Source organism: Nyctibius grandis, chromosome 1 (genome assembly GCF_013368605.1).
Source record: "Nyctibius grandis isolate bNycGra1 chromosome 1, bNycGra1.pri, whole genome shotgun sequence".
In the NCBI taxonomy this organism is placed as follows: domain Eukaryota; kingdom Metazoa; phylum Chordata; class Aves; order Nyctibiiformes; family Nyctibiidae; genus Nyctibius; species Nyctibius grandis.
In genome coordinates, this window is record NC_090658.1 from 130,408,295 (window position 1) to 130,526,973 (window position 118,679).

The following is a 118,679-nucleotide window of genomic DNA, read 5'->3' on the forward strand; positions in this document are numbered from 1 at the left end:
AAACGGAGATGGACCATTCCTTTCTTACTCCAGGACTACAGGGATGATGGCCTGTGTGCTGCAGGATTGAGCTGTGGTGAGGGTTGAGAGCTACCAAACCACTCTCTTGGGCTTGGGTAATCAGCCCTGAGATGCAAAGAGGATCTCTTCTTACCCCTCCATGCTGTCAGCTCCCCAGATGTCTCAAAAGTGATGAGATCCCTGCACTTCTCCGCATACAAAGAAAAGTCTGGCTCATAAGTATTTGGCAAATGCTTTAGCAATGTGGTCTTTGAGGCTGGGGTGTGGAGGAGAAGGGAGAGAAGAGGAGTAGGACATAGGGAGGAGGCTGCAGAGATGCCAGGACAGTGGGAGAAGATGTGAAGGGACCTAGGGAAGCAAAAAACAGCCAGGACACCTTTGAGGGTGGGAAAGGAGGCAGAAATAAATGCCAAGGTAAAAATGCCAAGGAGGTTTAACCCACACCAGGGCCAGAGCAGAGCAGCAATCCTGGAAAGACCATCTTTCACCTAGCAGGGTGGGGAAAAAACAGGTGAAGAAATTGCTTTACACAGCCATCTTTCCTCCTAACACCCACCCCAGGACATCCTTCTGATAAAACAGGCTCCATGTTCCCTCTCATCAATCTGCCAAGTTCTCGTTTAACACTTAACTTAATACTTTTCCCTGGCTTGCTACTAACAAATGACTTCTAGAGAGGACAACTTCAGCTCAGTCTACAACCTGACTGCTTTTTGTGCTGTTCCTCATCTGCCTGCACAGTGGACTCCTGCCACGCTATAGCACAAGGTAGGTAGCAGTTTCCTCCACCTAGATCTAGTTTTCAATGTGAATTTTCTGGAGACTTTCTCAGTCTTTGGTTTGATTGACAGGAAGGTTTGGAAGTAGCTTCCTTCATAGGAGCTGAGGCACATATGCCCAGGGACCCATGGAGAGGGTCAGCATGGCCATACCCAAACTGCATGTGGGACTGACCCATGACCTGTGCTAACTGCTTTGTAGCACCTGGGCATGGTTTGACTCAGTGCTAGTTGGTCTGGGTTGAAACCATGTTTAGAAACCAAGGCTAGTTGGTCTGGATTGAAACCACGGAAATAGGAGTAGAGTTACAGGGACCAAACTCCAGCATCTTCATCTTCACAGAGAAGAGTGCCAGGCCATGAAATCATTGTTTAATTGAAGACCAGTGTGCTTATACAATGCCTGGCACACGAGTGGCTTAGAGATCTTACCATGATAAGATAAATAGTCTAGAAAACAAACCAGTAAGGAAAAAGTGAACAAATGGACTTCAGGCTGAGAAGGAGCATGAGGTGAGATACCAGGAAAAATTTTCTCCTGGTGGGATAAGTCAACATTGGGTAGGTTATCTGCATGGGAGCTGAGTATCCACAATTGGAGATGAAGACGGAGTTAGACACACTTCAGTAGGACTAGGTTAGGTAGCACTGATCCTGTCCTGACCTCTGGCAGTGCCCACTTTCGAAGTACCATGGGGAAGGTAGATACTATTCCAGCGTTTATTAGAGGTACACCTCAGTAGATTAAGCTCTGATTTTTCCAGCTTCTTGCCTAAAACTTAACAAAATACCTGATTGTGTGTGCATGTGAATTTTACCTGTTTGTAAATATCTCTCTCTCCATAGAACAAGCTGGGATAAAGCGGAGATTTTCTTTTCAAGCAGAGCACTTCCCAAGTGCTTCAGAGAACGATAAGTAAACAATGGTATTTACAAGCACTATTAGTGCTGCCGTTTGCACTAGATGTGGATTTGAATGCATCAGTGGGATAAGTGTGCTATGATACATTCTCTGGCTCATTGACTCTATGATGAGTGAACAAATAAAAGCTCCAGCACAGCTCCTGTTTTAGAAGGAACATGTGGAAATTAAAAAGTTCCCAGTGTTAGAAACGGAAATGTCCTGAACAATGTGGTGTATTGAGTGTTTCCTGGCCGCTTGGGAAGCCACGAGAACATGAGATCACTCAGTCATTTGTTTTGTTGTTGCTGTTGTAGATCAGAGATGCTGTTGTAGCCCACCTTGCCACCCCATCGAGGTACATAGCAGGGGCAGAGCATCTGCAGGTGGAGTGAGCAGAGTCACGGACCCGAGCAGCCAAATATGCTGTGAAAACCAACTGGTTTGTTGTCTTCGGGCTCCACAAAAAGCACCATTAACCTGCATTCAGTAACATTTGAAAAGAAGAGTGGTCATGTTAAACCACATTGAAGGTCTACATAGCCCAGCACATGGCCTGAGACAGTGGCCAAAAGCTGATGTGCGTGAAAAAGTTTAAGACACATGGCAAGTCTGGAGTGATCTTTCTGTTTTGCACATCTCTACCTGCTATAATAACGCCTTTAAGGACTTCCTGAACTGGAAGTAGCAGCTGGACCATTATGTTTAATGGCACCTGGTGGACCTGCCCTTCAGCAATTCGTTGGGCCCCTTTTCAGCCCCTGTATCCTTCCACAGCATCCCGTGGCAATGAGTACCACAATGGAGCATAGAAGCATTTCATAGAACCATAGAATCATTTAGGTTGGAAAAGACCTTTAAGATCATCGAGTCAAACCACCAAAGCAGTTGTGATATGGGAGGGAAAAGCTGGTAGGCTGAGAGAGATCTTGATTCAGGCAGCTCCAGTGACACCCCAACATAGGAACGTGAGGCTGGGTCTAACCTCCCCATGCAGGGAAGCACTTGGACTATTCAGACACACTTTGCCAAGTGTCCCTGGGTAGCTGAGCCTGGAATTTCATTCCTACATTTTTAGGACAAGGACTCCCTCTCCAGAAAAGGCACTGCCACTTCTTTTCTTTGGCTGCTGGGCATAACTCACATGTCTCCTCTTCCCTCTGATCTGCCCAACCAGGCTGCAAACCTTGGGGACGATCCTTGTGACATTGACAAATGGTGGTATGGAGTTGCCTGTCCCTCTTGCTGCTCCAGAGGCAGCTCATGAGCCCTGTGGCTGCAATGGTGCTTGCTCATGATATAGCCCACTAGTAGCAGATGCAAGGCCTGCAGCAAGATCAGCAGATCTCAGTACCTCACCACCCCTATCATACGCTGGTCCAAAACAAGATGGCTGCTTCCACATTGCTCTTGGGAATAAATCCTGGCCTTTGCTGACTCCTGAACTGTGTTTGGGAAGATTAATGCTGGCTGTTCTGGGCCAAAACCAGGCCAAGGACCATGCTGACAATTAACCAGTGGGGACAACAGCTTCCCAGAACCCGAGCCCAGGTTAGTGTAGTACGGTTGGTGCAGTTAGTAAGTTTAAGTGATGTAGCAAGAAATATCCTACACCCATCCTCTGCCTTGCCCAGTCTAGAGGGTCACCTTTGTGTAGACAGTCCTGTGGTCCTGTGGATAATGGAATATGTTATGGATATGTTATTCAGCCATACCTGTTGAATTGGGTTTAAAACTAGAGTTGACCCTGGTAACGTGGGCACTGCTGTAACCTAAGCTTTGTGGATGTCTGTTTAGCTGGACTCATGGTTGCTTCTTTAACACATGCCTCCTATTGAAGACGTACCTGGATTTCATGTACCGGCACAGGCTCTGAGCACTTCAGAGGCTGTTACTGTCACTTCCCACCCTATTTTCTCTGCATTTTCCTTTCCTCAATGCTTGTATTACCATGGGCTTCATGGGGGGACTCCATTCTTCCAATCTGTGGAAAAGGAAAGTTAAGAAGATGTACTGGCAGTGAATCATACTGGTGTCCACCAGCCCAAGGCAGCTCCTGGCATTCCCCAATCAACATCAGTGGTGAGATCACAGGTCAAAAGTTGCAAGTGTAGATAAGAGAAAGGAAAACCAGTGGGTAATTAAAGAGCTAATGAGCCCATGTTGGCTATTTTTAGTGCTCTTTTCTTTTCCAGTAGTTGCTCAAACAGCCCCGAAATGACAGTACTGGGTCAGCCTTGAAAGTGCAGCTATGCTTTGAAAAGTGAGCAGTGTCCTTGTGGGTTTCCCTCTTTATTTCTGTTCAAAAGCCCTAAATCTAATTTGCTGTGTTTACAAAGCTCAACCCTGCTGATACTATGAGCAATGTTGGTTCTGAAATCTTCAGAAGTAACCTCGATCCCACCATGAGAACTTCCCAGACAACCAGGGCTAATGAATAAAACGGGCTATAAAATGGACACATTAAAAACGTTTAAAAACTCTTGCAGATCTATTTGCTTTTTTTCACTGCTGACCTCTGTTTGCTGCTGCTGGATTTTGACTAGTCCTCAGCATGTCATTTCTCATGAACAATGTATCAAACATGCTCTACTGGGCCTGGCATTTTCTCCTCCTCATGGAAAGCAATGAACTTTTCCTTGCAACCATTCGTGAATCCAGAAGTATTTGATACCTGGGGAAGGAATGCTTTATTTCAGCAGTTTCATCACGACTATTTTTTTGTGGGTGCTGTTGAACTGAGCCATTGGTGTTGCTTATGTGCTGCTCACCTACTCCTTTTCTTGCTTCCTGACCAGAGGAGCGATTCTCGTATCTACAAAAGTATCATTTGCTTCTTATCTCATGTGTGTGGTAAATAACACTGCAACCTGGCTGGCAACAAATGTCTTGTGCAAATGAAATTCGCTGCCTAGCTGCTTCTCAGAAAATGAACACAACGATGGTGGAAGGGAATTAATTTTGAAATCCAAATGAGCATCTGCAGGAAATCCTTTTTTTTTCCCTTTCCCATCTCATTTTGAACAAAGCAGGTGAATGTTTCATAGGATTAAATGGGACACTTTAATTTGGAGAAGAGTAAACTGCACTTTACAGAAGAGTAAATAGCACAGGATTGGTTTTGTGGTTAAGTCATTCCATCGGACCTGAGGAAAGATGCATTCTGAGAGAGCTACCTAAATTAATTCATAAAGCGATAGCTATGGCGAACTGGATGAACTGGAGGAGCCTTTGGGAAGCCATCTAGCTCCTCTCCCCATTCTGTGGTCAGGTCAAACGGTCTACCTGTGACAAGTCTGACCATCAAAAGAGACAATCTCACCTCCCCTTAGCCAGTCACAGGTGTTCTGGTACCCTGCCTATTATCCAACATGCTAAATTATGTTGATTTCTGCTTGTCCAGGTGGCAGTGGACAAGGAAACCAATTGCTCACCCTCATCCCTAGCAGCCTGCACTGCAGTTCCTGTATGCTTTTCATTTCTGGACCGAACGAGTCCAGTTCCCCCAAGCTCTTCCTCAGGCTGTCTTTTCTAATCATCTGGTGGTGTCCCTTCCTCTCCTCAGTGCTCTATATCTGGTTCACCCCCAATTTCCTTAAGCACAGTGGCAGATATGGGCATGGTATTACAGCTATGGCTTTTCCATCTCTGAGACAAGGAGCAATTACCCCCTTTCATCACAGATACTGTGGTCCAGAAAGAAACTAGTCCTTTTGAACCAGCATTTTACTATAGGTTCTCATTTAATTAGTTATGTTTTAACTCTACTCCTTCCTATTTTATTTCCCATCAGTGTTGGTGCCTTCTGGTCGTTCCCAGTTTCCCCACATGTGGTATTTCCCAGGTTCAAGTCTCATCCTACTGCTTGCTATCTCATTTTTTTCAGGCTATTCCTCCACTTCAAGTGAGTTTTGATCCTGCCTTCCACACTGCTTGTAGCCCTCCTGTGCATGGTACATCAACAGATGGTCTGTCCCACACCAGGTTGTTCACAGAGTAGCAACTAGACACGTTGTGCACCCATGCTACGGGGAAGCTGTCTGGAATGTAAGTCTGGATGTGGGATGGTGCTGGAAGTCATTTTAAAGACTATATTTTTCCCTAGGAATGCTCAACCTGGGGCTCTTTGAGTTGCAGATAGTCTGTGGAAAGGCCAAGAGCAAACCCCGTATGGGAGCTTTGTTGCATGATCGGCGGCAAGTTGGGGCTACTGTGGAGGCTACTGGGTTGTCTAAGTCCTTGGGTGTGGGAGGATGTCATCTACCAGGATCTGACACCTCCATGTCACTCTGGGACCTCATCGCATGTCTGGGGCTTCAGACCAGACTCATCCCACCATGGGGCCAGGGAACCCTGAGGAGCTCCAGTCCCCTCCCATCTGTGAATGACTCCCAAAGTTCCCCATACCCTCAGTGTCAAGGTGTGCACCGTGCATCTGTGGCTCTCAGCTACATTAAAAATCTTGCTATCTTAGTCATCAAAGCCAGCTTTCTGGTCAGAGACAAAAATTTGGTTGGTTTGTTGAGAACTGTTCCCAGCAAGTCATGTAGGTGATTTTTCATCACTCCATTGTCCTCCAGTAGCCAAATATTGAACCAATTATGTAAGAACCTTTGCAGTATTTTCCCAGGGACTGGAGTCAAAGTAACTCATCCATAATTCCCTGACTCCACCACTGTCCTCTTTCTCCCACAATGATGATTAGAGATTCAAAGACTGTTTCATGACATTTCTTAACATTTCCAGGCTGAGCTTTACCCAAGTTACAAACCTCCAAGTAGACATAGCTGCCCTTTCTTCATGCCCTTGAACCTGCACTGTTAAACTGCACTGAATATTCGCTCAGGATTTGGGGGACAACTAAAACAAGGCAAATAGAAATCTTTCAGTCTCCTGACGCTATTTCTTATGGGCTTGTTACCATCTCATCTACATTACGAGCTGGCCCAGACTGGCCTCTTCTCCTCTTACCTCTCCTGCACTGTATCTATAAAGCCTCTGTTTGCTGACAGTTGCACCCTTTCCTGCTGATTTTATCTGTAGCTGATGGTTTCCAAGGGTGCATCTGCACAAACACTCTTGACCAGTTTGTAGCTCTTGCTCTATGTCTTGGTTTCTACCCCCTCCCTGATCTCATCTCCTCTTGGATCAGCCTGATCCTTAATAATTTCTGACCTTGCCTCTCTTTATCTCTTTTAAATCAACCTGCCAAGCCCTGAGCTGCTGTCCATGTCCTTGGGATCCTCATCTTCACCCCACTGGTGGATTACACCCTGGCTTACCCTGGGGACCTGCTGGCTCTGACTTTTTGGCTTCCTGACCTTCTTTGGACTGGGCCATTTGGGACCCTCTGGTGCCTGGCCTCACCTTGCCATGACTGCAGCTCAGAGCAATGCTTCCAACCCACGTTCAGCACAGCCCAGCCAGGAAATCTGATCACGAAAATATCAGTTATAACAAAAAAAAAAACCCACCAAAAACTCCACCCTGTGCCCATCAGTGTCAGTCTAATTCCTCAGTAGCATCCAGCTCTTTAGTACTCCTTTATATTTTAAAGTATCTCCACAAGAAATGCAAGCTGTTAGCGCCTTGACTTTCACATCATGCCTGTGCCTCAGTTTCCCCCTCTACAAACCACTGCTGCTCTTACATCTGCTCCCTCCCTCCTTTCTCTGTTTGGATAACAAACTGCTTACAACAGGACTTCAGTCTCACATCCCATAAAGCCCAGGCTCATGAAATAACAACAGCAATAGCAAAAATAATAAAACCACACCGTGCTTATGGAATAGAAGGGAAATTATCTGGATTTTTGTCTGCTGCCTCCTTTGCCCACGCTCTCTCCAGCGTTCCCTGCCAGGCACTGCACACTGATGCTGAGCTCTTCGCTGGCAGCATTTCCAGGAGTGTCACCCCCTTGCCTTGAGCCTGTTTCTGCTCCTCGCCTGCCCCAGTAGCTGTTCTTTGAACCCCTCATCTCCTGGCTGCGGGCACTCGTTCTGACATCTTTTGCTCCATGGGTCAGACGTTGTTAATCTCTTGTTCCCTGCCTGGCACTTCATGGGCGGCTTCTCTGCTCTGCTAATACAGCTTTATACCAGAGCTCACCTCTAATCCGCGTGTTCTCTCGAATCATTGTCCTAAATCAAACCTGTCTTTTCATTTTAAGGTCTCCAGGCAGTCCTTGTCCCTAGTGCTTCCATCACACCTCTCCCAGGACTCACTCAATAAGCATTTCCAGTCTGACCTCAGGCCATTATCACACAACAGAGGCTGATTTGCTTCACAAATGGCCTGTTGCACAGCCAGGACTCGCATCCTATTTCTTTACTTGTTTTTCTCCTCCTTTTTTCCTCACTTCTCTTTTCTTTTCCTCACCATCTCTCCTCTTCCTCCTCACATCTCCCTTGTTAATAGGGCATTTGAATTAGGCATAGAGGAAAACGGGTGTTTTGGCTCATGCTGTTTCTTTTCCATTTGAACTCGCAGCGATACATTCAGATCCACTCATCTCTCACAGGCATCTCGTGTTAGGTGACCTGAACCCCACCGGCGAGTGCTTGTGTCTCCATTAACTCCAATGGGACTATAACATCTTCATGGATCCCACCCCAGTGTCCTCAGGTAGCAAGAGACTGGTGTAGAGCTCTCTGTGGCATTAAGCCCATCGCTGGCACGCGTGGCTGCCCTTCTGCGGGGCAGAGGAGCTGAGCCTTAGCTGGGAAATGTAACCGTCTCCTTCCTCCTTTCCACGGGCCTCCCCTGGGTGGGATGGTACCAGCAAGATGGGTATCAGGCTCAGATGCGCTTGCAACCCTCATCTGCCACTTCAGTTCCTCTGTTTTTGGCTCTGTTTGTCCAAGCTGGATCTCTCCCTAAGACCCAGACACTCCAACCTGCGAGCAGCATCAAAGGAATTCCCCAAAGCCTGTGGGGAGGCTGGAGCTGACGCTGACAGCACAGCGCAGGCTGCAGCCACCGTGTGATCGATAACGATGTGCCAGGAGGAAAATACCCTGCTCAGATCTCTGAGCCCTACATGATCTTTGCTGTGCTGGCTGTCGGGAAACACCTCTTTTCAAGTAAGACCCTTGGGAGGAATCACTGGAGAGCTCAGGACGTCATGCCCATCAGGCATCTTTATCACTTTATTTTTCAGAGAAGAGCTACATTTGAAGCACTCCAAGCACACTGGAAATAGGATTTCAGGATATTTTCTTAGAGGGCTATAAGCACCCATATCAGCTGTTCTTTCTCTTGGAAGAAAATATATATACAAACATACATATACATGCATACATATATTTTTCTTTCCTGTGACACCAGTTTTTACTCAGGTATATAATTGTGAAATACAGTAATTGCCCCTGGATGGAACCTTCCCCTTTCGTGCATATTGCCTAATTTAACTGCCCCTGTGCACATTTGTGTACTTAAATGTTATTAGGATCAGCACCTTAAACTACTAATTTGCAAGAACTGCGCCTACATCTGTGTAGAACAATTTGGACTTTGACCTCAAGCCTACTGTTAAGCAAATACAGTCAGCAATAATTAAAGCAGGTATGTTCTCATTCGTGTTTTGAGCTGTGATGCTTTGCAAGCAGGGGAGTGAGACAGCTTTGGAAGTAGAAGTGCTCTGGTGCAGTCGAATATTAAGTTTCAAAAACAAACAAGACACAAATCTCAACCTCAAGGCATCCTTTAACAGAAATTACTTCCAATCTTCCACCTTCAGTGATGTCTTTATAGCACAGCGAAGCTGACTCAAACGTGTGTAATGCTGCTACCTGTTGGAGTGATCAAATATTACACTCAGTTCTCAGCGGGAAGACTCAGGCCTCTCCAGAATCAAAAATGGAAGCAGAATTTGGCTGGTGTGAAATAGCTCATACAAATAAGTGACCATTTGAACACTTAATGCATGGATGACACTATAATTTAATTGATGTAATAGAGACCTCAGAGGGATAATTCACAGGAATGGCTATTACTGCCAGAAGGAGTACTTTGTCCAGGAAACACAGGTAGGAGGATGGCAGAGGGGAGGATACATCACCTTGTATTTCAGATCCAGACGACAGACAAAGAGCGGCCACTGCTGAGAATCCCTGTGTGGTTATGAAAAGGGAGGAGGATCTTGTGGGCGCCCTGCGAGCACTAGAAAGCAGGCGGGGTGTCAGATTGAGAACTGCCAGAATCACAGAGCTGGTGGTGACATGAAACTTCATCTGGCCTGTACTCCCTTAGCAAGAGAGCAGGGCTGATGGGATTCAACTAGAGCTATCCAGAGAATCAGCTGGGTATTTAAACTCCCTCTGGGTTAGAAGAAAGATGGGCACCAGGAATTCAGGTTACAGGCCTGCTTTGTACGCAGTTAAGGGAGGTGAGGTGGACCCTGTCCTAGACTGTCCAAGCAGGTCTCTGCTGTGTGTGAATTTTGTTAGGACAGGAAAAAAGAAAACAGAAAGAAGGCTCTTCTAGGACTGATTCTGATCTCACAGAGAATCACAGAATCAACCAGGTTGGAAGAGACCTCTGGGATCATCGAGTCCAACCGTTGCGCTGGCACCACCCTGTCAACTAGATCATGGCACTAAGTGCCATGTCCAGGCTTTTCTTAAACACATCCAGAGATGGTGACTCCACCACCTCCCTGGGCAGCCCCTTCCAATGGCTAATGACCCTTGCTGAGAAGAAATGCTTCCTCATGTCCAACCTGACCCTCCCCGGCGAAGCTTGAGGCTGTGTCCTGTTGTCCTATCGCTAGTTGCCTGGGAGAAGAGGCCGACTCCCACTGCGCTACAACCTCCCTTCAGGTAGTTGTAGACTGCACTAAGGTCACCTCTGAGCCTCCTCTTCTCCAGGCTAAACAACCCCAGCTCCCTCAGGGATTTCCTCCTGGAGGAACATGTTAAGTGAAAGCTTGAAAGCTACTATTACACCTGGTTACTTCCAGATGCAAATGATGGTTCCTCTTCCTAAGGCAGGAAAATAGAGGAGTGAAAAAAAATCGACAGATTTCAAGTAGACCTCAGTAAACTGAGAGATTTACCAGGCAGCCTCTTAGGACCCTGGTTTATAAATTAAAGACTAAATTCCTTAATCTAACACTACTAAGCACATCAGTGCATAACACCCAGCTGCAAGCCAGAAGGACACAAGAAGCTGATGTAAGGTCACCTTACTCAGAGCACATACAGACATCTACTATGAGCATGAGAGACAAAATGAAGAAATTCAAGGCACTGAGTGAGATACAACCTGCAGTTGCAAAGCTTTGTACAGCGCAGCAGGCATGAGAGAGAGACCAAAGGCAAGGCTGACCCACTACACAGCAGAGGGAGCCGGGGGGTGATTCATCCATTCAGCCTTCACTAAAAGGATTAGATGCAATCAAGTGGCTAACACAATTAACGAGAGAGGCAAAGGGGAAAGATCTCTCTCCAGGTAGTGAAGGATTGGAAAGTATTTATTTGTTTTCACATCAGTCAGACCTGATGAATGTGACCTGAAAGTACACAGAGAACTGGCAAAAAAAAGTCTGGTGAGAGCACGCACGGTGAGAATTTCTGATGGCTGGATGTGGGCTTAGAAGACTATGAAAAGACCAGCTTGATACCCTTCTTTAAAGGAGGAAGTGGGGCAGTCAGAGCAGCCAGTTTAATAGGCACTGAATATAAACTATTAAAAAAAAATCAACAAGCTATTTGTAAGTTTATAGATTTGCCAAGAAAAGCTTCATCGTATCAGTCTAACTTTGATGATTGACAGAATCGGTCTTACAGAGGAAAAGACATGGTTATCATTTCTGTTGTCTTTGTCTATAAAATCTTTAGAAACTGTCTTGCACAGTGCTCTCATAAGGCAACAGGGAAATGTAATCTAAATCAAACAGCACAGAAGCAAAGCAGTCTGAAAAGCTGAACTGGGAAAGCTGTAACCCAGCTGTCACCCAAATGGAAGGATGGATGAGAAAAAGTTGTGGACAATCTGTTGTGATCCTGGTAGGACCCAATACTCCCATTAATGACCTGATTTCAGGTATAGAGTACACCTATAACACTTGCAAGTGACTCCAAGCTGGGAAAGAGACAGCAGAGACCCCGAAGAATAGGTCTGCAATTCAGAACAATACAACAACATGGAAAGACAGAAGTATTGATTCAGTAAGGGCAAAAGACAGGATTAACACACTCCACAAACACAGAATACAAAACCCTCTGAAAGGGATATGGAGGTTAGAGAACAAAATATTACGCTCAGATGCAAAATGTAGCCAGAGAGGAGACAGAGGAAGCAGCCTTCAATTCCAGTTAAATGCTTTAAAGCTCAGCAGCATCATGTGTGTCATTTTAGGTGCTGTAAATAAAAAAAGAAACAACTGAAGAGTGGCTAAAAAACCAGAAAACATGAATGACCAAGGGCTCAAAAACATGATCTATGAGAAAATACTACTAAATAGCAGTGGTTTGATTCAGCAAGTAAACATGAGTGAGGGGTTGTGTTCAGTCTTCAAATACATAAAATTTGTTGCAGAAAGGAGAAAATATTCCTTTTTTTCCACATCTAAGGTGGGTAAGACAAGAAGCACCAAGCTGGCATTATAGGAAGGAAGATCTGGGTTCATCACAGAATCTTTAAAAACCTTGAAAAGAATAAAAGATGTAATTTGCCTGAGGAGGCTTCAAGTTGCTGCTGTTAGACATCTTTGACCAGTTATAGACCAAGAGCTATCTGGATCACAACAAGCTCAGCTACGAGGAGCGGCTGAGGGAACTGGGGTTGTTTAGCCTGGAGAAAAGGAGGCTGAGGGGAGACCTTACTGCTGTATACAAGTACCTGAAAGGAGGGTGTAGCAAGGAGGGTGTTAGTCTCTTCTCCCATGTAACAAGCGATAGAACGAGAGGAAATGGCCTCAAGTTGCGCCAGGGGAGGTTTAGATGGGATATCGGGAATAATTTCTTCCCCAAAGGATTGTCAAGCGCTGGAACAGGCTGCCCAGGGCAGTGGTGGAGTCACCATCCCTGGAGGGATTTAAAAGCCGTGTAAATGTGGTGCTGAGGGATATTGTTTAGGGGTTGACTAGGTAGTGTTAGGTTAACGGTGGGACTCGATGATCTTAAAGGTCCTTTCCAACCAAGACGATTCTGTGATTCTGTATTACAAGAGACCAGGCAGAGGATGGCGCACAAGGCACGTGAGGTCCCCCCACTGCCCACCACTCTTTCCTCCCGTGACGGACACAGATTTGGGTTAAGTTCAGGGACATTCATCCCCCTGAGGGTTCAGACTGCCCCCACAGGAGCCCCCTCACAACAGGCTCTGCCTGTTGAGACCCTGAAACACCGCGAGCGGCCCCGAGCTCCGGCTGCGGGGACAGCTAAACACCCTAAGGGGCCCCACCACCCACTCGCAGCGGCTTTAGTGGCTTTAGCAGCTCCGGGGCAGCTCCGAGCCGCCGGGGAGCGCCGCCGCTCAGCGCCCGGAGCAGGCCGCCCTCTCTGTGGAGACAGAGGCCGCTGTAGCCCCCTCGGCGCCCGAGCTTTTCGGCTGCCCGCAAAACAGCCTGTCCAAAATCCGCCGGGAAACGCGCGAGAATACCCGATATACAGCCCAACAAGTCTTTTGATATCTTTAATAGAATTTTAGCAGGTTTAAACCTTCTGTTTCCACTAGGGTGGCCGCTGCGCTCGCTTGTTTCAAGATTTTTTTAATCAGGCATTCTTTCGCCGCCTTTTTCTGCGCCCGAGCTCACAAAAGTCCCCCCCGGGGATGGGGGTGATGGCGGCGTTCCCTCGTCGCGCGCCGCGGAGGGAGGAAGGCCCCCAAGATGGCGATGCTGGCGGAGCGTGAGTGCTGTTCTCCGCGGGCAGGAGCCGGGGCGGGGGCCGATCCCCTGAGAGCGGTGTGGGGGGCTCGGGGGAAGAGCCCTTATCCTGGGGGGGAGGCTGGGCCCTCCCCACCGCCCTCGCTAATGGGGCGGGGGCCGCCCTGTCCCTCCCGAGGGCGGCGGGCTGGACGCTGGCGGGTCCCCGCAGGCCCCGCGGTGGCTGGGTACAGGGCTCTGTCGCTTCCCGGCCTGGGAGGGGACGCGTACAAGATTGGCGGAGATGTCTCGCAGACGCTTTTGGGGCCGGTATTTCCTTTCAGCGCCTCGGTGCCATCCCTGCGGCGGTGTGTTAGAGAGCAGATGCCCTGGAGCCTTGGGGCTGGGGCTGTGCTGGGGTGCCGGCTGCTGTCTGGCAGCCAGGCAGGACTCAGGGGAGCCGTGTGTGGGGGGGCATCCGTCTTTGGACCGCACCCAGGGTTAGCAGTTGAGCTTAGCTCGCACTCTTGTCTGTACAGGGAGCTTCGGAGATCAGCTAAAGTCTGGGCTGGGAAAAGTCAGAGTGGGATGTAAGGGATTTTAGGCAGGTGATTCAGAAAAGGCAAATAAATCCACTGAACTCACGGGGAGAACTCAGGGTAAGGCCCTGTGATTGTCTTATGCCTTTTGTGTAAGGGTGTTTCTGAGTGAATCGTTTTTGAAGGTTGTATTATACGTAGCCTGATAATTTTGTTTAACCTTTTCCTGATACTAGAATCAAACAGAGCTTTACTCTTACCTCTGAGGTGATTAAGGACTTGCGCTCCCCATATCTAAAAGAATTGATTAAAACATTGGATGAATCATTGACTCATAGAATCGTTTTGGTTGGAAAGGAACTATAAGATCATCAGGTCCAACCATTAACCTAACACTACCAAGTCCACCACTAAACCCCATATCCTAACTGGTAGCTCTTTCTCAGGTAAAGCTCTTCAGTTCAGGAAACAGAACTCTCTTGGGACTGGCCAAAGTGGCAAATAAAAACTTTTGCTGCCTTCTCTCCCAAGTTAAAGATGCATTCCTGTAAAGTAGCCTTTTCTAGTAAATGTAAAACTGTATATGATTAGAAAGACTAAACTTCTCAACTGTGGATTGTTATGTAACAGGACTAATATACTTGTGTATGATTATAATGTCCTCAGGTGGTTTCGATAAGCCTGCTGGTGTCAGGACACCCTTAACATGAGAGCACAAGGTCTAATGAATTTGTTTGCTTGACTGCAGGCAACATGGACTTAAGTATAATGACTGATTAGAACATATGTTTTCCAGTGGAAAATACAGGTGTGAACTGAGGAAAAGAATTGTACTTACATGTGTAATTTTTTAATTCTTTCAGATGTAAACTTTGTTGGTACCATTTTTTGCAGAATTTGTTAATTATTTCAGTTGGACACTGCACATTTCAATAATCATAGAATAACAGAATGGTTTGGGTCAGAAGGGACCTTTAAAGGTCATCTAGTCCAACCTCCCTGCCATGAGCAGGGACATCTTCAACTCCATCAGGTTGCTCAGAGCCCTGTCCAACCTGTCCTTGAATGTTTCCAGGGATGGGGCATCTACCACCACTCTGGGCAACCTGGGCCAGTGTGTTAATATAGCTTCTGTATGTAGTGAATTCTAAAATCATGCCTTAAAAAATGAATCTAGTTGCTGAGAGCCACCTTTGTGGAGTTGTGTGCCTTTGTTCATCTCCTTCAGCTGCAGTTATAATTGTGAAGCCATGTTACACACATGCATTTTTGTTTGCAGTTCCGCATCAAGTTCTGATGCTCTTATTAATATTAATCCTAAAAAAAAGAGTTGGGGAGGGCAGTTAATTGATTTTACTACAGATGTGAAAGCACATGCATTTCAGAGACTTCAAATGACTTCTCAGTGGTGCCTGTTGACAGGACAAGAAGCAGCGAGTGCAAATTGAAGCACAAGAAATTCAATGTTTCCATTCTTTCGAGAAATTTAACCTGTTTAATATTTTCCATATTATCACCACATATGGGCACACAGTAGGGGTTTGGATGGGAACTGATAAGGAACTTTCAGAAATGATGGTTAAACACATGCTCCAGGTACAGAATTAGTCTTGGTAAAAGGGTTTAGTAATTGATCTTTTTCAAATCACAGAGTATCTGGGTGAAAACATGTCTAAAGAAATGATACTTTTCTCCACTGGATGGTGCTGCTCGCCCAAAATTGCATTACTATCTCTAGCATCATTTTACTGTCTCTAGCCCAAAAGATCGGTGTTAACTCCTGAGGTGAATTTTTTAGCGGGAAGATAGTATGTTGTTGCCTTCCTCGCTCTTAAAAGACATTGGTCAACAAACATTTCTGATCAATTGTTGACTAAACAGTCTTTTCTGTTGTTTGTTTGGAGAGGGGAGATGATTTTATGGTTGCTGTATGTGGCATGAAGTTCTTCCTGGCTTTCTTAAATACTTCTCTAAAGATGTAAGCAAGTTTCTTTACTTTCCTGCATCTAGCTTGCCATATTTGAAAATAAGAGTGTGTTAACCTGACAGAAATGTAAGGATTAATCCTATAGTAGTAGTTCAGAGGTTGGAAATACTTGGATTGAAAGTGCTGGGAAAGAAAAGGTCTCTTAAAATTTTAAGCTTGAGAAATCTCTGTATGAGGTGCCCTTGTGTTTTGTTACCAGGGTCCTCCTGGAAGTAAAACATCTTATGGCTTCTCTACGGAGAGATATTCAGGAAAATTTATAGAAATTAACTTTTAAAGTGGATTAGTTGAACTACATCAAACAACTCAATTTGGAAGTTAATTTCAATTCACACATTCAGTTGACATGGATTACCTCGACTGCGTAGACAAATCCTTAGATACACACGGTGGCTTTACAACTGTAAGAATTGCATGGAATGTAATTCCTTGGGATTTGCAAAGTCACCACCTGGGGAACTAGTTACAGAGAGCATAGCAGAATATGGTCATACATAAAATGTTGTTATAGTTAGATTTAAAAAAAGGCATTAAACAGTTTCTGGTGACTGAGTGAGGGAAAGTTGATGTTAATCGAGAGATTTTAAATAAAGGGACAAATTAAGAAACATGATTGAAGAGGAGGGCTGCTGGGCAGCATAACCTCTATTAAATTGCTTCTTTTTATTATGTTTCTTTTTATGTTGTTTCACTGTCAGCTACAGACAAAAGCAACGGCCAAGGTGTTCCCTGTTTTTATAGGATTTAGCTTTTGCTGCCAGCTTGATAGCTTTTTAATTCATTCCTCCCACAAACCATTGGAAACTTGGGTCCTTAGAGATCATTTGCATTTTGGGTGAGGGAAGATGACAAAGCACATTAATTGTCCCAAATTCCTAGGTCAGTGCTTCAAAGACCATAATAAATGAGTGAAGTGAGCCAATAAATGAGTGAAGGGAGCCAGAATTTTTTGTTCTCAGTGGGGCAGCAGGGAACTAATTTGCTTGGGCATGTTTAAAATCACAGTCCACGGTGGTACTTCACCACCTTTTGTTCGCAGCACAGGCAGGGCTTGGAGTAGATGTGTCTCTGAAGGCTGCCTGTTGGAAATAATTTGTTGTTTTCCTGTGGAGAAGTAAACCAAGCGAGTGCTGTGTGGATTCCTCTCGCAGTACTCAGTCATTTAACCTACTGTAAAACCTTTTTTTATGGACTGTCTGGGGTTTTATGAAGTACTTTATTAGACTTTTTATGGGGCTGCCACGCAGCACCTGTTTTGAGCTTCAAAGCTTCGGATGTGTGTTAAAAAAAGCCACCATCATGCATTCTGACAGCATTAGTTCTTGAAGAACGAAACAAAATTGGGCAAAAAAATGAATCAAACATCCCTGTAATATTCTGTCCCTCTGGCCCAAATCCTCAGTGTTGTGTTTTAGGGAAAGATGACTTCCTGATTGTGTTGAAAGCGCCTCGGTGGACTTGGCTTCTCCCTGGCTTTGTATGGCCTTGGGTTAATCGGTCAGTTTTGATCCACCGTTTCCCATGGTGTTTAATGAAGTTTGTAATCTTCCTGTCTCCCATTCTTTGTTTGTCTTGTTTATTTAGGTTGTCTTCCTGCATGTGTGTTTAGGTGCACGCTTGAAGTGGTTCACTGCGCTAGCTTTTCTTCTTTGATTTCAATGAAGCTATTCCTGATGGTAGAGGCAAGCTCACGCATGTGGGCCTGGGGGACTCTAGTTTCTTTAGTAGTCTGCATAGGACAAAGCAGCCTTGAATCTCGTTTGGATCTCTTAACACCTGCAATAATTTCCGGTGACTTTTCAGTTTCTAAATAAACCGTTTTGTGGCAAATCCAAAAGCTGAAATCCCACTGGGTCGTGTTCTGTAATCCAGTTTCTCTGGTCGCTTATGGTTGATTTTTGACTTGGCTTTTGTTATGAAGGCAAATATTAAAACTTCTAGTTAAAAGGAAGACTGGCCAGTGGATATTGTCCAGAGCTGGGAAAGCCAGCACTGAAGTCTCATCCCCTATAGATTTCCTCTTGAAGCCAGATGTAAAACAAAGTTGGAATAAATATGGAATTTAGACCTGTACACCTAAGTGGTGATCCTTAAAGCCTTCCCTGAATTGCAGCCCCTCCTTAGGGATGACAACTTCCATAGCAATTTTACTTTGACATTCTTCACATTAGTAATTAAAATTTTCACTGGACTTTTTCTGCAATATAAGGTTTAGTAAAATGAAACCCCCAGAACATGTTTGATCTGGCACAGTTTCTGGTTTTTTTTTTGCAATGAAGAGCTTTTCTGAATTGATAAAATACTAAGAACACTGTGGAAATGTAAATAGAGCCTGTTTGATTTTTTTCCTTCCTGCTCTAGCCCGGAGAAAGCAGAAGTGGTCTGTGGATCCCCGAAATAGCGCTTGGAGTAAAGATGAATCTAAATTTGGCCAAAAGATGCTGGAAAAGATGGGCTGGTCCAAAGGAAAGGTATGATTTAAAGGAGAGTTGTCCAGCTGAAAGGTGGAAGACTGCCGGGGGACTCTTGTTTAAAACAGCCATGCTCTTTCTATTTGATTTAGTCTCTTAAGTGTGCAGAGAATCTGAGCAATGTTAGATTTCTACAGTTTGTTACAAAGGTACTTGCATGCTTCTGCCTGTCCTGCTTTTCAGTTTTTCTCCCCTCTCTTTGACAAGGTAAATGTCCCCACATAAGAGCAGGGGTTGGCACCTTAAATCGCATGATGGTTAAAGGCTTTCAGTTGCCTTTGTTTTAAAGGTTACTTCTGATCTGTTCCTTGAATGGCCAAAATGCAGCATTACATGAGCTGTATTCCTTCCCAGCTCCAACCTGTACCTCTGGGGTGAGGTGACTGGTTTCTAGCGCTAAGAATAATCTCTAGGTCAGTGCAGAGAGCTGCAGACTTCTCAGCTGCCCCTTAAAAGCAGTTTAACTTCCACAAAGGTGCCTCAGCAAAGCTGAGATTGGGCCTGCACGTCAGCGTGTTTAATGAAACAAACGCACGCAAAACTCCACAAGATTTATTTAATTCTCCTCCTAGATTTCCTCTCCCAGCCTTTTTTTAAAAGGAATAAAATTAGGATCATTCTCAATTCTGTGAATGCATTAAAACTTAGAAAAATAAGCCTGCTCTTGGATTTCCCAGTGTGGCCTACTGTTGCCTTACAGTTAGCACATATAAATCTGATTTCTAACTGCCTCTCATTTCACAAACAAGCAGCGGTACCTGGATAAAAGGCTGCTGAAGTCAAGGAGCTGGCATTGGTTTCACTAGGCTTTAGACCAGACTGTTAAAGAGTATGGAACTTGAGTACTGCCTTTTTATGTAAATTGTATGCAAATGTGTTTGTGTGTACGATTAAAATAGATATGTAAACCAGAGTAGAAAAAAAATGCTGTTAAATGTTCTGATTGTATTTTAGGCAGGCAGCTTCTCTGACCATAACACCTTTGCTGTTATGAACACTGTTTGTGTCAGGGTGTGAAAGGAAGGCCTCGTGTTGTTTTCTGTCTGTCATCCCCTCCCCGTCTTCTTCACAAGAATGTTTCCTACTTGAGCTACTGGATCTTCCTTTACAACAGTTATAGCTGTACGAGAAGGGTTTATCACAGAATCACAGAATGTTAGGGATTGGAAGGGAACTTGAAAGATCATCTAGTCCAATCCCCCTGCCGGGGCAGGATTACCTAGATCATGTCACACAGGAATGCGTCCAGGCGGGTTTTGAATGTCTCCAGAGAAGGAGACTCCACAACCTCTCTGGGCAGCCTGTTCCAGTGTTCAGTCACCCTCACCGTAAAGAAGTTTTTCCTCATATTTATGTGGAACCTCCTGTGTTCCAGCTTGCACCCGTTGCCCCTTGTCCTGTCAGTGGATGTCACTGAGAAGAGCCTGGCTCCATCCTCATGACACTTGCCCTTTACATATTTATAAACATTAATGAGGTCACCCCTCAGTCTCCTCTTCTCCAAGCTAAAGAGACCCAGCTCCCTCAGCCTCTCCTCATAAGGGAGATGTTCCACCCCCTTAATCATCTTCGTGGCTCTGCTCTGGACTCTCTCTAGCAGTTCCCTGTCCTTCTTGAACTGAGGGGCCCAGAACTGGACACAATATTCCAGATGCGGCCTCACCAGGGCAGAGTAGAGGGGGAGGAGAACCTCTCTCGACCTGCTAACCACACCCCTTCTAATCCACCCCAGGATGCCATTGGCCTTCTTGGCCACAAGGGCACACTGCTGGCTCATGGTCATCCTGCTGTCCACTAGGACCCCCAGGTCCCTTTCCCCTACACTGCTCTCCAGCAGGTCTGTTCCCAACTTGTACTCATACATCTCTCCATTCCACTACAAACTCAGACAAATGGAACCTTTGCTTGATCAAATTAATGGGCAAAAGCCCATCTGTGCAGTGAAATTAAGCTGCTTACACTAGTCCTGTTATTGTTGTCTTGGAATTGGGTCGTGGCGGGATGTGTAGCCAAGTGTCCTGCTCGCTTCCATATTTTTTGGCTAGCAGAAGTTTCAAAGTAAATTTTCCACTCCACTGACCAAATAAACTCTGCTGGATTCATAATAGCAACAGCCTTTTTCAAATATGCCTCATTACTTCTAATATTAGATATGGCCAGGAGCTATCCACAGGGCTTCTCTCCACTACTCCACCACATACGTGTTTATTATAGCTGTACACTTAGCTGATGATTTGCTGCTGGTGACAGATTAGGGAAAGAGCAGGTAGATACCAGGAATAAAGTTCTAAACCAAATGCTTTGTCTTTTTTTTTTTCCCTCGGATCACACAATTAAGAAAGCTAATACTGGGCCTAAAGATTGCTTCCCAGATTTGAATGATTATAGTTTTTAGGATAGACAAACCCAATGTTTGTTTGCTCCAATATCTTCATCAAATTATGAGTGTGAATGAGAGAGAAGTTCTTAATGTCCTGCTAGCTCCAGTCTGACCCTTCTGCTCCCACTTCCCTCCCATCTAACTTCATTCTATGTTGTACATTCTATGTGGCATCTGTCTTACAGCCATCACGCAAGTGCCTTCCCAGTGATGGAGGTATTTTTGGTGAGAGGCATGTTCCTTTTATGTAGTGTCTTGTTTTGAAATTGTAAACACTTTGGACCTGTCTGGAAATGTCAGGTGGCTTCCTGATTAATCACCCAACTACTTAATGTTGTTGCTATTTTAGTGTTTATAATACTTTGCTGGAGGCTTAAGTAGTAAATTAAAAAAAATATCTCATGTGTGCTAATGCCCGTGAGTGAATTCAGTTACAGGCAAGGAAATAAATAATAGGTTGTGATTTCTTGCTGTATTTCATTGCAAACTATCTTACAGTACAAAAGCTCTAATTGCTTAGTCACTGCTGTAAAATCCTTACATGTTTACCCTTAAATCCTCCTTAGGGTCTTGGAGCTCAGGAACAAGGAAATCCAGAACATATCAAGGTTCAGGTGAAAAACAACGTGCTGGGGTTAGGAGCAACCATCAATTACGAGGTGAGCGCTAGACACGGGTAAGGAAATGACTCCCATTTCAGCTAAAGCACAACCTTTGTAATGGGAAATTAGTGAAATCTGTTGTCACATCTGGTGGCAGCATGTACCTGTGCAAACATCTGTGCAGAAACTCTTGACCTGGAGTTTAGTTCTGCTTTGTTGGGTGTTTTAGGAGTAAGCACCTGCTTGGAAAGGTTACAGTGGGTTCTGGGAGCAGGCTGTTCAGAGATTTTAGTACTTCCAAGCAAATCACTGAAATACTTGCTTTCTCCCCGTGTCTTCTGCCCAGCTTAGCTTTATGCCTTCTGCCCCTCTTCCTGATACAGTCACCTTACTGACTGGAGTTCAGGTACACAGGCAGAGCAAAATGTGATCCTAAAGGTGCTTGTCTCATAATCAGCATCTTAAGTAACTTTGTTGCTGGAAAAAATCACACTAGTATTTCTTGCCTACTTCTGAAAACATCTTGTGCAGATGGGGGACACGCAGAGCCAACAGCAGCTCAATATTGTTTAAAGACTTACAAACACAACCCTTATAATTTCTGCACTTCGGAGTGACTGTAGCAAGCTGTTGTTAGCTTTGCCACCTGTGGAGCTTCTGATGGTCCCTCCCACCAACAAGGATTGAGTATATACAATTAAGTTACTTCTTAGAGTGCAGAGACTTAATATCTGTTTTAGCAAAACTTCTGTTAGTTCTGAATACTTCTGTCTTGTATTTATGTGGGTAATATTTACAGGACAACTGGATTGCTCATCAGGATGACTTCAACCAGCTTCTGGCTGAACTGAATGATTGCCATGGACAGGGTGAAACAGGTAGGTTCATGCTTTGCTCAATCAGATGCTGGAAGCTTAGCAGAGTTTCCATTCTTTGTCTTAAAAGGCTAGCTGAGGCCCAATCCTTTGGGCTGCTAGTAGTCACCTTGCTGAGTTTGACAACTCCCCCTTCTTCCCCTTCTCCCCCAAAATCAGTGGGAGCCAAAGGACATGTTGCCATCCATGACTATGCTCAAGTTTGTCTGCCTGGATGTGTAGATCTCAGTGGATTGCTTTTGTTCTCAGTCAGGCCTCCATTAGAGACTTCTTGCTGGGGAAAGCAAACATAAAATTTTGAACTTGTTTATTTTATCCAGGACCACGACATGGGGGGACCTTTTGCTGGGACGTACTACAGCAGCACTTGTTTCTGTATAAAGCAACTAGAGCTAGTATGAAGGTTCACAACACAGTCATTCACCATTGCAATGCCTTCCTTTACTAATGAGCTGTCACACCTGGCTTCCATGCTCTGGTGGTTTCTTAAATACCTACTTTTCCTGTCCTCAGAGAGCTGCTTCTTAGCTTTTGACTCAGAGTTATGCATCTCTGTTTTGAGTGTGGTATAACGTGATTTGTGTAACCCTGATGTAGAGCACACAAGTGAGGAAACTACACAACTTTCCCAAAAGGGCTGTTTATAAAGTCTTTTGATTTTGAAAAGCTTCATACAGTTTGATCTTGCTTTGTAAAAATGAAGTTATGCTAAACTGGTGGGTGTGAGCTTACAGAAAGAATTGTGCACATCAAATGGTTTATCATCTCTCCTTGAGCTAGACAGATATGTCTCTCAAGTTTAAACTCTGATCATATATCTACACAACTCTCTGTGGAGTGTTGTTAAACCAAGGGCCTCTGTTTGGACACAGCAGCCTGTCCACATGCTGCTAGTGGCAGAATTGCCAGCTTAGTGAATTTAGCAACTGTTTGTTCATTCATTCTTAACATCTGAGCACAAAAGGTTTTCTAGGAGATGAAAGGTAGAAAGAGGAGGAAAATCAGTTTGCAAGAAGGATCAAATTTGATTTCTAATTTTAGAAAACTAGGATTAAAATTCTGAGCCTAATGCATTTTTTTTTTAATTCCTGTGTAAGTTATCCTTGTGCATTGGAGCCCTAATCATGGTCTGAGGCCACACAGTGCCAGGTGCTGTAGTTGAAGTCCTCAAGAGCTAGAAGAGCATATCGTAGGGAAATTCCAGAAGTTCCTTTCTACCTGTATAACTAAATCCTACCCAAGTTTCAACTTGAGCCATGGGAAGATCACTTAGGTGTAACTGGTGGGAAACCTGCGAGCTGATGAGCAGAGAGTTGAAATGACTTGCCCAAGGACACAGTGAGTCAGCACAGAGGCAGGTTCATTGAGCAAGGCTGGCTTGTTCCTAAATCTGTGCAGTGTTGCCTGGGTCATCTGTACTGATGCAAAGTGGCTCCTGAAAACCATATTTCTCCCTGTTTTACTCAGTTATTTTTCCTTGATCTTTTTAGGAGCTGGGACAAGAGTTTTCAATCACTGAGGACAAATTTGGGTGAATGTTGAATATTCTCAGTCAGAATCACGTTTGGTGATTTGCGGACTGCAAGCAGTGCTCTGAAACTTGTTTTTTTGGCAATTGTTTAAGCTGGCAAAACTCATCCAGATAACTCTGCCTGCAGCTGTGCTGCAGGATCAAATGTTACATTATTGGCCATCATCCAGTTTCAAATTGCATTAAAAGTCAGCTGAAAAACTTCATTGTTCTTAAATAACTGGTGTAGTTGCCAGAGTTGGATTGCAATTAGAGATCGGGAAGGAAGGGCCCCGTGGTGGTTAGTATGCCAACATTCAAATATCCTTGATCTACATAGTTTTAGCTTTCTTCTCCTTTTTTCTAGCTGAACACCTAGTGAAGAGTTTTGATTCCTGGCTCTTTTGCTGGGATACTAAGTGATGATGACTGTATCCCTTTCCTGTTCGTAAAATAGGGCAACAACGTGCTGGCCGTGACTGTAACGTGCTTTGGAGTATTAATCTGGATCAGATTTGCTATAGAAATGACACGTGGCTTTATTGCTATGACTAAATTGCTTTAAAAAACACATTAATGTGCTGCAGTGCTTGCTCAGTTTGTCAGAAGACACAGGGATGTACCTACCTGTCCGTTGCAAGTGCCGGCACGTTTCAGTAGTGAAATTCCTCCTTGAAGGCACAAGGCGGTGCTGCTGCCCCTTTCGCCATAAGAGTGAAGTGGAGGAGGAAACCCTGTGGAAATCCTTTGGTGTGTAATATTCCCTTTGGTACAAGCGGATTGGAGAGCAGACTCAAAGTGCCTCACATTTAATGGCTGAGGGAGCTGGGGGTGTTTAGCCTGGAGAAGAGGAGGCTCAGAGGTGACCTTATTGCAGTCTACAACTACCTGAAGGGAGGTTGTAGTGAAGTGGGAGTCGGCCTCTTCTCCCAGGCAACTAGTGATAGGACAAGAGGACACAGCCTCAAGCTTGGCCAGGAGAGGTTCAGGTTGGACATTAGGAAGCATTTCTTCTCAGCAAGGGTCATTAGGCATTGGAAGGGGCTGCCCAGGGAGGTGGTGGAGTCCCCATCTCTGGAGGGGTTTAAGAAAAGACTGGATGTGGCACTTAGTGCCATGATCTAGTTGACATGGTGGTGTCAGGGCCATGGTTGGACTCGATGATCCCAGAGGTCTCTTCCAACCTGACTGATTCTGTGATATCTGGTCAGGGTATTTTAGTTGCGATGCTTAGTTTCCTCATAGGCCCTTTTGAGGATTTTCAAGTTGACTGCAAATTCTGTCTAAAACTGGGTTTGTTAGTCCTTCATCGTCTCGTCAGGGCTTAGTGTGTAAATGGAAGAGGAGATCTCAGACTGCTTTCTGGTAGTCAGCTCTCCCACTGCAGGCTGTGGATTTCATTTTTAGGTCAATGACTCTATCATCAGTGAAGTGGTGTAATTCCAGTGTCAGAAAAGCTTGGTCTGCAGAGCTTTCAGGGGTGGGATCATATGAAAAAGGTGACTCAGTTGGACCCTCAGGGTGTGAGTTGGTTTCCCTACCCATCCCACTTGCCACTGGGAGGAAAAAAACCATCTCACCAGAGTACCCTTTGTTAGAGTTACAGAGCAGGGAATCCTGTGGTGCCTGTCTCTTTTCAGGACAGGACTAATAAAGTAGTTATTAACTGGACAGCAGGTTACCTCGTTCTGAGAATTTCTTGTAAATTAACAGGCTCTGTGGATGCAAAGAGTACAGTCTGTACCAGTAAAATAACCTGCCACACAGCACAGGAACTTGATAGCTCTACTGTTCAACAGACTAATCCTTCACATGGTTTTGACCTGCACAAGCTAACATCCTCCCAAACAACTCCTGAGTGAATTTGGGACTTAGCCAACCCAGAGACTATTCCCAGTGGACAGTTTAGATGCAGCCCCTCTTCTGGAAGCTAGGAGAATTAAATAATATGGATGTGGCAATTGGTTCTAGCTGGCCCCAGGGACAGAAGAACTCTGCCACCGTTTTAATTTCCTTACGCAGATGTTTCAGACTGTGTCCAGGTAGAGGCACTTCGTGTAGTAGTAGAAGTGGAAATCCTGTCTGTGTGATTTTTTTTTTTTTTCCCTTTTTCTTCCTACCCAGTCAGGTTCAGTATTTTACTTTATACTATTTCTTACATCTTTCTCAGGCTCTGGCACTGGAGATATTTTTTAACAGACAGCATGATAAACCCTGACCTATTATTCTTTTCTTACCTCAGAAATGGCATTAAATTAGACTTTGCCTTTGACCTGGAGTACCTGTATCTGCCTTTTCAACTTACATTAGATTGGAAGTGGGAAGGGAAGGGGATGTGGCAAAAACAATCAAGCAGTAACATGTCTCGGGCAAAATTTACCATGCTTCCTCCAGTAATATATTGTGATATGTTGTTGAAACTTGGTTTAGAGAGAGAAAGTTAAATACACTGATATTTTAATTTGGTGATCAGAGTGCCTCTAATAGGGCTGGAACCTGTTTGGTTTTTTTTTTTTAGAGTCCTCAGTGAATAATCAGAAGAAGACATTCAGTCTTGAAGAAAAATCCAAATCTTCAAAGAAACGTGTCCATTATATGAAGTTTGCGAAAGGTAAGAGGAGTTTTGTTGTTTCATAAGCTCTGGCCAAGATTAGAAAAAAAAACATGTCAAGGTGATTATTGCCTTCTGGGGTCTAAATTTGGCAAATAAAATCTTGGTTTAGAAATACCCCTTGCAGCAACTTACTTAAAGCTGTAATACACTGTTCCTCTTTGCTTTAGACAATTTTGGATGGCCTCAGGCTGATATTGTTGAATAAAACAGTCTCTGTCTGAAGGAACCATCAGCTGAATAAAGCAACAGTGAATATTCTGAGTGATCTGTGCGTGGGCAGCAGATGGGAGGGGGAGACAAAGGTGGTAACAGAGTTACTTGGGCATCTGCACCACAGTATCCTCTGCAGTCTGCAATAACCCCTGCTGAGAGATCCTGTGGATAAGATCAGTGATCAGATTAAACCTGAATGCAGGAAGAGGAAAGCCCTCTTACATCTATCACGTTTTATTGGATAAATTAGGACAGCGGTTGGTGACCACAAAAACTATATCAAGAACTGTATCTAAAGAACCTGAAGGTGCACAAGTCCATGTGACCTGATGAGGTGCATCCACAGGTCCTGAGGGAACTGGCGGATGAAGTTGCTAAGCCACTATCTGTCATTTCTGACAAGTCATGGCAGTCTGGTGAAGTTCCCACTGACTGGAAAAGGGGAAACAACCCCCATTTTTAAAAAAGGGAAAAAAGGAAGATCCAGGGAACTACAGGCCAGTCAGTCTCAACTCTGTGCATGGCAAGATCATGGAGCAGATCCGCCTGGAAACTGCGCTAAGGCATATGGAAATCAAGGAGGTGATTGATGATAGCCAACGTGGCTTCACTAAGGGCAAATCGTGCCTGACAAATTTGGTGGCCTTCTACGACAGGGTTACGGCATTGGTGGATAGGGGAAGAGCAACTGATGTCACCTACCTGGACTCGTGCAAAGCATTTGACACTGTCCTGCATGACATCCTTGTCTCTAAATTGGAGAGACATGGACTTGACGGATGGACCACTCGGTGGATAAGGAATTGGCTGGATAGTCACACTAAGAGAGTTACAGTCAATGGCTCAATGTCCAAGTGGACGCCAGTGACGAGTGGCGTTCCTCAGGGGTCAGTATTGGGACTGGTCCTGTTTAACATCTCTGTCAGCGACATGGACAGTGGGATTGAGTGCGCCCTCAGCAAGTTTGCCGATGACACCAAGCTGTGCGGTGTGGTGACACGCTGGAGGGAAGGGATGCCATCCAGAGGGACCTGGACAGGCTGGAGAGCTGGGTCTGTGCGAACAGCATGAAGTTCAACAAGGCCAAGTGCAAGGTCCTGCAGGTGGGTCGGGGCAATCCCAAGCACAAATACAGGCTGGGCGGAGAATGGATTGAGAGCAGCCCTGAGGAGAAGGACTTGGGGGTGATGGTTGATGAGAAGCTCAACATGAGCCGGCAATGTGCGCTTGCAGCCCAGAAGGCCAACCGTGTCCTGGGCTGCATCCCCAGCAGCGTGGCCAGCAGGGCGAAGGAGGTGATTCTCCTCCTCTGCTCAGCTCTCATGAGATGCAGTCATCCAGCTCTGGGACCCCCAACATAAGAAGGACATGGAGCTCTTGGAGCAAGTACAGAGGAGGGCCATGAAGATGATCAGAGAGCTGGAGCACCTCTGCTATGGAGACAGGCTGAGAGAGTTGGGGCTCTTCAGCCTGGAGAAGAGAAGGCTCCAGGGAGACCTTCTAGCAGCCTTCCAGTACCTGAAGGGGCTACAGGAAAGGTGGAGAGGGACTTTTTACAAGGGCATGGAGTGACAGGACGAGGGGGAACGGTTTTAAACTGAAAGAGGGGAGATTGAGATGAGATATTAGGAAGAAATTCTTTGCTGTGAGGGTGGTGAGACCCTGGCCCAGGTTGCCCAGAGAAGCTGTGGCTGCCCCCTCCCTGGCAGTGTTCAAGGCCAGGTTGGATGGGGCTTGGAGCAACCTGGTCTAGTGGAAGGTGTCCCTGCCCGTGGCAGGGGGGTTGGAACTAGATGATCTTTAAGGTCCCTTCCAACCCAAACCAGTCTGTGATTCTGTGATTCTAATTTCTTTCTTTCTTAAGAGTGATAACATTATTTCAGCCATCCTTGGTTTTGGCTCTTGACCATTATTCAATCCCTTGCTCTGTTTCTCTGTTGGTTGCATTCCCCTTTCACATGCCCACGTACACACTGTGTATATATATATGTGTTTCAGTGTATGGATAGGATCAGTTTCTGAGAATGGCTAATTTTTTGCTTAAAGTTCTGTGTAATGTTTTCTGATAACAAATGCCTCTGCTAAAACAGAAGTAATTGATGCCTGAATGAGGCCAAATTCTGATATTTGGGTTCGGGGTTTTTTTGGTTAAATAATTCAGCCTAGAAGTCAAACGTGTTAACATGACCCTGCCACTTTACGACATTAAACAATGAAGTTGGTTCAGAGCTTGCAAGTACAGAGGCCGTGGCCTGTTTGAGGTAGTAGCAAAGAGGATTTATTTTGATTGGATTTGACCTTTTACTAAATATAGAGAAAAAAAAGAAGTGTCTTTTGTGCATGTAAAATATGGAGCAAGGCTTTCGTATTAACAGTATCCCATATTTGTTTGGCTGCAGTGTTTCTGTAAGGTGGAGCCCTGTTTCATTGTACCTTCTGTGGTCTAAAACAGGGAAATTGTCCTTTTTCAGGGGAAGAGGAAAAGTCATTTGAGAAAGGCTGATGTGGTTGTGGCCGTTGTTGTTCAAGTCCGATCCTGCTTCCTTTTAGACTAAACAAGATGAGCTCACACAGAAGTGGGAGAAGGGAGCAGCAACGATAGAAAAAGCAGCTTCCGTTTCTGGTGCTGTTTTGTAGCCTCGCTGCTGGAGGAACATAGGCACCACGCATCGCCTTAGCAGCCACAGTTGGAGCTGGGAAATACACACCAATATGAGATTAAGACAGTGATTTCAATTGCTTTTCTAGTAGCTCTTCCACTGTGATGCTGCAAAAGATTTGGCCTGTCACCTAAGTTGGTTTTCTATTAGGGAATCTAAAAAGAGAGGGGGATACATCGCCGGAGGGAGGAGGCATGGAAAGAAAGTGTAGGGTGAGAGGAGGAACAGCAAGAATGGAAGTCTCATGTTCCAAGCCTCGGCCAAGATAAAGCTGGAAACAACCACCAGTCTCATCCAGCTTGCTTGGCAAAGGACATCTAGAGACTGTGCAGTGAGGCACCAGAAAGCTGGGTAACCCTTTCTGCTCTAGTGATGTGTCTGCTTACCCTCCTTGGGCAGTTAAGGATCCTGAGAAGAAGCAGCAGGTGGAATAGTCAGATTTGGGATTTTTTTTGTCCCATACAAGTGCTTAGTTTCATTTTGAGGTCAGTGATTTTGGAGTCAGACAGTCACTAGCGATAGGACAAGAGGACATAGCCTCAAGCTTCGCCAGGGGAGGTTCAGGTTGGACATTAGGAAGAATTTCTTTTCAGAAAGGGTTATTAGACATTGGAAGGGGCTGCCCAGGGAGGTGGTAGAGTCCCCATCTCTGGAGGGGTTTAAGAAAAGACTGGACATGGCACTTAGTGCCATGGTCTAGTTGACATGGTGGTGTCAGGGCAATGGTTGGACTCAGTGATCCCAGAGGTCTCTTCCAACCTGGTTGATTCTGTGATTCTGTGAAGTGGAGTAAGGCCCCAGCAGACTCCTAATAAATTGGCCTGTCTGGACTAATTTTGTTTCTTTAACTTTTGCTGACTTTTTTTTTAAAGAATTTTCTGAGATAAGCTGTGGACAACTCATAAAGCCGATTCTGGGATCGGCTAAACTTTTGCTGGTATCTCAGAATATCACATCACACACTTTTTCTTCCCTGTCCCTGCTCTGTGTCTGATACTCAGCAGTCAGATGGGATTAATGGTCCTACTGGAACTCAGAGAAGTCTTTGCTTCACACTTGAAATTGTTTTAAGTGGGAATAATCCAGTGTGTTGCAGAGATGGAGGTTTTGCTTTTCAGAAGCAATTTTGTGAATCAAAGAAAAGCCCCCACTGAGCAGAGATGGATTTTTTTTTTTCCCCACTTTACAGAGAAGCTGTAACTCCCTAACTGTCAGAGATGGGGGATTCTCATGAGAATCCCAAGATGTGCAGTTTCTCCTTGAACTTGTGTGTGTAGGAGGTTACAACTCTTCTTTCCCTTTAGCATAGTGCAGGCAGCTTCCCTCATCTTGCTGTGACAATTGCAGCATCGGGTGGGAGGAAACAAGCTGTTGTTCTGTGTGTCCCTGTGGGCATGCACAGAATCACAGAATCGCAGAATCAGCCAGGTTGGAAGAGACCTCAGGGATCATCGAGTCCAACCGTTGCCCTGACACCACCCTGTCAACTAGACCAGGGCACTAAGTGCCATGTCCAGTCTTTTCTTAAACCCCTCCAGAGATGGTGACTCCACCACCTCCCTGGGCAGCCCCTTCCAATGGCTAATGACCCTTGCTGAGAAGAAATGCTTCCTAATTTCCAGCCTGAACCTCCCACAGCTTGAGGCTGTGTCCTCTTGTCCTGTCGGTAGTTGCCCGGGAGAAGAGGCCAACTCCAACTTCACTACAACCTCCCTTCAGGTAGTTGTAGACTGCAATAAGGTCACCTCTGAGCCTCCTCTTCTCTAGGCTAAACAACCCCAGCTCCCTCAGCCGTTCCTCGTAGGTCAGCCTGCACCAGCAGGCTGTGGTTGTCTCCTCACCAGTGGGAGACATGGTCAGCCTTCATTTAGTGTCTTTAATGTTCTCCTCCTGATTTTTTTTCACCTCCAAAAGCAATTTACCTCCCTGGGTCACAGTTTGTGTTATCAAAATGTACCTGTCATGACCAGATGTGAAGCCACGGTGTTTTTTTGGTCCCCTCACCCCTTTTAGGTAAGGATCTCTCTTCGCGCAGTGAAGATGATCTGTCCTGCATATTTGGGAAGCGACAGAAAAGTACGAAGACGCAGGTAAACAAGAAGCTTCACCTTTCTCTTGTTTCCTTGTGTATTTTTGCTTGTAACAGAACCATATTTAAATGTTTTTCTGCTAATGAGATTACCACGTGCCCATCAAAAGCAAGGGGTCTTCTGCCTGTGAAATTAGTGTTGTTTCTATGTGAAGGTGGATGGGTGTGCTCTGAACTGTAAGAGTGAATTTAATACATATTTTTGTGAATTATTGTGGTGTAACTTTGGAATTAGGAAACGTCAGTATTTTAATTTTACACTTGTTAGGCAACATACATTGCAAAGTAGATTAATTTTGCTTGATCTGAAAAGGCCATAAATATTCAAAATAAAATTTGACATTCAGTAGCAACGGGCTAATCTCAACAAACTGCCCCTGTGTTCACAAGAACTGGGAAAGGCTGAGCAGCTGTAAAGTCTTGCTTATCTTTGAACAAAGGATTCAAAGATGGGGTGAAGCTCCTTTGTGAAGAACATGTAGCAATCCACTGGGGATTCTTCACTGGAAAAAACTCTTACTATAAAATAAAGAATACTTCAGTGGGGTGTCTTGAATTGAACAGTTTGAAGGATTTCGTCTTGCTGTTATGTCATATAGTGTTACAACCTCAGTGAATCTGCTGTAGGTTTTAAAGTTGCTGGTAGGACAGAGAAAAATGTCAAGTCTGTTTTCTGAGTACTGTTCTCTAAACTACAAAAATACAGTTAATTAAACTGGGAGGTTAGAAGAAATTTAAAGAAATTAAGAACTGTCCTGTCTTGTCTGCCACTGTGAAAAACAGTATGAACCTTTGTTACAAGTCACATGATTTGGCTTGGAAGGTAAGAGCTTGGGAGGAGGCCATCAGCCACAACAGAACACATCTTAGCTTATTACTGTCTTGAAATAAGAGGTTCTCCTCCCCCTCTACTCTGCCCTGGTGAGGCCACATCTGGAGTATTGTGTCCAGTTCTGGGCCCCTCAGTTCAAGAAGGACAGGGAACTGCTAGAGAGAGTCCAGCGCAGAGCCACGAAGATGATTAAGGGAGTGGAACATCTCCCTTATGAGGAGAGGCTGAGGGAGCTGGGTCTCTTTAGCTTAGAGAAGAGGAGACTGAGGGGTGACCTCATTAATGTTTATAAATATGTAAAGGGCAAGTGTCATGAGGATGGAGCCAGGCTCTTCTCAGTGACATCCCTTGACAGGACAAGGGGCAATGGGTGCAAGCTGGAACACAGGAGGTTCCACATAAATATGAGGAAAAACTTCTTTACAGTGAGGGTGACTGAACACTGGCACAGGCTGCCCAGAGAGGTTGTGGAGTCTCCTTCTCTGGAGACATTCAAAACCCACCTGGACGCGTTCCTGTGTGATATGGTCTAGGTAATCCTGCCCCGGCAGGGGCATTGGACTAGATGATCTTTCGAGGTCCCTTCCAATCCCGAACATTCTGTGATTCTGTGATTCTGTGATCTGGGGACTTCAAGCCCGTGAGAGCTTTGAGAGGTCTCCAGTGCTGTAGGTAAGCTTGCACCATCAGAGCCCCCTTGATTAACACCTCTGATCACCTAAATGTGCCGTGGATCTACTTCTTAGCTCCCTTGCTGTCAGGTCAATACAAAGCAAGACAAACTGGGATTTAATGCAAATCAACAGTGCTACAGTTAAGGGAGTAGATTTTGCCCACCTGTGAGTTGTCCCAAGTGGTTGGTCTTGTTTTCTCTGCGTGTCCTGCATCTTTTGAAATTAAAAATAAGTATGGAAAGTGCTGTTGCTGCTTCCAGGTCTTAACCCTGCAGAGCATTTGTTTTTTTGTGGATAGACACTGCAGATCATGTGCATTGCTGGCTGTTTGTGAAGGGTATGTAAGTTTGTGCATGCTTTTGCTAATTCCTTGGACAATGCAGTGGTTGGCTGATGGCTACTGTGCAGATTTCCTTTTTCCCCTCACTGAACACTGAGGTACCAGGTCAGGGTTCTGGCAAAAAGTCACCGACTGTTCCCTGTTAAGCATCCAAATTTCCACATGCAAATACAGGCAGGAGGTAATGTAATTTGGAGCTGCATTGTTGTCTTCTGGCTACCATCGACTGCTAAGCAGCCACAGAGAGAGAAAGCCAGAGGCGGCACAGTTGCGCCTTTTTTTCCCCCCCCCCTCTCCTTTTCTTCATGGATCAGAGATCTGTGGAGTTTGCACAGAACAAAAATGCACTGCTCAGGCACTCCAGCTCTGAGGAATTTCATTTCATTGCACCCATGAACTCTCATGATCCCTTTCCATCACGTTCCAGAGCCTGGTCCTTAAGTTGGTATAAACTGAACTGCCCAGGAGGATTTGCAGTGCTGTTCTCTGTGTGTGTTTGCATTCTATTTTGAAATCCCTGGGCTCTGGGCATGTCCATGATGTGGCAGAGAGCGCACTACAGGAGCCGGAAAGTGCTGTCATTCTTCTGGAAGTGAGTTGTTCGTATCTGTTCCTGTGTAGAGATAATGTAGGAAGAGTCCTGGTGTCCATCAGAGCCCTGGGGTATGCCTTCAGGCTGTGATAGGCTGTGGCCTTTTTTAATTGCAGCTCCTGCAACCGTTAGTAACAGTTGTATGCTCTTGTCCCTGTTCAAAGTAGATGAGGACAGCTTCCAAACTTACATAGGTAGCAGCACCGCTACTATCAACTCATCTAATTGCAGGTTCCCAGCTGTAGTTGCAACTGAGATGATACAAAGATGTACCTGTAATGTATTGATTCTGTAGCTTGAAGTCCTATCTTTAAGGCTTTTTCCAAGGTATTATATTCCTGCTCTTTTTTTCAGAGGTGCAGTTTGAGAAGCATTCAGTACAGACTGAATGACCTGTCAGCTCGCAGTAGAGTTGTCATCTTTTGACAAGGATATTCAGCGTAATTCTGTTTTCCATATTTCTAGTTGTTTCAGTCTAAGACCAGAACCATCTTGGGTGTAACTTCATGGAAAGATGCAGGAACTGCTTTTCATAGAATCACAGAATTACTGAGATGGGAGGAGACCTCTGGAAGTCTCCAGATCGGCTGCCCTGCTCAAAGCAGGGTTAGCTAAGGCAAGTTGCTCAGGACCTTGTCCAACTGAGTTTTGACTATCTCCCTCCCTTAAAGCCTCCAGTTTAAGCCGTGACAAAATTCAGTGGATGAATGAAAGAGATCACTTAAGGAGCAAAAGATGGGAACATTTTGGAACAACAAAACTCTTGCGCTGTAAGCAGACTAAGTTGGGTGATCATTTGCAATTCTGTAGGCATCAGAGACACGGTGGAAGTTATGGAAACATTTAAGCATGTATGCCATTGATGGCATTACAGCCAGGTTTTTCATGAGTGAGTTGTGGAGCTGTTGTACCCACGGCCTTTGAGAATTTCTGTTTCTACAAATGGTCTAATTACAGAATCACAGAATCAAACAGGTTGGAAGAGACCTCTGGGATCATCGAGTCCAACCATTGCCCTGACACCACCATGTCAACTAGACCATGGCACTAAGTGCCATGTCCAGTCTTTTCTTAAACACCTCCAGAGATGGGGACTCTACCACCTCCCTGGGCAGCCCCTTCCAATGGCTAATGACCCTTTCTGAGAAGAAATTCTTCCTAATGTCCAACCTGAACCTCCCACAGCTTGAGGCTGTGTCCTCTTGTCCTGTCGGTAGTTGCCTGGGAGAAGAGGCCGACTCCACCTCCACTACAACCTCCCTTCAGGTAGTTGTAGACTGCAATAAGGTCACCTCTGAGCCTCCTCTTCTCCAGGCTAAACAACCCCAGCTCCCTCAGCCGTTCCTCGTAGGTCAGACCCTCCAGACCCTTCACCAGCTTGGTCACCCTCCTCTGGACTCGCTCCAACACCTCAACATCTTTCTTGAAGTGTGGGAATTCTACTAATGGTTCAGTAGATGCTGGCAGTGTTATCACATTGATGCTCATCGACACTGTCATACTAGATCTGGCTGGTCGATTGGTGTTATTCCAAACTGTTCTTAAAGATTAAGAAAAGGTGGGGGGGAAAGCAAAACCCAGGAAACTCCATCTGTGCTTATGGTCGAATGGAAACTAGTGGAAGGGCTCAAGGCTAACTGACATAGTCTCTGGACCAGCAAGATAATCCTGGCTCTTCTGAAGTGCTTGTCAGAAATATGTCACCTCTGAACTGCTGCTGTGATAAATGGTGTCACACCAAATCAGATATGTCACAGAGACACTGTTCCAGTTAGTCGTGTTCAGTCTTTTCTAGTGTAGTCACTAGCAATCATTTTATGATCTTGACCTGTGGAGTAGTCTTTGGCAGAAGATATTTTGAGCTTGCTTAGTCTGAGCTGTCTTAACTATAGCGCTGATCTCAGATTCACCTTTTAACTGTCTTGGTAACCTAGGACTGATCTGGCTAATGGATCTTTTCTCTTGTTTCACACTGATGCTACTGCAGTAAGTGGGCATGTCGATAAGGTAGATAATCCAAATTTCAAAGGAAGAGGAAGCTGGCTAGAGGATTGTAAAGATTGTGAAAGAGTGGAATTGCAAAGGATATGGGAGGAAATGCTGTTTGCCACTAAGGGTCGAAAGGAGTTTCTTTGGAAGTAATAAGACCGAGATACTGAAAAAGCTATTTTTTTTTATGGTTCTGGGATATGTGTTACTAATCATAGGCACTTGCAACCTTTAATTCTTCTGAATGTTAAACATAACAGTATTTTTTTAAAAAAAATATTTTTGATAAATCATGTGTCCAACTAAAACCTTCTTAATAAACTACACAGAGACCTTTGTTTTGAGAAAAAAAAAAATATAAGTCAAAAAAACAGAGGGAAGAAAACAATGGCTGGGCTTCAGGGTGGACCTAAATTGAAAACGTCTGCAGTTTTTCCCAGGGAGAGTAAGTGATCGAAAATATTGAATTGTAATTATGATGCTCTCCAGAGACCTGCAGTGAGGACCTGTTTTGCAGGGTAAGATCTGCCAGACTTTTTTTGCCCCCCTCTGATTTTCTCACTTGCTTAGGAACACTGGGAGCTGGGGAGACAGAAAAACAAATTCCATTAGTTCCTATCTGGTTGAACTTCCTGGAACCCCCACTATTTTTTTTGCTTCTCAGAATTTCCTTCCTCCATCCAGCTGTGTTTCCTGATGAAGCCTTATCACTGGAGAAAATGCTCCTGAGTGAGACTGAGGATTTGGGAATGAGTTACAGACAGTCCCAACTTGGTTGCTGAACAACATGATTCTGGCACTGATTTCACTTTGGGGGCTGGGGGAGTGGTTCTGATTTGCTGGCACATTTGTAATAACTCTGAGATGCACAGAAAACTAAATGTTTTGCATCCATCTCGCTTCCAGGTCTCAGGCTATTTGATGAGTAATCTGCTTCCTCCAAATTTTTGTAACTTGGATGTAAACCTGCGTAAGTTCCCTTAAACCACCTAATCCAAGTAGCCTGAAAGTTCGTGGTGATTTCTTCCGTGTTAGTCATTAGAAATGTAACTATCCACCCTGTTGCTTTTTCACTTTTTTTTTTTTTTTTAATCAGGAAATTGTCTTCTGACACATTTTGCAGAACTTCCTCAACTGACTTAGATTTCCCAGCACTTATCAGAAAAGCATATTGGCTAATCTTAAGGGACATAACTGAAAATCCATTAAAGTCTGGCTCTGCCGTGGGCTCGCTGAAGCTATGGGTAAATTGATATAATTCCCTGCACCTCAACTTTCTGCAAAACACTGATCATGATATTGATGTTTGTGGAGTTTCACGATTGTGACTTTTAGGCAAGTTGCAAGTTTAGTCTGTTGGGTTCTTTTACCTGTGGCAAAAGTCTTTGTTGCAGAGGTGGCATATAAATTAATTTGCTGTTCCTTTTTTCAGCAGTGTTGGGGAACAAAAAAGTGCAGATGAGAAAAATTAGTTAAAAATTAACTTAGGTTTTTCACCGTTCTGCTTTGGAGACTGCAGCGAGAATGAGGTATTTGAGACTGAGAAGCAGAACAGAAAAAGGACATCAAAAACCTGGAGAGAGTCCAAAAGGATTTAGTAAAATGGGCGACAGGGTTAGAGGTCATGTCCTAGAAGGAGAGAGTGGAGGAACTGGATACGTTCATCTCAGAGAAGAGGCAGAAAAAGATGACCTCTCTGCCTATAAATATCTGGGGGTCGAGGGGAGGGAGGAACAGAGGAAGGGAAGGGATAGTAATCAGGGTAGGCAAAAGCCAGGAATGGTCCTGGGGATGAGGACTTCAATTAGAAAAAGGAAGACACAAGCTTACTCTTCGGCAAGCTTCCTCGCGGTGATGTCAGCGGGGCAGTGGAAGGGTCTCCTAAGGGAAATCCCAGCTCCTTAGTAGATGACGCCAAGAAAAAAAAATGAATTTAACACTTTTAGGCCCGTTGGAATGGGCAAAGATGAATTGGTTTAAGTAAAACATCTCCTAAGAAGTCATTCTGTGGGTGGCTCCAGTGCTGAAGCTTGGTTTCCTGTGGTTGTGTTGTGCTTGGTTTCTGTGTGGCTAAAGGAGATGAGCTGTTGCCAAAATCCGTGTCCATGTGCACACTGATCTGTTGGCCTTCTCTGTCCAGCTGCCTTTTTTCATGAAGTATTGTAGAGTCTTAATATCTTTGAAATCCCTAAGCTTCTGTTAGGTTGGATTTAAAAGTTGCTGGAGAGAAAGGAGTACATGATGTACGCAAATACCTGAGCAGAATGATTGTGGAAACTTTACTTCCTTAAGAAATCAGAGTAAAAATGTAATTGCTGTCAGCGTGTTCCGGAGGAAGACAGTAGGAAAACACTGAGATATAGTGTCTTTAACATATTTCCTTCTTTTTTTATTATACATTTATTGTCCCAGAGAGTAATTGCATTTTTAGAGGCACTGAGTATCTTGTGCCTAGGTATTGTAATTATTCCCAGGCTACAGTTTGTCAGATTTGGAGTTAACATTTAGAACTGCACAGTGCTTATTCCTGTATATGATTTGATGACCATTCCTGTATATGAAATGGTGACCATTTCAGCACAGAAGTATGTACTCATTGGGTACTCATGAGACACACTTACTCAATGAGGAGTGTGTCTCATTGGGAAGAGTGAGTAGAACATTTTACCAGGAATCAAGGCAAATGAAAACATAGGTAACAGGAGGTGGGATTTAATCCCACACAACTTTATTGTTAGAAGACCTAGGCATCTGCTCCAGACTCGCTTCATAGTGACAAGGCACAGGTGCCCAAACAGAAGTGTTCACTGTCTCCAAAGATGGTAAAGGTGTATGAAGCCAAACTCTTCCTAGAGGTATGTGCCTGCCTCTTCACTGATCGTAGGGGACATCAAACATTGAGCTACATTCCAACCAAAAAGTCAAATTCTCAGTCTATTCTGATGCAGTGCAAAAGCTGACCATGTTCTTGTAAGCATGTGATTACTGCTCAACCCTCCTGACATATTCAGTTCTGGTGAAAGCTGCATTTTTTATTTTTTTTTTTAAATGTTGGTTAGTGGGAAGAGGCTGGTGACCTAGTGGCGGAGTCTGCAAGACAATATAATGGTGCTTTTATGTATTTGGTATACCCAGGAGCCTGCTTCTGATTAGAAAGGTTTCTGTCAGCCTCTACTTCAGTGGTACTTTGACCAGCATGGCTTACTTGCTATAGATTTTTAGATGAGTGGTCTAGGAAATGGTAACACTCAGCTTACAGTGGCTTAGTTCTCCTTTCCTTTAATGGGAGCTCGCTGTGTTCTGCATCATCAGTGTTAGAAGATACCATTAGTTTTGTGTGATCAGCTGTTTTGTTTTTTCTTTCTGAGCCTTTGAATTAAATATATTAAAATTACCATTAGCAAAGGCTTTTTACTACTTCTGTAACACTGCAGTTACTTCTTTGGCCTCTCCGGTTTTGCTCTGCAGCGTACCATGGACTCTTAACAGCCAGAGGGATTATTTCCTAAAAAAAAAAAGAAGAAAAAAACCTTCTCAAAAACAGATTCTGGCAGCAGTTAGCCGTACAAGGCCTTCGCCCATGCTCGAGGGGCAGCCAGTGCAGGTTGGTAACACAAACTCACAAGGAGGACAGCGTGACAATACAGCTGAAGGGCTAAATGCATCTTCAGTGTACACGAGTGGTACAGGTAGAGCAAGGAAGATGATTAAGGGGGTGGAACATGTCCCTTATGAGGAGAGGCTGAGGGAGCTGGGTCTCTCTAGCTTGGAGAAGAGGAGACTGAGGGGTGACCTCATTAATGTTTATAAATATGTAAAGGGCAAGTGTCAGGAGGATGGAGCCAGGCTCTTCTTAGTGACATCCCTTGACAGGACAAGGGGCAATGGGTGCAAGCTGGAACACAGGAGGTTCCGCATAAATATGAGGAAAAACTTCTTTACAGTAAGGGTAACTGAACACTGGCACAGGCTGCCCAGAGAGGCTGTGGAGTCTCCTTCTCTGGAGACATTCAAAACCCGCCTGGATGCGTTCCTGTGTGACATGATCTAGGTAATCCTGCTCCGGCAGGGGGATTGGACTAGATGATCTTTCGAGGTCCCTTCCAATCCCTAACATTCTGTGGTTCTGTGAAATCTTCTGGCAGCAGAGACTAGCGTAAAGTAGATCTAAAATCCTGTTGCTCTGAGCTGGTAACTTGTAACACCGTATATAGCAAGTCAGAAAAACAATGGATTAGGCTCAAGGTGTTAATTTGGGCTATATTTTTAATACTTCTTCATGCAGATAAGATAGTTCCAGGAGCACTGGTAAAAATTACTTTACCCAGCATGGTGTCCTAGTAGTGCTTTTGATAAAAGGAGGAAGAGCAAAGTATTGATGTTTTGTTGCCTATTCTATAAGCACCTTGTTAATCAACTGAAGATAAGTTATTGCTGTTCAGATACCAACAGAGAGGGAGAGGAGGAGACATCTCCCAATCTGGAAGAAATGGTGCTTTTTCGTCTCTCTTCATTGGAGAAGAGTCTTGCCTCTAGTGTTAGTTCCTTGGGGGGGTTGTTAGGAACAGAAGCAAAACTGGGGGGAGCTCTTTTGATTTATCTTCTCTCCTTCCCTTTTGGTCACTTTGATAGGCTTAAAGAGCCGAGTTGGCTTTAATGTGTTACCATTAGAGACCATGCATTAGCTGGAATAAACCATCATGCCTCACGGTGAAAAATATCCCTTGATTGGCTAATTAATCAGTCAAAGGGGAATGACATGGCCCTCGGCTTGAGGGACTCTGCTGCACAGGTAAACGGGTCATTGATAAATGGTTTACCCACAAATTCATATATCAAGAAAACTTAGTCATTTTTTAACTACACTTTGTGTGAAAGCTGCACTGCATTTTGGAGGTGTATTTTTGCTGCCCTTGCTGTTTGCATTGTGGGAGTTTTTAGGCCGTGAATGTTTTCAAGAGGAAAAGCCCAAACAGAACTTTGTTACAATTGTACTTCTGTTTTCTGAATTGCAAAAAAAAACCCCTCAGGTTTAAATAAAGAAAAAAAAAAATCATTGTCATGGCTTTGTGTTGAGATTGAGTGGGTCTCTAATCAGAATGGCTGATAGCTTTTTGTCATTTAAATATACTGAGACTGTTCAGTGGGTCGTATCCTGTCCTCAGGCACTGCATGAACAAAGCTGACACCCATAAATGGGTCTAATGAAATAATTGGGGAAAATATATGAAGTAAGATGCAGGTCTGTGTTGGTAAAAGGCTTCGTCTTATCCGATTCAATTAGTACTGGGTTTTGGCATCTATAACGTGAATTTTGTCATCTGTGTACTGTATAACACCTTATCCTGAAAAGATGGTTCCTCAATGGGATTTTTGACTGAAAGTTAAAGGACAACAACAAAAAGAAACACCACCAAGAAAAAAAGGAGGGAGGAAATCCAGCAGTCTACAACTACCTGAAGGGAGGTTGTAGTGGAGTGGGAGTTGGCCTCTTCTCCCAGGCAACTAGCGCTAGGACAAGAGGACACAGCCTCAAGCTTTGCCAGGGGAGGTTCAGGTTGGACGTTAGGAAGAATTTCTTCTCAGCAAGGGTCATTAGCCATTGGAAGGGGCTGCCCAGGGAGGTGGTGGAGTCCCCATCTCTGGCTGTGTTTAAGAAGAGACTGGCCATGGCACTTAGTGCCATGGTCTAGTTGACAGGGTGGTGTCAGGGCAATGGTTGGACCCGATGATCCCAGAGGTCTCTTCCAACCTGCTAGATTCTGTGATTCTGTGAAATGAAATTGCATCAAAATGTGATCCAGAACCACTCATATATGTGGGGTGTGTAAGTAGGGTTAAAGCAGTGTAACCATGTAAGGAAACATAAACCAATAATGTATGGCATAGCTACTTAACTGGATTCGCTGGGAGCACAAAACAAATCCTAATTGTGCTTTTTTTCTTTTTTTCTTCTTTAACTCTTTGTATACTGTGAGAAAGTATCACGCCAGTACCTAAGAATATGGGCTCGGATACCAGAGAATAAAGTTAACCTTATTTTTGTCATGTGTAACCCCTTCCTCCCAAACAGCTGTTGTCATGGGGCTGTGCTTTTATAGGACAGCTTTGTTTTGTTTTTCCTTTTAAAAATATTTATGTGATCAAAGAGCTTTCTTAAAAAAAAAAATAAATAAAATTCCAGTGCAGTAGTTCAAAACAAGGAAAAGTACATTTTTTGATCCTATCATAACAGGATTTGTATATGGAAGTGTGAACTAAGCAGGTGGCTTCCTGTTGATTTTAAATCCAGGTGGGCAAGTTCTTGACAACGAGTTGATCTCACAGGCTGCTACCTGCCCCGCTTTCCCTGGTGTCCTGGTGCAAGAATACGCTGCACGCTTTACCCTTCTGTGAGCATAGCACAGAGCCGAGATGATGGTCCTTTGCACAAAGGAGCTTATTCCTCCGTGTGCGAGGAGTAGGGGTAGGGTGAGAAGGCATTTGGGATTGGTACTTTGTGGGAATAATATTGCTGTGGGAATGAGAAGGAAATAGCAGCATGTGTTCTCTCTCAGAAATCAGGGAATACAATACATTTTATTACCCTCTAAGATGGCTGCTGGATCCACTCAGCCTGCAGAAGGATTGGATGTTCATAGCACAGTCTTAATTTTGCTGACTTTTAGTTATTAAAGGGGGTCTAACCTTTCTCCAAGGGTGTCTTCTGATTTTGGCTCATCAAACTGATTATGAAACTGCTTGTTGGTTCAGATGGGTTAAGCAAACCAGAAGTTGGAGCAAAATAAATGATTCAACCTGAGAATATGCTTAAAATCAAAGAAACAAGCTTTTCCACTTCCAGTCCAGTATTTTGACTTCTTTACAGAATTATTCTTTCTTCAACTGTGATAATTTGCTTTTTCCCCTCTCCAGTCAGTGCTGGAGTATGACTTAATGGTAGACTTCCCGCATCAGGGTAACCTTGAGAGTGTATGAGGTACACCTTCCTCTCTCTGACATCACTTCAGCTGCCTGACATGTTTCAAAAGTTTGGCAATTTGTGATTAATTTGGGCTCATTTCGTTTTTCTCAGTAAGCCAAGGTCAAGAAATCCATTGTCTATGTTTTTCCCTACATCTACAGCCTCACTCTGCAAACTGTCATCAATCCCAGTGTGTTTCCTTTGAACAAATGTGTTGTTGCCATATATATATAGGCAAATGTGACCTGCTGATTAATGTCACTAATCTGACCACCTGCTAATAAGTGCTTGTATCCACAGAATCACAGAATCAACCAGGTTGGAAGAGCCCTCTGGGATCATCGAGTCCAACCGTTGCCCTGACACCACCATGGCAACTAGACCATGGCACTAAGTGCCATGTCCAGTCTTTTTTTAAACACCTCCAGAGATGGTGACTCCACCACCTCCCTGGGCAGCCCCTTCCAATGGCTAATGACCCTTTCTGAGAAGAAATGCTTCCTAATGTCCAACCTGAACCTCCCCTGGCGTAGCTTGAGGCTGTGTCCTCTTGTCCTATCGCTAGTTGCCTGGGAGAAGAGGCCGACTCCCTCTCCACTACCGCCTCCCTTCAGGTAGTTGTAGACTGCAATAAGGTCACCTCTGAGCCTCCTCTTCTCCAGGCTAAACAACCCCAGTTCCCTCAGCCGCTCCTCGTAGGTCAGACTCTCCAGACCCTTCACCAGCTATCCCTCAGTTAAGAAAAGAGGAAGACTGCGATGGAGAAAATGCTCATGCAGTGGGATAGTAGGTACCTTCCATGCTCTGTTTGCTTTAGCATCATCTTTAAAATGGTTTGTCATTTGCCAGTATCTTGATGATGGCTTATGGTCCTCTATCACAGAATACTTTGGGGGAAGGACCTCAGATTTGGTGTTAAGGATGAATATTATCCAATTTTGATTGCTAAGCCAGATTGTGTGTTGTTGAGAGGAGGGAGCAAGGAAGCAAGGGTCTAACAGCTGAAGCAAGCGACAGAAAAGGGAACAAAGGGAAGCTCAAGCAAATCTGAGTTTTGCTGAGTTGGAAAGCGTTTGGGTACTGTACTGTACAGATTCTGAGATTTCCATGCACGTAACAGTGTCTGAACTCTTCCCTGCACTGGATTAAGGGATGTGACGTCTGTCTGTTGTGCGTAGTTTGTTCTTTCTCTCCTTGGGGGAAATTGGTTGTTCATTCAAGTGTTCTGATTTGGCAGACTCTCAGTAATACGAACCCAGTGGGTATTAGTGAAGACAAGTTGAAGTGTGCTCTGGCTTTGGAGCAGAAGATGATGCTGTTTATGATAATTAGTTTCTGTGGAAGTTTGTTGCACAGTCTGCGATGGACCTCCAGAAGGTTCTGCATAAATGAGTCTTAACCTGCTGGTAGAAAATGCTCGTGCCCCTCAGGATCCAGCATCACCAAGGCTATTTTGGTGACCAGCTCACACTTCCCTCAGCTGAAGTCAAGCACTAAAACTTTGTTCCTGGCCTTTACACCGAACTTCAAGCTCCTGACAGGAGCTTTGAACAGGACAACAACAGGGTTAATTTGACCAGGGATGGTAGAGGGGACGGAGAAGTGTGGCTATCCCCAGGGTTGAAGAGTTCGGATAATTTAGTTCTTTCTTATTATTTCTGTTTTGCTGGGGTTTATTTTAAATCTGCTCTGTTCTCACCATGAGCTGGTTTCTTCCCAGTGCTGGGACATGTTGTTGACAGCAGAAGAATCAAACCCAGCTCAGGCTAGCTAGATCCTATGTCACCTGTGTGTTACAGGTTGTTTTTTAACAAATGAAGAGAAGATCAAAAATATTGTCTGCCCTAAAATCCTGTTTTCCAGAATATTGAAGAATTTACATGTCACTCAGTACTTCAATACTTGAAAGAAAATTATTTATTCTCAATACTTTTATAGAAAGAAATTTCTATAAGCTTGGAAGTAGAAGTTACTGTAGTACAGTGAGTTAGTCAAAGGCTAATGCTAATTAGGAATGCTTTCTAGCTCACAGAAAATATCATTTTCTTTGGGAAATTTCTAAAAAAATTATTTTCATTTAAAAACTTCTATGTTTTGCAATGAATATTTGCAGTTAGAGAAATAGGAATTCCTACAAATGTCTTGTTGTGGTCAAGTGCAAGCTTGCAGGTGCTTTTCATTATTATTCATTAGACCACTGTATCTCATAATGGAGTAAAAGTCTTAGATGAGGAGAAAAATCATCCAATTTTAGTTATTTATTAGTTCAGATAACCCTTTGTGTATATATGTTGTTTGTAGGAAGGCCCTACAGAGAGATCTGGACAGGTTGTATAGATGGGCCGAGACCAACGGAATGAGGTTCAACAAGAACAAGTGCCGGGTCTTACACTTGGGCCACACCAACCCCCTGCAGCGCTACAGGCTGGGGGAGAGTGGTTAGAGAGCGGCCTGGTGGAAAGAGACCTGGGGGTGCTGATCGACAGCCGGCTAAACATGAGCCAGCAGTGTGCCCAGGTGGCCAAGAAGGCCAATGGCATCCTGGCCTCTATTAGGAATAGTGTAGCCAGCCGGTCTGGGGAAGTGATGGTCCCTCTGTACTCGGCACTGGTGAGGCCGCACCTTGAATCCTGTGTCCAGTTCTGGGTCCCGCACTTCCAGAAAGATGTTGAGGTGTTGGAGCGAGTCGAGAGGAGGGCGACCAAGCTGGTGAAGGGTCTGGAGGGTCTGACCTATGAGGAATGGCTGAGGGAGCTGGGGGTGTTTAGCCTGGAGAAGGGGAGGCTCAGAGGTGACCTTATTGCAGTCTACAACTACCTGAAGGGAGGTTGTAGTGAAGTGGGAGTTGGCCTCTTCTCCCAGGCAACTAGTGATAGGACAAGAGGACACAGCCTCAAGCTTTGCCAGGGGAGGTTCAGGTTGGACATTAGGAAGCATTTCTTCTCAGCAAGGGTCATTAGCCATTGGAGGGGGCTGCCCAGGGAGGTGGTGGAGTCCCCATCTCTGGATGTGTTTAAAAAAAGACTGGTCATGGCACTTAGTGCCATGGTCTAGTTGCCATGGTGGTGTCAGGGCAATGGTTGGACTCGATGATCCCAGAGGTCTCTTCCAACCCGGTTGTTTGATTCTGTGTTGTCTTATTAATACAAATATGGTTCATGTATTTCTAGGAGAAAAAGCGGAACAGTTTAAGTAATCAAGCAGGAGTTTTTTGTTGATCTTCCCACCTCTCATCTACCTTTAACTCTTAACTGCATTCAATTAGCACCTTAGTCGGTACCAAACACTCCAAGGTACCTGGAACACTTCCTGGGTTTAGAGTTATTCAGTAAAATAACTGTGAAGTCCTCTGGATAGCAGTGGATGTGGAATTTCTCTGCAACTACTAATGTGTTAAGACACTAAGAAATTTGATATGAAAACTGTCGCAGAAAGCAGCAAAGACAGCTTCTTGAATTCTGTTTTGAAGCACAGCGTATCGGGGGCTACTAACTTTATATGCCGCTGCTGTCACATTCAGGCAAAAGCTATTTCCTCCAACAATTCTCAAATTATCTGAGAGCTTCAAATCTTTATTTACTTGCCTGGCTCAGCTCGTCCCAGTATCAGGTCCTTAATCAGTAAACAACACATTTAGCCCAGTGGGTTATTCAGTTTTCTAAATATCCTCCTTTTCTATGTTCTCAGTCTGTCCAGTAATGGCATCAGTTCAAAACTCAAATTGTTTCACGAAGACCACCATAATGGTCTGCTTATATAAACCTTTTGGTGCTGCTCAGCTTGAATCTGGGGCAGTGATATAATAAAACACATGACTGTCGGGGTTATCCAGTTCTCAAGTTTGCTTCTACCTAAAAACATTTCTCCTCCTGAATTGAAGAATGAATGTTCTGTGGGGAGCGATTCAGTGTTGGCCAAAGTGACCTAATTTCAGCCTCTTAATATCTGTGACACTGCTAATGCTGAAAGCTTGGGCATTCATTTACATTTCAGCTTAAAAGCAGTGAGAATGCTGGGCCAAACTTTTGAGGTGATGAGAGAAAATTGTGTAGTCTTACACGTCAGCAAGCGACTGGAAGAGGAAGTTTTTTTGTTGTAAGTTGCACACTAAGAAGTTAGAAGGCAAAATGTCCCTATTTTAACTTATACCTTGTTAAGCCTTCTATTAATCGCTGATTTTAAACTCCTCTCTCCCAGCCGCTTTGGATTTGAGCTGATGATTTGTCTACAGAGGACATCACTCCACAGTGGATCCCAGGAATGTGGCTCAGGTGGGGCACAGCCAGCCTGTAGTCAGGGCTTTTTGGTTCCCTTTCACCACTGTCCTACTCAAGTTATGCAGCCTTGGGTCAAGTTACTTCTCTACATCCCAGTTTCGCAATCACTAAATCTGGGGATGATTCACATACCCCATGTAGGTGGTGTTAGGCTAATTTGTGTTAAGTGTGTAGTTCTTTATGAAGTGCATTGAAATATTTAGATGATCACGGAATCACAGAACGTTAGGGATTGGAAGGGACCTCGAAAGATCATCTAGTCCAATCCCCCTGCTGGAGCAGGATTACCTAGATCATGTCACACAGGAACGCGTCCAGGCGGGTTTTGAATGTCTCCAGAGAAGGAGACTCCACAACCTCTCTGGGCAGCCTGTGCCAGTGTTTGGTTACCCTCACTGTAAAGAAGTTTTTCCTCATAGAATCATAGAATGGTTTGGGTTGGAAGGGACCTTAAAGATCATCTAGTTCCAACCCCCCTGCCACCGGCAGGGACACCTTCCACCACACCAGGTTGCTCCCAGCCCCATCCAACCTGGCCTTGAACACTGCCAGGGAGGGGGCAGCCACAGCTTCTCTGGGCAACCTGGGCCAGTGTCTCACCACCCTCACAGCAAAGAATTTCTTCCTAATATCTAATCTAAATCTCCCCTGTTTCAGTTTAAAACCATTCTCCCTCATCCTGTCACTCCATGCCCTTGTAAAAAGTCCCTCTCCCGCTTGCCTGTAGCCCCTTCAGGTACTGGAAGGTGCTAGAAGGTCTCCCCGGAGCCTTCTCTTCTCCAGGCTGAACAGCCCCAACTCTCTCAGCCTGTCTCCATAGCAGAGGTGCTACAGCCCTCCCATCATCTTCGTGGCCTCCTCTGGACTCGTTTAGGGAACATTTAGATGCAAAGCATATCATACGTGTTCAGTTTCTCTGATTACTTCTGGAGAACTAGAAGAGCTGTTTGAAGTGTACTGTATGTGCTTACCTGTTTACCTTTTGAACTTTACAGCCCTAGCGCCTATAAAAGCTATGTTGTGGTTTTAGGACATTGTAACTTAATTAAACTTTCAGAGCTTTCTGAAGCGTGACTGTCTCCAGCTTTTCTGCAATCCCTGCAAAAGCAAAGCAGTTTACATAAAATCTGAATGGGAGGGGGGAGTGTGCTTCAGAGCCCCACGTTACTTGCACGACTGAGGGGAGGGGTATGCAACCCTGCAGATTAGTGAATCTTGGGAAACTGAGGTCAAGCAAGAAGTGAAGAAGTATCTACCTGCAGGAGTGTTTGTATAAACGGTCGCTTCTGGTCAAGTGAAGTAGCAGCCCTTGTTTTGACAGCTAGTACTTAATGTATCATTTGGGCTGCTGATTCTCTGACATCCATTCATTACAGCAGACCTCCTCTGACCAGTGCTTGCCAACCAGAGCACTGCAGGGTTGTTTCTTTTTTTCTTTTTAATAAGCCGAGTGTTTCTCAGTTACCAAATGGCAAAGGAATGCTGTGTGTAGCAACTGCAATGGATCGCATCCAAAGGCACAAAATATGGCCTGTTCCTTTTTCCTCCGTTGTCGTAGGGAAATGGGTGTCTCCAAGAGACGCCCATCGGTATAGCCCTTGCTCTTCAACAGCAAAAGTCTGGATGATCTGATTTTAACACTTGCTACTAGAAAACAGAGGTTTGTCACTCCTGGCAACTGACACTACAAAAAACACTGATAACAATAAAGGGCTTCATGCCCACTCCTGGCTTGTGCTTGCTTTCTGGGAATCTTCCAGTGTCGTGGTGATGCTGCCCCTCTGCTTTAACCCACAGAGCTGTCCCTGGATGGCAGAACTGGTGAAGGGTCTGGAGGGTCTGACCTACGAGGAACGGCTGAGGGAGCTGGGGGTGTTTAGCCTGGAGAAGAGGAGGCTCAGAGGTGACCTTAGTGCAGTCTACAACTACCTGAAGGGAGGTTGTAGCGCAGTGGGAGTCAGCCTCTTCTCCTGGGCAACTAGTGATAGGACAAGAGGACACAGCCTCAAGCTTCGGCAGGGGAGGTTCAGGTTGGACATTAGGAAGCATTTCTTCTCAGAAAGGGTCATTAGCCATTGGAAGGGGCTGCCCAGGGAGGTGGTGGAGTCCCCATCTCTGGCTGTGTTTAAGACAAGACTGGATATGGCACTTAGTGCCATGGTCTAGTTGACAGGGTGGTGTCAGGGCAATGGTTGGACTCGATGATCCCAGAGGGCTCTTCCAACCTGATTGATTCTGTGATTCTGTGAACTCAGAACATGGTTTGTAGAGCCTGTCTGGTCCCAGGTGCCTTCTGTACCTCAAAGTCTGGCACCTCCACAGGCTTAATAATATCTAAAGCCTTGCAGGGCTCTTGCAGATATTGTTCAAATCACAAAATTACAGTTCATGTAGTTTGGAAGCTTATTTCTTTCCTTTAAGTATTAGTTGAACAAAATGCTCTTCACCTGCACACAGAAGAGCTTGGGTAAATTTAGGTGGATGTGAGATGTTGCTGTTCCCAGGGACCTGCCGTGCTGCAGTCAGCTGAAGAAAAATAGCATCCGTATGCCTCAGCCACTCTAGTATCCAGTGTGCCTTCTTGGCTTAACGTATATGCAAGGTGGCTTTGCACTAGATTAACTGATTTGCAGGCAGGTGTTCTTCAGTGCTGATTTTGCTATGTAAGGATGACAGTAACCTTCAGCAAAGAGATGAGCAGAGCTGGGTTTGCTGACATCTTCAGCTGCCACAGCAACATTTGCCAGTGTTCACCTGTCAAAGCCCTTGGACTAGCACTGAGCCCAGACCGTTGGGGGGCAAAGTCGAAAAATACAGATGATATTCTTGAAAGAAAGAGATGGGAACGTGGCAAGGATGGCTGAAGGGATGGGAACTGGTAGCACTCTCAGAGGAAGCTTGCAAGGTTGGTAACTAGGAAAAATTATCTTGAGCTGATGACAGGCAACAAAGTATTAGAATTTTGCTGTGACATCTGTAAAGTACTTTTTGTACTTATTTTTCCAAGACGCTTTTCTTTTATGGTTAAAAGTTTTGAACTGAAAGCTGCAAAACTCTTTTGTCCTGATTAATAAGCAGTTTTTCTGGAACCTATATTGTCAGGCTGGTAGGAGAATTCTCTCCCTTCCTGGGTCTGAAGTCCTTGAAACAAAACATGAGATTGCTCTCAAGGGAGAGTCATGGAGTTTAATACCACTTAAGGGCCCTGACACACAATCATCTTCAGGGTGTCGTGCAAGAGGTACCCACTTAGCTTGCTTGTTTTGTCCTTCAGGATATCTCGTTGCTGTGGAGATTTGCTGATAATGATGGAGTGAAGAAAATATTCTCCAGTTGTTTCAGACTTAAGCTAGATGCCTGAAGTGGAGGGAGATTAATCCTAGCTGAGAGGTTAAATACAGTGATGTAACATCTAAGAAGCAGGGGAAGAGAAAAAGCACCAGCAAAGGGCCATTTAACCCACTTCAGGTATGACCTGTGCATTGAGGGTCACCTCTCTCCATTGAATATGATGATTTTGGCCTCCAGATTTAAAGCTTCCACTAAATATAAATATTTGGAATGGTTTGAGCTTTGAGTACAAATCTCTTGATTTATGTACATATATTGCAAATGTATAAAAGCTTTATATTATTTTCCTTTCCATATGGATGCTTAGGGAAGGCATTATGTTTGTGACAGTTTCTATCTTACAGATTTGGTACTCCTAAAATGATTCAGTACACGGAATGTGCACAGGACCTCGACGAACCTTGGAAGGGGCCACATGTATACAAATTATTCTGTAAATTAGTGCCATTTCCTAACTTTAACATAGACAAATGATCCTTTTCTCCCACTTTCTGAATCACTTTCCTTAACTTTTGCAAATAAAAATGTACGAGATCCAAGCAGAAAGCCTTCTTAAGGCAGTAGCTTTATCCATCCAGTAATTTATAGGCGCCTTTTCCCCAGTGTGCATCTCTGAATCAGTACCCGGTTCTTATTTAGGAGGGCATATTATTCACTTTCCCCTAACATTTGGGAAAGCGGGACATGCTGCTCATTTGAAAATCATACCAGCTCCTTTATCACTGCCAGTCACATTCAGCAACGCTACATTCCCTGCTTGACACGAAGGAGGAGGTTTGCCCTGAATAAATATAGTAGATAAATGGTCTTTCTGTTCCTCAGAAGAATTTGGGCCACTTCTCAAAGCTGGTGCTCGAAGTACAGTAGCAGAGTGGCATGGTTAAAGTTAATTGCACTCAGATTTTAGTTAAAAGTCTAACTAGCTTGTCAGCTTTGAATTTATATTTTCACAGTTCACTAGGGAGTGATAATAGGGAGGCTTTGATGTAGCGTGCTGGTTTTTGCTTTGTACGAAATGCTCCAAGTTTAGTAAATAAACTGTTATTATGGGGGGGGAGGCATGAATGACAGCCTAAAGCCAGCCAGAAGAATCAGGATATACCCTCACCGAGGGGCAGCAGGGGCATCAGAGCTGCATGCCTGGCGTGTTAAAGAAGATTTGCGTGGAGCAGGACCAGTGCTGAGCTCTCTAAGAAACAGCTCATCAGAGATTTGTTAATTAGGTGTTACTGGAGACTTGCTGAAACAGTGAAGCTGTGATACATGAAGCACTACCTAATTAACTCTTTAATATCCCTGTAATACATTTGCTAGTTTTCTCCACTCAGGGAAACTGAGGCATGCTGTTTTAGTTGTCTAGGCTGTATACTGTACCCTCAGCCTCTAACCAGCTGGGAAGGACCCAAGCTGTTCAATTGCCTTTCAAATACATAAGCAAAAAGGCACATTTAAAAACATCAATAGGATTTGTTAGATGTTATTCTAATATTATTGGCTAACTTTCTATTCAAGAGATTACTAGGGTTGATACCTCCGAGTTCTCTGGTTGGAGGCCAGAATCAACTTCCAAAAGTTGGAAGGCTCCCCCTAATTCTTGTCAAAGCCACTCTTGAACACTTTTAAAACATTTTAATATAGTTTTAATTCTTCTTCTCATAGTGGAAATCATCTCAAATGTTTGTGTGATACTAAGGAAAGCTATTGAGTCTCAAGCCAGTGACCTTCAACTCTCTCTTCAGTGGGCTGCCAGTCTTTGGAGATCCGTTCATTGAGCTGCTCTTTTCACTGCAGGTGGTTTTGCAAAGCGAGCTGGCTGCATTCAGACGTGGAGATAAACTTCTGCTTTTGTACCTGCAGTTACACAAGCGTAGATTACCATGGCCAGAACTAACAGGAATGTGGTCTGATCTTGTTTTGGCTAACCCCAGTGAAAATGGGAATGTGTATTGCCAAAACTATTGGAGCATCTAGTTGCTCCAAGAAGTCTAACAGGCTACAGACAGGTTTTAACCATCTGAGTGGGAAGTGACTTTCTGTTTTGCAAGCACTGCAACACTGATTTCAGCACCTGTCTGGATGGTTCAGAGGTAATGTCATCGCCTGGAGCAATAGCTGGCTTTATTTGGAAGGAAAGTTGGGTTTTGTCCATTCTGAAGTGGAAACCAGAAGACTAAAAATTTAATTGTCTTCAGAAGATTCTTGAAGGGGCATTCAACAAAAACAATGCATTCATAAGGCACACTGAAATATTTACTTGTAAAAACCATTACTGCTCTAACATAACATGTAGGGTGGCTTCTTAAATTTCGGTGCAGGCTGAAATATTGTGTTGATATTTAACAGAGCATACTCAGCTTCTGTGTGTTTGAAATAAGCGAGCTTCACAGTGGAGAGAGTCAAACAGTCCAATGTAAGGTTTTTTTCCGATTATTTTTTAGTGAAGTGTATATTTGAGTTGTGGTTGTACTCAAAATTCTAAAATGTTTCACAATTACTGCCTGGTGTCGTAAGCACTGCATTTGAAAATTATTTGTTTGGGGGAGAGGATGTTGCTCTTGTTTTTTTATGGCAAGGTTTTGAAAGAAGTTTCTCTGATGTCTTTAAGTTTGCATGTACTTCATTAGGCTGTCTTGACAGTACTTGAATTAAAAAAAAAAAATCCATCAAAATTTTTTGGTTTTTCCCTACATAGGACACGTGTGGATGTCACACAAGGAATATTTAAGCAGTCAACTGAATTTCATGCTTGTACTTACGTAAGGTTGGGATGGCATGTTCTCACAGACAGAGTTCGAGCTGGCTGCTGAGTATAGGTGCGAGCTGGCTGTGCCTGTAGCCTCTGTGGGTTGAAGTGTATCAGACTTCTTTTACAGTTAGGAGATTAATGTTTATTTCATCCTTTTTCTGCACTATATAATATCATTTCTCAATACAGGATACGTTGTACTGAACCTAGTTCAAATACTAATTTGTGTAAGTACTGAAAAACTAGAAATGTTGAATCTGAGATTGATCGTGTAACAACTCCCTCCAATTCTACAATAAGATTACTTAGACAATCATAATTGTTGATTGCATAATTATGTACTATTCATTTCTCTGGAAATAGCACTCATAATGAAGAACTGTTCAGTATTTAGTTTTCATTTAGGGTGTGGCCTTGGTCTTTATTTACTACATACAATTCAAATGCTGCTCAGAAGACAGAACTATGAATACTCTTGCTGGCTTTTTACAGAATCACAGAATCAATCAGGTTGGAAGAGACCTCAGGGATCATCGAGTCCAACCATTGCCCTGACACCACCATGTCAACTAGACCGTGGCACTAAGTGCCATGTCCAGGCTTTTCTTAAACCCCTCCAGAGATGGTGACTCCACCACCACCCTGGGCAGCCCCTTCCAATGTCTAATAACCCTTGCTGAGAAGAAATTCTCCCTAATGTCCAACCTGAACCTCCCGTGGTGAAGCTTGAGGCTGTGTCCTCTTGTCCACTCGCTAGTTGCATGGGAGAAGAGGCCGACTCCCACTTCACTACAACCTCCCTTCAGGTAGTTGTAGACTGCACTAAGGTCACCTCTGAGCCTCCTCTTCTCCAGGCTAAACACCCCCAGCTCCCTCAGCCGTTCCTCGTAGGTCAGACGTTGTTTGCTACAGTAGTACCTACATCCTTTCTTTTCAACATTTCCTCTACGGTGTGGGGAAGAGATCAGGTACTTGCAGAGGATAGTTTATTATATCCTGAAGTAGGATAAGTCAAAATCTGGAGGAGTCTGAGCAAGGAGAATTCCCCTTCACCTGCCCTAGTCCTCACAATGTTGCTATGAGGTGGAGAGGGTAGAATCCCAACCTTTTGATGGGCAAGGAATTTTTTAATAGTATTTTTAAATAGTAAACTTAAAAGGCTGGTGTACCAGCCTGTTCATTGGCCTCCAATTGTCCATGCTGTTAAACTGGAAGCACAGTCTCTGGCCAAGTGACGGTTGCATACAATGCCCTGGCCTGTTCTAGGAAATTGTCGCATACCAGGATCTCTTCTTCAGAAGTAATGTGGGTGCAGCTGCCCCATTCTGGATGACGCCATATAGATGTCTACTGATTTTAGGTTTGCAGCTTGAGATGCCTGAGACCTCAGCTTTTTTTTGTTTTCATATTGCTTCAAATTGTAGAGTTGCATGTATTGACAGTACTTCTACTCTTGACTTAAGAAGAGCTCTGAATGGTCTTCAATTGAGGTTTTTGACAGGCACTTCAAAGAGAAACAGAAACTAAGGGTGTGACTTCATATCAGTGTGCTCTGTGGCCAGGGCCAAAGTAGAATTGAATTTCTCAGGTCAGCGTTCAGCTAATTTAACCACAAGACTCTTGTTTGGCTCTATGCATTTTGCACCAGATGAGATGTGGTCCTGTAGAGCACTGCTTCCTTCACTGCAAACCTCTGATTCACCTCTGAAGAAGTCTGTCCTGCTCGCTGTGTGAGGGGAGGTCCTGTGCAAAGCATAACATGTAGCTACATTATAATTTATATAAATTAAAATTATATCAGTATGCAGAAGCACAGAGGTGCTGAAAGAGTCGGACACCTAAATATTCTTGTGGATCTGAGTTACAGTAATCCCTCCAGCACCCATAGACTTCTGTGACTGTTTAGTGTTTAGCTCTGAAAACTGTCTCTCTGTAGTACAGGTTTCAAAACTCACCTGGAACTGAAAGATTTTAGTTTTTCACTATGAGTCTCTGACAAGAATAACTCTGAAGTACTAAAGAAGAGCTTTTGATGTCAGCCCTGCTGCTTTGTTCTTCATTTGTTATACATAGCAATGTTTTTTTCATCCTTCCATATATTCCTGGATTAAAGAAATAGGCATTATTTCAGGTGATGTTATTCATGACTGCATGGTGAGAAGTTAGTTTTATTAGAGAGGCAAATTATGCCACAGGGAAATAAGATGGTCAAATCACCTTTCATTTAGAAGGCTATTCCGTATCCAACATGTCTACATACAAAATAGACAAATTTGGAATTTTTTTTCCTATTTGATTTCATTTTTTGATGCATTGACACTTCTGCCTTTTTTGGGTTACGGTTTCTTATATAAGTACAGTCAGCTCACAGTGGGAGGTGGTATAAATACCTGGCTAGAAACTCATCCTCTGAAGTTGCTCTATTAATCCATGCCATCAGGGATGCTTCGTGTATATGTCACCTTGTGAACAGTGCAGGTGAGAAAATGGAGCATGAGAGCTTTCTATTCAAATAGTGTTTTCTGTAAATACCCTGGGTGATATTTTTAGATGCCTTTGGCTATTTGACTCTTTATATGTGATGTCCTGGTGTATAATGCACACATGCCTGGTGCTTGCCTGCCACCACATCTGTGCCTGTATGTGCCTAGAAGTGATCGTGAGCGCAAATATACAGACAGAGCATGTCTTGCTAGCACGGGTTATTAATTAGATCTAATTCATTGCACTCATTGGGAATTCCCTGTGAACACTTCAAAGCACTTGATGCAGATATTTGCTTGCTAGCATGTGATTCCTGGCGCGTTAGTAACTGTCATGTGGCCAGAAGACTTCTTGAATCTGCAAAGTACCTCATTTATGATGAATAAAGCTACACAGATACTAGAGTCTTTAGACAGTGATAACTGATTGAGAACTGTGTTAATTGCTGTGTTACGCTGGGGAAGGCAGTGCTGCTTAAGCTCTTAATCAAAGGACCGTAGGCCCTTGGAGAGAAACATCCTGCAGACTGTCTTACCTCCAAGTGTTTGGCAGCTGGGGGCCAGAGAGGTACCAAAGCAGTTTATATTGAAGTAAGCAAAACTATATTATCTTACAAACCCCTCATTTTACTGTTTCAGTTAGCTTTTTAATTAGGTACTGACTGCTGTGGGGAATTGGTTCTTGCCTGTGTCTGCCTGCATGCAGTGACTCGTCCCTGTCAGCTGAGTGCACACGGATTGCACGTGGGGGTTTTGCAATCATCCCATGGCCCACCTTCTAGTGTCTCACAAACATGCATGTTAACATCTTGGTTACAGAGCAAGGAAGAAGTCAAGCTCGTCTTTTCATTCTGTTTTCCTGAAAAGAGCTTTTAGAAGATTAAAAAGGAGTATCATATAAAAGGCAAGACTGGTTGGGAAGGCAACAGCTCGCTTGGTGCTCTTGGGTTACAGAGAGAAAAAGTGTGTGCGTGCGTGTGTGTGCAGAGAGACAGTAGTCTCTTTATACTCCAATTTACATGGTTACAACCAAAACCTTTTTCCAGTTTCTTACCTTTCCCACAAGTCAAATATTCCAATAGTTTCTGCCTTTGCATCTAATGGGAAACATGTCACGTTTGTAATATAGCAATAAAATATAGTTTAGACCTCTGAAATACCTCAAAATGTCCATGCTTGTGTATACAGAAACCATCTATGTATTATTACTATGGAGTATTTTAAGAGTAACAGTAGGAGGAGTGCTTACAGGTCAAGTAAAAACCTCTTGTGCCAGGGTATAAAAGCATCAATAGTATGTCAGTGCCTCTGTATCATGAGATGCTTCTCCATCATGTCGCATTCTTGTGACATACTTTATACTTCCATCCTCAACATTTCCATCCTCATTCCACAGTATGAACTCAGCTTTGGGGGTGGATCAGGGCAGAAAAGGAAAGCTTTGTGTTTCTTGGAGAGCTGCTACAGTTAATCCTGGAGAGCCAGAAGCTGCTCAGGTTTTCTTCGCTTCAGATACACGTTATCACACATTAACTTATCTTGATTAATTCTGCAAAAGATATGAAAGCAGTTCCCTCGAGTTCTTGTGAAAATGAGAGGGACGTACTATCTCGCCATCATCCTCTCTTGGCGTCAGAGTGTCTGTCTACTGGCATTACTTTAAGCCAAGGGAAATTGCTTGACATCACTTAAATTTCTGAATATCTAGACAGCGGGAGTTTGGCACTCTGATGGTGAATTCTGAAGCCAGTTTTATCCATTGGATGGTATATATCACATTAACACCCATGCTTTATTGCTTTTACTAAATCCTCAAGGTAGACTTCCCCAGGTGAAGTAGCAGCGATTTCAGGGCGTGCTGCTAACCAAGTTCAGGATTTTCTTCTCTTTTTTTGGCAGAGATGGGCAGATGCCACACTCCTGTCTAAATGTACGCTATTTCTGAGCAGACATTTGTGATTATGACTACTGTAAAAGAAGAGATCCGGATGTTTTTCAGAGTGTGAGGTAAATCCTCTTCTGCGTAATGTGAGCAAATTAATCTACTGTGTAGAAAGTCATAGTTTCAAACCATGATTTCAGTACAATGGTACCATATCCAGGTAATGGGTATAGATCTATGTAAACTCCATGTCTTGAAGACAGATGTTATTAAAATGTGTCACTTTTGGCTCATTTTATTTGATGGAAACCTTTTTTTTTAAAAAAAAAATTCAAATAGCCTAGTTTCTGCTAGGGAAACTTTCTTCTGAATTGAGCATGAAATGTTTTAGGTTTTTTTTTTTTCCTTTTTCAGGAAATCTTTTTCAGATGTGTTTCAGACTTCTGCTTTGATCAAGAAACAAGTTGCCAATCAGACTACTGAAATTCGTTAAGGGCCCTATACTGCTTTTCCAAAGGAGACAAAAAAAAATATTTTAGGAAGTTCATTCTGAGTTTTGTTTCTTCAGACATCAGCTCAAAGCCAGGCTTTGCCAAACAGATTCCCCCTGAAATGGCTGTTGTCTGTCTTTTTTTTTTTTTTTGCTTTTCATTTTTGTTGTTCTTTGACAAGACTATCTTAGCAGTGTCAAAAAGGACCTCACTTAACCAAAACAGCAGCAGTTAACAATATCCAGCCTCTGATCAGTGTTTTCCTCCTGAGACTTGTGTAAGTTTATTTTGCCATTCTTGAGAGGTGGTTGCTTTTACAGTCAACTCTGCCTTTGATATTACAGCTAAGTAAAGCTTCTAAATTTGTCCTGGCTGTGTTTTCTTTTTGAGGATTTTCTGGACAAGTGTTTCAGCTCTTCCTTTCCTGTTCTGTCTGATATCTAGGGATAAACACACCCGGACACATGCACATACACACACATGCTGTTTTCAGAATGCTGAGCCTAACGCTGCTGTTGGTTTCATGTGATTAGGATCTTGAAATACTTGTTTTATTCCAGTTTGGTTTTGAAGGAATATTTGACATTTTTGATGCCATCACCATAGTTCTTGTCTTGCCCGACGATCATTTCATCATCAGTCTTTTCCATATTTTCATATTATTGCAGGGGATTCGAGTGAGTAAATTTTTCTTTATTGTAGTAGAACTTAAAGAGAAATGGCAGAGTGACTTAGAGAAATGCTGAAATATCAACATCTTCCTTTTGAAAACTTTACTCAATAGCAGTAAGAGTAACGAACTAAGTTTTGGTATTCTGTGGATGTAGGGAAGTATTTTTTTCGCTTTAATGAGGATATGAGTCAGATTTAAGGGTAAAATGTATCAGGAGCACATTAATTTTAAAAGCAAAATTTTAGAAGCTTCTCTGTTTACCTAACAGGAAAGTTCTGCTTGCACTAAAGAACCAATACGTGGATTATAGCTTCAGTGCTTTGTGTTAGTTTTGGATCTCCAAAAGTTCTTCTCTGTAGATGTGTAGTAAGTAGGTCTTTAAGTCGCCTGGAAAGTTAATATGTTTGAGGATCTGTGTGCTTTTAAAAATGAAACTGGACTTTTCTTTTAAACTTTACCCAAAATACCTTGTCCTACAAGAAGTTAGTAGCAGAACTGAGTCTATTAAGTCAGGAGTCTTGAACTACCCAATGGCTTTCTTGTGGCTTGCCTTTCAGTGATACCTTGCACATCAATAAAGTTCTCCCCCCATTTTTATGGCACCCCATGATTTCTATGATATGTATTTAATAGTTGCTGCAATTAAATGTGGTGTATTTTCTAAAATTGTTTAAATGTGTAAAATGACTATGCTGGTTTATTTCCTTTCTGTGGGCAAGAAGGGATTGGGTTTTGGTACTTCAGAAAGGCAATAATAGATGGTCAGCAGTCATAATTTTAATAATGATGTATATTGAGGGCTGAGGAGGAACATAAGAGCAATTGTTGATATTTCTGAAATACACCATGTGGCCATGATACCTGGGTTTATGCTAGATGTTATTTGTTTTTATATAGGTTGGTAGGTGAAAATGGGGCTTTGTAGAGAGTCTGGGAACTTTATTTCTATCTGGAAGGTATTTATCACCTACATGTTCAAGTCTTAGTTGAGGATGCCTCCTAAAGTGGTGGTGATGTGTTAAAGGGGCACTTGGGATGTATATCTGTCTAGTTGGGGTGATGAATGTCAATGCCACTTGCTATCACTTGGGCCGTTGGTGTAAAGACAGGGGTGGTGGGGTCTGATTCCTGGGCCTGCACTGCACAGGCACTTTGCACCATCCCTTGAAGGTGAAACTGCTTGTGTCAGTAGACATCAAAAACATAACATACATATATAGGCATGGATCTGTGATCCTGACAGTGCTGCTCACCCACTAGAGTAGTATTTGAGAATTTAGGAAGCACAGCCATGTCTTCCACAAGGTTAGAAAGAAACCTTTAACTTTGTAAAACCCCTTTACTGAACCAACATGCTGCTGTGATGTTGAGTCCATCTCACGTGTGGATGACAATGTATTAACAAGAAGTAACACCAGTTTTATACAGGGTGGAGACTGAAGCACCCATAAATTAAATCATATGTGGGCAGGTGATGGAAAGATAGGAGGTAAACCAAGGTCCTTGGAGGCTCTGTCTCGCCTTTCCTCTGCACACTAAGAAACTGAGCTGGAGGGACAGAAGTAACATAAAGAGAAGGAGGGAGCAGCAGAGAGAGAATGAAAAGCAAAGGAAACCATGGAAGAAAGGTTTTAATATATCAACATAATTTCCATAGGCAAGAAACGTCCTTTCGCCAGCTACTGGGTTTTATTTGCAAGGGGAATATTTCTCTTTCGTAAAGTCTGCTGTTTAACTAGGGAGATATGTTTTAAAATGTAAGTCATCCTGGGTGTGTTGGAGGAGGAGATCGGTTTATACTGAGGATACAGAAGATTTGAGGTAGTTTTCCCAAAAATCCTAACTTAAAATTTTTCCCAAAACTTCAACCTTTTGGATTACAGTTGTAAGAAATACTTGAGGGTTTTTTTTTTCTTTTACTTTTTTTTTTTATTTTTTCCCTTTTGCTTAAGCAAGTTTAATTTTTATTGCCAGTCTTGGTGGTGTCTGTTCTGGAGAGTAGCAGGAAAAGCTGATAAGGGCATAGGACAGAAATCTTTGTGCTTATCTCACTGCAACACATGGAGCTGAGAGTGCATCCTTTTCCTGTCCTAGGACAGGAGACGTAAACTGACCATCTCCTGACAGCAGTGACTTCAAACAGAGCCTCTAACGTCTAGAGGGTATGAATCTTCTCTCAACTTCAGAGGCCAGCTAGGTGAAAGTGGGTCACTGGCTGTTTAGAAAGCTGGTTTTGTGCCAGAAAAAAAGAAAAAAAAAAACAACACCACATTTCTGATAACTGCTGGGTCAATAGACATCTCTGTAGGCATTTTAGTGTTTTGTGGGTTTGGTTTTTTTTTTCCAAAGGGCGTAAATTCAGCCTGACTCCTAATTGTTTGTTTAGACTTCTACCGGAAAGTGAATTAAGTTTTTAAAAAAATAAAAATAAAAAAGATGTAACTGATTTCTCTAGGAGAGTTTTACAAAAGTCAGGGTTGTGTTATCAGATTTGGAACAAAGGTCAGACAAAAATTGTCCTCAAAGAAGGGGTTATTTGGACAGTGAGTGTCTTTATAGACAAGCATCAGAGGTTTTCTTCTATGTATTGTCTTTATGTGACCTAGAAATGAAGGGTCTAAGTCAAAGGGAATGTGAATTGGAGCAAAGAGAAGCTTCCACCAGGACTGCCCAAGCCTCAGTGTGACTGGACCTCAGGATCTTAGCCAGGGCCTGTGCTGTGACTCTAGGTTAGTAACCAATTCTTGGAAAAATGTAAACACAGTTATGAGTTGGTTAGACTGGCTCATTTCTGTTTCACTTAATAGTTGGATTTCATTGCTAATTTTCACCATTAAGATAGGCACAAGAAGCCCCAGCTTGCAGCTCTTCTTCTGGCCACGTGTGGAAATACATCTCAGTGGCCAAATCCCAGGAGTAGAAATCCAGGAGCAAAATCAGGAGTCCCATGTCAAATATTGATGCTATACAGTTTGGGGCAAAGTGCTTCACTGCTTTCTGGGCCTTGGTGTCCCTATTGCTAGAACAGCCCAAGAACTCCATGGTAATGCCAAGTTCAACACAGAAGATCGCAGTGGGAAAGAGACTTTGGAAGTGCACAGTATTTCTCTTGTAATTAACTGCCTGCCTGGCAGCCCAGCACTTTATATAGTGGCTGTGCTCTGAAGTCTACCTTTAGGTTAAGTGTGGCGCCAGATCTTCAATTATCCAAAGATCCTGGGACTAGCAGCTTGCCCAGGTTTGACAGCAGTGTAGTGTGCTGCCACAGCAGCCGAAGGTGCAGCCTTATTATTTGAATGTTTATTTATTGCTATGACATTGGCATGCCTTACTAATGCGAGTCTCCTCATCTGTTTCATATGTTAACTTTGAGACCTCACCAAGGCTGAAGAAATAGGTATGATCTCATCCTTTCCCTTTGTTTCAGGATGCAGAACGGTTCCTCCAGATTGATTGATTTTTTTTTTTTAAATTTTATTTTTTTTTTAGCAATCACTCCTGGTAAATGCAAGAGCCATATGAATTATTAGCATTAAATCTCAAAGTCAGCTCTAGTCTGGAATTTGAGGTGTACTACAGTCCTTAATCTCAGCTCGTGGTCACATAACTTTGATACGGGCTGGCTTTGACTGGAAAACCAGCAAACTTTTATCTCTTCCCTCCTTCCAATCAGAGAACCCCAAATAACTTCCTAAATGCAGCTCAGATAGTACAAAGCGGCTCTTAGGACCCTTCGGCAGCAGGATGGATGGGATCCCTAGAGTCGTATGATTAATCTCATTATAATCTCAGTTTTCTGGTTCTCTTCCAGTCCCCATGAATCAGATGCAAATTGTACCCTGTAGAGTTGGCTAATCTGTCATCTATAGCAGACTGTCAGCTACCTATCCAGACCTTCTCCTCTGGTATTTAAAAAATCATCTTGGAACCTTTCACGTTGTCTTTCTCACATGGCTATCAGCTCTTCAGGACTCCTATTATTTTCAGCTCTGCTTTGAAGACAAAAGCACAACTGCTGGTGAAAGTTGCAAAATCTTTTCCTAAAGTGCTGCGAATCTCAGACCAGATTAAACTTGTTGAGACTGAGGTTTTCCTTCTGCCTTCAAACTAGTGATGGACTAAAGACACAAATTTTGGCAGTTTTGGATTCAAAATCCAAATACAGGGATGCTGGTGCTGGTCTTCTGAGAAGCGGAGCAGCTCGAGCTGGGAATTCAGCTCCAAGCTTCTACCCACATCCACTTTCCTTCAAGACAGGAAAACTGGAAACTGGTGTGAGCACTGGGTGTGGAGATCCCAGTCTGCAAGGGAACATACCGCACCTTGTGCACAGCTCACCCTTCCCCTAAACTTTGCAAAATTAGATCAGCTTCCTCTCTCCGAATCAGTTGTGCCTTCTGCACCAGCACAGAGTTACACCGTGTCTGGTTAGATGGTGTGCTATGAACTGGGGCATAAAATGCAGAGCCAGAAATTTGGATGGTAATTCTACCCACCCTTCGTTACCCATACCTTTGTTACTTGTATTTCTTCACAAGTTTCCCTTATTCACAGTAGTTTGATCCTGTTTAGGTCTAACACTGATAAAGCACCTTGATGCTTTCCCATAGGAATCACAGAATCAATCAGGCTGGAAGAGACCTCTGGGATCATCGAGTCCAACCATTGCCCTGACACCACCATGTCAACCAGACCATGGCACTAAGTGCCATGTCCAGTCTTTTCTTAAACACCTCCAGAGATGGTGACTCCATCACCTCCCTGGGCAGCCCGTTCCAACATCTAATGACCCTTTCTGAGAAGAAAGACCAGACCCTCTGCTCCTTCTTCAGCATTTCCCATGAAGATCTTTTCGAGGAATATTGCTTTGAGTTTTACTAACTGGTCGGTAACTCTTGTGTAAGGAAACTTGCCGTTTGCTTTCCAGTCTAAAGAAGAATTCAACTAGCTGTTGGTTCAGCAAAAATATCTGTCCTTTCACAAGAAGCCTGACCTGCAACTGTAATTTATCACCCATCCTCCACATCACTTGGCCACCGTCCGAAAGGACACGTTACCAAGTTTAAATAATTCCTGTTGCATATTGCACAGCTCGGGGAGGCTGTCACTCATCTCTTAAACTACCCAGGGTTCAGCAGCGTGGTAGGAACCGTTGTTACGTGAGTCGCATCAGCTTTTCCGTGCCCCAGGACATTTGGGAAGCTAACCCCACCGCCTTCCACCCTCCTGCCAGAGATTTCATGACTGTCGGTAAATTCCTTAGTTACTTGAGAAGCCGTTGCTATAGAAAATGTCCTTTTGTGCGTGTTTGTACTGGCTGGTCTAAATGAGTGTCAATACCAGCATCTGACTGGGCAAAAAAAACCTGTCAGTATCTGCCTTCTGATGTTAGCATTGGCAGCAGCTCCTTGTAACTGTTGCAGGGAAGTAGCTCTGGTGGCCAAATTCTTTCAAAACTCAGATATTACCTGTTTGAATATTTAACTCTTTCATGAGATCTCGAAATCTCGCCCTTTTCTATTACCAACCTGCTGTCCACCAGAGCTTCTCAGGACAAGATGCAAGGTGATCTGGAACCATTTTTCACTCACAGGATGCAGTTATTAATTCCTCTCTTCTGTGTTTCTATGCATTATGTTTCTCTTCGTACGAGGTAAGTTAGGAAAGGACCTTAAGGGCTCATCAAATCCATCACGTTTTCTCTAAGAGGGATCAGTTCTTCTTGCATGAGTCTTGACAGATGTGTTTAAAAAAAAAACCCACTAAATGGGTGTCTCTCTTACATGACCTCCACAGACTCTGCACGGTCTGTTGTGTGCTTGACTAAATGTAGGAAGGCTTTTCCAGCTCTTAAAAAATGCATCTCTGTTGCTACTATTTAAGATCGCTATTTCTTTACCATAGGGAGCAGAATATGGAGATAAGACCTTTATTCTCTTCCAGACTTTGACGCTAACGTTGCTCTAGGAACTGTAAACCCCAAATCATGCATTCCTACTTGTAGCCTGGGTTAGAGCTTTAATAGCTCCTGGCAGGCCAGACAAAGATGTGGCTGGCATATTTTCAGGTTTTTTTTTTCAATCATGACTCTAAATTACCAGCTTTCTCCTTACAGCAAGCACAACCTGGTGAGCCCTTAGTGTGAATCAGGGGAAGGCTCAGACTCTGAATCTGTAGTATGGCACCTTAACCATTACCATGACCCTAAACCAACAGATTTTTTCTGTGTCTGGCCTTTCCTCTGAGCATATTTTAGGGATTTAAACAATATTAAATGGCTTTTCCAGTTTAGCAACTGTGTGTGGGAAGTTGGGGGAAGATGCTGTGTTGGGTAGGGCAGGTTGAAAGGGAAGCTTGACGTGGCTTTGGATTAAGTTCTCTTGAGTTACTCTGTATGCCTTTGCTCATATAGTGTGGTACTCCTTTTCCCTCCTGGCTGCTGGTGACTAGTCATCGACATAAATAAGTTCCCTCTCAAGCTCTGCTTCAAGTCTCACCAAGACAAACCTCCTTTGCACTTCTGGAGATAGTTTGTGCCAGGGGCTCTTCCCAGTTTCACCATATGGACAAGACTGAGCCAGATCTGTCTCCTTCCACACTATGTAGTCCTCCAGTATCATTCCAGCAGTCTTTAAGCTCCCAAATGTGCCCGTGATGTGTAATAGGTACCCTCAGTTTCATGTTGGGAAAGCAGTGATCACAGAATCACAGAATCAATCAGGTTGGAAGAGACCTCTGGGATCATCAAGTCCAACCATTGCCCTGACACCACCCTGTCAGCTAGACCATGGCACTAAGTGCCACGTCCAGTCTTTTCTTAAACACATCCAGAGATGGTGACTCCACCACCTCCCTGGGCAGCCCCTTCCAATGGCTAATGACCCTTGCTGAGAAGAAATTCTTCCTAATGTCCAACCTGACCCTCCCCTGGCGAAGCTTGAGGCTATGTCCTCTTGTCCTATCACTAGCTGCCTGGGAGAAGAGGCCGACTCCCACTTCACTACAGCCTCCCTTCAGGTAGTTGTAGACTGCACTAAGGTCACCTCTGAGCCTCCTCTTCTCCAGGCTAATCCACACCACAGGGCTGGCTTGTGCAATGTTTAACAGGGTCCTGAGTGGGCTTTGCAGCTCGCAGAGGACTGCTCCTGCAGTTATACCATTACTAATTTAAAGCTAGCTTGAATACACATACACAAAAAGCGTAACAAGAATTCCCAGAGCAGCATCCTATGGTGAGCTCCTTCTGAACCAAAGCAGGGAGATAAATCAAAGTTTGTGCTTTTTAACTACCACAGACGTGCAGCACACACGGGGAAGACTATTAGAGAAAAGAGAATATGGTCTCTCTCCAGAGAGTTGAACCTGTCCTAGCGACTCCAGGCATAACAGGATATACAAATGGTTCTATTTCACTGCTTTGTTTTAATGTTGATTTGTTTGCAGTCTGCCCAAGATACTAATTGGTGTTTTACAAGTATAAAGACAAAGGTGTCTGCCCTGAAGAACTCACTAATGAAAAACACTACTGTACAGTGTTAATGCACAGTCAAATTTTCTGCCTAATGAACCAATCGCTTTGATAAAATCTCTACCTCCTGGTGAATTCTCTGCTTTGATTTTCCCCTTGACTCCCATCTTCTTTTACACCTCACTTTGTATTCTTTTTCACTCCGCTTTAAATTTTGGGGGCAGTTTGCGCTTCAATCAACATTTTATGGTGTAACTCCTTGAAAGGAAGTGAATCACCTCTTTCATTAGGAACAAACAAAGTTGGTCTGATGTTGCAACTCTATGGATATTTAAGCTGAGAAATTGGAAGACCCTGGCCTGGCACAGGATTTTAAGAGGAATGGTGGTGCGACGTTAGCTTTTAATCCCTTCAACATGCTGCAGTTGATAACAGGTTGTAACATGGATGTTAGTGCCTGCATTTGCAATGCTCGTATCCAGAATAATAATTGAACAATTCTTCCTCTTTAGTGATGTGTTGGCTTCTTCCCACCTATGACTTAGCATGGATTCTTTTTTTCTTCGAGAGGTGTTGATTGCTGCAAAAATAGTCGTGTTAATGGTTGCCATCTCCACCTTACCCACACCATTTCCATTTGTATGTTATTGCCCCTTTTCCAGAGGTGATTTCCTCTGCAGCAGAGGTGGTGGAACAGACTCTGTGGCTGCTTTTCGTCTGCTTCAGCACAAAATCAGCCAGTTACTCTAAATCGTTTTTAGTGGTGGTTTAAGCTGTCATTATTGTTTTCCTATTTCTCATTGAGCCTCACTTCCATCTTAAATCAACACCTACCTTTTAGCACAAATCATGTTCTCATGAAGAAGATATGTCTGAGAAACCGGTTTAAAGGTAGCATGAATGCGCATTAATGGTAAGCAGTGCTGGGGCACTTCAGTGTTGGGGACTTCGGACTTCTTTAATCAGCATTGCATGGATTTTCTTTTTAACATTAGGTTATCTTTCACCCAAGTGCATTACTTTATATTTATCAACACTGCGTTTCTTTTGATCTCATTTTAACTACTTAAAGTGCTACCTCATTTTAAGCCTGGTTTCCAGGTCAATTAAGCAGATGTGATTAGTCCGTTTGTCTATTCCATCCTCTCTCACTGATTTCAACCACGTTACATAGGCAGGCAGCAGCCTTACAAATGTTAAGTTCCTACTCTTTGTGAAAATAAATGGTCACATGAAGAAGAAAGACAAATTGTTTTCCCAGCTGGGCTCAACTGTATTATTAGACATCAGAGAATCCACACAGAGGAAAGCCGTTATGAATGCTGTAACCACAGGAACAGCTTCTGTCAGAACTTGCACTTCATTAGATATGGGGTCATCCAGCCACAAGATGCAAAGCCACAGGAAGCCAAGTTGCTTTGCTTAGAGTTACTACAACTATCCTTTTTTAAGTGAAAAATGTAGCTCAGATCTTGGCGTAGCCGTGACCTTCATCTGTGCTTGGAATGACTTCTTTAAAAACTCCGTGGCTCCACCCCCCTGCTTTTCTTATGGCATCAAGTGTGGGGTAATGAAGGGAAGAAATAAAACTGAGCTGGCATTGCTGAGTCACTGCCAGGGTCTGAGACTGGTTGACTTCGTGGTGGAGCTCTGCTCAAGGTGGAGGGACCACCCAGCTTTGCAGAGGGCTCACCTAATGAAAGGAGAGCGGGGTAGTAGGAAGACTGACTGAAAGGAGGCAAAGCAAAAGTAGAAAGCAGCTTTTAAGGGTGGATTGTTAGAGTCTAATTGGGGTTAAACAAAATCTTTTGAAGGTCCTGCACTAGGCCACTCAGGTCTGTTGGGTGAGGGTCTCCTTTCCTCTTTTCTCTACACCCTTTTCATGCTCAACGTAAAGCAAGAATTTCTGTGCTGTCTGGCATCTCGTTTCTCTCTGCTTCAGTCCATTTAGGACATGTAGGTGAACAACTCCAAGCCTTCCACTAAGGATCTGAGACCCCAACCAACACCACTTCCCTCTCAACAGAACAGCTTCCCACGAGGCGGCTGAGGGACTGGAGGCAGCAGCTGTGGCTTACGCTGCCTTTGCTTACCTGTAGAGAGCAGAGTACGAGGCGTGTAGAGCGTTAGAGTATAAATGAGACACGGGGAACAAATTGGTCTTCCCTTTAATCTGACATTTCCTCCTGAGTCTTCATTTTGCTGCTTATTCCTGGAGCAGTTTGCTGTTAAGCTGTGGTAAGCATCCCATTCCACTCCTTTTTCAAAGCTCCTGTGCCAGGAGACGTTCCGGCTTGGAACACGCACGCTGCCCGCGGGATCGCCTACCTGGCAATTATTTGTATTGTTTTGTACCCACTCATAGCTTTAACCTGCAAGTCCCTCGAGGCACAGGTTGTTTTGTGTGGTTCACTGGGCAACCATAGAGCACTTCACCCCCCCTTAGGGCATTACATAAAGTGTTAATAATAAAATCCTAGGAAATCTATTTGGAATTACAGGCACGGGGCTTTTCTCGTTGTTTTTTTACATTACTGCTAAATTTTTATGCAGTACTGTAAAGCTTATACTTAGCATAATGAAAGACGTGTGTCTTTAAAACTCACCCAGGTCAAAATTATAGAAGCAACCATCACCAAAAAAAAAAAAAGAGAAGGTAAGGAGGAAGGGAAGCAGCAAAGAAGGGTGTGAAATGAAAGCTGTGGTTTGCAAGGTGTAGAAGTCAAAGGGAAGCAAGAAAAGCGGAGCAGAAACACAAAGGTCAGCCACGGAAAGCAAGCCAAAGGAAATGAAGTCTGAGGAGGGGTTTGAATCACAGAATCACAGGATCAGTCAGGTTGGAAAAGACCTCTGGGATCATCGAGTCCAACCATTGCCCTGACACCACCCTGACACACTAAGTGCCATGTCCAGTCTTTTCTTAAACACCTCCAGAGATGGTGACTCCACCACCTCCCTGGGCAGCCCATTCCAATGTCTAATAACCCTTTCTGAGAAGAAAAAGGTGGAAAGGTGGAAATCGAGGCTCCTTACTCCAAGGGGAGGAGAGTAATGTAAACCCAACAGCAGTCTGGACAGGTACAGATGTGAAACGCAAATAAACTAAATGTTTTCACCTTTAATGCTTGGGAGATCATAGCTGGATTGCCCATGAGCAGAAAAGCTGAGATAAGGCCCTGACTGTGAGGGTACAAACTGTCTCAACGTCATAGGGCTTGCTCTCAGTTTTGAAGCACAAGACCTGTCTTCTTCACTTGGATAGTTAAGATTTTCTTGGCATTGAAGCAGGCCCTGGTAATGTAGATACTGTACACGCTGATTGAAGCTATTCTCTCCTCAAAGGGCTTGCTTGCATGGGTTAAAACAGCTGAATTGTTTTGCAGGTTGATAGAGCCAAAGTTCTGCCAAAGACTGCAGATTTCACAAGCTGACCATGAAAAGCCGGCATCTTTGTTACAGGTCACAGCATACGTGCTCTGTCTTGCTCAGGCTCCAAGGTTGCACAGGTCATGCTGGCACTTGTAGTCTCCAGGGTTTACCCATAAAGCAGTGCCAGATGCTTGATGACAAGTTTTCCACCAGCCTTGTGGCTGAAGTAGTCTGTTCACTGTCATGTTAGAATCATAGAATCATTTGGTTGGAAACGACCTTTAAGATCATCAAGTCCAACCATTAACCCAGCACTGCCAAGGCCACCACTAACCCATGTCCCTCAGCACCACATCTATACGGCTTTTAAATCCCTCCGGGGATGGTGACTCCACCACTGCCCTGGGCAGCCTGTTCCAGTGCTTGACAACCCTTTCCATGGAGAAACTGTTCCTGATATCCAATCTAAACCTCCCCTGGCACAACTTGAGGCCGTTTCCTCTTGTCCCATCACTTGTTACCTGGGAGAAGAGACCAACCCCCACCTCGCTACACCCTCCTTTCAGGCAGTTGTAGAGAGTGAGAAGGTCTCCTCTCAGCCTCCTTTTCTCCAGACCAAACACCCCCAGGTCCCTCAGCCGCTCCTCATCACCCTTGCGCTCCAGACCCTTCACAAGCTTCGTTGCCCTTCTTTAGACTCTCTCCAGCACCTTGATGTATGTCTTGTAGTAGAAAGTAGAAATGTTTTCAGTCAGGACCACCTTAATTTGGTGTTTCAAGTCAAGGTCAGCTATTGCTGGATCTCAAGTGAGTATTTTGGAGTACGGTCACCCTTGCGAACATACTCAAGGATGAGAAATGTGGAGACGTAATCACATACTTCCTCCCTCTTCTTTCCTGTACATTATTCCTCCCTGTACATAGCATGTGCCATCTTTCTTCATCCCAATAACCACTCCAAACTGATCCTTTCTCCTTTTCTTCCCTTCTTTCAGCCTTCTTTATGCTTCCTTAGCTCCCCATGAAGCGGGAAATCTACTTCAGACTTACTAGGAACCTTTGTCTAATTGCTTTGACACCTTAACAGCCAGACTTATTTTTCAGTATCAAGGGGATAGAGACAGCATTGAAGAGATGCCCAGAACTTGACAGCCGGCTAAACATGAGCCAGCAGTGTGCCCAGGTGGCCAAGAAGGCCAATGGCATCCTGGCCTCTATTAGGAATAGTGTAGCCAGCCGGTCTAGGGAAGTGATCGTCCCTCTGTACTCGGCACTGGTGAGGCCGCACCTTGAATCCTGTGTCCAGTTGTGGGCCCCGCACTTCAAGAAAGATGTTGAGGTGTTGGAGCGAGTCCAGAGGAGGGCGACCAAGCTGGTGAAGGGTCTGGAGGGTCTGACCTATGAGGAACGGCTGAGGGAGCTGGGGTTGTTTAGCCTGGAGAAGAGGAGGCTCAGAAGTGACCTTATTGCAGTCTACAACTACCTGAAGGGAGGTTGTAGTAGAGTGGGATTCGGCCTCTTCTCCCAGGCAACTAGCGATAGGACAAGAGGACACAGCCTCAAGCTTCACCAGGGGAGGTTCAGGTTGGACATTAGGAAGAATTTCTTCTCAGAAAGGGCTATTAGCCATTGGAAGGGGCTGCCCAGGGAGGTGGTGGAGTCACCATGTCTGGTTGTGTTTAAGATAAGACTGGTCATGGCACTTAGTGCCATGGTCTAGTTGACATGGTGGTGTCAGGGCAATGGTTGGACTCGATGATCCCAGAGGTCTCTTCCAACCTGGTTGATCCTGTGAACTTTCTACACTTTCTAGCAAGTGTGCAAGAGGTTGAAATACCTGTCCTACAGTAGGAAGCCTCAGAAATAGGAAATATTTTGTTTCCTACTGAAATAGGAGAGAGTTTTTAGGCTTTCCCTGTTAGGACAGCAACAATTGCTGCCATTCCCTCCTACCTGTTGTGGAGTGTGGGGATGGATACCCAAGAACGGAGGTTCTGTCCTTACCTCCTCAAGCAGTTTTTCCATACTAAATGATGTCATGATGATAAAGTTTGATGTCATGATGATAAAGTTTGATAAAAATGATGTAAATGATGATAAAGTTTGTGTTGTATCTTGCTCATGGTTACAGTCATCCTGTCTCTCCTTCCTTTGATACTCTTGTTGCCAAAGTTAATTTAGAACCAAGTTATAAACCTGCCACCTCGAATTCTGAAATTTATTAACTGTAGTGTTCTGTGTAAATACTTACTACTGGTAATGTTAATGAATGTGGAAAAATACCAAAGCCTGTAAATCCAAATAAAGTCAGAACATCTTATGTCTTCTTTAAAGCACAGTGTTCACCTTTGCTTTTATGCTGCTTGGAGTATAATATGTGCCTCCAGGAACCTGGAAGTGAGCGCTGCAAGTGAGCACAGAACAATACAAGTCTCTGCAGAAATGTTGCTCCGATAACTTTGCTTTTTTGGCCTACATTTCTCAGTGGTTATTATTTGTTAATTATGTTATATAGTGCTCACATGTGGGCTAATTACTTCCCCAGAGAGCTTACAATAAAATGATGGACAGAACAAGGGCAGGATGTTACACATATCAGAGAGTAAAAGGGTAAGGTAGGACGCGGGTAATATGGTTAGTTAAACACTTACGTCTGTGTTTAAAAACGGAGTAGCACCACAGAATCACAGAATCAATCAGGTTGGAAGAGACCTCTGGGATCATCGAGTCCAACCATTGCCCTGACACCACCCTGGCAACTAGACCATGGCACTAAGTGCCATGACCAGTCTTTTCTTAAACCCCTCCAGAGATGGTGACTCCACCACCTCCCTGGGCAGCCCCTTCCAATGGCTAATGACCCTTCCTGAGAAGAAATGCTTCCTAATGTCCAACCTGAACCTCCCCTGGTGAAGCTTGAGGCTGTGTCCTCTTGTCCTATCGCTAGTTGCCTGGGAGAAGAGGCCGACTCCCACTCCACTACAACCTCCCTTCAGGTAGTTGTAGACTATACCACAAAGCATAGTATAGAAGAGTTGGGCTGGTTTGTGGGGGGAGAGGACGGGTGCTAATTTGAATTGATCTGAGGAGTTGACTTGTCAGAATAGTTGTGCAAGGAAGCACCAAAACTAAAGGCAGCAATGAAGAAAAAATGCAGACATTTGTGAAAGAAGGGTGCAGGGAGATTGTACCCGGCCTGGTTATAGCTGCAGGGCTGTACTGTGAATTTTTGAAACCAAGAATAAGATCCATATGAACTGTAGGTACACTGCATGAGCGATATTCTTTGAAAAATAAAACCCTTTCCTCAGACAAACTCTTTTCTTCAGACCTTTATAGATGGGAGAGAAGAAAAAAATGCATACGCATCCGTGCAGTTGTATTTCAGATTTCAGTTCTCATTCTTGCTGTTCATCTTGTTTTTTTGCATCTGTCTTTTAGTCTGCACGCTTTCAGGCAGGAGGGCTCTGCTGGTATTTATGGTCTGTGCTGCTCTAAATTGTAACGTTCTGATTCATTTTCCTGTGCTGCGAATACTTCACACCTGGAACAAGTAATGATGAAGGCACACTTAACAAATAAGTGACTAAAAAGTGACACAAGGTATTTCTCAGCAGTTCCTTGGCCACTGCTTGTGCTGAAAAACAGGAAATGTCTGTACCCTCGCACAGAGGTCTGACGATTTTGGTGCGTGGATCAGCTCTCTAGCGTATTGCCCTCGCAGAGCAAAGAAGCGGAAGAGTTTCAAGTGTGTATTTTCCTTTTGAGAAGCATTTTCTAAGGGGAAGGGGAAAGGAGTGAAGGTTTGGGCATTTCAATTATCTGAGAAGCACTTTATTTACACACAGATATGCTTTTCTACATTTATTATTAGAAAAGAGATAGAAGTGAAGTTTACATAGGCAGGTGTTATTTTCAGATTTCAAAGCACATGTAGTCTCCTCTGCCAGAAGCCAAGCTGTGATGCTGACTGTGCTTGCTCTCAGAACTGCTACCCGAACTCCTTTCTCTCCTCTGGGTACTTCCAATGATTTTTATTGCATCCTTTCTCTCAGTGGCTTATCTTGGCATCTTAAATCTTCAGAGCCCTTGTTAATACCTTTGCTTGTATTCACAATTTGGCTGGGCAAGCCCATTTATTGCTTCTCATGTAGTCCGTTCAGTTTCTTCTCTTATCTGTGGGGTTCTGACCTATGAGGAATGGCTGAGGGAGCTGGGGTTGTTTAGCCTGGAGAAGAGGAGGCTCAGAGGTGACCTTATTGCAGTCTACAACTACCTGAAGGGAGGTTGTAGCAGAGTGGGAGTCGGCCTCTTCTCCCAGGCAACTAGCGATAGGACAAGAGGACATAGCCTCAAGCTTCGCCAGGGGAGGTTCAGGTTGGACATTAGGAAGAATTTCTTCTCAGAAAGGGTCATTAGACATTGGAATGGGCTGCCCAGGGAGGTGGTGGAGTCCCCATCTCTGGAGGTGTTTAAAAAAAGACTAGACATGGCACTTGATGCCATGGTCTAGTTGCCATGGTGGTGTCAGGGCAATGGTTGGACTCGATGATCCCAGAGGTCTCTTCCAACCTGGTTGATTCTGTGATTCTGTATAGGAAGAAATCCTGAACTCAAGAATCAAGAAGGGTTCGGTCTTCTGAATCCTGATTAGAAAGGATTAACAGCAGCTGCCTATTTCACACACATTACAAAGGGATAATGAAAGTGCCCAGGGAACGACACGACAGTAGTAACCTACTACGTGAAGAAGACTTGGATTGCTTTTGAGTGTGCCTTGCAGTACTACTGCTGCGTGAACAATACCTACACTACTGGGATGCCTGTCCTGGACATTTGAAGGCATTGGTATGTAGAGAACAGGTACAGGATGAAAAGCCCAGTCTCCACTTACTTGATTACAGTCCTGCCCGCTCCTTTAAAATAGTATATTTGAGAGTCTCTTGATTTGGTTATATACAGGTATATCGCAGAGCAGACAGAAATGGTGATGTGTCTGTCTCTGTCAAGTGTCATAGCCACGTCACACTGTCAGGTGAGTGGATCAGTGGGGTTATTTCAGTACTTGCATAGTGCCTTACACATCTGTGATGCCTCTTTGAAGGATCTCAAAGCACTTTACAAACACTTAATGAAACTCTTGCTGCGAGTTTCATATAGTTGCTAAGGTATGCTTTGTGCTTTGATAGCCTGTGCCAGAGCTGGAGGGAGTAACTTCTTCTCCAGGGTTTCCCACCAGCTGGGAAGAGAACTTGGGAAACGTGACCTTCCCAGTCCTGCGCTCGCTTTGCCGGACCATACTTCCTCTGTTATTCAAGGTGAGAACAGAACAGTTAGCATTGATTTAGGTGCTTCTGGGAAGATGAAGTCACTATGTTTGGATCTGTGTATCGTGCCAATAGAGAGATCCTGGGGGAAATCTCTTCCTTTAGTTTTGTTTATATTCAGCCTAACGCACAGATGTAATTTGCAAGGAAATGCAAAGGAAAAGAGGTTTTGCTGGCCTCAGCAGCGTAGCTAGAGTGAAATGAGATGTCACAAGGATATCTAAGTGTTTCTCAAGATATGAAAAGGATTTTTCTTCTCTGCAGTGTGCTGGTTTTTTAACTCTTTCCCTGTGTGCCTTCAGTCCTCACCTCTTGTGCGTTATCTCACTGCGTGTGTTCTCCCTTAGCCTTTCACAGGCTCCCTTCTGCTCGTGGATTTTACTCACTGCCTTTGTTTGCTAAAACTTAAACGAACGCTTTTTTTTCCCTGACAAGTGTCAGAACAGTAGGAGGAAGTTTCTGTGCTCTGTGTGACACGGTATCAGGGTTCCCAAGCTGACATCAGAAATACAGGTGTTGTAACTGCTGGTATTGTAACTGTTAGTACTGTAGGACTGACCAGGATCTGATAATGACAGCTGGAATGAATCCCCATGACTATCATTGTAATCAAGTCTCTGGCCAAAATTTAATCCGTTGCACTTTTGCAACCCTGTTGCTTCCTGTTATGCTGTTGTTTTCAGGCTGAAGGCAAAACCTGGCTGAGTGTTATAGCTTATTGTATGGCTCCTGTTTCATTGATGGCAACAGGCTGGGATCCAGTACGTCGTACGACAGTAAAAATGTATTGTTTATATGACAAGCAAATGGCATTTTGGATACCTAGAGATTCCATTCAGCAAGAGAGATGGTGGCTTGCTATTTTAGCAGTAGTAATATATGAATTACAAGAATAAATGAAAATGCTAAAACTGTCCACTTGCTGAGGGATGAGCTTTTGGCAGAAATCTAAAATGGAATTAACAAGACAGCCTGGGAGAATTTGAGTGCAGTTATAATAGAAACACATAGAGCCCCATTTAGCCTGGAGAAGAGGGGGCTCAGAGGTGACCTTAGTGCAGTCTACAACTACCTGAAGGGAGGTTGTAGCACAGTGGGAGTCGGCCTCTTCTCCCAGGCGATAGGACAAGAGGACACAGCCTCAAGCTTCACCAGGGGAGGTTCAGGTTGGACATTAGGAAGCATTTCTTCTCAGCAAGGGTCATTAGCCATTGGAAGGGGCTGCCCAGGGAGGTGGCGGAGTCACCACCTCTGGATGTGTTTAAGAAACGACTGGACATGGCACTTAGTGCCGTGGTCTAGTTGCCATGGTGGTGTCAGGGCAATGGTTGGACTCGATGATCCCAGAGGTCTCTTCCAACCTGATTGATTCTGTGATTCTGTGACATCACCATGGAATTTAAAACTAAAATAAAAAATGGAGTCAGCAGATACAATGTAAATTACTTGAAAACCTGGCACCTATAGATTTATGCAGCAGAATGAAACGGGTGCTGTTACGTGGTAATAAAACCTCCTCGCTAGGATACGGTCCCACATTGGAACAAGTATCCAGAAAGATCGTGGAACCTCCATCCTTGGAGGTTTCCATGACTCCACTACAAAAAGCTGATCTGGTCTAGCGTTGGCACTGGTCCTGCTCCAGGCTAGAGGCGGGACAAAAGACCTCCAGAAGTCACTTTAATCAATGATTCTGCGAATAAGCCCAAAATTATTCTAAGCAGAGATTTACTACTACAAAATTCCTTGGTGTTTTTCATTGCAAGAGGAGCACTCTGACTGCTCTTTCCTTAGTCGTTGCAGATGGAGGCAGGTGTAGCAAAAATATATCTTCATAATTCCATGGAGAAAACGGTTGGATTTTTTAAAAAATATTTTTCATTGTCTCCTTTCCATTCATTGCTTCCTACCCTTTCTCCTTGTCCTTGCTGCATAAGAGACAGAGCTGATAGTTCATGTGGAGTATAACAATTAATACCCAACTGCAGGGTAACAGCTGATTTTTCGACGTATTCTAGCACAGAATTTATTTTACTGGAGTCAAACAGGAAAGTGCTTCTCTATAGTAACTGGAACTTGTCCTTTTAGAAAGTGCTATCATGTCATACAGCCCAGCCAGGTATTAGACATCCAGGATTTTCATTCCATTTCCCATAAGTGGATTCCTTGCTATGTTGGCACTCAGTATAAATTGTAGTAAAATTAAACCTTGCTATGGTTATGCGAGGTGTCCTGGTGATTAGAATACCAGGGCCAACGAAAGAAGGAAATTGGGGGTTACATGAATTTATACCATTTCTTTTCACGTGTAGTGTTCCTGCTTTTCATCTCTTTTGTTAAACCTTCCTTTATTACCAGGAAGTCAAATTATATCCCTGTTTTAAGTTTTTAAAGCATTACAGGGCTGGAAGATGCTTCCAGAGTCCAGATCTTCCATTTTCCATTCCAAGCAAGGATTAACTCTACCTAACGCTTTCCTGATAGTTGTCTGAGTTGCTTTCAATGGATGAGACTCCCAGTGGTTGTTGAGGCTTCACATAAATACTGATAGATTTCTGCTACTACCAAAGTTTCATGTTGGTAATTTACATCTGCTACTGCTTGGCCACTTCCTCATAAGCACAGGGAAAATTGTCCCCTTTTCTCTTTGCATCAGCCCTTTCTGTATTGGAAGTCTGTTACCATTAGTAAGGGACCTGGGGGTCCTAGTGGACAGCAGGATGACCATGAGCCAGCAATGTGCCCTTGTGGCCAAGAAGGCCAATGGCATCCTGGGGTGGATTAGAAGGGGTGTGGTTAGCAGGTCAAGAGAGGTTCTCCTCCCCCTCTACTCTGCCCTGGTGAGGCCGCATCTGGAATATTGTGTCCAGTTCTGGGCCCCTCAGTTCAAGAAGGACAGGGAACTGCTAGAGAGAGTCCAGCGCAGAGCCACGAAGATGATTAAGGGGGTGGAACATCTCCCTTATGAGGAGAGGCTGAGGGAGCTGGGTCTCTTTAGCTTAGAGAAGAGGAGACTGAGGGGTGACCTCATTAATATTTATAAATATGTAAAGGGCAAGTGTCATGAGGATGGAGCCAGGCTCTTCTCAGTGACATCCCTTGACAGGACAAGGGGCAATGGGTGCAAGCTGGAACACAGGAGGTTCCACATAAATATGAGGAAAAACTTCTTTATGGTGAGGGTGACCAAACACTGGAACAGGCTGCCCAGAGAGGTTGTGGAGTCTCCTTCTCTGGAGACATTCAAAACCCTCCTGGATGCGTTCCTGTGTGACATGATCTAGGTAATCCTGCCCCGGCAGGGGGACAGGACTAGATGATCTTTCGAGGTCCCTTCCAATCCCGAACATTCTGTGATTCTGTGATTAGTTCTTCATAAGATGCTGTCTGCAATATACCAGTCTTAATCAGGTGAATTGAAACCATTAGAGCCTCCTGGGTACCTGTTCTTATGCCAGAATTGACTTCAGAACTGATGGTACGTGGCCTTATTTATGCACGTATTTCTTTTAATCCTGCTTAAACTCATCATGCTACAAGTCTTTGTTCACTCTCGCGCCTGTTTGATCCCAATCCAAATGTTTATGCTCATACTTAACTCGAAGTTGTCAGCTCCTTAAAGCAAGACTCTGTCATCCTTAATGTCTTCATTAAGAGTGATTCTTCATGAATAATCTGCTGTGCTTCTCTCCGTTACAGCTAGACCTGGGTTAGAAAGATACAGGGATGCCCTCAGTTCTTGCCTGTCAAGTTTTGTGCACTGCATGGGATCACACCAACGCACCTCTGGAGGGAGGATCTGAAGTAGCAGAAACAGAACTGGATTATGTTAATCTTATTGTTATGGTTTCTCAACAGGAAAGTAGCTAATCACTGTGGTTCAGCCAGACTGCAGAAAGGGGTTGTTGCATTTAAAAGCTATGAATGATCGTGTGATTGCCTTGTAACTCATGCTAGAGGTTTAGCCTCTTCTTATGTTGTGTAGCCCATTTTCTCTAATTTAAGTGAGAATCTACTGAAATTATAGTTTAGCTTTAATCTGCCTTTATGCTCACCCCTTCTGTACTTTTCTTTTTGTGTCATTTTTGCGAGTTTCAGCTAACAAAACTGCTTGTGAATTAGTACCCCCTCATTTGCAAATGAAGAAGCAAAGGCATGTGAAATTACTTAAGTGATTGTAGTTCGTATGTGGCAGATCTGAGACTGTACAGCAGATTTTTTGATTCCCCTATTCTAAGGTTTAAGTGCTAAGAAATACTTGCAGTCTGAAGAGGAGGGAGACTTCACTGAATCACAGAATCAATCAGGTTGGAAGAGCCCTCTGGGATCATCGAGTCCAACCATTGCCCTGACACCACCCTGGCAACTAGACCATGGCACTAAGTGCCATGTCCAGTCTTTTCTTAAACACCAATTAATCCAAGCTGCTTCTTTTGCTTATGGACTTGCACCCTTTGTCTTTGCTGATTGGTTATATCTCGCTTTTCCTCCCAGAGTAACACACAGATGCAGTTTTTCTTTTTGGATTTTAATTCTTCAACCTAAGGTTTTAAACCTCCAAAGATATTTGGGTTTCAAACTCATTTGATTTCATGAGGTGTCTAAATACTTTCCACTTCTACTGTTGCCAAACTGTTTTCACAATGTGATGTGAATTGTTTATATAATTTACCATAATCTCCTATTTTTTTTCTTCACTAAATAACTGTGGCTGAAAGGTGCTCTGAGAGCGTGATGCCTTAGAGATGCAATCCTGATCCTGCAGGAATCAAGGGAACCAGGATTTCACTCTATAAGTTTAGTGTATTAACTGATTAAATCAGCATTGTGTGTCTCAAGTGAAGAAAGCAGGCAGAAAAAAACGTGGTGGTACTTAGAGTGCTTTATGTGCTTCAAATTATTTTCCATACATTTAACTAATTACATAAACAGATGATATTTACAGGGGACTTCTGGCTATAATTGACCTTCATCTTTTCCTGTGCACTTTGCAGCCTCTCCTTGAATTTTCCTATTTTTTCCTCTTAATCATTCCACATTTAACACCATGTTTCAAGCAGTCCTTTTCTTTTGCTTGGGACTATCCTACCAATTCCATAGAGACCAGTATTCCCAGCGGCTTTTAACTTCATCTTCTCAGCCTGATTTCATGGGCAATTTTGGAATGCGCGGTGTGGGCACACGTATCTCCTCCAAAGCCCAATCTTCAGGCCTCCCACCAGTTACAGCACAATTGCTCTTTTCCTTTTACAGAATCACAGAATCAATCAGGTTGGAAGAGACCTCTGGGATCATCGAGTCCAACCATTGCCCTGACACCACCATGTCAACTAGACCATGGCACTAAGTGCCATGTCCAGTCTTTTCTTAAACACAGCCAGAGATGGGGACTCCACCACCTCCCTGGACAGCCCATTCCAATGTCTAATAACCCTTTCTGAGAAGAAATGCTTCCCAATGTCCAACCTGAACCTCCCCTGGAGAAGCTTGAGGCTGTGTCCTCTTGTCCTATCACTAGTTGCCTGGGAGAAGAGGCCGACTCCCACTTCACTACAACCTCCCTTCAGGTAGTTGTAGACTGCAGTAAGGTCACCTCTGAGCCTCCTCTTCTCCAGGCTAAACACCCCCAGGTCCCTCAGCTGTTCCTCGGAGGTCAGACCCTCCAGACCCTTCACCAGCTTGGTCGCCCTCCTCTGGACTCGCTCCAACACCTCAACATCTTCCTTGAAGTGCGGGGCCCAGAACTGGACACAGGATTCAAGGTGCGGCCTCACCAGTGCCGAGTACAGAGGGACGATCACTTCTCCAGCCCGGCTGGCTACACTAACATGATCATCAGTTCTGTGGAGCAGGAGTGTTTCTTTCTGTCTCTTTTCTTGTGTAATAAATTGCTTTTCAGAAGTTGCAGCAACAGAGTACACATTTAAGTATGTATATCTTCTTTTTCTTTGAAACCTTTCTATGCATGTGTTGGGGCAAGCAGGGGAGGAATTGCATAAACTGAGTCTCCCATTGAGAGGGTAGAGAAAACCCGTGTTTAGAGTTCAGTGGTGTTCCCATGGCTACTAGGACAGGTACATCATGGGAGGGGGAACACTTCTGGCATCTGACAGCCTCTCCAGGTGATTTATGGTTTCACATAAGCTTTTCCTAAACTGAGAGGTTTTCTAGGGTTGGCACCTCTTTGCTTGTCTCCATGCCCTGTTAGTTCTGTGTTCAGTGGCCCATGGTTATTAAAATTCTTATCAATAAAGGAGTTTCTGAGTAAGGTTCTTATTTTCCGGGATCATGCATACCTTCTGAACTCCTCAGCTTAACCAAAGGAACATTTTTTTTATGCCTAATGTATTTTATAAAAGAAATGTGGAGAGTTCAAGTAATATTTGCCTTCAATTACAGTAATTAAGTTGTCAGGACTTGAAGTCACCAAGGGAATGAGAAAATCCTTTCCTGGTTGGCCAGGGGGTAATTGGTGTTCTAGTCGCATGTACGTTTTACATATTGGGGTGGGGAGGGAAACTGTTCTGGCTGGCATCTGGGGCAGAAAACCTGGGAGACTGTTTGTCATTTTGCAATACAAGGTGTCAAAATCCTGCTGTGGGTAGAAGGAAAAGGAAAAGAAGGTGACCTGTTTAACTCTGCTTTAGCAGGGCATCTGTTTGTGATCCGCGCTAACGCTGCTTGCTTGGGTTGGGAGGTGTATCTTCTTAAAAAGGCAGCGGCTACAAAGATAGCTCAGTCCATTTCACAGAATCACAGAATCAATCAGGTTGGAAGAGACCTAAGGGATCATCGAGTCCAACCATTGCCCTGACACCACCATGTCAACTAGACCAGGGCACTAAGTGCCATGTCCAGGCTTTTCTTAAACACCTCCAGAGATGGTGACTCCACCACCTCCCTGGGCAGCCCCTTCCAATGTCTAATAACCCTTTCTGAGAAGAAATGCTTCCTAATGTCCAAGCTGAACCTCCCCTGGCGAAGCTTGAGGCTGTGTCCTCTTGTCCTATCACTAGTTGCCTGGGAGAAGAGGCAACTAGTGGATTCTGTCTTGTCAAACTAGTGGATTCTGTGAATTCTTTCCTGTCAAACTTCGGCTGCGGCTCCCCTTTCAAATGTAACCTATATATATAGATGTGTGTAGATACTGCTTTTTTCTCCCCCCATGTTCAACATCTCTTTGCAGACTTCTTTGCCAGAAGTCAAATAGTTTCAGTTACTTCATAATCTCACCTTGAAGGTACACTACAAGGTATTCCTACAAGAAAAGTACCTAGTTTTTATAAGTGCCCACACAAACCTTACTGGAATCTCGAGTGTAGCGTTACTTTCGTTCCACTGGAATAGCTCTCTTGAAAGCAGATGTATGAGGAAATCGCTACTCGTAATGCATCACTAATGACACAAATTTTTGCATTCCTGCTCATGTGAGTAAAGGTTATGGATGCGTAAGGAGTCAGACCTGCAAAACCTTACTCAGAAATCCTAATAAACCCCACTTCAGCTCGCAAGTTTAATGATGCCCTGAAGAGAGCCAGCTCACTTATCTACACCATCATGCAATAACTATAAAGAGTTGAGATAAGTGGGTTTATATCTCCCAGTTTGCTACTGGCCTTCACCCTGTGTGTCAGTTTATGCCAGTGAAAGTGGGCATGAAATATTACTGCTCTGATTGGGTTGTTTTTTATAGTCACTTCAGTTCACACACAAATGAATGGGTAGAGTGGATGCTCTTATCTATCTGTGCATTTATGAATGGAAAAACAGTGAAGTATCTCTGTCATACTCACCACATTTGACTGTAATAGCTGTGGGTTACCTCCCGCTCCAGAAGCGTGTTGTAGGCCAGATGTTGGTAAGGATTCTATGCAATTCATACCTGCTCAGCTTTTCCCATCGAGGGGGGTGTGCTCCTTTACCTGCAGTTCGTACAAGGCTTTTTTAAAAAAAGAAAAAAAAAGCAACATAGAATTTGGGACACTTCCAAGAGTCATTTGTGACTTTTGCTAAGCAAAAGGATATGCCACAAAGAGTTATTTTTGAGTGCTTCAGTATCCATGTAAACGAGTCTGAATTTCAGCTGCCTTTTTGGGTTGTTTTTTTTATGTCACAGATAATTTAACAAGTTATGTATTTCCATCTTGTTGCATGTGTTGCTTTTTCAGAGTCAGTTCTCTTCATGCCATACATAACATCCAGCTCCAGAGCTATACTTTCCTTTTTGGTTTCTATTTACTTTCTAGATATCAGACTCTTTATATAGATTTTCACCTGCAACTAGAGTTCAGCAGCTATTTATTTTGTCTATGCAGAAGCCTTGTAAGATCTAACCTGTGATGTTGTTTTTGCCATCTGATAAGGTATGATCAAATGGAGCGTGTTTAAATAACAACATCTAGGACACAATGACAGTAAACCAGCTGTGAAACAAACATTTCTAAAGATCAGATAAGATGGAAGAGATGCATCAATGCTGGATTGCTCCGTACATCATAAGTTCTTGCACTTTGCTGTTCCAGGCATGGGATTTCCTTGATGCCACAGGCTAACAGATCGTACTGTGTTATTTTTCATGTTGTTTGGTATCTTATAGAGACATGTGCCTTTGCAAAGTGAGTGCAATACACTGAGTATGATAGTGTTATACATAATCTGCATGAGTTGCACAGGAGGAGGTAAACAGCAAGAAATTCAAAGCAACAGAGAACTGTCTGGAAGAATTTCTTTTCAGAAAGGGTTATTAGACAGTGGAATGGGCTGCCCACGGAGGTGGTGGAGTCACCATCTCTGGATGTGTTTAAGAAAAGACTGGACATGGCACTTAGTGCCATGATCTAGTTGACATGGTGGTGTCAGGGCCATGGTTGGACTCGATGATCCCAGAGGTCTCTTCCAACCTGATTGATTCTGTGATTCTGACTTGTTCTGTATTTCCTTGCTGCCTTCCACACTGCCACCTCCTCTCCCTAAACCTACGCTGTCTTTTGCCTTAAGGACTGCCTCCCGCTTCTGCCTAAGTCTATACAATTAATTTTGAAAGCACCGTATGGTTTTTAAAAGTTCTTATTAGCGCGCAAAAAATAACCTTATGTTTAAAACCATTATTTCTGACTCTCACTCCTCCTCTTTGTTCACCTGCAGGAGGATATTACTGATCCCGAATCTCAGGAAGAGGCGAAGAGAAACGGTTGGCTATCGGAGCCTGCAGACGGTTACAATACAGTGAAGAGTGTCCTCACTGTGCAGGAATATTTCGCTAAGCGCATGGCAAAGCTGAAGGGATCCCAGAATGAACCAGAAACAAAGGCAGACGATTCCTGCCCAACAGCTGACGAAGCTTTGGAGCCTTCAGAAGAACTGAAAACCAAAGTCAAAAAGAAAAAGAAGCAGCAGAAGAGAGATGAGGCAGAGGGTACAGAGCATTGTGAGAAACCAAAAGTGAAACAACCTGCAATAGGTAGCTTGAATGGAAAGGAACTGGACACTCCATTAAATGAATGTCACTCAGGAAAAAAGAAAAGGAAACATAAAGAGCAACATGAAGTTGTCATTAGTTGTGATGAAAATATGGGCAATGAAGAAATTTATATGGGAATATCTGATGGGGAAGATCTCAGTGTAAAGGACTATGAGGCAAAGCAAAAGAAACGCCATAAGAAGAAACACAAAAGGCAGAAAGAGGAGACAGATGAGTGTGTGGAAGGAGTGCAGAGAAAGAAAAAGAAGCACTGCAAGCACGTATAACCATTTAAAAGTCAAGCTGGGACTCTGAGGTGATTTGAACTTTAGCATGTTAGAGGAGATGTTTTAACACAGCAGACCCTGTGCTCCCTTCAGCCCAGATTCACTCTGGTGCAACTCCATTCAAGTCAGATAACAGCAAGCAAAATCAGGCCTGGTTTTAACTGCTGTGGTTAAGACTGTGAAAGGCAGTGAATTACTGTCTGCTACTTCACATGGACTGTGTTTTTCTCAATCCAGGGAGAGGGAAAAAAAAAGTCACCCTACTACTGCCTTTATGATTAAAGCCGCCGTTGTCTTCACTTCTGATAGCCCGGTTCTGCTTCTGGGAACAGGAGGGGTTTTGCAAAGCTGTATGTGTTTTTTCACTGATTTTTGCAAACTCATGAGTGTCAGTACTAAAGAATGAAATAAAAAAACCCTCCCTTTGTTTCCTAGCCAGTAGTTAACTATTGTCAAGCAATTGTAACTTTGCAACAAAGCTAAAGGAGCTGGGCCTTTATTAACCATATCTAAATCTCAGGGTACCTTCAGTGGTGCATCTGGAATTCAAAAAGTTGTCTTGGATGGAGCGAGGTTTTCTGTGAAACAAGGAGACCAAATAGATTTTAAAAGCACAGCTGCTCAGATGGATTAGCATTGCCGTTTATACATTGAAAATCTGCAGTTTAGGTTTATAACCAAATTTGGGCTTGTTTCTATTTGTAAACCTGGAAATAAGTAATGCTGGAACTCAGCACTGCCATAAGCAGTTTTATATGAGAGTTCTAACATTCAGCATGGATTTTAGCATCTTACTCTCACTCAGCTAAGAGAAGAGATGGGTGAGCTTGGAAGTGTTGGAATCGGGAGAAGCATTCACCGTCCTCGAGAATGGTTCTGATATTGCTTTGGCCACAGCAAATTGAGAGCAGAGCGCTGAAAGCCAGCCAGTTAGCATGGCATGATCCAGAGTAGCTGTCCAGAATTCAAATCCATTAGCTGTTCCTTTGACTTTGGGCCTGGCTGTATTGCATCAGTGTAAATCTAAAACATCCCATTGACCTGCTCTGCTGAATAAAATGGGTGCATTTTTTTATTGTGTTAGCTCAGTTGAGTTGCTTAACATGGTTTGAAAAACATTGTCAAGATGCAGATGTTAACATGAAAAAAATATCCTTAAGCTGCCTTTGTTGTCCAGTGGGAGAAACAGTCTGCAACACATAGTCCACGTGGCTTCAGATGGTTTAGTTGCAGCTGACCTCTTCCTTTTTCAGATACCTTGGTTTGCAATGCACCTTCCTTGCCCTCAGGACATGTTCATTCCTGCTTGAGAGTTAAAAAAGAGAAACTTTACAGTCTCTCTGGGATTTCAGTTTTTAAAGGTGCTAGTCAAGGAATAGGGTTTCCTTCTCCAAATACTGCTGGGCTTGTTTGTTTGTTCTCAGTATTAATCTTCAATGAGTTTCTGAGCTAATTCTTATGAGTGTTTGGCCAGATTCCAGTGCTAGTTATAGAAAGAAGAAAACCAGGAATAAATCTTTAAATTTATGGTGTTAATACAGTTAAGCACAGGATACCTAAGATTTAAATCTGGCTCAGATGGAAATATCAGCTACAAATAGAAGATTCTCTATTTGTACAGGAAGAAATGGGAATTCCACGTTATCTCAGGAAATGTAGGATTTTATGTGCCTCCAGCTCAAAGAGAAATAGCATGTGCAGAATATGGGTTGTAGGGGAAAAAATCATATCATAGAATCATAGAATGGTTTGGGTTGGAAGGGACCTTAAAGATCATCTGGTTCCAACCCCCCTGCCACGGGCAGGGACACCTTCCACTAGACCAGGTTGCTCCAAGCCCCATCCAACCTGGCCTTGAACACTGCCAGGGAGGGGGCAGCCACAGCTTCTCTGGGCAACCTGTTCCAGTGTCTCACCACCCTCACAGGAAGGAATTTATCATAATAGAGTAAAGAATTATCATAATAGATTTAAAGAATTATCATAATTTAAAGAATTATCATAATAGATTAACATTTGAAACGAGCAATTCACTTATCTGCGCTGCTCTGTGCGTGTGTCAGTGGTGTGCCAACTTTTCATCGCTCGACAAAAAGCTCTTCTTACCAGATATATCTAGTGAAATGGATGATTGAAACAATGGGAACAGGTTTCTAAGTAATAAATTGGTTTTTGTTTATAGTGGGTTGTGAGTCCAGTTTTAACCAAACTCCGGTTTGGCAAGGTGGTCTTTTTTAGAAAGCGTAAGAAAAAGAATTACATCATTACCCAAATGGTGAAATTAGCAGAATGTAAGCACAAAGAAATTACTTGGGTTTCATTTCTGTGAAAATCAGACTTCCAAACAGCAGAGTCTTTTGTTATATGTTTCTCCATTGTACTCACACATTGCAGCACAAAATTGTGTACGTCCGAGTGAAATGACCTAGAAGCTAAGCAACATGTGAGTCGCCACTCTGCTTTCGCTTCCAAACCCAGAGTGATGCACGCACAGCACAGGTATTAAAATGTTCTCAGTTTTAGTAAACCCAGGTCACTGGTGACACAGAAGAAAAATGTCCTTTTTGCATCGGGAGCCTTACGCAGCTGATGGTTTCTCGTGAGTTACTTCCATTCTTCGCAGGTATAGTGGTGTTCTTCGCTTTGAGCCTTGAAATTAACTGTCGGTGCAAAGGCTGCTCCGTGCCAAGCTACGTGATTTGCAATTGCAATTTTGGGAGCAGCGATATATATATATGCTGACTTTTGTGCTTGTAATTACCTGCAAGCACAAAACTGTATCCTGGAAAGCAGAGGCCACGGAAAAGTAGTCTGATATCAGCATCAAACCAAAGTCTGCGTGAGCTTCGTGGGCTTCAACTGTTTTGATCTTGCTGTGTCCGACTCTGCAGAGCCTTCAAGGCAAAGATGGGAGGTTGCACTGGTGCACGCTGTGTGACAATCCACATGGGTGCAACAGGCACCGTTCCTTGAATTTCTTTCCAACATCACAGAATCACAGAATGTTTGGTATTGGAAGGGACCTCGAAAGATCATCTAGTCCAATCCCCTGCCAGAGCAGGATTACCTAGATCATGTCACACAGGAACGCGTCCAGGCGGGTTTTGAATGTCTCCAGAGAAGGAGACTCCACAACCTCTCTGGGCAGCCTGTGCCAGTGTTCAGTTACCCTCACTGTAAAGAAGTTTTTCCTCATATTTATGTGGAACCTCCTGTGTTCCAGCTTGCACCCATTGCCCCTTGTCCTGTCGAGGGATGTCACTGAGAAGAGCCTGGCTCCATCCTCATGACACTTGCCCTTTACATATTTATAAACATTAATGAGGTCACCCCTCAGTCTCCTCCAAGCTAAAGAGACCCAGCTCCCTCAGCCTCTCCTCATAAGGGAGATGTTCCACCCCCTTAATCATCTTCGTGGCTCTGCGCTGGACTCTCTCTAGCAGTTCCCTGTCCTTCTTGAACTGAGGGGCCCAGAACTGGACACAATATTCCAGATGCGGCCTCAGCAGGGCAGAGTAGAGGGGGAGGAGAACCTCTCTTGACCTGCTAACCACACCCCTTCTAATCCACCCCAGGATGCCATTGGCCTTCTTGGCTACAAGGGCACACTGCTGGCTCATGGTCATCCTGCTGTCCACTAGGACCCCCAGGTCCCTTTCTCCTACGCTGCTCTCCAACAGGTCTGTCCCCAACTTGTACATGGATGTACTAGCTCTAGTGCTTTACACACAACCAGTGTAAAGCAGAAGTAACAACCAGGGTTATTTCAAAGCACAGATGCGTGATTCTATTAAGTACAAGTTTCAGGACAACCTATTAAGATTTCAGAACCCCGTATCCTTACGTCTGTGTGAATTTCAGTCCATTAGATAGTATCTGAGACGCAGCTGCTTTGTGGAACTTAAGAAATGAACTTGGGGACCCATCCAGTTCAGCATCACGTTCAATTAATGCCATTTTCCTTTAAGCAGAAGGTAGTTCTGGTGCTGCCTTCTTTCAAATAATCAGCTCTCGGCGATGGAAATTAGCTGAATGCTCCAGTGTAATTAACCAATTTTCTCCTGTTTAAACACACAAGATTGAAGTTCTTGAAGCATCCACCTTCAAAAGGCACAATTTACGTCATGAAACCTCCAAATCTGCCAGCACTAAGAGGAGGAAGGAAGCTCCAAGAAGAGAGGAAAACCACACAAAGTCTATTGGAAACACTGCATAGCATCACGCCTAGCTTAAAAAAAGATCTTTATGATAGTGTGTCCTCAAACAGCGTGAGGATTGCAAGCGTCTGAAGCCGTCCTTTGCTTAATTCCTCCTCATTCCTGGGCAGCATGGGGTTTGCTACGTGAAGGGTTGTAAATCTCATCCACGCAGTGTGAGTGGCCGAGGATCTGAGCTCACAGAGTACTTGGACGATAACCAAGGGCTCCATACCTGTCCCAGGCAGGGGGAAGCGAACTTTTAGTGGTGTGGGACTGGTGAACATGGTGAAAATACAAACTTTTGTAGTGGCAGAAGTGGGAAGATTGTTCCAAAGCCAAATTGAAGCTCGATTTCTCAGCAAGTCAGAACTGAAATTCTGCTTCTGAGACACTCAAAGATGTTCTTTTTTCTTACCTTCATCCATGTTTATAAATTTTAAAGTGTAAGAGGGAAATTCTGCTAGTCCCTTTTAACTGAAAGGGACTAAAATACATTTATTTGGTAACTGTTAAAGCTGCATTTTAAAAATAGAGCAGAAGTATTCAGAACCATGAGTGCATGTGCTGAAAATTTTAGTATCTTTTTTTTTGTCCACATTTTTCGCTGCGGACTGTATAAGGGGAAGGCTCTGGTTTCTCCTCCTAGGAAATAAATGGTCTCAGTAGTGGTCCCTGGGGAAGGCACTGGTGAGGCCGCACCTTGAATCCTGTGTCCAGTTCTGGGCCCCGCACTTCAAGAAAGATGTTGAGGTGTTGGAGCGAGTCCAGAGGAGGGCGACCAAGCTGGTGAAGGGTCTGGAGGGTCTGACCTACGAGGAATGGCTGAGGGAGCTGGGGTTGTTTAGCCTGGAGAAGAGGAGGCTCAGAGGTGACCTTAGTGCAGTCTACAACTACCTGAAGGGAGGTTGTAGTGGAGTGGGAGTCGGCCTCTTCTCCCAGGCAACTAGCGCTAGGACAAGAGGACACAGCCTCAAGCTTCGCCAGGGGAGGTTCAGGTTGGACATTAGGAAGAATTTCTTCTCAGCAAGGATCATTAGCCATTGGAAGGGGCTGCCCAGGGAGGTGGTGGAGTCACCATCTCTGGAGGTGTTTAAGAAAAGACTGGCCATGGCACTTAGTGCCATGGTCTAGTTGCCATGGTGGTGTCAGGGCAATGGATGGACTCGATGATCCCAGAGGGCTCTTCCAACCTCATTGATTCTGTGACCCAGGGAGGATGGGTGGTGGGCAAGGTTGGTTTTTCTGCCTCGGTGGGCAAAGCAGGTGGGAGCTGCACCGCTGAGAGCCGGCTCTTCTGCTGGGAACCCCCAGCTGCCTCTGCAAAACCTGCCCCTGGGAGACGAGAGTTTCGTCAATAATTAAGGAACATGTGAATATTGAGCTAATTTAGGATCTGCGCTTTCTCAACACATTTTAATGTCTCTGAAGCAGGGAGGGGGATTATTTGGTGAAAATAGACCCATCGTTTGCAAGCCGAGGATGACGCCAGATGTCGGATCCACACCAAAAATTGATATTTTTAAAGAGTGGGGATGGTCTCACCTACACAGTGCAAAATCCAAGTCCGGTCACAGATTTTCTGCATCACCCATGGGAGCTGCTGCCACCGTTCCCCATCCGTGAAAAGGGGGAGAACAAAGCTGCCTTCCACCCTTTGTCTGCTCGGTCTATTTTAGCTTGTAGCTTTTAGCCGTAATTTCCCTGCTCTCAAAGCCCTGGGAGAGCTCCGCTCCTTCCCGTGCCCCAGATACAGGTGAGCGTTGCACCAGAATCGGGAAGGTAAGCATAAAAGGAAAGATGAGTTTTTCCAGACTGCTGCTAATTACCCTGATACGGTCGCAATTAAAAGGTGGCATTTTCACATGGCCCCAGCTGCCTTTATGTAACGCAGAGCTTCCTACAGGACAGGTTTAACCAGCATTTTAAGTCGGGTGCAGAATGAAACCCATCTTACTAATGCGATCAGAATGCCAGGTGCTAAAGGAGAAGGGGAAGGGAAAAAAAAAGTGTTTATTTTTGTTTGCACTCGAAATGCAGCGTGGGGGCCCCTCGGAAGGTGCTGTCTTACAGCGTGGGAGAAAATCCTAAACGAGAAATATTTTGCAGTATTTTTGTCCTGCGACCTCACGGGAAGACCCAGCGTGTGTTTCGGGGGGGTTCTGAAAAGCCACCTGAGTTTACCCCTGCAGTACCTGGGGGGGAATCAAGCGGTGTTACCCCCATGATGCAGAGGGAATAGCGAAGGGCCCCGCACTTCAAGAAGGATGTTGAGGTGTTGGAGCGAGTCCAGAGGAGGGCGACCAAGCTGGTGAAGGGTCTGGAGGGTCTGACCTACGAGGAACGGCTGAGGGAGCTGGGGGTGTTTAGGCTGGAGAAGAGGAGGCTCAGAGGTGACCTTATTGCAGTCTACAACTACCTGAAGGGAGGTTGTAGTGGAGTGGGAGTCGGCCTCTTCTCCCAGGCAACCAGCGATAGGACAAGAGGACACAGCCTCAAGCTGTGCCAGGGGAGGTTCAGGTTGGACATTAGGAAGAATTTCTTCTCAGCAAGGGTCATTAGCCATTGGAAGGGGCTGCCCAGGGAGGTGGTGGAGTCCCCATCTCTGGAGGTGTTTAAAAAAAGACTGGACATGGCACTTAGTGCCATGGTCTAGTCGACAGGGTGGTGTCAGGGCAATGGTTGGACTCGATGATCCCCGAGGTCTCTTCCAACCTGACTGATTGATTGATTGAAGACCAGGAAAACCGGGTGAGTTGCTCCAAGAGCCTCCAGGCATCTGCAGCAGAGGCACGAGGTGGATGCAGGTCCTGTCCCTGCTCAGCGCTTTATCCTCGCCCCAGCCTTTCATAGAATCATAGGATCGTCTTGGAAAGGACCTTTATGATCATCAAGTCCAACCATTAACCCAGCACTTTCCTCCCATCCTGCACACCCCAGCTTGGGAGCGCAGTGCAGGACGGAGGCACTGCCGTGTGTCGTGTAAAAGGGATCGAGTGGAATTCATCTGTTCCTTTTCTTTTCCCTGGAGGGGATATGTTGTGCTAGCACTACAAAAAATTTTCTGGCCTCCAGGGCCTCGAGAGTAGAGGTGGTTTTTATAGTAATGATGATATTCAGGCCCTGTGCATCCCGAGGATTAAAAAATAACACTGAGTGGTGTAACACCATATTCAAAATAAAACCTTGCAACTTTGGGCAGTCTCTTTTTCAGTGCACTTCAACCCCTACTAAAGGGAAATCAAAAAATAAAAGGATGTTACGGGTTTTCTTCCCAGCCTCTCGCTGCCAACCTCTGCAGCAACTCCCGTCCGCAAAATGCACCCAGGAGACCCGTTCGGAGCAGGACGGAGGGTTTGGCATCCTCTCTCCCTGCCCCATCCCTGCACTTCAAGGCGTGAGACGGGACTTGAGGAGAGAGCCGGAGCCCGCTGTGCAAAGCCGGGGACGGCACGGGCTGTCCCCAAAACACAGATGAAAGGCAGTTGCGATGTGCCGGCCTCCATGTGTGTGTGTGTGTGTGTGTGTGTAAAGGGTTTATAAATCTGTCCTGAGACCAGGAAATCTCCTGCGCCTTTTAGATTTAAGAGAAGTTGCCTTCCTGTTGTATTCCCAGATAACGCAGCTCTGATCAAGCCCACTTGTAAATAGCTTAATAGATTTAATCAGTTCCTTTGGAAAATGCTGTTGCTTCCGCAGGGTTTTAATTCGGTCCCGGGGAAAAGCTCAGAAGAGGCGGTTGCTGCAAGCGAAGTCGACAGCTTCCACCCCTCCAGCCCCCCGAATCGCCGTAACCCACGAGAAACCAGAACCGCGGGGATCCCGCTGCAGGAGGGAAGACCAGGAAACCCAGGCGGATCCTGAACCCCGCAGAGCTCCCATTTACACACCGCCCTCTCCATCACTCGTCATCTGACAAGAGTCAATAGGAACACCCAGGCATGTGGGAAATCGCCGCCGACCTGCGCAAACACCCCGGCTCAGGATCCGCGCTGGGTTTTTCCCCTCCGCGCAGGGGTTAGATGGGGCAGCGGCCGCCAGCCCGAGGAAATGCCTTCCCATGCGGTGCCCCGGCCCCGGCGGCTTTCTGGCAACACGGAGAGGAAATCCACAATCAGTCAAAGCGGAGCCGCTGCGGCCCTGCAGCCCATGTCAGGGGGTCAGAATCATAAAGGAATCGAGCGACTAAATATATTCCTCAGGGCAGGTAGCAGGGATGAGCTGAGCAAGGGGGTCCGCCTGGGGAGTTTTGGTCCCATTGTCTTCCTGGAGATCCCTCGTCCTAGCTTGGGGAATGCTTCTCCGGGGTGACTTTCCTGCCCTCATGAGCACCAAACTGGGTTAGTGGGAAATAGCGTTGCGTGACGGTGGTGCTTCCATCCCAGCCAGGCTGGGGTGGCTTTGCAGGATGAGGCAGCGAGAAAAAAGGCCACAAAGAATCCAACCGGCCCTTTGCCTCCCAGTGTCCCAGGGATGGGCAGTGGGGACCAAGCAGGGATGTTGCAGCCCCTCTGGGCTGTGCCCAGCCCCATCCCTGCCCCTGTGACCCCTGCAATGCTCACTCAGGAGCCCAACCAGGGTGGACAAGCAGGTTCATTGCCTCCCAGTTTCCCTCCCATACGAGGGGACCTGGGAATTTGGGTGCCAAACCCACGTGGGGTGGCAAAGCACAGCCAGGACTAGTGGTTAAAGCAGGGGATGGGGGGGAAAAGGGGTACCCACCTGCGGGACCCGTGCCTTGATTTCCCCTTGCAAACAGCCACACTGCAGCTTGGGGAGGGGGCTGGAGGGGAGGAACCTTTTGCACCCCTATGGGCACCTCCCTTTGGGGGCCATTTTCCTTTTCTTTCCAGGCCACCTCAAAAAAAAATCTCAGTGCCCTCATGTCCCCTCTCTGCATTTCCCCCAGCCTTGAAGTTTTCGGGGCTCGGAGGTGCGGGGGGCAGCAGGGGGGCCGTGCAGGGGTGGCAGGGCCGTTTCCAACTCCCTCCTCAGCCTTTCAATGGGCAAAATAATAAAAAAATAATAATAATAAAAGAGGAGGGGGGCGGGAAGCAGAAGAGGGGGCGTTGAGGGGTGTTGCCCCCCTCTTTGCTTCCCTGGGGGGTGCCGGGCAGAGGGTGGGGAGAAGTTTTCTTCTGAGCCGGGGCTCAGGAGTTTGCAAACAAGGAGGAGCAGCGAGTACCTTCGGTGTCATTGGAGGAGGGTTGGGTTGTTTTTTTTTTTTTCCAAGGAGCTCATAAATACGAGGGAGGTCGGGCGGGAGGCTGGGAGTGCGCGGGGACCCCGAGGGCAGCGCAGCGGGCGGGGAGCGGGGCCGGGAGCGGGGGGGGGGTGCGGGGCCGGGCCATGGCTGCGCTGCTGGGCACCTACCCCTGGCCGGAGCGGCTGGAGGGGGACACGGGCGAGGGGCTGCCACCAGGGCCACCCCCCCGGTGTCCTCCGGGGGAGAAAAGCTCCGAGAGCCGCATCCGGCGGCCCATGAACGCGTTCATGGTGTGGGCGAAGGACGAGAGGAAGCGGCTGGCGGTGCAGAACCCCGACCTGCACAACGCGGAGCTCAGCAAGATGCTCGGTGAGGAGCGGGGGGTGCGGGGCTTCGGGGGGGCGACCAGGGGCGGGGGGTGGCCGTGCATCCATCTCCGGGGGGCTGCCCTTGCTCCGAGTGGGGCACCCTGCGGTGCGTGCACCCACCCGGGCATCCCATGGGGTGCAGACCCCATCCGGATCCAGTACCCCGGGGTGGGCACCCCTGAACCCACCGGGGCATCCCATGGGGTGCAGAACCCATCTGGATCCAGTATCCCGGGGTGGGCACCCATGCACCCACCTGGGCATGCCATGGAGTGCAAACCCTACCCGGATCCAGTACCCCAGGGTGGGCACCCCAGAACCCACCCAGGCATCCCATGGGGTGCAGAACCCATCTGGATCCAGTACCCATCTGGATCCAGTACCCCGGGGTGGGCACCCGTGCATCCCATGGGGTGCAAACCCTGTATTGATCCGATACCCCAGGGTGGGCACCCATGCACCCGTCAGCCATCCCTGTCACCCCGTGGGGTGCAAGCCCTTCCCGGGTCTGGCACCGGCACCCTGGGGTGCTTGCATCCTCCCGGCCACCCCATGGGATACAGACAGGTCTGGCACACATGGGTGGGCACCCCTACACCCACATGGCCATGCTACAGGGTGCAAAGCCTGATGGGGTCCTGCACCCCAAGGAGCAGGCACCCACGCACCCACCATGCCACCCTGCAACCCCATGGGGTGCAAACCCCGATGGTGACCCACACTCCGGGTGCATGCACCCACCCCGCCACCCCTCAGGGTGCAAAGCCTGATGGTGTCCCGCACCCCAGGGCACGGACACCCATGTGCACACCCCGCCACCTCTCAGGTGCAAACCCTGCTGGGGTGCAAACTCCTCGTGCCGCCCGTGCTAGGGATCCCTGGGTGCTGTGCAAGGAGGGACACCCAAATTTTCCTGGCCTGTCTTTGCTGTCCCATTTTGTCCCCAAACTCACTAGGCCACCCCAATATTGTGTGGCTGGAGGGTGTGTGTATGTTTCTGCCGTTTCTTTTCAGGGATCACAACCCATTTTGAATACACATTTGTTTCCCACTCCCCATCCACTGTTTCCCCCTCCTCCCAACCCCCATTTTTTTTATGGGAAACCAAGAGGGCAAACAGAAATAACCAGCCCAGAGCCCAGACAGCCTGAGAAACAGCTGCCCAAATTGCAACACAGCTTTGCTGTCCAGCCTCTTACCCAAAGTTTGTGTTTCCCTGGACAGTTTTGTGGTGTTTTCTTTGGTGGTTTGGGTTTTCTCCTCGCTGCTTTGCCATGCAGCATCTCAGCTTATGAATGTTATTTCTGCTGTCTCTCTGGCAATGGGGAGGCATCAAACGCTTCGATCCGTATCCTCATTTCTCTCCCTACCCTGAGGAACAGCCTGGGGTAGCCTCCATGGTGGGCTACAACCCCCCCCCTCCCCTGCCCTGGCGCTGCTTCGCTGTCCTGTGTTGTGGGGACACTTTGTGTATCTCAAACAGGGAGCAGCAAGGTCGTGGCACCCGGGTCTCCATATGCCCCAGTGCGAGTCCTGGCAGGGCATGGGCTGGGACACATCCAGGGACGCCACGTCCTGACCCCCTGCTCAGCCAGGCGTGGCCTCGGCCGTCCCCACTTGGCAGCTCCGTCCCGCAGAGGCATTGCAAGAGCCAGCCATGGAGCTGGAGGAGTTTATTCACCCTGATTTATTTGCAGTGGGGCTCAGCTCACCCTGAACCCACCCTGTTTGGGGACTTGGGATGGGGGGGGAGTTGGTGGACCTACGGTGGCTTCAATACCCCCCTTCTTCGCCCTCCCGCTGCTGTCTCGTCCTCCTGGGGGGTTTGCAGGCTGCGTCCCCCGTGTGTGCGGGCTCGGGCGTTGGGTTGTGCCTTGCCCTTGGGCTGTGAGCCCGCAAGCTTTGGGAGCAGCCCCCCGTCCCCCCCACCCCGACACAGCCGCCGCGGGCGCTCAGGGCAGTTTCGTTCTCTGTTTCAGGCAAGTCCTGGAAGGCTCTGAGCCTCTCGCAGAAGCGTCCCTACGTGGAGGAGGCCGAGCGGCTGCGGGTGAAGCACATGCAAGATTATCCCAACTACAAATACCGGCCGCGGCGGAAGAAGCAGGTCAAGCGGATCTGCAAGCGGGTGGACCCCGGGTTTTTGCTGGGCAGCCTGGCACGGGACCAGAACGCGGTGCCAGAGAAGCAGACCTGCAGCCGGGGCGGGGGGGAGAAAGAGGGGCCGGGTGAGTACCCCCCTCACCCGGGGCTGCCGTCCGTCCGGGGGTACCGGGAGGCCCCGGGCAGCGGCGGCAGCACCAGCGTGGACACCTACCCCTATGGGCTGCCCACCCCCCCCGAGATGTCTCCGCTGGATGCCATAGACCCCGAGCAGAGCTTCTTCTCCTCGCCCTGCCCCGAAGAGCATCACCGCTCCCACCTCGCCGGAGGCACCTACTCCCCGGAGTATGCGGGCAGCTCCCTCCCGTGCAACCACCACCCTCTCAGCCCCATGCCGCAGCCAACCACCTGCATGATCCCCCCGGCCTCCAGCTGCCCTCCCCTTCCTCCTCCTCCTCCTCCCAGCTACTACACACCTGCTTTCCCCTCCCTGCACCCCCCTAGCCTCCATGCCCACCTGGGCCAGCTCTCCCCACCACCTGACCACCACGGCTTTGACACCTTGGACCAGCTTAGCCAAGCCGAGCTCCTGGGGGAGATGGACCGCAATGAGTTCGACCAGTATCTCAACAACCCCAGCCATGGCGACCACCATGGCGGGGTCTTGGTCAACGGACACATCCCGGCGTCTGGCAGCTCCCACTCCTCCGAGACCAGCCTCATCTCCGTCCTCGCCGATGCCACGGCCACCTACTACAATAACTACAGCGTCTCCTAGACCCCCGTCCGGGGCCACCTGGACCGGCTGAGGAAGGACCCGACACAGTATTACGAGGCGTTGCTCCCCGGGGACATCGCTCAAGGTGACTGAGTCCGAACCACGAGGGACGTGGAGTCTCCTCGGTGGCGTAGGTAAAGGATTTTGGTCATCAGCTCAGCACCGGTGCAAAGCCTCGGGTGCCCTGCTCCGAATGGGGCTGGGGGGGGGGATTTCCCAATGCCAAAGCCCTTTGGCCAAAACCCTCTTCTGAAGCAGAGATGCTCCTGGGAGTGCGGGAAGGCTGCCCCCCACTTCGGGGCACCCCAAGCTCTGCTTTGGAGTTGGGAGGGCGGCAGCGTCCTGCAAATGGCAGATCTGAAGTCCTGGCAGGGGCAAAACACCCTGGAAGGGGAAAAGGCAGGGATGGGATAAAAGGGAAGACTGGTTGGGGGTGGAAGGGACCTCTAGAGATCATCCAGTCCAACCCCCTGCCCAAGCAGGGTCACCCAGAGCACGTTGCACAGGGTCGTGTCCAGGCGGGTTTTGAATATCTCCAGAGAAGGAGACTCCCCACCCTCCCTGGGCAGCCTGTGCCAGGGCTCTGCCACCCTCAAAGAAGGTGATTTTGGTGAAGGGACGCACAGGCTGCAGGCATGCTTTGCCCCGCTCTCGGCTCCCGGCGTCAGCATGGCTGCGGCCGCCCTAACCTGCCTGACCGCCCCGGTGGGGGTTAAACCCCCCCATCCCCCTGCCCTCAAACTATGAGTTGGGGGCTTCATCTCTTGGGAGACCCCAGAGGGAACAGGACACCAGGGCTGCTGCCGGGCTGGCCCCGGGGATGCCCAGCGGGGGGGCTGCAGCGGGGCAGAAGGAGGAGGAGGAGGGTAAGGCCAGGGCTTGGAAAGGCAGGACCTGGCCAGCGTCCACCCCGCCATGGCTTCCCCTTGGCCTCCCAGCAAGGCGGGGGCTCCTGGAGCTGCCCTCCCCGCTGGGCTGGGGACGGGCCCTGGGGCAAAGAGGTGATGTTGTAGCAGACACGTATTTTATCGAACACCCTTCGAAGGCTCCGCGTTTGGAGCCACGGTGCCCAGTGCCTCCTCTGACTCCGGCGTGTTATTGCTTGTAGTAAAGCTGTACATTGATTTATTCCTTCCATTACTCCTTCCCCTCGGATTTTGTATTGCTCAAGTTCTCTTCCTTTTCATAAAGATGAAGCTTTATTTTAAATCAGTTATATGACATTGATTAATCTTAGTGTTTACTCTATGGCACTTGGTAATGATTAGTTAGTAGCGTGGCCATGATTTTCTGGTTTCAGTCCCAAATGTGTATTAATAATAATTGCAAATAATACTTAAAAAAAAAAAACCAACACAACTTCACAGGTTTTTAAGCTAATACATTCCATCTTTTTTTTTTGTGTGACTCTATGCATTTTGAATGAGTGTAGATATGAGTTTGCATAAAATATTTAATTTAAATAAATATGTTTTTATACGATGATTGTTTTATGATTTAAATTGCTGTGGCTATTGAGAAAGTTTTCAAAACAGAAACATTTCCTGTGCGAGTGCTATTTTTTTAATTATTTTTTTTTGTTGGTGTTTTCAGCCAAACTTTTCTACTTCCATTTTTTTAAATAAAAAAGATCCGTGGTTATCTTTACAAATTGTGGATTGCTTTCTAATGAATCGACTCGAGGCATCACACGGGCGTACCTTCACTTCTCACGGTGTGTCTTAGGGACAGCGAGTCACTTTGGTGGCCTTGATCCCACTTTCGCCATCACATGGGTACAACCTTTCAATGCCAGGTCCTACGTAGATATTACAGTGAAAGCAAAGCTTTGCCTTCGGTGTGTTGATGAGCACAAAGGATTTTGCTTATTTATGGTGTGAGTGCCAGGGCCTGGAGCGTGGTTTTTATTCACATTTAAGGCTGTTTTTCACAGTTCATGCTGATGGATGAACATTTAAGGTGCTCCACAGTGCAAGGGCCATGTAAAGGGTCCTCAGTGCAAATGCAGATCAAGGCAATGAGGCCTCAGAAATGGACTGTGGGTCAAATTTGGGATGCTGCATGATGGGTGGTCTTGTAGGTGGATGTTGAGTGGTGGTCTTAGGCCATCAGTAGCAAAGAGAAAAGCTTAGACCTCCTTGTGGCCCGTGGACCAACATCACAGCCTACTCTTGCCAGACATAAAATTAAGCTGTGTCCTTGCAGTACTTGAGCTTGAGCCATGTGCACCTGCCAAAGCAGTGTCCTCCTAGCTACGTCCTCCTGCTTGGCCCCAAAAAGCAGAGGAGCAACTTTCCTCATGCACTTTGTGATGCCTGCTTCTGTGTGTTGGCTGGAAGGGGTCTCCAGAGGTCACCCATCCCAACCCAAGGCAACCCAACCTAACCGGGCTGGCTTGCCTCCCATAAATGACTTACCTCTGACTCAGGGAGCCCACGGTCCCAGAAGGTGAGAGGCTGCATGAGTATTTGGGGAGTCACCAACATGCCCCTGTTCTGTGCTTATGGTCATCCTTTGTCCCCAACTCATAGCCCCCTGGAGACAGCCCTCCCGTCACACACACCGCCTACTCCTTTGCCCATTGCTAAGGCATCCAAACCCACCCTTGGCCACATGCAGGTGGTTTCCCTTTTAGGGGGGATGAAATGGACGCCTTTGGGTGTCCTGCTGGCACCATGGACTGTGGTGGCTCTCGCACCAGCACAGACAAGGGTGTGATGCCTGGTGTGGTGCCGAGATGGCCGGTGCAGCAGCCCGGCTGGGGCAGCATTGCTCTTCCAAAAGGATTTGTGAATCAGCCCAGTGGGGTGGAGGAAAGGAGATGCCATGAGCCTGTTTGGCCTCTCTGCCCAGCGGCGCTGACTCACATGGGACCACGCCAGGAGCAAGAGTGGGGCTGGAGAAGTCCTGCTCCTCCCACGTCCTGCTCTGCCCATGATCCCTGTGGTGCCCCAGGGCCAAGGGATGCTCACAGCCACTCAGCAGCACGTTAAAAATTGTTCATAACAGGGATTATGTGCATGTGTCCAAACCTGGATCTGCCTTTGAACCAGCAAATCCAGGGGGCTGCTCCCTTCCAAACAGGCTCTTGTCAGAGGGGCACCTGTCCCAGGGTGCTCTGCAAGTGGCCCTTTCTAACAGGTCTTCTGCAGGGACAGCTGAGAATGGTGTAATGAGTTTTCAAGCTGCCTTGGTGAGGAGGCAGAGAGCTCAGCCGTCCTGGTCCCCCAACAAGATCAGCTCTGGGTATTGCCACCAGCGTGCCTGATTCAGGTTGGTGCATTCGCCCCCCCAATGGGACCCTCTCTCTGGGACATTGTCTACTCTCTCCTATCCCATCACAGCCCCGAGCAGCGATGGAATTGACTGGAACACCTTGTGAGCCTCGTCCCTGCTTCCCTTCTTGAGACAGAGTCACATTCGCGGTTAGTGGAGGCCAAGCACACACCAACAGCTCCAGGCAATGCGTGTGGCGGTGGCCAGAGTCTGGTTTCCCCCGGGAAAGGAGTTTCTCCGTCCACCCCAGCCCCCAGCAGCCCGCCAGGCTGGGATGCATGGAGACACCCGTGAGCCGTGCTTGTCCCCACTTGCTCAACCTGGAGCCACGTGAGGAGAGGTGGGAGCGTGTCCCCGCGCTCTTTGCACGTCAGGAACAGCTACAGGCCCCAACCGGGAGCCGGGGCCCCCCGAGGGCGTTGGGAGCCGCAGCCAAGGCGAGGTGCGGCTCGCTGGGAGCCAGGGCTCGCCGGCCGGATCCGGGCACACACCCAGTGCCGGGAGCAGCTTCCACCTCCCAGGCAGGACACCGGCAGCTGAGATGAAATTCAGGAGTGGAGCCCTCCGCCCCTTCTCCGGCAGGGTGGAAAATGCACCGCTACGGGTTGCCCTCCACCCCACAGCGTGTTTTTGGCCTTGCTGCAGGGACCAGCCAGAAAATAAGTGGTGAACAGAGGTGGGAAGGAGGCTTTTTTGCTTGGAAAGCAGATGTCCCCGCAGAGGACTGGTGGCCATGGTGGTTTATGGATGTTGGGGGGTCTCCACCCCAAGTGGGAGTTGTTCTGCATCAGTCCTGGGCATGTTTCTCCTCCCTCACCATCCCGAACCCACGAGCCCAAGGCTGTCTCTGTTCACGCCAAGGAGTCTTGTGGTTTGTGGGTTGTTTTCTCCGGGCTGGGAACCAGCAGGAAGATCAAATCAGGGCTGCAGGAAGGGATAAAATGACCTCATGCCACGTTGGGGCTCCCGCTCAGGGGTGTCAGGTTGGCCCAGGCAAGGGTCTCTCCTTGCCAGGAGGTGACTGGGGTGTGAGTCGTCTGCCCCCGGTGTCCGGCGGCCCCAGCCAGCCCTTGGCCCCCGTAGCTGTGTGGGTCACAGTGCTGGGCGTTTGGAGCAGAGCTGAGGTCACCCTCCCGGATAGCGCTGGGATTCGGGCTGGCCGGGAGCTGCTGTGTGTGTCATGCCCTGGCCCTCCCACGATGGGCAATTTCCTTTGCATCCCTTGAGCAGGTGGTGGCTCCTCTCCATCCTCATTCCACCAGCCACAACTGCGCGTCCCAGTGCCACCGGGCAGGGGTAGACCCTGATGACAAGCACCACATGGCTGCTCCGTGCCTCAGTTTCCCTGTTTGTAAAATAGAGAACCTACTTCCTTCCCTCCCATCCTTTTTCGGACCAGCACTGGGACATGATCTTACCAAGACTGTGAACAGGACCAAGTGCTCGTGCTGCCGTTAGCACAAGGGGTCTCTACTCCATGCGAGGTTCAGGTTGGACATTAGGAAGAATCTCTTTTCAGAAAGGGTTATTAGACATTGGAAGGGGCTGCCCAGGGAGGTGGTGGAGTCACCATCTCTGGAGGTGTTTAAGAAAAGACTGGACATGGCACTTAGTGCCATGGTCTAGTTGACAGGGTGGTGTCAGGGCAATGGTTGGACTCGATGATCCCAGAGGTCTCTTCCAACCTGGTTGATTCTGTGATTCTGTGACTCTGGATGCTGAAATGAGCTGGGAGATGATTATTTTCCCTCCATCATTCTCAAAGCAGAAGGCAGGGGAAGGAAGTAGAGGCAGAGAAGGGGGCGAGGAGACTTGACTGAGGTCACCCTGCAAATCAGCAGCAGAGCCTAGGGGAGACCCTCGACACCACCAACTCCCAAAAATCCCCTTTTCCCCCCCATCAGCCCCTTTCTGCTCACGAGTAAACCCCTTCCCCCTCCATCCCTCTTTGCCCCCATCCCACCGCGGCTCCGAACCCCACCGCACCCCACCGGGTGCCACGCAGGGAGGACAGGATCAGGCCCTCCCTCCCGTCTCTCCAGAGGAGGGAATGAGACAAGCTGCTGAGTGGTTTCCTGCTCGGCACTGCCAATGGGAGCTGCTCGGGGTGCCGGGAGCAGGGGAGGATGTATCCGGAGCTGAGTGTTTCCTGGCAGATAAGGCCAGCCCCTCCTGCCGGATGTTATGAGTCCAGGTCCTACCTCCACGTTTCAAGCGAAGGGGCCGAGGAAAGGCTTGGATGTTTATGTCAAGGAAAAATAACTTCTCCCTCTGTGTACAATCCTCCGGCTCCCCCAGGGCTACGTGCAGGAGGGTAAATGCTGGGAATAGGAAAACAGGGGCAAGGGGATGGAGGTGGGTGATGGGGGAGAAGGGTTTGGCCGCAGGGCAGGAGGGCTGTGGGAAGGCTGGGCAGGCTGGGGTCTCTCCCTCCCCGCTGGGACTGGGGTGGGAGGGTGCCAAGGCAAAGGCAGGAGGAGCTGGGGTGATGACCCCAGGGCTGGATAGTGCAAGCTTGACCCTGTGTGCGCAGGCTCAGCATCAATCCAGAGTCACCTTGGTGGCAGCCCACTTGGCCAAATCCAGCACGTCATCTCTGGTGCCCACCTGGAGGAGTTCCAGCCCCCAGTAAGGACTTGATCAGAAGAGCCCCTTCCACCCAGGAGCTGAGGCCAGCCACACCAGCCTCCGTGGCTGAAGGTCCAGGGTTATCTCCTGCCCACCTCTGTCGTCCAGGGAGTCAGAGATGTTCAAAGAGGGAAGATGGTGAAAGAGTTGGGTCCGACAGCCCAGCAACACCCAGCTGGCTGGGGAGGAGGGAGAGGTTGTGCAGCGGGTATGGAGGGAATGAGACAAGCAGGGACCTTCTCCATCATTTTGCAATAAATATGTAAAACCCAGTGCTGGCCAGACCCTCGTCTTTTGAATGCAGCTTGTGTGCTCCTGCCACCCTTCTGGGACCATCCACAGGGCTCACGCCAAAACCTCTGCACTGCCTGAAGGCTAGTACCTGTTCAGGGTCACCTCTGGACACTGGAAGGAACACGGAGAGACCTGCACTAGGCTCACACTTGTCAAGAAACCAGGACACGGAAGATCCCCAGCCCTCAACCGCTACCATCCATCCTGTGAAATTACCAGTCCCCAGCACGGTGGTGCCCAGGCCAAAAAGTCCTGCTCCAACCCTGGGGTGGGGGTAGCAAGGACATCCACAGGGAAAGTTTGGATGCAACCACCTGGTTTGGATGTGGCGAGACCAACCCGGGGTCCTCAGGGCCAAACAGTTGAGTATGGCACTTTCAGAAAGTCTACAGACATTTTTTTTTGCTAGCACTGAGCAACTTCTGACCAGGAGTTTTGTCTTTGGCCTCAATACAGAGAAGTCTGATAATAGAGAAAATCTGTCTGTCTCACAGGTTAGCGAGAGCTGAGCTGCCTCCCCACCCCTGTTCACTCCTATTTCAATGCAAGAGGGACTACTGGGGGTCCCATCTCCAACCCAGTGGGGCAGAGAAAGGACTGGAGGACACCCTGAGAAGAAAGGACAGAGGGGGAAGCCCCTTCCCTTCCTCCTCCTCAGAGCTTGGGGAGCCCATGAGGGTCCCCACCAGCAGCTGAAGGACATGTGAGGAGCATTGCTGCATGTAGGGAGACTTTGAGGTTAAGAAGGCTCATGGTGGAGACCTGACCGTGCCCTCCATCCAGCTCTCCCACATCTCTTCCCTCAGCACCCCGAATGCCCCCCCAAACCCTTGGCCAGCCGGGGCACACCCCGCCTCAGAAAGCCCAAGATGTTGTTCTTTCCCTTTGATTTCCAGGAGCTCCCGCTTGGCCCCCAGAGCTTCACGGCGAACAAAACATCAGAAGCCTGGGCTGGTGGTGCAGGAAGGAAACGTGCTCACATGGGGGCTGAGTCACGATCCCGCTGCTCCCTCCCAGCATCCCAGGGAGCGGGCAGCATCGGGTACCAAGGGACGGCAGGTCCCACTCCCCCCTGCCCTGCTGGGGCACCGAGAATCCTTCTCCCCTGCCACCAGGCTATATTCTTGCTTTGAGAAACAAAACACTGCTTTGTTTTTTTTTTTTTCCCCTGCAGCTTGAGTGGGAAAGGCTGGATTTGCTTCCCCAGCAAGGGAAGAGTCTCCACGCTGCCCTTTTGGGCCTCGGCCAAAATCCAGGGAGGTTGCTGAAAAACCTCAGTTTAAAACAGGCTCCTCAGCACCCCTGAGCTGGGACCAGCTGTTTGATTCTCTGCTGTCATGGCCAGACTTCTTGTCTTGAGCATCACGCGATACCACAAAGGTTTTCACCACTCAGACCCCTCCAGAGCAGTGAAGACCTGAGGTATGACTTGTCTTTTAACCCAGGAGCACCAGGAGCTCTGGTCTGGGGGAGTCGGTGTTCCCAACTCTACCCGTCTCATTTACAGGAGATGTTACAGGTATACGTGTACACACAGGCCACATTTGGCCAGACCTACGGCCGATGCAGCCCTTGATGTTGTTTCTGACGGGGTAAGGAAAGCATGTCTGAAGATGAGTACAAGAATGGGGCAAGCAAAGAGATCCACCCCAGCACCTCTCCCTCTTCAGACCATCATCAGCTAAGGACTTTGTGAGCTTTCTGTCTTAACTCACCCTCAGTGGGATTTTCCTCTGTACATTTGCTCAGTTGTGGGGTTAAAATTTTAGTAGCCTTCACATCCCCACTCAATGTGAAGAACCACCTCCTTCCGTTGCTTTGATCCTGCCACCTGCCACGTTCGTTTGATGCCATATTCCTCCAGTTGCGTTATTCCTTATTTACCCTCCCTGGGCCACGCGTGATTTTGTAACCATACATCATATCCCACCTCTTTAGCTACCTCTTTTCCAGTCTGGAGACCTACAGTCTTCCTCTCTGGTTATCAGTCTACCTCGGGAGTGCTGAGATTTGATTTGCTCAATTAATTTCAGGAATATTTGTCAGGTACTGGGGGCAGGTGCTGCAGAGAGAGACTTGTGTGTTGTGGAGTTTCAACAGCTTTACACTATCATTATGCAGGGGGAGACTGGGTGGAGGAGACACCGAGGGATGCTGGGTGGGTGTGGGAATGGTGGCATGTGCTGCAAGCAGCAAGCAGGAGGCTGGGAGTGGGACCTAGTCTGGGTGAGATGGGAGACAAAGAGTTGGGGTGCCGGGGACAGGACTAGATGGTGAAAGAGGCTGGAGGAAGCAGCCAAGGAAGGAGGAGGTGGGTGTGAACAACCATGGTCTGGCAAGGAAAGGTAGGGCTGGGAAGGAACAGAGCGTGACTGGAAGGACAGACATTGGATGAGGAACCAGAAGACGGAAGAGAAAAGGACCAGACTAGTGGAAGGAACCTTTTAGAGTGGAGACTGGACTGGGAAAGGGAGAGGAGCGGCATCAGGATCTGCTGGACCAGGTGGGGATGACAGACCTTACAGTAGGGCTGTTAATAGAAAACAAGAGAGTGACCAATGGCCCAAGGTGGAGAAGAAATGATTGAGCTGCCTGTGATTGACCAAGCCAGAGGACAGAGGTCAGACTAGCCATGGCTTGGGGAAAGCAGCATCCCCTGGTTCCCTTTTCCACAGCCGTCAGCACAGAGCCGTGAAAGCCTCAGCAGACTGCATGTCCCATGTGTCCTCTTCAGAGCCGGCCTGGGAGAGGTGACAGCCTCCTACTGTGCCCTGGTGGCATGGTGGTTCCAGAGGCCCTGATGGCTCGCATGGAGGCATCTATGCAGAAAAATAAACAGGTCAGCTCTAAGCCCAACTGGTCCATCCTTCCTACTAAACCCTCTCAGCCTCCAAAAAGAGGACAACAGCACCCAAACAGCCTACTGCAAATGGACCCTGGCCTTTGGTCACCTTGAACCTTACCTGGTCCGTGGATGCATCAGTGCCATTTGACCTGGGCCAAAATCACACCAGGGAGCATGCTACAAATAACTGGAGGATAACTGCAGAAGCATGTGCCCTTGATCCTGGTCCTATTCATTTATGAGTATAGATGTAGACTGGGGCCCTTGGGTAACGTTAGTGTGTGGGATTTGGGTGGGTTTGTCTCTTGGGCTCTTTATAACCTTAGAAAACGTTCCCGTTTCCCTCCCCTGTGCACAGGAGGATGGAAGAAGTGTTGCAGTCACGGAGTCAAGTGCTCCAGGATTAGGAAACACCAGGCTGGAGCATGTTTGTGCAACCTCTCTGCTCCTTCCAGGTGCCAGGCATTGCAGGAGACCTGGAGTTGCAGGAGAATCTGTGATGTGATCGTGCAGCGAAAGGCGCTCATTGCATGATCACACTGCAGGATTACACATGAACTTTTTTCCCCCTCCTTGGACCAGTGCCTCTTTCAGCTCACAGGCACATTTGGATACATCCACTCAACATTTAACATTTAACTGAGCCTGCCAGGTCCCTCCCTGGTGACTGCACAGATCTGGGCACGTCTGATCAGTGATGTAAGGTGGGATTTACTTCCCAGACATGCCCAGCTGTCTCCACTGAGATCCTAGGGTAGAAAGGCTCCCAACTTGAACACCACAGCAGAGGCATCATTTAAGTGGCTGAACTTAGACCACAGCCCCTCAATTATTAGAAGTTGCTGAATTCATTCTTTCTTCACTTGATGCCCAGCTCTGGGCCTCATTTTCTGCTTGCTCTATATGCCCTGCTGCAAAAAACAGAGGGTTTGGGTAGGGATGCCTTCCTTGATGTTTGTCCTGCCAATACCCTGGTGCTGCACAAACTCAGCCATTTCCTTGGACCCCAGTGAAGCAAGATGTTGGGAGAGATGGAGGAGTTGCCCATCAGCTTGGGATGCTGGATGCCCACTGGTCAATCTGTACTCAGCAACTCAGCTCTCACCTGTAGCAAGGGCAGTCTCTACCATAGCTGGAGTCCATTTGCACCATGGCCCCTGGTCACAAGCTGAGCATCTGGAAAATCAAAGACCTGCTGCCAGTAGCTCCAGGAGACTGGTTCCCTAGCAGCCCTGATGGACAGTCTGAATGGCAGACGTACAGACATATCTGGTTCTTCAGGGCAGCCTGTGTCCATCTGAACACTGAGGAAGAACATCCGTGCCTGTTCAGCACCCCTACATCATTCACTTCATATCTTCTTGTGTCCTCAGCCAACAAGGCAAGGGCCCTAGAAATGATGTCTTCCTTCATCGCACCCAGCTGGTCCACCCAGCAGAGCAGTCCTAGTATGGACACTGAATAGGACAAGAGGCAGTAAAAAGCTGCATCATGAAACACTGGCACTAGGAGGAGTTGGGCAGGCATTTTTGGTTTTGTATTCATCTAGTGCCTTGCACAGCAAGACCCTGGTGTATGACAAAGTCCCATACATCCTTAACTGCCCAGAGAGCAGAGAAGTTCTATTGTCTGCTGAAAAGAGAAGCAGGAATGAGTGGGTCTTGCTGAAAAACCAGTGGAGAACACAAAACATTTGGTTGCTCCCAGCCACCCTGTGTCAGTGCACTGACAGCTTGGCTTTGCAAGACCGGTTGGATGGTGTTATAGAAATGCCAAGAAATATGGCTACTGGCTCAGTGGCCTCCAGATTTCCAAGAACACAGTACACGATCGCTTGGCATGTACAGATGTAACTCTCTGTTTTGTCCCCATCTCAGTTAGGTCTCAAGAGCTCACGCTGTACTTTGCGTTAAGCATTTGCATTCCTGGGACATGTTCCCAGTGCTGCTCCAGTTCATTTACAGGGAGTAAAAAGACCACAGGAGGGAAAGGACCTTGTCTTGAGGATTGATCTACAATAATGGGTTGATCTACAATAGAGAGGTGATATGCACAGAAGGACCCGGTGGGGCTGCAGAGCAGCAGGACATTTCATTATGGTTTGGCCACCTTGAGACATGCCAAAATCTCCATGTCCCTGTGGTAGCTGAGAGTCAGAGCTCACCCACTTCTGACTTACCAATGGCTGGTGCAACACCAGAGCCCTGACTAGAGTATGTTCAGAGCTTCCTGATGAAGTAAGGATTAACAAGTCCTTTGTGAACCCTTTACACTCAGGCCCCCAAATAAACACAGCTGTCCTCCCAGGAGCCTGTCTTGGTGACGAATGATACAAGTGAGACCCAGAGCTGAAAATGTCTGTCCCCTCCATGCCTCTGAGGCAGAGGCTGCCTGGTTCCCCTCCTGTGTCTGTGGATTGTAACGCTGACATCATGGAGTGCAGAGCAGGAATGTATTTCTAAACTGGGATCTCCAGGGTTGCCTTGAAACAGACGGCTTCAAGGCTAGTGTCTTCTTCTGAAGTCTCAGCTCCAGATCTTTTCTGAGATGGAGGCCTAGCTTTGAGGCAGAAGGAGGTGGGACTGTCCTGGGGTTCAGTGGCCCTCTCCAAACCAGCATTACATTACATTACAAAACAGCCTTTCCCTGGTGGCTGAGGAGGGCTTGAATAGGCCCTTCCCTTGAAACAGAAGCCAGATCTCCACTAGCAACAAAATAGTGCCTTTCTCTGGTTACTGGGTAGCTGTGCACCAAAGTCCCGTGGAGGATCCATGGAGGTCGCTGCTCACCACACAACTCTCCCAGGATCTCCCACACCAGAGCTCCCTCCAAGCCAGGGCTCCTGCCTACTCGAGGGAAAGAAGAGAAGGAGAACCACAACCCAGACCACTGCCACTGCCCTGCCTGTTTTCCATTTCCCAACCTCCTGAAAAGTCCCAAAAGTGCCTCAGAGGGAGTTTCTTCAATGTACGGGACTCACAGGTAAAGGACCTGCTGTAATTAAATGACCCATTAGAGCTTCCTGGTTGTTCTTCCCTGCTGCTTTCCCGAGTTCAAAAGGTGATTTAGGATGACATGCTCTGCTCTACATGAACTTGCCAGCTATTGCCAGCAGCATGACGAGACACCCCTTCATTGCACATTAATTCCACTAGGCGTACGGCCCAACAATCAAAGTATCTCATTAAAGTTTAATTAAATTTCCCAACTGATTTGCTCCCGGGCTGAGAACCTGTAATGCAAGTTGAAGCAGGTCTGCATGTGTATGTGTGTGTGTATGTCTGGGGTTTTTTTGGTTTTGTTTTTGCTTTTTTTATTATTTGCACATGTGATTTTTTTTTTTCCTAAGCATTATCAACACTTCATGGCTGCGGTAGGAAATAAAACCAGAGGTGGCAATCCAGTCCAGTCTGTATGAAGAAAACAGCTCCCTGGAGGTATTTAAAAGGTGTGTAGATGTGGTGCTTAGGGACATGGTTTAGTGGTGAGCTTGGTAGCGCTGGGTTAACGGTCGAACTCAATGATCTTAAAGGTCTTTTCCAACCAAAACCATTCTATTATTCTAAGAAAATCTAAATCTTAAAGACTTTCTACACCCACCACTCCTGCTGAGAGCGCTGTTCTCCTGCAAGAACAGAAGGATTTTGCTCTACAGTCCCCTTGTAGGACATAGGCAGGAGGTGCAGTGATCAAGAATTAGAAGTCACCCTCAGATCGATTAGTTCCCAGTATTGAAGCCTGGCAAAAAAACAGAGGGAAAACGGAATACCAAATTCAACAGCTTTGGATAGCAAACAAAACCAGATCTCTTTACGTCGAAGGCAAATCCCATATCTCATCCTCACCCTTAATCTCATAGGTGAAAAATTAAGAGATAGAAAATCAGAGAGTGAATTGGTGGCAGAGGACTGGAGCCATCTCCAACCCCTTTAGTCTGCTCCAAGTGCTGCACCAATGGCATCTCTCAGTACAGGGGGGGTTTACTACTATATCCAGCTTCTTTCCTGGGTCTTCCAGTGTTGTGTATACTTCCTCCAGGATGGTGTCCTTCTCCACCCTTACTGTCTTTTGCAGAAGCAGCACATAGATGCGGTTTTGGGTCTTGGTGTCCAACAGGGCAGCAATGTGCTGATGGTGTTTTTCAACCTCTATATCTATGCCATCCTCCAGTGGGAGGTCATATGGAGGCACACAGACCTCCAGGCTGGAGTAGCTCTGCCACCACAGCTCTCTTGTGCCATAGCAAGAATTGTTATGTGGTGGAAATGTTTGAAGTATACATTGACAAAGTAACCACACAAGATGCTCATCTTGAGTGGTATCAGCTTTGGCTCACAGGCTGAGACTTCATCCCGGAAGACTTGGAGAGTTTGGGAGATGGTTAGACCTGGGAAGAGATTCTAATGGCTCCTGAGGCTTGGATTCAGCCCAGTGAAGAGAAACAGAGTCTTCCAAGGGTGATCTTCCTGCTTTGAGTTCTTCCTAGCTTTCCAGAGGAAGTCACCTCTTTCCATGGACTCCAGAGAGAGACTAGTCAGTTTAAATCCTTTAGAAACCTTAGTTGTGTGCCCAAAGGTGAGCGAATGCAGGCCTAAATGAGCCAGCAACAATCCTGCTGTTACCAACAAACACTATTATTGTACTCTGTTTTTAAAGAAAAAAATAATAACATGCAGCTATTAGCATCAACTGTTCACTCAACTGGAAAATGTACCTTAACCTCCTCTTTGCCTTTATTATTATTATTTTATTTCCTGCTATTCCTACCTGAGCTGGAGAGAGGATGGGCGGCTGCTATTTCCGAAGAACTGTTAAATCACTTCTTGTTTAAGGATTCTCCAGGTTAGCCTAGTACCCTCTGCCTAGAGGATTTTGACAAGTAAAGCAGATGGACAAGGATTTTGGTAGGACAACATTCACCAAAGTACAGGATCCTTCTGCTACTTTGCTCCATGGTACAAAGGTGCACTTGAGTCTTTAACCTCAAAGAAAGAAAATCAGTCTATGATGAACCCAGACTAATCAGGACCAGTGCCCTTGCTCTGCCTTGGTGGCCTGGTCTGGTGAAGTCCATATAGCTAAACTCTCTCCAGAGCAAGATGGCTACATCTAAACAACCTACCAGGAATGGTCCTTGGACTATGCTAACTCCTGACCTATGGCTGGGGATCATCTGGGTCCAGGCCAGCAGGCTCAGGCCAAAACCAAGCCAAGGACTATGCTAACAGCAATGCAAATGACTGGGCTCTGATGGCCAGTCCATGTCGAGATATATGCAGGTTGTCTCCGTTATTTCCTGCAAGCTGGAAGTTAGTCTCCAGATTAAAATTCCCTGCAGATGAAAGAAGGAGCCAAAGGCGAGGCCTTGTTCGGGGGACTGCAAAAAAATCAACAGGAGCGGACTTTGCAGATCCCTGCACAGTGATCACACACTCTTATGGCAAAGGGGGAAATTTTCCTCTATTTTTCCTTGGACTGGAGTGGATGGAGAGCAAACAAAAGCAAATACTGAAACACTTACTCACATAGAAAGAAGTTTGAGCACAAAAACCCAGTCACCCTCTTGAAACTTCAAGTGAGGTGGGGATTTCCATGTATTGCATGTGTTTCCAGATTTAAAGATAAGAGCACAGCTGGTCAAACATTTTCCATTGATGATTTCCTTGCAGAAAACATCCTTCTAAGGAAAAAAAATAAGAAACTGAAAAGAAAATTTTAGGTTTAGCTCAGTTTCCCTTAAACACGTTCACAAAGAAAATACATTTTACACAACTTTTTCACTTTTCTTTCCTCTTTAATGACCCACATGCATAAAGGAAAAATAAAAGTGATGACTGACCAGTCAGAGTCAGATTGTTCGGGGGTTTTTTAAAGACATGATGCATATTTTTTAAAAAATAACATTTTTCATAGCAATACCTGAGTTCCCTCAGAACATACATAGAAAATTATTCTTTTTTCATGCACTGTACTTATTTCTTTTTGTTAACAATAATTAACAGTTTCTTGGATAAGTTAGGCTTCATTCTCACCATCAGATTCTACCAGTTTGAAGGCTTATTTAGTTTTAGTATATTAAAGAGAACATAATGAAAATATAAAAAGCCCAGCTCTGAGCCTTTCTGGTTTAGCAAAAACTCTCAGCTTTTAAAAAATAGAAAAAGCCTAAAGTGCTATGGAAATGTGACCTTTGCAATCACACTATTTTTCCGCATCTATTGCTCCCTTCTCGATTATTTGTAAGTCTTTTGGCCAGTTTCAATCCAATCTGAGGGCATGGAAGAAATCCCAAAGATGTGAAGCTCAGATAATTTCAATTATATTCATTGAATTCAGATACCATAATACTTCTTCTTTCTCAGGATATGACCACAACATGCACAGAACTATACCACTGGACACAAAAGCATCTACATGGGCAAGACTGTGGCGTCTTCAAGGACATACTTGGAGGAATCCCATGGGTTAGGGCTCTAGAAGGCAGGGGGATCCAAGAGAGCTGGTTAATATTCAAGCATAACTTCCTCTAAGCTCAAGACTGGTGCATCCCTATGAGTAAGAATGAAATCATGCAAAGGGGGCAGAAGATCTGCAAGACCCAGCTCCCTCAGCCTCTCCTCATAAGAGAGATGCTCCAGTCCTCTGACCGTCTCTGTACCCCTCCGCTGGACTCTCTCCAGTAGTTCCTTGTCTTTCTTGAACTGGGGGGCCCAGAGCTGGACACAGTACTCCACGTGTGGCCTCACCAGGGCAGTGTAGAGGGGAAGGAGAACCTCCCTTGACCTGCTGGCCACACTCTTCCTAATGCACCCCAGGACACCATTGGCCTTCTTGGCCACAAGAGCACATTGTTGGCTCATGGGGAGCTTGTTGTCCACCAGAACTCCCAGGTCCTTCCCTGCAGAGCTGCTTTCCAGCAGGTCAACCCCCAGCCTGTACAGGTGCATGAGGTTATTCCTCCCAAGGTGCAGGACCCTACACTTGCCTTTGTTGAACTTCATTAGGTTCCTCTCTGCCCAACTCTCTAGCCCGTCCAGGTCTCACTGAATGGCAGTACGGTGTTCTGGTGTAATGGAGTTATGTTAATTGCAGACAGTAATTATGAATGGAGTGAGTCAAGACTCTGCAATGGGTCTAGAGCACAAGTCTTATGAGGAGCAGCTGAGGGAACTGCAGTTGTTTAGTCTAGAGAAAAGGAGGCTCAGGGGAGACCTTATCACTCTCTACAACTACCTGAAAGGAGGTTGTAGCAAGGTGGGGGTCAGTCTCTTCTCCCAGGTAACAAGTGACAGGACGATTCTGTGATTCTGTGACGAGAGGAAATGGCATCAAGTTGTGCCAGGGGAGGTTTAGATTGGAGATCAGGAACAATTTCTTCATCGAAAGAGTTGTCAAGCATTGGAACAGGCTGCCCAGGGCAGTGGTGGAGTCACCATCCCTGGAGGTATTTAAAAAACACGTAGATGTGGTGGTTTAGTGATAGATTTGGTAGTGTTAGGTTAACGGTTGGACTCAATGATCTTAAAGGTCTTTTCCAACCTAAACTTTTCTGTTCTTTTCTGTTCTATTCTATTCTATTCTATTCTATTCTATTCTATTCTATTCTATTCTATTCTATTCATTGCACTCTTGCTTCTGCCACCAAATCACTACATGCCCTTTGCCAAGTCCCTTAACCTCAGTGAGCTCTGGCTAACCTGTCTGCAGTACCGGAATGATAATTCCTTCCTTAAGGGAATTGGGAACATTCATTATCCTCTGCAAAATCCTAAAGAGTTGGTGAACATACGCTGTTGTTAGTTTCCTCCAAGGTGACAGTAATGAGTTGGAGAGAGATTGGTGTCTTTTGGGAGAAATGTCTGTAGTAATAGGCTGAGCCTTGGGAGATAAAATAGTTAGCATGAAAATATTTGGCTAGGAAGGAAGATCCACAGCAACATATGGCAAAAGCACAGCCAAGCCCATTGGGGACCTGAGGCAAACCAGTGTTGAATAAACTGATGTGGCGATTAAATACACCATTCCCTCGATGCTTTTTGATGGGAAATATCTGAAAGAGCTTAATTACATGATGATGTAGGAGCCTGATGGCCACTGATTTCACTTGGAGGCACATCTCCTGGACTTTCTTCAGGCTTGATGTCCACAAAAGAGTCATGTCATGGGAATGGTTTTCGAGGGGTGAGACCAGGAATTGACTGTGTACACCTCATCCTGCCTAGGCATGAAAATTTTTCAGGGATCTTTACGAATGAATGGGAAAAGCTGATTATTGTGCAAACTGTCAGACTACCCCACCAACCTTTTGCAAATACAGGTTCATACACAAAAGTGGAGCCCGCATCCTTCGTGCAATTATACAGGAAAAAACATGTAACAATAAGTCCCCAAATCCTGCAGCTTTTCACACACTTCTCACAGAATCACAGAATCAATCAGGTTGGAAGACACCTCTGGAATCATCGAGTCCAACCGTTGCCCTGACACCACCATGGCAACTAGACCAGGGCACTAAGTGCCATGTCCAGTCTTTTCTTAAACCCCTCCAGAGATGGTGGCTCCACCACCTCCCTGGGCAGCCCCTTCCAATGGCTAATGACCCTTGCTGAGAAGAAATGCTTCCTAATGTCCAACCTGAACCTCCCCTGGTGAAGCTTGAGGCTGTGTCCTCTTGTCCTAGCGCTAGTTGCCTGGGAGAAGAGGCCGACTCCCACTTCACTACAACCTCCCTTCAGGTAGTCTCAGTAGGACAAGGAGGAGATGAAATGTGTGTGTCATCACCATCACATGACACACAAGTGTCAGCCAGTCTTGGGAACAGTATTTGTTGAAGGTGCACAGTGCAATACAACCCTGTACAACATCAGGTCTGCAGTGCTTAGCACTGAAACAGGCACAACATCTGGGGAGGCAAGAGGAGAAATAATTCATCACCACTATTTATTATCATCATTACTGCTAATATTATTTCTGTGGAGCTGAAGACCAGAGATCCACGTCCTACTTCTAATTTATGCACAGCCCCATTCGCAGCGTTGGTTAATGCCCTTGTATTGAAAATGTCAGGATAAGCCTCAGCATCCATTTTAGGATCACAGAAAAAATGTAGGGTGCTATTTATCCCACCTAAATTTAGGCAGTCAGAGTTGCATCTCCATTAGTTATCTAACCTTGAATACTGTGTCCAGTTCTGGGCTCCGCACTTCAAGAAAGATGTTGAGGTGTTGGAGCGAGTGCAGAGGAGGGCTACCAAGCTGGTGAAGGGTCTGGAGGGTCTGACCTACGAGGAACAGCTGGGGGAGCTGGGGTTGTAAGAGGAGGCTCAGAGGTGACCTTAGTGCAGTCTACAACTACCTGAAGGGAGGTTGTAGCGCAGTGGGAGTCGGCCTCTTCTCCCAGGCAACTAGCGATAGGACAAGAGGACACAGCCTCAAGCTTCACCAGGGGAGGTTCAGGTTGGACATTAGGAAGAATTTCTTTTCAGAAAGGGTCATTAGACATTGGAAGGGGCTGCCCAGGGAGGTGGTGGAGTCACCATCTCTGGATGTGTTTAAGAAAAGCCTGGACATGGCACTTAGTGCCATGGTCTAGTTGTCATGGTGTTGTCAGGGCAATGGTTGGACTCAATGATCCCAGAGGTCTCTTCCAACCTGGTTGATTCTGTGATTCTGTGAAATACTACTATGCCCATTCCATGCCCAAATAATTATACTATTAAACTTCTTATTAGGGTGGTACACCTACATTGCCTATTGGGAATCTCCCTGATCAGTGCAAACTCCCAAAATGTGCACAGGAATCACCTGGGTCAGTGCTGGTTGGCCAAGCAAAAACCATGCCAATGCCTGTGCTATTTATCAGGGTGGACAACGGTGCTCCAGCACTGGTGCCTTGGGACTCCCTAGTTTGCTGGTAGAGGCATAGCCTAAAAATCTAAAACTGAGTTAATTTATTTAAGTTTCCTCTAGTCAAAGGGAAGGGCTGAGCTTCTCCAGAGACGGTCAAGATTTTTTAGACATCTAGTATAAATAAGACAACTTGTCCTTTGTAAAAGCGCCCTGCAGTCATACTCCATTCTTCAATGTATTCTCCATAAGGTACAAAGGGGAGCAAGAGCAGTGAGGTTGGGTTTAGCTGGCTCCAGCATGCTTCCTGCAGTTCAGTGAATCCCAACAACACACGAAGAGCCTGGAGCAGAGTAGACAAGACCCAGATTCACCACCAGTGTTTTATTGCCTGTGTAAGCAGTGTTATCATCACTGAACTCTAAGAGAACTTCAGCCAAGGCCCAGCAATGCCCCCCACCAGCTTCTCTACAAAAGCAAAACAACAGCAACAAAGTCCTTCACCCCAAGCACTTTACAAACAGGGGTTCCACGAGGCTGAAATACTGACTTCACATATTCATGTTAGGATGTGGCCTTTCTCTGACCATGTGCTGGTTTCAGTGTGTGCAACCCCCTAAGTTTTAGTGTAACTACGTCTCATGTGCTTCCATGTAAGCTCAGGCCTACCAGGTGTAGCTTACTCCACCCCTTTCTTGCACCCTTTTAGCACTTAATCACACACACATTAATATGAGGTAGCTCCAATGAAATACCACCACACAAAACAGAATGAGGTGCTGTGATTTCCACCCTGAGACCTGCAAGAAAGAAACAGGCTGAGGGGACACCAAAGCTCAGCTGTAGCAGAAAGACATCTCAAGCTGATAGTGAAAGTCCTGAGCTCCCTGCAGCTGCTGAAGGTACTTAATGTTTAGGCTCTTTGGGCTGTGGTCACACAACTTACTGGTAGCTGTCTGCAAGAGACTTGAGCCTTTCTATGTACATATACAGAAGCCGCTGAGAAGGTGGAGCACAGCCCATGGGTCTGCTAAGGTCCAAATTATTTGTGATACCCTTTTCCTCCCAAAGGAAGCAAAGAACTTGTATTTAATACATTATAATGCACTTCTAATACAAACGCTTGGAAGCCTGATGAGGAGCTGGCATCTTCTGGGGCTTCTAAGGTGGAGTCTGGCCTTTGGTCCAGCCAGAAGCTGATCCTGATGTAGTGGTGTAAACCCAGAGAGGATGAAAATCAATGGAATTGCTTAGTTATTGTCCTGGTTTCACTGGGATTTTGTTTCAGTTTGTGGCCAGCCATGGTGATCAGGGCCATTAGCAGTTACATGCAGGACAGCTGACCCAGGCTGGCCCACAGGTGTATTCTATAGCATTAACAATCAAGTTCACAATAAAAGGGAGGGCTTGGGGGGAGAGGGGTGAGGATGGTTTTGCTCTTCTTTCTTCTGTTCTCCTCCTCCATTGCTGATGGTTGCTATTCCTGGACAACCTGTAGCTAAGTATACTTTTGTGTGTTTTGTGTCAGCATTTATATTGTTTTCTTTATTTTATTAAATCTGTTTAATTTTAACCCACAAGTCTCCCTCTTTTTCCCAATTTCCTTCCTCAGTTGGGAAAGGGACACTGGGTGAGAGAAAAATTGTTATTGTTTAGCCCTGGGTGTGGGCTAAATGAAGGCAGTTATGAAAAAAAGAATGAGAGAAGTTCATGTTTAAATGGTGTTTAAATCTACTCATGGTTTGTAGTTCAGTACAGCAGTGTGTGGGGAATGGCTGTAGCACAGTATGGAGGGAGGTGGCTGCAAAACATGCCCCACAAAGGGTAACAGAAGGGAGAAGTTGTGGGGTAAGTGGGGAATTGTAGGAAGCCTTGGAGGAACAAGCTGCAACCATGCTGGAGGATAGGTGGGAATGGGCAATTCCTATTCACATCTTAAAAAGATGGAATATACCTCCCAGGGGAGCACCAGAGGTGGGTGGAGGTAACCAGTGACAATCCTTTTGTTTCAGCAATTGGTCAAGAGGCAGGATGGGCTGCAGGGAGCTATTGGGTGGCTATAGTAATACCCCAGGCAACATGGACGCTCCTCTGCTGGCTGTGTCCTGGACTGGGACACATCTCTGGCTACATCTGTGCTATTAAACAAAACTGCAACAGCACTGACAGCCTCACCTTCACACCAGCGGACATCATCTGGCCATGCCTTTACTTATTCAGCCTCCAAAATCAGGTGGCCCCACCCAAACTGCCTCCTGGGAATGGTCCTTGGTCTGTGTTGACTCCTGACCTACGCCTGGGAATTGGTGGGAGTGCATTAAATGGCTTGGACCAAAAAACTTTGCCAAGGATTGCAACTACTGTTTAAGGGTGAGGAGAGGACTCGCATTTCAAGGGAAGGTTTTGGTAGGTTCCTCTTTGCCAGTGGTCACAAGCACCCTTTTCTCTCCTACAATCCAAGCTCTCCTCAACCCCTCCTGCACTTCTG

General features: G+C 46.0%; 2 protein-coding genes across 2 annotated transcripts; both read left to right on the forward strand.

Moving 5' to 3' along the window:
- The first annotated feature begins 13,471 nt into the window (after window positions 1–13,471).
- Window positions 13,472–85,769, forward strand: PINX1 (PIN2 (TERF1) interacting telomerase inhibitor 1). Its single transcript, XM_068402643.1, has 7 exons — window positions 13,472–13,553; window positions 18,398–18,507; window positions 21,454–21,546; window positions 22,289–22,367; window positions 26,393–26,485; window positions 31,375–31,451; window positions 84,053–85,769. The coding sequence occupies exons 1-7, from the start codon at window positions 13,535–13,537 to the stop codon at window positions 84,653–84,655; spliced, it is 1,074 nt and encodes a 357-aa protein (XP_068258744.1). The 5' UTR covers window positions 13,472–13,534; the 3' UTR covers window positions 84,656–85,769.
- Window positions 85,770–94,200: 8,431 nt separating this feature from the next.
- Window positions 94,201–98,944, forward strand: SOX7 (SRY-box transcription factor 7). Its single transcript, XM_068403998.1, has 2 exons — window positions 94,201–94,426; window positions 96,405–98,944. The coding sequence occupies exons 1-2, from the start codon at window positions 94,201–94,203 to the stop codon at window positions 97,301–97,303; spliced, it is 1,125 nt and encodes a 374-aa protein (XP_068260099.1). The 3' UTR covers window positions 97,304–98,944.
- The last annotated feature ends 19,735 nt before the right edge of the window (window positions 98,945–118,679 follow it).

What these genes read in the sequence shown, in the direction of transcription:
- PINX1 (XM_068402643.1), top strand. An exon ending in TGGGCTGGTCCAAAGGAAAG is followed by an intron (nt 18,508 to 21,453) that starts GTATGATTTAAA and finishes AATCCTCCTTAG; the next exon opens with GGTCTTGGAGCTCAGGAACA. An exon ending in GAGCAACCATCAATTACGAG is followed by an intron (nt 21,547 to 22,288) that starts GTGAGCGCTAGA and finishes TAATATTTACAG; the next exon opens with GACAACTGGATTGCTCATCA.
- SOX7 (XM_068403998.1), top strand. Translation starts at nt 94,201, where the DNA reads ATGGCTGCGCTGCTGGGCACCTACCCCTGGCCGGAGCGGCTGGAGGGG. An exon ending in GGAGCTCAGCAAGATGCTCG is followed by an intron (nt 94,427 to 96,404) that starts GTGAGGAGCGGG and finishes TCTCTGTTTCAG; the next exon opens with GCAAGTCCTGGAAGGCTCTG.